The sequence below is a fragment of the Adiantum capillus-veneris genome, chromosome 20 (assembly GCF_014529385.1).
Source record: "Adiantum capillus-veneris isolate H3 chromosome 20, ASM1452938v2, whole genome shotgun sequence".
NCBI lineage: Eukaryota > Viridiplantae > Streptophyta > Polypodiopsida > Polypodiales > Pteridaceae > Adiantum > Adiantum capillus-veneris.
Window position 1 is genome coordinate 50,160,692 of NC_140950.1, and position 144,179 is coordinate 50,304,870.

The window sequence follows — 144,179 nt, forward strand, 5'->3', positions numbered from 1 at the left end:
TAATTTTTTTAGAATCCATTTTTACGTGCTTTGATTGATGTTCTAAAGCATTTCTCTTATACAAATCCTTTTGCAAAACCCTATATTGGAAGTTTGGTTATACAAATTAATATATAAATGACATATTTGAGTGTTAGAATCATGACATCCTATCTAAATTAAGGACAAATTGAGTGTTAGAATCATGACATCCTATCTAAATTAAGGACAAATTGAGCTTAAAAGTAGTAGAATAGCATGATCTTAACACACCAATTTAGCATTTGAGAAACATGATTTTTCCAATTGATCTAAAAATGGTGTTTAATTAATAATCTCTTTAATGCACATGATATAGGGAGCTTTTGATGAGTGATCGCCCTGGGTTAAAAGCACTACATGAAGCGAGCTTACATGGCTCTCTAAAGTGTGTATGATTGTGTACTTAAGAAGAAATGGTTGCTTTGTTGAAGAGACTCTTATCTCCAATGTTTACAGCTCGACTACAAGCAACAACATAACCAAGAGGGCTTTCCCCTAGCATTTCTAACTACCTTCAATTGCTTGGGGACCTCTCTCACTTTTACAAGATTTAGTGAAGTAGTAAACTACTTCACTCTCTAATCTCTCTTTGAACTCACATGTAGCTCTTCATGGCGACCCCATAATAAATCACATAACATACTTTGATAAACAAAAAATATGGCATATAATTGAATTATTCTCATTTCCAACAATTTCTTCATTAAATAGTACAACAATCTAAAAGTGGAGTAAAAGCGTACCTTTTTCTTATGCTCGCCTACACATAAAGACAGAAAGGAAGAGTATCACCTCTATGTATAAGAGTGGATCCTCACCTACAAGCATGAAGACCACTGGGTCTGATACCAAATTCTTGTCAGATGCACTTGTCTCATCAACGGCGAACCCACAAACTCTCACGCCGACGATGAAGTCCATTCACTTACAAAGGAAATCAAAGAAAGAGGATGGAAAACAAGATCCAAGTGTATGTCACTCTTCACCCAAGCTTTGCTTATATAGAAAATTCCCTTGCCCTTTTAGAACTTCTAGAGAAATCCATGAAACCTTGCCCTTGAGGCTCCACAGGAGCATTCTCCTCCATTACTCGACATCTCTATCCCTCATATCATTTCCTTCTTATAAGCACCCCCAAGTGTAGGCTAGATTCCAATTGCTTGCCGCAATCCATGGCTAATTTTGGCATCTTTGTCCTTGTGCTCTACAATGCACACTCGACATGCTTAGCTATCCAACCTACTTACACACTTACACGTGGCCTAGATTTATGACCTAAGCCTTGTTTAGTGACCCTAGCTATTCTTAGATCTCATAGATTCACTAACTTTTCATTGCTTGTGACTTTCTCAATATGCTAGGTTTAACCACACGTCTTGCATTTCCCAATCATCATTGGGGACCTTGCATGCACCCAATGTTATGTCAAGACAAAGTATGTAGATGAGCTTCATAAGTGCTCTACTTGAAGTGATATAGGATACCTTCAATCCATTGTTGATAAAGTAGCATGTGAACTTCCCTTGGAATTATGAAGAATTAATAGATGGTGTGATCAAGAATGGTGAATCTCCACGTAATAATTTTCTTTGGTTAATGAAATTTCATGCAACATGGAGAGAGCTACCAACACCCAAAAAATCCGTTGTACAACACTCCATGATAGGTGGATGAACCGTGACGAAATCACCATCAGTGAGAATTTGCACTTAAACTTCAAATGGACAACCACATTTCTTAGAGTTTCTTAATTTTTGTATCTTTTTTTCCCAACAAAAGATCCTTCCATTAGTTGAGAAAAACTGCCCAAAGGGCTACACTTTGCCCCTACTAGAGAGGGCTACAAAACAAGATATGTACAAGGGCTAGATCAGGAGATGGGGGAAGGCAACAACCACACTCGTGGATGGTACTATCATCTCCATGCACCATGAACCATGGTGAAGAAGGGCCCTAGGCACCAACGTCGCAAGAAGGCCTCGCGGCGCTCCCGCATGCGGTCAAAGCTGCCATGAAGTCTCTCAAATTGGCCCTTTAGTACATGGACTAGCTCCAACTAGACGTCATGAATAGTCTCCGTCGAAGGAATGGGGCGAGCCTCAAAGATGTGAAAACATCACGCTCACTGGATGAACCATAGTGTGAGGTTGCAGATGATCTCCCAACACCACTCTCTCTCACTGCTCCACTCCTGAGCGATAAGCTTTGTAGTAGACTAGAGTGTAGGATGGCTTTCTTGGATCACTATCATCCTACTGACTGAAGCCATATCAAAATGGAGTGCAAGGCCCGTAAGTGTGGACCACGTTGCAACCCCACAGGTGTACTGACTTGCTGTAGATAGCGTAGGCATCCACCAAAGAACTTGCAGCCAAACCTGTTGTGCTATGGGATAGTCTCATAGACAGTGATGTTGGGTCTCAAGTGGATGCAACACAAACTATCAAGAAGCCACTGTGCAGCAACCGAAATCTCAATATGTGGTAACAACCTACTATGCATTGCGCAAAGCATATCTAGTGCCATATACACATATACGTGTGTGTGTGTGTGTGTGTGTGTTCACTTATGAAGCCAAAATTAGGAAAAGCATCATAGAATAAGAAAAGAAAAAACACCAATCCACAACACATAGTTGATTTTGCACGAGTCACTCTCAAAAAACTTCATGTCCTTTTGAGTTACTTGCACAGAGAGAGAGAGAGAGAGAGAGAGAGAGAGAGAGAGAGAGAGAGAGAGAGAGAGAGAGAGAGAGAGAGAGAGAGAGAGAGAGAGAGAGAGAGTCTAAATTGATAAGTTTTCCTCAATGCTAACTGACCTCTAAACTTGAATAGGAGACCTTTCTAGAGTCACAATACCATCTTTGTCTATTTTTCTCCCTTTGTTTAACATCAAAAGCAATCTCATGGGCTACATCTATTCTTATGGCCAAATTCTTTTACTTGAATCCATCTTGAGCATCCTTACATGCTTTTACATCATTGAAGAGAAAAGAACCTTTTTTTAAATAAGCCTTGCTTGGATAAGGCTTCATATTTATTGGAAGTGTTACTTGCTTAGGCAATAAAAAAGATATGAACACCGGGAAACTTTAACATATATGCACAAAATATTTTCCTTTACAATAAATACCAAAAAATGCTATTCACCTAAATTCAAGAGTGCAACTGCTAATATGCAAATGCTAATGTTCAAGGACAACTTAATCATTGAGTTAGCACCAATCCAAGGACAACTTAATCATTGAGTTAGCACCAATCCAAGGACAACTTAATCAAAACTCACAATTAACTTTGCATGAGTCACTCTCAAAATAGTTCATGTGCTTTCCAGTTAGAACTTGCATCAAGGGCGAGAGTAAGAGAATGTAGATTGATAGAATATTCCTCAATGCTAACTGACCTCTCCAACTTGAATAGGAGACCTTTCTAGAGTAAAAAAACCATCTTTGTCTACTTTTTCCCCTTTGTTTAACATCAAAAGCAGTCTCATGGGCTACACCTACTCTTATGGAAAAATTCTTCTACTTGAATCCATCTTGAGAATTCTTTCATGCTTTTACATCATTGAAGAGAAGAGAATGCTTTTTAAATAAGCCTTGTTTGGATAAGGCTTCATATCTATGGGACGTACATCAATGCCCTACACAACATTCCAAACACCCTTTGACACAAGAACATGTTGCATAATGTAAGCCCACATTGGATAATTGTCCCCATCTAGCTTATCCTCAGTAGCAAACATCTTGAATACGTATGTGTTGTTGTCAACCATGGAGAGTGCCTACACCTGATGTGAAAACTGCACGAAAAGAGGAGAATCAAAGCGGGACTAACACGTCTATATAGAAAAACCCAAGCAGAATGTAAGGGACATGTAATGCAAAAAATGGCACTGACAAAAAATTATGTACAAAAGGATGAAATTGCATGCACAGTACTGCCTATAGTGAAAATGAAGGCCGAAAGGAGCTCACACCCAAATTGGAGAAACCGAGCAAGGGGGTGCTATGATACCAATTGTTGGAAATAGGATTGCAGGGAAACATACACAGCTTGGAGAAGATGAAGAAGCTCAAGACACACAACAGAGAGTATGTATTGCTTAGTGCACAATGGAAAGATAAGTTAGCCTTATAATGATGGACGTATATACAATGCACGAACAAAAAAAAAATCCTAGTGAGGGAAAAAACTGCCCCAACAGTCCTAAGTCGCATCACTACCACATATGTATGGTAACACCCCTCTAACGTATACATAAATGTTATTCACCCATTGAAGAACAATCACTAACCTCTCTAAATTTAGATGATGAGAATCTAAATTTTCCTTTTGTATAATAGCTACCTTGCACATTACAAGAATGGTTTGGCTTGCTTTATCTAGACAAGGAAAATAGGAGAGATCAATGAACCCTTGTATTTGGCTAGTACAATCACTTGAAAACATAGTTAATTTTGAAACAACATCAACATGTTTATATGTAAGAATGTTAATGTTAGCTCTGTATCTCTAGCCAAACTTTACATCATGAAATAGCATAGAGGCTGTAGTGAATGGGTCTAAGAAGAAACATAGCACTCAAGAGGGAGGAAATGCATGGCAAACATGCGACAAGAAAGCATAATACATCATTGTCAAATGGCTCCACAACTCCTACATGCACCATTTAGGTGAATGTTCGATTTCCCATGATGCTTAGCACATCTTAGACACATTTTTTGGTACACAAAGGAAAAATATTAAATATACTTGTTTATCAAGCTCTTTAAACTAGAATTAGCCAGTTGTGAATACTTATCCTCTCACATCAACCATGTGAAGAGAATCTTGACCCAGCTAGTAGGCATCAAGATGAAAAGAAACTCCAATTGCCATTCTTCTCAAAATTTTACCACAAGAGCACTCAACTTTGATCAATACACTTGTAAACATTCCAAACCCTAAGATAAAAGATGTTGCTTCTTGTTAAGTTAAAAATTGTCCAAGATTTGCTACTGACAATGTTTCTTGCGTGAAGACAAAGAAAAGAAAACTTTTGGCTCTACATCAAAAGCACCAACTATAAAGAAAGTCGATGGACAATTTTCTTTTTGTGGTAAGCTTTAATATTTCAACAAGGACTGCTACATCTAAAAGAAAATTGCTGCAAACTTGATGGAAGAAGGCATGGAAGAACACGTTGTTGAAGAAGGGGCCTCTGTCAAATAGGCTAACACCTTTTCAATCGAGGATGATTGGGCCGTTTAGACATCACTTATTTCAACCATTCTTTATTTTTTTGTATATCACCCCATGTATGTACTAGAATGAGCATTACATCGGGGATGAGGTGAATGGTGCATGAGGCAATCACTTCTAAGCACCCATAGTCTAATGCTAAGAACATCAATTTGGATGAGGTATGACAAACAAATGATGTCTTCGGGTTGAAGTAGAGTTTTGCGCAAAATCTCAAGAAAGGGTGTTGAAAGATTCACCGCCAATATAATCTAATCTAAAAATGTAAACTGTATGGTGAAAGTTTTTGTCTGTAGCATGCAACCATGTGTTAAGTGACGTTTGAAATTTAGGCCAAAAGGTAGACAACTGAGCACTTATGTGCCAAGGCAAATGAGGAGATCTTGACATGTGTACATATGTAATGTCAACCTAATATGCATTATGCAAGGCATATCTAGTGCTATGTATACATATACATGTGTGTGTGTGTGTGTGTGTGTGTGTGTGTGTTGTGTTCACTTATGAAGCCCAAATTAGGGAAAGCATCATAGAATAAGAAAAGGAAAAACACCAATCCAAGGACAATTCAATCACAACACACAGTTAGCTTTGCATGAGTCACTCTCTAAATACTTCGTGTCCTTTCGAGTTAGCACTTGCATCAAGAGAGAGAGAGAGAGAGAGAGAGAGAGAGAGAGAGAGAGAGAGAGAGAGAATGTGGTTTGATAGAATATTCCTCAACGCTAACTGATCTCCCAAACTTGAATAGGAGACCTTTCAAGAGTCACAAAACCATCTTTGTCTGCTTTGCTCCCTTTGTTTAACATCAAAAGCAATCTCATGGGCTACACCTACTCTAATGGCAACATTCTTCCACTTGAGCATCCTTACATGCTTTTATATCATTGAAGAGAAGGGAGCCTTTTTGAAATAAGCCTTGCTTGGATAAGGGTTCATATCTATGGGAAGTGTTGCTTGCTTGGGCAATAAAAAAGAAATGAACCACAGGAAACTTTGTAACAGAGACACAAAATATTTTCACTTTCAGTAAATGCCACAAACTGTTAAATTCATGAGTGCAACCTCTAATGTTCAAATGCTTGGTATCACTATCAGTGACTTCAATATATACCAAGGAACCAATGAGTTAGCACCGCTCTTGTGCATCCCACACTTGGGTATAGCCTTGGCCACGCGCCATGTGCGGGTCAGCAGGGATTGTATCACTGGGCATTTGGGTTGAGTAACCACTTCAGACCTTACCACAAAACTTGCACCAGTTGATAACCAAATAACTTAGGCTCCTTGAAGATGGGATCTAAAAATTCCTGCAAACCTACTCAATTTTCGCAGAGAAATATGGAACGCTACATTTTTGAAAGAACTTTTTGAACATGCAGGCACGCGCACGTGTGTGTGTGTGCGTGCGCGCGCGCCCATATACACACAACACACCGATACACTTGCCACAACCCTACAAAAAAATACACACATACATATACACAACACACCCACAACCCTACGAAAACCCCTGCATGCTAACAGACCGAAAAATGAGGATTACATCTCAAAAAGCGTTGGGGATTTTGGCATTGACCATGCAACCACCTTTTTTTTTTCACCGTACCATTGTAAAAGTCCCCCCTTTTTTGCATTCCCTAAGTTTAACAAAAAAGCATAGCAGCACTTCATGCCATAATCAATCAAGAATTCTACTGGAGTATGGCACGTCTTACAAGCAGTAGCCAGATCTTCAGGTTCGCTCTCTCATACATCCAAGAGAGAAATTTGATGAAGTGAACCCCAATTTTAATTTGCTTAAGATCAGAGTTGAAGTGTCGATCTGATGAGGAAGATACTTCAGTCAAGTCATGCTAAATAGCACTCAGACATGCAATATGCTCTGCAGCAGCTTCAGCCCACAAAACTAATTCCATGCTCCCTGATGCCATCTACCAGAGCTTTCAATTTTCCATGGTATCGTTGGTCCTTTGTGTAGCTAAAGTGGATGGCAGGTATCTCCTTCTCTTTCAGCCTGTTGGCTAGCACTTGACCAATTTTCGCTGCAGCTGCACAATCAGAATGTGATTCCATTTTCTCCATCAAGTCCTTTTCTTGTGAGCAAGCTGCTGCTGCCACCGTCCTAGTTGGGGTGTGAAAAACTTGAGCAGTAATGTACTTGTTTGAGAAAAAAACCTTCAAAACATACAACTTCAAATAATCTGAGGTTCTGTTTTGTAAAGTCGTCCATTGCACCTGTATAGAACATACCTTTGCCTTAACAAAGCAATCATGCATAGAGAGATGCTTTCAGCGTTGGTGATCTATACAAACACATTAAGACCCAATGTCGCAAGTTATACCTACATGTATCCAGGAAAAAGCCTAGATTTACCTTTTAAAAGAGTGTAAGTTACATCTCATGGTAGTCATCAAGCAAACAGCATAGATATCACCTCCATTGTGCATTGTAATGCCTATATAGTACGACATCCCCATTAGCATTATTCCCACACACGAGCAACTGTGTACAAGGGTTTTCCAGACACAGGTAGACATATTGAAGCCTACCGCTGTCACGTCCCTAAATAACACAGGAAGGTTGAGATGGGTTCTATGATTGAGGTTAAGTGTCATGGATCATGGAAAATAACCGCCATCAGATCAATGTGGTAAACTAGGGGTAAACTGAAGGTCTAGCAGTGGCCAGTGGCCTAGTTTACCAAAGTGATATGATGGGCAAAATTACCCCAAGATCAGTGCTGCCTCATAGGACCCACACATCCCCTTTCAACAAGGCTCATAGCTTGATTCAACAAATAGATGGCTTGTAGGGCATGTATAGCACACTAACATACCAAATATTAACAAAACTTGAGCCAGGTGAGTCGACATGTCCACCATTACAATTTGGAATGCACATGTCCACCGATATGTTGTTAACCATGTATCTAAATAAAACTAGGAAAATCCTAACTTGAATTTTGTAGACTCGCTGTAGTTATGCATAACATGAGATACCATATGCTACATCATGCATAGTATTGACTAAAGACGATAACATCCCCATTAATATCATCAGTGCCCAATAATGGGTGTAGTGGGTATAACAAGAACAATGCAAATTTTTCATGTTCGAGTTTAACAAGTATTCCTTCACTAATTTTCACAAACCTGTGGCACTTGACGAGGCATGACCCAGTTTGAGCAAGCACCTGTTACAAAAGCTGTTTTTAGCAATAAGTTAAGACATGGCCAACTGTAACCTACAAAAGAGATAAAGCATGCACACAGATATAGCTACATCTTCAATAGGTGCCACATTTCAGTACTATTACCTAACAATTCATTGATGATATACTTGCACGTCTACACCGCTCCGCTGCCTTGGAGGAGCCTGCTGAAGTATCGCATTGACTGCGAAGAGTTTGCAACACCTCAGTCCAAATGGTGGATTTAGGGGAAGATTGTGAGTCCATAATGTGAGCACAACGAGCCTTCCACATGGTCCAAAGAGTGATGCTACAAATCGTAGTGAAACTGTGTCCCACTGACTGTCTGGAAGACTCAAGGGCCAGTCTAGCATATCTGTGTCTAGTAGTATCCCATAAGCTGTGCACAAAGGAGACTGATCTGGTAAGCGCCTCAATCTCCATGGGTGGGCAGCTAGCTCTGCTCGAATGATAGCGTGAGGTACGGAGGCCTTGGCTCTAATACGTCGAGAGATCATAGATACCAAGGGCCTCTCCATACGTCTCCAACCATCTTGGCCTACAGAAGGTCCCCATACCTGAACCCCATACATCATAGCTGAGGCTACTAAAGTATCAAAGAGCCATAGCTTTGTCCGAGGTTCCTGGAACTGAGCCTGCGAACACATCCCCTCCAAGCTTCCCAAGGCCGCATAAGCTCTAGTCAATATAGTCTCTGCTGCTCTCACCAAAAGAAAACCTCGGCCCAGTGAAGACTACCCCAAGGTACGTGTATGCATCTGTATACTCCACAGTATCATGACCATATGTGAAAGTAGGTGCTGATCCACTGTGGTGTGGTGTTAAATACCATAACCTTGGTTTTACCAAGGTTTACAGACAATCCGCTATCCTCTGCAAAACTGTGTAATGCATCCAAACGTCGTTGCATACCCTTAGGTGAGTCAGAGATCAACACAATATCATCAGCATATAACAACAATGGGATCCACGTCCCTGCCAGATGAGCACCTCTATCGCTCTCTCTGTCAATGTATTCAGACACCTCATCAACATACATACCAAATAGAGTAGGAGACAATGGGCAACCCTGTTTCACCCCAATAGTGAAGTGAACTAAGTCAGATATTCCCTCCGGGGTGCGTACATGTCCCATCATTGATCTGTATAAAGCCATAATCCCCCAAATCAACACTATGGGCACCCCCATCTCCTGTAGTCTGCACATCAATCGAGCTCTCGGTACCATGTCAAATGCTTTGCGGAAATCCACAAAGCTACAATAAATCCGTCTTCCATGTTAACTGCCCTCCTCAATGATGGCTCTGAGTGTCAAAATATGATCATGAGTGGAGAAACCCCTCTTGAAACAAGCCTGCCCTTTGCCCGTACACCCTCACCCTCTGCTTAATTACTCAACTCCTGCTCAAGAATAGATGCATACAACCGTGCCAATGTGTGTCCAACCATAATAGTGCGGTAATTTCCTGGCTCTGTAGGATCACCTGCCTTGAAGATGGGCACAATAGTAGACAACCTCCAATACTCAGGTAGCTCCTCACACATGGCACGATTGAACAATACTGCAAGAACCTCAGTCCGCATATCCCTAGCATGTATAAAGTGCTCCGCTACTAGACCATCATGATCATATGCCCTCCCGGTCCTCAACCTGTCAATGGCTCTCTTTACCCTCAGTGGTAAAGAAGGTGCTCGTAGATAATGGTCCTTTAGGATTTGGAAGGGGGTCATGTCCAGGAACCATATATAACGATGTTGCATATTGGCCCCACACATCAGGAGAAGTAATCATTGGGGGAGAGGAGTGCTCATGAAAGAGTCGCCATGCCTCTCCCGAGTCTCTACTCAAGAACGTTTCTTCCGTCGCACAAGGCGTAGAGAGAGAGAGAGAGAGAGAGAGAGAGAGAAGACAACGGGCTGCCTCACGCTCATTTGTGAGTGGATTTTCAGGTTTGAACCTTTAATTCCAAGCGTGTCTTCTCCCTTGTCTAATGTAGTCCAATGATTTTGCTCTCATGCATCTCTCTCTCTCTCTCTCTCTCTCTCTCTCTCTCTCACGCCCGGTCAGACTCCTGACCATGGAGGAGATTGATGAGACCCGCCAGCGACCAATGCTGGATCTCTTGTGATCTAGCTATCCCAGCTAGCTGCTGTTCACACCTAGTAGTTTAGGATTCCATAGTATTTTATTGTGACATTTGTTATTTCATTTTTGTCTTTGTTGTCATCTTGTTACTCTGACTTTGACTTTGTATCAGATCCACCACATTGTAACTTTCTGGTCTCATAGGTCACTTTGGCCTTTTGAAGACGTTAATATAACATTTCATTTCATTCTCTCTCTCTCTCTCTCTCTCTCTCTCTCTCTCTCTCTCTCTCTCTCTCTCGACCACGTACAATTTTGTAGGTTCTAATGCGTGTTTGCCAAGGCAAGAGCATTCTAAACAAAAACCAGATTAGCTAATTGCTAATCCCCCACAAATACGCAAAGTTCCATCGCAACATATTGCGAAAGCAAAGAGTTTTCTTGCATGAAAATTGATCCAAACCAAAGGGGAAGTGTCCCATTGCGTGTGGGAGCTTCGGAGACACTCATAGACGTGTTTGCTCGCTCAAAACGATCCAAAACAGCGAATTACAGCGTGTTGTGTTTATTTGCAGGTTTAGGGTTTCGCACCTGCACTACAAGATAACACCAAGGAAGCCTCGGCGAAGCCTTGGGGTGGTTATACAAGAGTTTGTCTGTCAATGACCAAAACAGAAAATTGCAGCATGCTGAAATTCGGTTACAACTCACCACAAACTCCTAGACGTGTACTTTTGACCTACAGGGGTTTTGGCGCCGTCATGCTACCGAAATTGGGTCGAAAACCTGCAATTTCAGCCCTTCACACGTTTGGACAGGTTGGTGAGAGTTTGATGTAAGTGTTGAGAACGTCTATTCTCAATTGAATAAAGAAATACCGAAGGGACGCCAATCTTTGGGGCCTACAGGGTGCCGGTCTCCATTTGCGTAGTGACATTTTGGTCAATGGATGCGTTTGTGTTCTCTCTTCTTCTCAATCCTCTATGTAATCTTAACACGTAATTAAATTAGTGCCACCCTCTACTGTGTACTAGCCGGTTATATGGTTCCATTGACAGGATAATCACTTTCTCTTCAAAAAGTGCAACATGGATTGTTGTGGGTGAAAGCAACACATAGCATATCATTATGGCAAAGAAGAGAGACCAGGTCTGGAAGGGGGATCTTCCTCACATGGCACAAAGAAAGTTCCTCCAACTCTTCAAGAGGAGGACAGGTGGTTTAGAGCTCAATTGCTTAGCTACATGGAAATTTTTCAGCAATTGGTCAAGAACCAAGGATGTAGGAGTTCTTACAGGCTCCTACACAAGGTTTTCAAGCTCCGACACAGGGCATGACTAAGCCATTGCAAGAAAAGGAGATTTCCCATGCACAAGGGTCTCATGATACTTGAGGGAAAGCCCATGTGATTGAGCAACCAACGGTGTCCATTGACCCAAAGCAACCTACTTTACTTGGAGAAAAACCGTTTGTGAATGGTTAATGGACTAATGAATAGGCTATGCATTAGACCCTTCCATTACCTACTTCATATCTTAGCTATTTCGGAGGTGGTTCAGTGTTTCAAGCTATGGTTGGACCTTCCACAGGTTTGCAAGGTTATATGCTAGGAAAGCGTTTGCAACAATGCAACCAAGCATGGTTAACCCAATGTATGGGAACATAGGTGTCCAACCAGGTTTCCAGGGTGCCAATGGCCATTTTCAAATGCATGGAGCACACTTTGGTATGGTCGGTTTATCTCACAGCCATATGCCCAAAATGCAGATATGACATGTAGACCAGGTGATGCGAGTGTTGGAATGGTCTGCATCAAATTGAGGTCAAAGCCTTCAATTGATCATCAATTCCCCTGAAAGTTTCAAACTTTGCTACCTACCCACCTTCCTTGTAATCCTTAGGCTAACTCAAAGGAGTCAAATTGTCATAAACAAGTGCCCAAAAAAGTGGTGCTCCGCTAGAGGAAACTTCACACATGTAAGGCTGCCACTTTCTTGAAAGGAAATGCGCTTCAATGGTGGACCGTATTGTTGAACTAAGGTCAACACCTACAACATGGACCAAACAACTTTTGCACCTGGATGGCTTACAAACACTTTTGAAGTGGATGTGATGACAGCATGGCACGATTGGCCAGTAATCTTCTGTTGAACGTTAATTCCGATGGATTTAATGGCAACAAGAGAGGGTCCCAAGGCAAACAGTTTTCAGCCAAGGGCAATGTTGCAGCAAAGCGTTTTGTGCCTCCCACAAAGAAGCCCTCCACTGATGTAGCTGGCACGCCCAAGAAGCATACTAAATCTTCTTCTGGGCGAGGACAAGGACATAAAAAGGCATTTTTCTAGTAAATTTTTGGAAGAAAGGAAAGCTCTAAGAGAGGCCAAGAAATGCTTCATTTGTGAAGAAGAGGGACATTTTACGAATGAATGCCCACAAAGAAAGTCACAGAATAAGGATGACAAGTCAGACCATGAAGGACAGAAGCCTAAGTCCAATGCAAAATTTTGTGAGAGTGAGCAACGGAGATGTGAGCCACGCGCGCCGGAGAGAGAGAGAGAGAGAGAGAGAGAGAGAGAGAGAGAGAGAGAGAGAGAGAGAGAGAGGGGAACACAAGTGCTCTGCAAATAATTCTCTCAATACACAATGAATGACTACAAGACCCTAACCATTCTATTTATAGAATGTTAGATTGGTGCAAAAAACATAAAAGCCCAAAAATGGCTAAAAATGTGTGCAACCAACCAAGCTCAGAAAATGACCGACCAGACACGTGCTAAAGTGTCCGTCCATGCAATCTACGTGATGTGCGATGGGTGGCCAACCCAGGACAATCACTAGCCATACAAAATGACGAAGTAACGGTGGTGTAACTCTAACACCCCCTCTCAACACCGGATGCTGAGACAATAGAGATGGGTCGAAGGTGAGAAGCCAAAATCCGCTGAGGTACAGCCTTCGTGAAGATGTTTGTTGCATTGTCTAACGTAGGGACATACTCCAAATGAAGATCTCTTGCCAAAACCCGCTCCCAAACATAGTGGTGGTAATGCACCTCAATGTGCTTTGTCCGAGCGTGAAAGATAGGGTTCTTGGCAATAGCAATGCAACTCTCATTGTCACACAAAAGACGAGTCGTAGCAGTCTAGGGAAAACACAACTCTCGTAGTAATCTCCGTAGCCATATGGCCTCACAAGCAACATAGCAAGCTGCTCTGTACTCCGCCTCTGTGGAAGATAGCACAGCTATGGGTTGCCGCTTACTGCTCCATGAAATGGGTCTCGAGCCGAGTGTGACAACTACTCCTGTAGTAGAGCGCCGAGCATCTGGATTTCCTACCCAATCTGAATCGCACCAACCAAGTAAGGTGCGACCATAGAGCACACCACGGTCCAAAGTGCCGTTGATGTACCGCAAAGTACGTTGGGCACACTAGGTCGGGTATTGAAGGAACTGAGGATAGAAACTGTGTAACAGATGTCAAGTCGGGAATAAGTCAGCCATACGAGGCAACCAACAACATTCCTGTACTGCTCCAGGTCAATCCATGGGGAAGGATCCTAAAGCGATATGTTCTCTCCAAGCTCAAGAGGAGTGCCAATCGGTCTGCAGCCTGTCATCTCGAATCTCTCCAAGATAGCCTTCACATACTTCCGCTAAGAAAAGAAGATGCCTTCGGTGCCTGAAGGATCTCGAATCCAAGAAAATAGTGAAGAAGCCCAAGATCAGTCATCTCGAAACGTGTCTCCATAGCTTTTATAATCGACTTGATCTTGCTGACGAGATCGTCCACATAGACAATCACTATCGCAACCAAAGAGTCATCAGAGACAACATAACAGTTGGAATCTAATGAGGTACGCAATAACCCCCAGCTTCACGAGAAACTGGTCAAGTGTGAGGTACCACTGTCGTCCAGCCTGCTTCAGTCCATACAATGCTTTCCACAACTAATAGATCCAATCCTCCTTGCCTGGTATACGAAACCTAGGAGTTTGCTCCACATAAACTTCTTTATCCAAATCTCCGTTTAGAAAAAGCAATTTTGACATCCATCTGGAAGATAGGCCAACCAAAGTTGGTTGCAAAAACACTGTGCGTAGTCGTGCGAGCGGTGGGAGCAAAGGTCTCGTCAAAATCCATGCCTGGTTGTTGTGTGAAACCCCGAGCAACAAGTCTCGCCTTGTGTTTGTCGAGGTAACCATTGGCCTTGTGCTTTGTCTTGAAAATCCATTTCGTAGAAACCACCTTCCGCTTGTTGGGCCTAGGAACCAAAGTCCAGGTTTTATTCCGCTCGATAACGTCCAGCTCTATCTGCATGGCACGCTTCCACCAATCATGCTGGGGTGCATCCTCCACCAAGGAAGGCTCAACTGGTGAAGCCTGAATCAAGGACATGAGTGCAAAGTTCACGAACTCTGCGCCGTCATAAACTTGCCTCTCCTTGAGGCGTGCAGAACGTCGAGGCTCTCCAGGTTTTGGCCAGTCCGGTAACTTTGTGACTCCAGAGGAAGAAACCATAGAGTAGAGCCAACCAGGTCCTAACTTCTCCTTGCGAAGTGGGACCGCCTCCACCAAAGGAGAACCATCATCCATATCAAAATCAGAATCTGACATGGCATGATCAGGGGAAATAACTCACTACAGTGTAGAGGGTACAGGGAAAGGTGTAGGGTTGGGATCAGGTGAAGGAGGTGGGGGAGGAGGAGGTAGGGAAAGTATAGGCTTGGATGCTGCCTGTCTACAGGTGTGTTGAAAAGCTCCATGAAAGTCACATCACGGCTACCTGTGGTGGTCTTGGCGTCAGGATCATAAAGCCGGTATCCATCAGACTCTCGTGAATAGCCTAGGAAGATGAGCTTCTTCGACTTGAAGTCTAACTTTTATCGCTTCTCCTTTGGCACATGAACAAAGGCCGGACACCCAAAAACTCGAAAGTGTGAGACCGAGGGCTTGCGCCTTGATAGGAGTCATGTCCTGCAAAGCATGAGTAGGAGAACGGTTCTGGATGTAAACCGTCGTGTTACATGCCTCCGCCCAATAAATCTGAGGTAAAGAAGCATGTGCGAGCATCGCACGAGCCATCTCCATGATAGTCCGGTTCTTCCGCTCAACAACTCCGTTTTGGGAAGATGTGTAGGGAGTAGTCAGCTGGCGCTGGATGCCCTCTGACTTGCACCATTGTACAAAGTCCTTTAAGGTGAACTCACCCCCTCTGTCTGAGCGAATACATTTGACATGCAAGTCCTCCTTTTCGACCATCATCTTCCAATTTTGAATGAAACTGAAAGCCTCCGACTTGAGCTTTAAGAACGAACCCCATGTGTACCTGCTGATCATCCACAAGCACAAGTAAAAACAATGAGCGAATACATTTGACATGCAAGTCCTTCTCCTTTTCGACCATCGTCTTCCAATTCTGAATGAAGCTGAAAGCCTCCGACTTGAGCTTTAAGAACGAAGCCCACGTGTACCTGCTGAAATCGTCCACAAGCACAAGTAAAAACTATGAGCCAGAAAATTAAGGAGTGCTCATCGAGCCACATAGATCAATGTGAACAAGTGCGAGTGGTGCCGAAGCTCTATTGGATGCTTGCTTCAGAAAGGCAACCCTGTGTTGCTTGCCCATCCGGAAAGCCTTGCATATGCCTCATGAGGAGCATATCGCTGGTAAACTCTCCACCATAGAGGTCCTAGCAGCCTGCTGAAGCTGCTGATATCATAGATGTCCAAATCGTGCATGCCATAGACAAGAAGACTCCGTGGTCCAAGACAGAGGAGCAGTGAGGCTGTATAGGGAACCATCGCTCTCACCTCGTGTAAGAACAGTATGTATCGGATCAGAAATGATAATTGTGCCACTCCCAAAGTGTATGTCAACTCCCTGAGAGTTAAAACTCGACACAAAGAGGAGATTGAAGGCCATGTCCAGGACGTTAAGCGCCTCTACTGAATTGAACTTCGGGTCTGCGGTAGAACAGAAGAGGGTAATCTGGCCTGTGCCAGACACTGGAATCTCATGGTTGTCACCCATAGTGACGGTTTGCCCATGAGCCTCCCTGAGAGAGCTAAACCAAGACTGTTGGGGAGTCATGTGAGTGGTGGCTCCACTGTCAACAACCCAAGTACCTGACTGCGATGAAGCAAGAGCGTGGCCCGTCTCGTTGGAACAAGAGCGGTCCCCGCCGTCTCCTGAGAGGCTACAACTGCAGTCGAGGTTGTCTGTTTCTGTTGGCCTCTGCGCGCTTCCTTTTTCTGCATTCTGATTCTTTGTGCCCTTTCTTGTGGCAGTGGTAACATTCGATGACCTTCTTCTTCTTACCTTTACCTTTCTTGTTGCCTCCTTGAGCGATCAAAGCTCCTTCTGCATCAACAACACCTCCCGCTTTGAATGCGTAGTGCCCCTCGATCTGTCTGAGGGACGAGAGAATCTCATACCAGGTGGGAAGGAGGTACGTCCAGATGTGAGCAAACTCTGAAAGTAGGGATCAAAGCGTGGGGGAAGCTTGAATAGTAAGAGGTCAGCCATGCATGCCGAGGTGATGTCGCCTCCGGTAGTGACAAGGTCGTCCCAAATTTCCTGCATGCGGCGGGGTCAATGTCACGAAGACGTGGCAATTGCTAACTTGAGTTGTTGGTTTCTTTCCGATGATTTTTGTTTAATTTTTGGGACCCTCTTTTTGAAGTTGCAAATGGCCGGACATTGTATGGCCAAAGTGAAACAGCCGACGGCCGAGACTTTCACCCGCAGTCAGAAAGGGCAGGTCACCGGAGTTGGCCTGGCCAATCGGCATTGAAATCTGAGCAGTAAAAGGGTGTCTAGGCTTAGTTCAAAGGCATTTAGGCCCCTCGCGACACTTATAAGTTGGTGGGTACTAGGAAATTAACTCAAAACAGGCATAAGGGACACATGGCGGCTCCAAGCTGATTTGCCAGAAGCATCAGCAAGAGGGGGCGCCCATTTCAAGAGGGAGGGCTGATTTTCACTTAGGGAGTGCTACAATGTGTGTGAGTAGTGGGTGCAGATGCTCACAGCTTTAATGGAAAGCTTGCCTTCTCCCTTGCTCTATGTAGCGCAACAATTTGCTCTCGCGCATCTCTCTCTCCCCTTTGCACATATGGTAATGCCCCTCTAGTTGGGCTTCTCAGATGACCATGTACAGTTCTGGGGGTTTTATGCGCGTTTGCCAACGCAAGAGCCTTCTGTACAGGAACCGGATTAGCTAATTCACGTACGCACAGTTCCATCGCAAAGGAATGCAAGAACGGAGAGTTTTCTCACGTGAAAACTCGTCCGATTTACAATGGAACTGTCCCATTGCGTGCGGGAGCACCTGAGACACGCGTAGGCGTCCTTGCTCCGCTCGAAACAGTCCAAAACAGAGAATTACAGCTTGTTGTGTTTTTCTGCAGGTTTAGGATTTCGCACCTAAACAAAGAAGCTATTGTACAGGTAAGATATGAGCAGTATGAATGCTATCAAGAACAGAGTGCAAGTCTACCGGACTACGCAGATATTCGAGGACAAGTACGATCAAAGTTAGAAGCTGTGATTGATGAATTTATTGTGCACGATGCTACCTTCTTATAGGCTAATGATGAAGACATAGTTGAAGCTGTGTATGCAAAGTTGGGTTTTGCAGATGTTGTGCATGAAGTAGAAGTCTTTGAGGGTGAGGCTTTACAGCTTCAGGATACGCAGGGTGAATTTTTCAAAGAATCTACACATGCAGTTCGGGATACACAGAATGAATTTTGCAAAGAGCCTATGCATGCAGTACATGAAGAAAAGAAATCAAGGGAACAAAACAGTGAAGTGGCTAAAGCTCAAGAAGAAATTTTGCAAGTAAATGAGTGAAACCAAATTCAAGTAGACATGCAAGAATATTCGGTTATAGGTGATACTTTTGCTACTGAACCAGAATTAGAGCAAAATTTTTCTGGTGCAGATTCTACCATATAGGTGATTGAAGATACTGGTACAGGTTTTGCCAAAGAGTTGATTAATGATACAGATGTCATAGGTCAAAGCATGGCTATTGTTGAGAGCAGCAAGACCATGGATTTTGGTATACCAGATTTGCCGAATTTGGATGTACCAGATTTTGAGGACTTGGCTAAGCAAGAGTATGTGCTTGAAGATCTGCAAAATATTGATTCAAAGGGGGTGCAGACTCCTTCATTGACAAGTTTTTCTGAAGCACAGTTACAAAAGTGGAAAATTGGTCTTGAATGTGATGATAATGAATCAGAGGGGGTGCAGACTCCTTCTTTGAAAAGTTTTTGTGACCTAGAGCTACCGATCTGGCAGACTGATCCTGAATTTGATGATGGTGATTTAGAGAGGGAGCAAACTTCTTCTCTATTGACAATCTGCGACACACAGCTCACACTAAGGCAGAATGATCATGACCTTGATGATGCTGATTCAGAGGGGGTGCATAGTGAAATGCAATCTCTTGTTGATGAATATGATTGGTTTCATTGTGCTGATGATACAGACAGGGCAATAGATGAAATTTTCAATGTGCATGTTGAACTTTGTGCTACAGAAGTGCAAAGATATCTGGATGAGGGTGCAAGACTTGAAGAGCAATTTACTGCAGATGCGTTTAGTATGCATGTCATATATGAAAATCCTTGTTTATTGCAGCAACCTGAGATGTACAGGATTGAGAAACCTTCTGAAGCGGTGGACCTAGATCTTATGTGCTTACTGGACGAAGCTTTGGAAGGGTTCTCAAACACAGATATTAAGGATATCAATCAATCCAGTTTTATGCATTAGCCAATTTGTTCAGATTCAGTAGATGATGAACTTATGCAGTTGTTAGATGATGCACTACTTGATTTTGAGCCTCTACGAGATAGAGAATTGTTTTCAGATGCATCTTTTCAGCTTAATGAAGAGGATTTTATCAGAGACTTGATGTATTCAGATATGCATGATCGGAATTTCAATACTAATGAGAGTGAAGCTGCACTGCCAATGATTTTACCTGTGATTGATGATCGACAATTGGATGAGCCAATTGCACAGGGGATATGGCAGTATCTGATGCTACCTGATGCTATATGGAATTTGATGTTACCTTATGATGTAGGGGATTTTGAGCTAGCTTTTGACCCAGGAGGTGACAGAGATATGCATGGTCCTGGGCAATTGACGTATATGCCATATGATCCAGGCGGTTTGTGGATTAATGTATGTTTATGCTTTATTGATTGGAAATTCTTGTATTTTCCCTATGATCCTGGAGGATGGTGCAAAATTTTTAAAGGAATGCTCACAGTTGGGCAAATGATTAGTTTCCTGTTTGATCCCGGGGGCTACTAAAGTGCCAGACATAGATTTGAAGAGTACCAACTATCCTATGTAGCAGGTTGCATGGTACAAGGTTTTGTTTTCTAGATTATGCTAAGTTAGAAGAGTGTTTGGTTATGCATTTAATAAGATAACATGGCTGGCTTCCAGCTAACTTCTTTGGACAATTAATGAAGTATCTTCACATCTTTTGAGTTGGTTCTGCTAACAAAACTTGAAGTAAAGGACTTAACGGCCATTCCGTGTGCAGACAGAGTAAGGCATACTTGAGCTTGACAGGGTTCCTTAAAGAGAGCTTAATGGTCAAGCCGTGTGCATCATTAACTGGAGCACTTGAGTCTGGCGGGGTTCACTAAACAGGTTATCCATGATTGAATGCTTTGAAGATACGGCAGATACAGTTCAAAGATTTTTGATTGACAACTACCTAATGATCAAGCTAGTACATTGATGATAGGGTATAAGCCTTATTTCATTTTTTGTACAGTTATGTGAGTCTGATGATGGGTAAGGAGCTTAAGGTACCTGTAGCAAATGCATATTAAAGTGCTCTTGGCACAGACCGGAGGCTGTGCAGGTTCAGAGGGGGTGAATGTCGTGCAGCTCCGCTGCCATGAAGAGAAAAAGAGAAGAGAAATGCAAGTAAGCTTCTTTAAAGCCTACACCTTTAGTGAGCAGTGATCAGGGCTTGTTAAAACAAGCCAAGCTTAATGATTAATGTATGCCAGATGAGGCTTAAAAGGGCCAACAGATGCCTTAATGATGCCAAAAATGAGTATGCTTGAAGTGAGCACAGATGGAAGATTATGATATAGAACTATAGTGCTTGAAGTGCTCTACCGGCTTGTCTTTACGGCTCGTCGATAGGAGCTACGATGAAGAAGTTAAGGCAATTTAAAGTTCAAGTCGATTGCAGATCCATACCGGATTGGGCAACTGCAGCTGAGGTGACAAAAATGAAATGAATGCACAGGCTTGAAGTGCTCACTTCGTGGAGCGCGTCAGTCTTTTCAGATCAGTGGTGATCGGAGTCCCGATCGCCAAGATATTAGCCGTTAAAGATTCACCGGGGACAGGTTCCATGCCAGTCTGGTCCGCTCGGTCAGTGTGCCAATTGGGGGTTTTGGAGCCTTGCCAGGTGCTGTGTGTGTTCAATGCAGCGTATGAAGTCCATAGGAAGTGACGGCACGGCAATTTCAAATCGACGACAGTTATTAGCCGGAAGGAATCTCTGTGGTGCTCACGGAAGTGCATTAAGTTTGATGAGCCTTCAAAGTCCAAAATTTCCATTTATTGCAAATTATGCCGAAAAGGGATGCGGCTTAGAAGCCGCAAACTTTTTTAACCAAATGAGAGGGAAGGACTTTCACCGAATGCAATCACTTATACTTGCATCTTGAAGGCTGTCAGAATTCATGATGATATTGTCAGTCAAGGACTACTCGAAAGAGATGTCGTGCTTGGCAATGGTTTGGTCGACATTAAGCTATGCGTGCCCAAATGTGATGTCCTTATAAAGGTAGCCCGCCCACAATAAAGACTCAAAGGCCGCCCATAATTGGGTAAGGAAGTGTCCACCCAATTAATGGAGGGTTTTAGTGTGTAATTGAAAGAAAGAAAAGGATGCCTGAGGCAGGCAGCGTGGGGAGCGCAGAGAGGAGGAATGACGCTCGTGGCGGCTTGCAGGGTGCTCTAACGAGCTCGTGGTAGAGACGTAAAATGCTGAGGAGGCCATGGTGCTCCCTTCCGGCACCAGTGGGGTCGTCATCGGCGCTGTCGAATTTCGCGCTGCCACGTCAACAAGGGAGTGTTTTTACGCCTCCCTAGCAATGACAGCACCGTCGTTGCTAAGGGAGGGGACACTCTATATATAGGAGAATTTTAGGGCATGCAAGGGGGAAAAACGAGATCAAGAAAGGGCACGTGGTAATCGAAGCAAAGCGGAAGGAGGTAAGGAAGTAAGAGGAGATCGCGTAAGCAAGCAAGGGGAGGGCTATCAGCGAAGGGCGAGAAGGTGGTAAAGCTGGCGGCTCATCCTCGACAAGGAAAGCTCTTCCTTTCTCTCTCTCTCCTGCTCTCTCTTGCTCGTATTGGGAAAGACACGATAAGGAAGCTCGACTAACAAAAAGGGAACGAGGGAAAAGAGCTCGGGCATGAAGCAAGGGAAACAAAGAGAAAGCTCTCTCTCTTTCTCGCTCTCGTACTTCGCTAGCAAAGGCTCGACTATACCTCTCGTGTTGGACAAGCAAGAGGAATTCTCCTCCTCTCTCTTTGTCGGCACATGAGGTGAAGCGAGGAAGAAGAAAAAGAAGGTAACGGAGCCCGACAAGATAAGGTACTCGAGAAAAAGAGAGTCAGAGCTCGGCAAGAGTTGGATCGTGGCTTGGCAAAGGCGGATAAGGCAGTGCAAAAAACACAAACCAAGGAGTTATAGGATAATTGGTAGTAACTGAAGCTTGATAATTGAAGCAGTGAGCAGAATCCATAAGGTAAATGAGGCAGATAAAGCGACAGAAGGGAATCCCATCACCGTCATCATTCCGAAGGTTAATTAAATAGCTTATTATGCCCGGTGTCGTTAACGACCCGGTTAATCGTGTAAAATGGGAGCTTAAACTCCTATAGTTATTAGCAGATAATCCAAGTGATGGTGCTGTTAATAGTCCGCCTTGGCTCAAGATTAAGCTGTACTCAAAGTATTGAATTGATCAATTGATGATTACGGCGATTTCCAGATTCAATTACAAATGTTGTTCTTGTTCTCTCTCTGTCACACCTCCCACAGCCAGAGGCCCGGCACCTGCCCGGCTCACGTAGCGAACACATATCCCTCGACAACGATCAGAAATAATAACCATAGGAGCTCCAAACCTACAACACACTTGTTCATACAAAAAAGAGGCCACTCTTCCTGCTGTTACATCTTTTACTGCTCTTGCTTCCACCCACTTTGTAAAATAGTCCACACCTAGAAGAATATACATTTTCCCATTGTTGGTCCTTGGCATTGGACCTACAACATCCACGCCCCATTTTACAAATGCATCAAAAGACATTATAGCTTTTTGAGGCTCAACCAAAAGATTTCGATTTGCAAACACTTGACATTCACGGCATGACTTGCACCAAAAATAAGCATCTCTCACCATAGAGGTCCAACAATAACCTGCTCTCAAAATACAAAAGACAATGTGATCCTTGCCTTGATGGTCTGTTTCTTCATGGCAATGCTCCAAAATCAAGCCTATTTCTTACTAGGAACACACATCTAGCACATGTACAAAATCGACAGTCACATCACAGGACATCACCAGACATCACAGGACATCACATGACATTCAACATTCATTCGGATCTTAGACCATGATTTATCGGCAATGTAGGTAGCAATCACATCTAGGTCCAATCGGGACCTCAACGATGTCTGATTGACTTACCCCTATTGCAAGCATGTCTATACGAGATCAATCAGACCAAAATGCTGCAGTCATTTCGGCTATCAGTTCCTGCACTCACAAGAAGTCAAGAACAAATCAGTAACATAATCAGGAATTCCATTTCATAAAGTCATCCAGCAGAGTGGAGTGACTCCCCTCTTGTGCATCCCACTGCACCAGATCTTCGGCCAATTTGAGTTTCTGGGTTCCGTTTTGAGTAGACTATGCTAAACCAAAACACCGAGGTAAAGTTTCACAATCCGAGGAGTATCTGCTAGGTCCTCCTCCTCCATCCACTTCGCATCAAATGCAGGAAAGTTCTTGAACTAAACCAAGAACCGCCTTCGGACTTTACCTTTCTTCGTATCGTTATGTGCCAAAATCTGTTCAGGAACAAGGATCTCCTCGTTTTCTTCCACCTCGGGTTGCTCATCAGGCTCCCCATCATCAGACACATCACCCTTAACAGGGTTCAAGAGACTCACATGCAATGCATTATGAATCCTCCAAGTATCTGGCAGTTCCAATCGGAAGGAGACATCATTTATCTTGTCAGTAATCTGGAAAGGTCCGTAGTATCACATACTAAGCTTTGGAAAAAGCCTCTCCTTTCCCTGTTTCTTTCTTAGGCGTGCCTTCTCAAAAGTAAGAGCACCCAATCATCCTCCTTCAGTTTCCAGTCGCGACGATGGCGATCCGCTGCCTTTTTCTGTCGTTCTTGAGACTCATGCAAAGTCTCGCAAACCTTGGCAAAAGCCGTATCCAAATCTCGCGAATATTCATCCGCTTCAAATTTCTAATCTTTCGTGCTCTGTAAGGATGGAACCTTCGCAGCAGTTTCAACAATCTCTCATGGCGTCTTCCCCGTCGAAGAGTGTATCGTGTTATTGTAGGCAAATTCCACCAAAGGTAAGTTCTTTTCCCATTGAGTCTTCTGATGCGAGATAGAAGACTTCAATAAATCTAAAATCACTGAATTGGCAATCTCAGATTGCCCGTCAGTCTGCAAGTGGAACGATGACGAGAACTGCAACCGCGTGCCAATGTTCTTCCAAATTGCCTTCCAAAACAAACTCATAAATCTGGGGTCTCTGTCGGAGACAATCGTCTCAGACGTGCCATGTAATCGGAAAATCATCGTGATCATTCTGTATTCGCGGGAGATAAAAAAAAAATGAAATCCATTTCAATATTTTCCCAGGGGCGGGTGGGTATGGGTAAAGGCTGTAACAATCCCTGTGCCTTATGCCTGTCAAACTTGACCTTCTGGCATACCAAGCAACTGCGCACAAACTCTTCCACATCCTTCTTCAGTCTCCGCCAAAAGAAATCTCTCTCTACCCCTTTCATGGTGGTAGCAATGCCGCGGTGACCCGTAAAAGGTGGACAGTGGCAATCAGTCATAACCTTTTCCCTCAACGGTTGTGTAACGCACAACATAGTCTTTTTCATCAAGTAGCCTTCCCGAAGGGAGTATCCAGCTACTGTCTCCCCATCCCGTATCCGTGTGAAAATATCTGCAAAATCTGTATCTGTGGCACACTGATCGACCATATCCTCGAAGCTCCTATGATGTATCGCGGAAATAGCCAGAACCAACGGTTTTCGAGACAAAGCATCTGCCACCACATTCTTCTGTCCCTGCACATGGACAATCTTGAAGTGGAACTGTGACAAGATGTTCACCCACCGCATCTGCTTTTCCGAAAGCTGCTTCTGTGACAAGAAGTAGCGCAAACTTTGATGGTCTGTAAAGACAGTAAAATCCGCTCCGAGTAGGTAATGCCGCCACTGAGTAAGAGCGTGGATAAACGCCAAAAGCTCTTTCCCATAGATCTGTGCTGTCATCTCCGGCCTAGAGAACAAACGGCTCTCGTAAGCTATGACATGGCCTTCTTGCATCAAGACCGCACCCAGACTACGACCACAAGCATCACAATATACTTCAAATGACTTCTGCAAGTCCGGCAAAGTCAAAATAGGTCCCGTAGTCAATTTCTCTTTCAATGTCCGAAAGGCAGTCACTCTGTGGGTCCCCACGAAAAAGGTACTCCTTTCTGTGTCAAGGTAGGCAAAGGGGAAGCAACCTCTGCAAACTTTCGTATGAACCGCCTCTAGTACGAACACAGTCCCAAGAAGCTTCTAACTTCATGGACATTCCTCAAATCGGGCCAATCACGGATAGTCTCTATCTTGGCCGGGTTCATTTGCACTCCTGCTGTTGACACAATGTGTCCCAAAAAATGTATCTCTGGTAGGAAAAATTCACTTTTCGTAGCATTAATCACTAATGTGTGATCTCGTAATGCCTGAAAGACTTGAAGCAGATGATCTCTGTGTTCTGCCTCATTCTTGGAGAAAACAATGATGTCGTCAAAGAAAGTGCCAACAAATAGCCTGTACTCTCGAAAAATCCTATCCATCATCCGGTTAAATGTCGCAGGAGCATTGGTTAAGCCGAAAGGCATCACCAAAAACTCAAATAACCCAAAAGTCGTTCGAAAAGCTGTCTTGTAGACATCTCCTGGTGCTATCCTAATCTGATGATATCCACTCTTCAAGTCAATCCTGCTAAAGCACGAGGATCCCTGTAACCTGTCGAGTATATCATCGATCCTAGGAATCAGAAATCTGTTCTTGATGGTGATTTCGTTGAGAGTGCTATAATCGATGCACATTCTCCAAGATCCGTCTTTCTTCAAAACCAACAACACTCGAGAGCAATATGGTGAAGTACTAGGCTGGACAAGACCCTTTTCCAAGAGGTCTTTCACTGAGTTCATAATCTTTTCATTCTGTACTCGGCTCACACGATAAGGTGGCCGATTCGGTGGCGTGCTTCCAGATTTCAGATCAATGGTATGATCTTCAGGCCCTCTCAAAAGCAATCGGCATGAGCGTGGAGAAAAAAAATCTTGGCGTTCTTTTCTTCAGGTCAAAACATTTTCAACTTTTATCCATCGTTCAGTTCTCCCAAAAGAATGAGTAAGAAAACTGAAGTTCATCAAGTACAATCTCTAAGCCCTTCATTTATCAAAGTCGCTTTCTCGGCCCGATAGTCAACCACGGCGTAGTTCTTGTGGTACCAAGGGATCCCGAGTAGAACGTCACTCGCGTGCCCTGAACACCCCTGTCATTGCAAACGAAGTTTGCCAATGCTCGGTGTAATGGCAACATCCCATCCGGGTGCCAGTCAAACTACCTCCGCCTGTGGCGTCAGTCTGTCGGGCGTAGTTCCAAATCGAGCCGCCAATTCCAAGTGAAAAGAAGTTGGCCTTGGCTCCTTCAAAAGAGCTTCCTGATCCTTCACTTTGCCCCGAAAGCGGCAAAGTTTGTACTTTCATTCATTAGATTCGGTGCAGGTCCCACGCCATGTGGTACCAGTTCTGGTTTTCTATCTGCCTTTTCTGCCACATTCCTCAGCTGCTCTCGAACTCTCAGACCTGTCGTCGTTTTTATCACTCTGTTCTTTCTGTGCCTTATCAGGGCACTTCGTGGAAATATGTCCATGTTCCCCGCATCCAAAGCACTTCCCCTCTTTAATGAAGCGAGCTCTCTCCTCAGGAGTAAGCTTGGGTCGTGCATCCTTTTTTTTTCTCTGGGTTGCTCTTTTTCATTCTACTTTCATTTCCAGAAGTCTGTTCGGCTCGTTGTGTCATGGCCTCATCTGTGGGGTAGGTCAGACTGCCAGAGTGAATGGCAAAGCCCCGCTTCGCATGACTCATCAACTCCTGAATAGAAGCCGACTTCTGTTCCAAGCAGTGATCTCGGATCTCTGTAGGTAGACCCAAGGTAAACCGCTCAATCTGTTCTCTGAACGAGATCTTCTTGAATGAAGAGGCGGGTAGAAAAGAGCTCCAGAATCTTTCACAATAAGAATTCACTGTATCGCTCTTGGTCATCTGGAGATGGTTCCAAGCAGCTCGTATATCTCGCTCAAACTCTTGAGTCAACCAAGAAGAAATAAAAAGCCTCTTGAATTTCAGCCATGTAACTGGCACAGTCTTGCTTAATAGAAGCGTGGACCACCAAGTACGAGCATTCCCCTTAAAGTAAGAGGCAGCTCTCCGAATCTTGGAGTGCTCTGAATAGCGTCCTCCTGCGAAAGCGATGTCAAACTGTTGTATAATAGACAAAGCCTTCGAAGCATCTGAGTATCCTGAAAAGTATCAAACTTGATCGAGTGGCCACCTTCCTTAAACTCTCGGACTTTCTTGCTTTTATCTTCGAGAAAGTCATACTGGTTGGCTTTGTAAAAATTCTTCTTGTTCGCATAAAACTTTCCGTCATTGGAATCTGAGCTGTCTATAGACGAGTCCTCAGTAGAACTGTAAGTCTCTGGGCGAGACCTAGATTTCCTTGCCTTTTTCTTGCCCTTTCCGAAGCGTTGTTTCTTGCTTAGCTTTTTGCTTTTCCTATCTTCTTCGCTCGAGTCTGAAGAGCTAGAAGAACTGTCAGAAGAAGAAGAAGAACTGGGTAGGCCTTCAAACTTGACGCGCTTCTTCAGTTTCTTTGCCTTGTCAAATGTCGACCGACTACCCAAATATCCCTGGAAGTCAGTGCCTTTCTTCTGCTTTTTGCCGTGCTTTTTGGCTTTCTTTTGCACGTCGAAAAGCTGAGCAATCCGTGCATCAACCACGTTCTCCAGTTCCTTCTCCGTATACTTCTTGGAGGCAGAAGGTTTCTTGAGAGCGGGTTTCGGGAGTGGTGTTGTGGTTCTCTGCCACTCCATCTGTACCTCTTTCAAAGAGGTCTGGTTCATATATTTTGCCATCTTCGGGTCCTTGGCAAAATTGAGCATCATCTTTGTTGCATCGCCAATCAATTGACGACGCTCCATCTCTCTTTGCTCCGCCTGAGTAGGCCGAGGCGGGCCATACTCTCTGTCTGAATCTTCGTTGTGATCCCAGCCCGCATCTCCAGATGCAGAGGGAGTCGACTGATCATTGCCTGAAGCCATAGGTGCCGAGGAAAAAAAAAAAAACGGGGATCGGATTTCCCGTAGAAGAGAAATTGGCCGTGCTCTGATACCACTGTAACAGACTTGGACACTCCAAGTCAAGAATCAACCGCGACAGCACCAAATAACCACTTCAAAACAATTCACAAATCACAATAGATTTGCACTGGCCCGGCGGAGTTCCGTGCCTAGAGATATTGGCCCCAAAGACTGGCGCCCCTTTCGGTATTTCTTTTTATATTAATCAATCATCAAAGTACAAGAGAGCGGTTAGGGTTTCACTCTCAGACTCTGCGTCCAGATGCTCTGAGAAGTGAGGTCCTCACCACTAATTTAAAGGTTACAAGGGATGCCCAAAAGCAGAGCCCCAAAAGCTTCAAATCAAAAGCATCAGTTCTTTCTCTCTCTTAGAGAGTCTTTTCTCCTTTTTTTATAAAAAAAAAGCAAAAGCAAAATTCGCGTCGCTCACCATTTTCCTTTTTTTTTTTTTTTTAATAATCCGCCTCCGCGATTTCCGGAAATTAGGATTTCTGGCAAAAATTAGGGTTTGCAGGAATTTTAGGGTTTCTGGCAGAAATTAGGGTTTCTGCTGTCCGCCACATCATCACTTTGTGACATGAACTATCCCTTGCTCGTCAGGACACCATCTGGTGGTTGTCCGTGTAGTTATCTCGAACTGCTACAACCTTGGGAACGGTACCTTCATTGACGACTTGCAATCTTATCGATCTACCTTTGGGACTTCTCTCTGAGCACGCGACATGTCTACTCCGAAGTAGAAGGGACAACAACAACAGTCCCAGAAGGGGGCCGCTATGTCTTCTGCGACTATGGCCACTTCCACTTCTGCGACTACGGCGACATCTGCTAACGCTACATCCAACAATTATGCCCTCACCAGTTTGCTGAGGAGAAGAAGTTGGATTTACACAACTATTCTGTGTGGAGGATACGAGTACGCACAATTATTGTCTACCATCGACTCTGGGAATGGTTGAAAGATTTCACCCATTCGGCTACAAGCCCAGATCGACTAGTGGGTGGATCGGGACTTACGAGTTTTCACCTTTCTTATGATGAACCTCTCGGACCGCATGACGAAGGAAGTTCCAAAAGAGGAGCATGCACATCCATTGTGGAGACGGATTCTTGACAAGTTTGAGGAGACCTCGTTTGCCAGACAGATCACACTTGAACGGGAGTTGTACAACCTCGAGTTCAAGGATTTCAACTCACCTGATGGGTTGACCTGCTGCATGTGGGAACTTTGGGACGACCTTGTCTCTGCCGGAGGCGACATCACCTCGGCACACATGACTAGTCTCTTACTATTCAAGCTTCCCCCACACTTTGATCCCTATTTTTAGAGTTTGCTCACATCTAGACGTACCTCTTTTCCCACTTGGTACGAGATTCTTCTTTTTCTCTGACAGATTGAGGGGCACTCCGCATTCAGGGCCGGAGGTGCTTTTGATGCAGAAGGAGCTTTGATAGCTCAAGGAGGTAACAAGAAAGGTAAAGGTAAGAAGAAGAAGAACAAGGACATCGAATGTTACCATTGCCACAAGAAAGGGCATAGAGAATGAGAGTGCAGAAAGAAGAAGCGAGACGAGGCAAACAGGGAGAAACAGACAGCCTTGACTACAGTTGTAGCCTCTCACGAGACAGCGGGGACCGCTCTTGTCGCAACGACGGACCACGCTCTTGCTACATCGCAGTCGGTACTTGGGTTGTTGACAGTGGAGCCAACACTCGCATGACTCCCCAACAGTCATGGTTTAGCTCTCTCAGGGAAACTCACGTGCAGACTGTCACTATGGGTGACAACCATGAGATTCTAGTGTCTGGCAAAGGCAAGATTACCCTCTTTCGTTCTACCTCAGACCCGAAGTTCAGTTCAGTGGAGGCGCTTTACGTTCCGGACATGGCCTTCAATCTCCTCTCTGTGTTGAGTTTGGACTCTCAGGGAGCTGACATACACTTTGGGAGTGGCACAGTCACCATTTCTGATTCTACGACAGGTACTATCCTTAGAATCAGGTACTATCCTTGCAGGCAGTGAGCGCGATGGTTCCCTATACGGCCTCACTGCTCTTCTGTCTAGGACCGCGGAGTCTTCTTCTCTATGGCATGCACGATTTGGACATCTATGTTATCAGCAGCTTCAACAGGCTGCTAGGACCTCTATGGTGATGGGTTTACCAACAATACGCTCCCCATCAAGTGTATGCGAGGCTTGCCAGATGGGTACGCTTGGGCTTGGTTCTCAAAGCTCAAGTCGGAGGCTTTCAATTTTGTTCGAAATTGGAAGACGATGGTTGAAAAGGAGAAGGACTTGCACGTCAAATGTATTCGCTCAGACAGAGGGGGTGAGTTCACCTCGAAGGACTTTGCACAGTGGTGCAAGTTAGAGGGCATCCATCGCCAATTGACTACTCCTTACACTCCTTCCTAGAACGGAGTTGTTGAGCGGAAGAATCGGACTATCATGGAGATGGCTCGTGCGATGCTTGCGCATGCTTCTTTGCCTCGGTTTACTGGGCAGAGGCGTGCAACACGGCGGTTTACATCCAAAACTGTTCTCCCACCCATGCTTTGCAAGACATGACTCCTTATCAGGCTTAGTACGGGCGCAAGCCCTCGGTCTCACACTTTCGAGTTTTTGGGTGTCCGGCCTTTGTCCATGTGCCAAAGGAGAAGCGACAGAAGTTAGACTTCAAGGCAAATAAGCTCATCTTCCTGGGCTATTCATGAGAGTTTGACGAATACCGGCTTTATGATCTTGACGCCAAGACCACCACATTTAGCCGTGATGTGACTTTCATGGAGCTCTTCAGCACACTTGCAGAGGGGGCAGCATCCATGTAAGGTGCAGCGGAAGTGAATGCTGAACTTTGCTCAAGATGAGTGCTCCGAACTGTGCTCAAGGTTCCTTTTACATACAGAAGGGAGAGCCTTCCGTTCCTTTAATGAGAGAGTGCAAGTGATCACAAACAAATGGATAAACACTGTGAATGAAGGTGCATGAGATTGAGAGATAGAGAGAGAAGAATACGACACCAGAATGTTGTCAAACCCTCCTCCAAGAGCCCCACTCTCTATGGCGAGAGCGGTCTACTATTGATTGCACAAATCTCTACAATGCTTTGGACTTGCCGACGATGTCGACGACGATGAGGACGACGACGAGACGGGCTGAAATCTGAAAATGCTTATGGCTGAAATCTGCAAATCTTTATCTGCTGAATTCTGACGCTATGTCGGTGACGATGTCGATGACAACGATGCGATGACGACGTGCTGAAAACGCAGATGCTGAAATCTGCGTTTTCCGGGCTGAATCTGCAAACTATGTTGGACTTGACCGTGCGGTGAGGTTCTGCTGCGGGAAGGTGAGATCTCCGACGTTCCGGACTTGTTCTGCTGTGTCTAAATGCTGAAAACTGAAAACGCTGGTGCTTCTAAGTGTTCCATCGCGAAGGATCTGCAAAACGCTGAGGCTGATCTACAAATAAAAAAACGCTATGGCTGAATTCCGTTCTGCTGCAAAAACGCTAGGCATTCTGCTGTCTTGCTGTTGCCGGGCTGATCTTCAATGCAAAAATGCCAGGCTAGCTGTGGTCATGCAAAAACGCTAGGTTTGTTGCGGGGGCGGTCTTGCTGAGAAGGTTCTTGTTGAACACTGGGTTCCTGCTGCCTGTTCTGCCAGCAAGTGCTAGCGCTAGGTTTCTTTATATACTTCCTTGTCAAAATTGCCCTACCTAGTTCCCAACGAAAGTCACTTAAAAATAATAAGTCAAAAATGTCAAAAATAGGGAAAATAGGTCTATGCACTGTAAAAATGCTCCTGATGGGTTTTGATGGAAATCTGATGATCATGCTGTGTGCAACTAGAGGATATGCATCTATTCTAAGTGCCTGGACATGCACGGTTTGCGAACAGACTCACAAAAGTGTCAGATCACTTCCTAATCTAACTGAACTGAACCCATGTCATAAAGTAGCTTGTCCACGTACACACATGGTTAGATGTGTACGTGACATCCCCTCCTTTTCAAAGTGAGGTACTGGTACCGAACTGTATGGCGTCGAGGGAGATCGCCAACAACGTCTGGAATCCTGGAAAGGACTCTTCGCTGGCCCACTCTGATGTGTGGGTCGCGCGATACTTAAACTTCATAAAAATCTGCAACGCTTGCTTCTTTGGGCCGCGCGGAAAGCGACACAAAGTTATCTGTAGCTCCTTCAATGCTTCAACTTCGTCTATAGTCATGCGTCTACCTTCTTAAGAATCTGCGAGGATGAAAATTCGTGATACCACTTCCAACACAAAAAAAAGAACATACCCATTCCATGTAAAGTGACTGGAAAAATTCTAGTCTTCTTTAAAGACTGTGCATGCAATGTAGATGAACACATAAATAGAGTGCCAAACCGTTCATCAAACACATGCAAACAATGGGGTCGAAACTTGTCTTTCTAATTTAAATTAATCAACTGTGGCAAATCACAATGAAAATGCAAATACTTGATGCTCAATCCTTCTTGTGCTCTTTCTGATACTGTGTCATGCCAAGGAAGAAACATGGAATGTGGATTTCTTGAATGCAAACATTTCATCTTTTCATGAGGAATCCGCATACATCCATGCTCGTTCATGAGTGAATCGTGTTCATCATACAATATGTCATGCCTATGAAAAGGAATCACATAAGGACGGTGACTAAAATACAGGAAAGCATCACGAATGAAACACTCGAACAATGCGTGCTGACTAATCATTCGAACACAAAATACTTCCTGTGGGGGTTCTTTGGATCTCGACTCGAGAGCCAAGATCGGTTCTTCGTCACTGATCGATTCTTCGTGTGGGGGTTCTGTGGGCCTCGACTCGAAAGCCAAGATTGGTTCTTTGTGATTGATCGAATCTGCAACGAGGTTAGCTTCGCTAGGAAAAGTATCAACTAAGCCATCAACCTTGTGAACAATCACATCCTTATCCTGCAAATCATCATGCTGTGAAAAACCACATCTTGATATGCGAATCATCGTGCTTATTATTATCAAGAAAATCATCATGCTTATCCTGTGTGTCGTGCTTTGGAGAAGAAAAGACTGAGAGAGTCTCCTTCTCTTGATCCTTTGCAATCTGTGCTTGCACATTAGCAAAAAGTCGGAACAAATCTTGCATTTGTTGGGCTCTCTGTTCGGCCGCTAAGCGCGCTTGCTCGCGCTCGCGATCCAATTTGGCTCTTCTTTCTTGGTGTTCACGCTTTATTGCTGCCATTCTTTCGTTCTGTTTTGCCTTTCTTTCTACTTTTCTTGATTTGCGCTCTAACTTCCGGTCCATCATCATCTTGTCGAAAGCCTCCATAGGAGTTAGTGCAATCCTTGGCGTAGATGGGGAAGGGGGAGGGTCAGAAAAACCTCCTGGTGGGGAAAACTCTTCTTCGCCACTCCCATGCTCACCACCTCCATGTGAAGTATCCATTCCGCTTCCGGTCATGACCATCCACTGAGGTCGTGGGTTCTTAAGTTCACGCGGAACTTGGGTTCTTGTGGGTCTTGGGTTCTTGAGGGTCTTGAGTCTTGAGTCTTGAGGTTCTTGAGGGTCTTGAGGTTCTTGAGTTCTTGAGGTTCTTGAGGTTCTTCTTTCGCTTGCAATCTATGTTAGAGAAGGATCTTCTCTTCACCCGAGCTCTTCTCTTTCCCGCGGGTGCACCCCTTGGCGGCCTTGCACTCACACCAAGGTTGCTTTTTCCCACCTCACGTCGATTGGCCGGCCGCTAAGTGCACGGTCCGCTCTCAATGAGTGAAACGAGGCACAAGGGGAGGCTGCACAAGCCCTTCTTTCTTGGGTTTCTTGTCACTCTTCAAAAGCACGATTAGGAATCGACACTCCCAAGTCGACTTGGGTTACGTGCGACCGCAACAAGCAAAAAAAAATTCTTGTGGTTCTTTCCTTGAGTGATACAAAACACTGCCAAAGCTCTGATACCACTGTAAGGTGCAGCGAATGTGAATGATGACCTTTGCTCAAGATGAGTGCTTCGAACTGTGCTCAAGGTTCCTTTTACTTACGGAAGGGAGAGCCTTCCGTTCCTTTAATGATAGACTGCAAGTGATCACAAACAAAGTGGATAAACATTGTGAATGAAGGTGCTGAGACTGAGAGATAGAGAGAGAAGAATACGACACTCGTCAAACCCTCCTCCGAAGGCCCCACTCTCTATGGTGAGAGCGGTCTACTATTGATCGCACAAATCTCTACAATGCTTTGGACTTGCCGACGATGACGAGATGGGCTAAAATTCGAAAATGCCAATGGTTGAAATCTGCAAATCTTTATCTGCTGAATTCTGACTCTATGTCGGTGACAATGCCGATGAGGACGATGCGACGACGACGCGCTGAAAACGCAGATGCATCTGCGTTTACCGGGCTGAATCTGCAAACTACATTGGATTTGACCGTGCGGCGAGGTTCTGCTGCGGGAAGGTGAGATCTGCGAGGTTCGGTACTTGTTCTGCTGTGTCTAAATGCTGAAAACTGATGGCTGAAAACGCTAGGTTTGTTGCGGGGGGCGGTCTTGCTGAGAATGTGCCTGTTGAACGCTAGGTTCCTGCTGCCTCTTTTGCCAGCAAGTGCTAGCGTTAAGTTTCTTTATATACTTCCTTGTCAAAATTGCCCTACCTAGTTCCCAACAAAAATCACTTAAAAATCATAAGTGAAAAATGTCAAAAATAGGGAAAATAGGTCTATGCACTGTAAAAATGCTCCTGATGGGTTCTGATGGAAATCTGATGATCATGCTGTGTGCAACCAGAGGATATGCATCTATTCTAAGTGCCTGGACATACACGGTCTGCGAACAGACTCACAAAAGTGCCAGATCACTTCCTAATCTAATTGAACTGAACCCATGTCATGAAGTAGCTTGTCCACGTACACATAGGGTTAGATGTGCACGTGAGAATCCAAGCCTATACCTTCTCTACGTCCTCGTCCACCTCCTACACCTGATCCTATCCCTGTTCCTGTTCCTGTTCCTGTTCCTGTTCCCTCTTCACCTTAGCCAGTTACTTCACCGGATCATGCCATGTAAGATTCCGATTTTGATGTGGATGATGGTTCTCCTTCGGTGGAGGCGATCCCACCTCGCAAGGAGAAGTTAGTTCCTGGTTGGCTCTACTCTACGGTTTCTTCCTCTGGTATCACGAAGTTACCATACTCGCCAAACCCTTGATAGCCTCGACATTCTGCACGCCTCAAGGACAAGCAAGTTTATGATGGCGGAGAGTTTGTGAACTTTGCACTCATGTCTCAGATTCAGGCTTCACCAGTTGAGCCTTAATCGGTGGAGGAAGCACTCCAGCATGATTAATGGAAGCGTGCCATGCAGACAGAGATGGACGCTATCGAGCGGAATAAAACCTGGACTTTGGTTCCTAGGCCCAACAAGCGTAAGGTGGTTTCTACGAAATGGATTTTCAAGACAAAGTACAAAGCTAATGGTTCCCTCTACAAACACAAGGCGAGACTTGTTGCTCGGGGTTTCACACAGCGACCAGGCTTGGACTTTGATGAGACATTTGCTCCCACCGCTCGTGTGACTACCATACGCACAGTGCTTGCTCTCGCAGCCAACTTTGGCTGGTCTATCTTCCAGATGGATGTCAAAAGTGCGTTTCTGAATGGAGGTTTCGATAAAGAAGTTTATGTGGAGCAACCTCTTGGGTTTCGTATACCAGGCAAGGAGGATTGGGTCTATCAGTTGTGGAAAGCATTGTATAGACTGAAGCAGGCTGGATGATAGTGGTACTTCACACTGGACCAGTTTCTCGTGAAGCTGGGGTTATGACGTACCTCATCAGATTCCAATTGTTATGTTGTCTCTGATGGCTCTTTGGTTGCGATCGTGATTGTCTATGTGGAAGATTCATTTTCACAGGCTCTTGGACCCACAGGATCAACTTGATCATGAAGCAATGGAGATGCGTTTCGCGATGATTGATCTTCGGCTTCTTCACTATTTTCTTGGATTCCATATTTTTCAGACACCGGACGACATCTTCTTTTCTAAGCGGAAGTATGCGAATGCTATCCTCGAGAGATTCCAAATGACAGGTTGCAGACCGATTGGCACTCCTCTTGAGCCCGGAGAGAATGTATCGCTTCACGATCCTTCCCCACTGACTGACTTGGAGCAGTACAGGAATGTTGTTGGCTGCCTTGTATGGCTGACTTATTCTTGACAAGACATCTGTTACACGGTTTCTGTCCTCAGTTCCTTCAACACCTGACCTTGTCAATGACATTGGTAGTGTGCCCAACGTACTTTGCGGTACATCAGCAGCACCTTGGACCATGGTGTGTTCTATGGTTGCTCCAAGGGGTCGCACCTTACTTTTTTTTTCCGAGAAAAAGATCCTTCTATTAGTTAATGAAACTGCCCATAGGGCTACAACCTCCTCTACAAGAGAGGACTACAACAATCATGATGGGGAGACTCTTCCAATGAAAAAACAACATATGTACAATGAGGCTAGATCAAGGGATGGGAGGAGGGAAGAGCCACACAGGTGGACGGTAGTGCCATCTGAGCACACCCTGGTCCATGGTGAAAAATGGCCCAGGACGCCAAAGTCGAAGGAAAGCCTCTCTGCGCTCCCGCATGCGGTCGGAACTACCCTGGAGTCTCTCAAACTGTCCTCTGAGAGTATGAACCAGCTCAAGCCAAAGATCCCGAACAGTCTCTGCTGGTGGTACAGGCCGCGCCTCGAAGATGCGGAAGCAACGGGCCCGCCAGATGAACCAGAGTGTCAGGCCACTGATGAGCTCCCAACACACCTCCTCTCACTGCACCACTCCTGTGGAGTAAACTCTGTGGCAGGCTGGAGTGTAGGTTGTCCCCCCTGCATCACTATCATCCTGCTGGTGGATGATAGCTCAAACTGAAGTGTCGGGCCCGTGAGAGTGGACCAAGCAGCTGTCTCCCAAGTGTAATGCCGAATCGTGGAAAGAGCAGACATCAGTCGAAGAACACGAAGCCACACCTGCTGTGCCAAGGGACAGTCCCAAAGAGAGTGATGCTGACTCTCCACAAGGTGGTCACAAGCTGTGCATGCGGACGAGAGGCCACTATGCACAAGCCAGCTTTCAACTGCTGTAGCTTTGTGTGCGACCAGCCACTGAAACAAAGTGACTTGCCTCGGCAGTCTAGAGTCCCACAACCTCTCCCAAAAAGCTGCCAAGAACTCAGCTGTGAGAACCCTCCTCCTGCCAATGAGGTGCTACAGCATGGCGAGCCTCTCTCTGTGCTGCTAGTATGTGACGTCTTAGTCGAACAGTGTATTGAAAGAGAGGGACACCTGGGTGGTCTGCAGAAGAGAAGGGATCCCTCCAAAGCCACTCTCCAGGATCCCACTGTACTCGTGCCAGTGGATAGCACTCCCAAGCCCACATTCTCCAATGTCCAATCGCAAGAGCAGTTGGGTCACGATCGATGACACAAGTCCTCCCATAGATGCCCACCACTCGGATCCTCTGAAAACAGCACTCTGCCACCTGCGGGGCCTCTACTCCAACTCGCTGTAAGCGTCCCTAACCCTGTAGCTCGAAAAACAGGGAAGGAACAGTCTCTGAGCAAGCCCGAACAGAGATGAGAACCTCCAGTCGTGTGAAGGCTCCCATCCATCTGGGCGCTGCTGACTTGAGAGGCGTGAGCCACTCAGCTGGTACTGCCTCTGAGATGTCCTGGCACATGCTCTGCACCCCTCTCATGCCTTGTAGCTGAAAGCCCTATAGCTTCTCTGACAAGCCTGAAAACTGTAACCAGTCACCTAAAGAGCGTGTTGGACCCGCTGCCATGGAACCCTAGGAAACATGAGGCTGACTACAAACCAAGTGACCTCTCTGAGTGCTAACCATGGGGTTTCAAACAAGGGGCTGCCGTAGGCACTCCTCCGTGCAAGTAGGCTGACGCTGCTCCAGGCCTCGCCGCAAGAGCTCCCAAGATTGAAGCAAACTCACAACGAAGCGGTCCTCCAGTCTCCTGCTCAAACCAACTCTGCGCATCTTTGTGAAGATCCACCTGGTCGAAGGTCGCAAGGGGCCTCCTACCTGAGGCACCCTAGCATGAAGCCGCTGTAGCAAGAACTCCTTCCAGGGCTCCTCACCTGGAAGAAGTCCTCTGACGATGAAGGGCTTTACTCTGCTGTGCTAGGTCAATGATCCCAAGCCCTCCCTGTGAACAAGGAAGAGTGATGACCTGCCAAGCCACTTTGGCTCGGGCTATCTGAGTGTCACGTACTGACCAAAGGAAGTTCCTGATCAGCCTCTCTACCTGGCTGATACAAGAACTCGAGAAGATCCAGCAAGAAGTGATGTACTACATAGTTGCCAACAACACTTGGTTGGCCACTACTACTCTGCCAGCCAAAGAAAGTCGTGCTGAGCTCCAATGTAACAACTTCCTCTTGATAGACAGGAGGAGGGGAGCAATCTGCTGCTCGGGAGACGAGTCCAAACCAACCTGACACCCCAAGCACCGAACTGCAATCCCTGGGGGTATCCACCTAAAACCCTCTCCTGGCATCCAATCGCGCACAGGAGCACTACCAACCGAGAAAGACACTTACTTTCTCCAGTTGATCAGTGCGCCCGATGCACAACAGAAGGTCTCCAGAGTCTGCTCACACCTGTGAAGGTTGGTCTCCTGGCCATCTAAGTACAAGGCTGAGTCGTCGGCAAACTCAACGTCCAGTAGCTCATCTCCCCGAATAGGGAGTGCTAAGCCCCATAGACCAACCTGTTGCGACACCAAAAACCTGCTCATCGCCTTCGCATAGAACAGAAAGAGGAAGGGGGCAAGAGGACAGCCCTCTGTGACCGAACGTGTGAGCATGAAGCGATCACCTCTACCTTGGAACCTCCTGCCAAAAGTATCTGAATGTGAGCCTGTTTGTACAAAGCTGGCACCCCTCTGATCCAAGCATATGAGAAGCCCATCCTGCGTAGAGTGCCCTTTAGGAAGTCCCAGTCAACTCTGTCGTACGCCTTCTCAAAATCGAGAAGAAGAATCACTAGGTCCTCACCACAGAGCCGTGCTAGGGCAGAAGCCTCCCAAAAAGTAAAGAGGTTGTCAAGGATACTGCGTTCCTTGACAAAACCTGTCCGAGTCCCATGTATAAGGCTCTCTAGACGTGGCTGGATCCTCAAACTCAGAGCCTTGGCAAGAATTTTGTAGGTTGAGTTGAGGATGGTGATGGGGTGCCACTATCGAATCTCATCCAAGGAGCCACCCTCCTTGGGAATGAGGTAGATCAAGCCCTCAGTCATGCTGTCAGGCATCACTCCTGTGTGCAAAATGTACTGAAAAGCACTACAGAGATCTGGGCCAAGCAGGTCCCATACTCCAAGAAAAAACTGGGATTTAGCCCATCCTCACTTGGACCGCTACCACAGGGGAGGGCCCTAAGAGCCATGTGCAGCTCCTCAAGCTGAAGTGGCAGCTCAAGCCTCTGACGCATCTCCTCAGTCACAAGACAAGGCATCTGTGCCCAAACCTGCTCCATGCATGCATCCTGACGCTTTGACTAGGGCTCTGCAGACAGTAACTAACGGTAAAAGTCAATAGCAATTGCACGCATATCCTCGGGCTCAGAAGCAACTGACCTGTTGGGCCTCCTAGGTCCACTGAGTCCACCTGGTTACACTGAGATGCTTGGCGGTGGAAAGCAAACTCATGTCGCCCACTCTAGGTCCACTGAGATGCCTGTCGGTGGAAAGCAAACTCATGTCGCCTCTCCTCTGTGCTAACAATCTCCTGTCGAGCCTGCTGTAGCTGCTTCTCCAACCAAGGGCTGTGTGGATGTTTCTCCTACATCCTCTGTAACGAAGCAATGCCCCGTCTGAGACGCTGCTCCTCCTCTCTCGCTGCAGCCCGGTGAGCCAGAGACTCCTGGAGAAAGAAACTGCTAATCTGAGCTAATCCTGAGGCCACTCTGCCGCCCACCTGGCTCCACTGAGATGCCTGTCGGTGGAAAGCAAACTCATGTTGCCTCTCCTCTGTGCTAACAAGCTCCTGTCGAGCCTGCTGTAGCTGCTCCTTCAACCAAGGACTGTCTGGATGCTGCACCTGCATCCTCTGTAACGAAGCAATGCCCTGCTGAGACGCTGCTCCTCCTCTCTCGCTGCAGCCCAGCGAGCGAGAGACTCCTGGAGAAAGAAACGGCTAATCTGAGCTAATCCTGAGGCCACTCTGTCAGCAGGAGAATCCTGCCTGTCCAAGCTCTCCGTCCAGAGAGCCTCTACTCGCTCTCTCAGTGCAGAGTCCAACTGGTAGGTGCAGCGGAATGAATGTTGTATTTTCTCAAGATTAGTGATCTATACTGCTCAAGGTTCCTTTTAGTTCTTAGGGAAAGAGAAAGCTTTCCGTCTTGTAGAGTGTTGTGGTCACGAACAAAGTGAGTGGATATTGTGCGTGCAAATGAATGAGACTGAGAGAAGGAGAGAGAAGAGATACGACACCGAGAGGTTGTAAACCCTCCTCCGGAGGCCCCACTCTCGTCGGCGAGAGTGGTCTACTTTGATTGCACAAAGGTGTACAATGCGTATGCAATGGACTGATGCAATGGGACTATGCCGATGACGACGACGGTGATGACGACGACGACTCGATGGCTGGAACTTGTAGTCTTCTATCTGCTGTTTTTCGGGGACTGTTTCGGTGGCTGAAAATGACTGTTTTGGCTGCGTTTTCTTGGCTGAAAATGGGGGATCATCTGCAATCAACTTGGGGGGAATCTGCTACTTTGCTAACTACTGAAAACCTGTGGTTTGAAGCGGTTTAGGGCTGAAAACACAAAACGCTGGCTGAATCTGGCTTTCACCAAAAACGCTAGGCTGATTGTATCTGCAAACACAAAACGCTGATGGATCTGGTGCATGCGAGGCTGATCCGACTCTGCAAAGCAAAAACGCTGGAATCTGCAAAGTGGGCTGGCGTTTTTGTGAAGAAAATGCTGGCTGAATCTGTAGTGTTTTTGCAAGCAAAAGCGCTAGGTCTTGGGCTGATCTGCAGGGGGATTATCGCCAGAAGGGGGAAGCTTCAAGCGATGGCTGATCTGTGAAAACGCCAAGGTAGTGGGAGGTATGGCGATGGTTCTGGTGGGAATCCCCGCGAAGAAGGAGGTCCAAAAACGCTGGGGGGTTCTGGGGGGGTACTACTGAGAAGTTGCCTGTTGAGTGGGAAGCTCTTGCTGCCTCTTCTGCCAGAAAGTGCTATCTTGGGTTTGCTTATATAGAAACTTAGCAAAATTGCCCTACCTACTTTTGTAGGAAAGTCACTTAAAAATAATAAGTGAAAATCCCAATAAATAGGAAAATAGCTAAAATAGGAAAATAGGACACATAGGGTTAGTATGTGTCACGTGACATCCCCTCCTTTTGAAAGTGAGGTACTGGTTCCGAACTGTATGGCGTCGAGGGAGATCGCCAACAGCATCCGGAATCCTGGAAGGGACTCTTCGCCGGCCCACTCTGCTGTGTGGGTCGAGCGGTACTTGAACTTCATAAAGGTCTGCAACGCTTGCTTCTTTGGGCCGCGCCGAAAGCGACACAAAGTCTTCTGAATCTCCTTTGTTGCTTCAACTTCGTCGAGAGTCCTGCTTCTTTCGTCTTCAAGAATGGACCTCGACTCGAAAGCCAAGATCGATTCTTCTTGAATGATCGAATCGTCCTGTGGGGGTTCTTTAGAGCTCGACTCGAAAGCGAAGATCGGATCTTCGTGATTGATCGAATCTTCAACGAGGTTAGTTTCGCTAGGAAAAGCATCCACTAACACATCATCCTTGTGAACAATCACATCCTCTTCATGCAATTCATCATGTTTGTGAGAAATCCCATCTTGATCATGCAAATCATCATGCTTGTGAGAAATCAAATCTTGATCATGCAAATCATCATGCTCGTGAGAAATCACATCTTGATCATGCAAATCATCATGCTTGTCATTGTCATCCAAATCATCATGCTTGTCATTGTCATCCAAATCATTATGCAAATCATTGGCATCCAAATCATCATGCTTATCATTGTGCTTCAAATCATCATGCAAGTCATTGTCAATCAAATCATCATCATGCTTCACACAATCATGCAAATCTTGTGGGTCATGCTGGGGAGAAGTAGAGACTGAGAGAGTCTCCTTTTCCTGATCTTGTGCGAACTGCGCCTGCACAATAGAAAAGAGTCGCAAGAACTCTTTCATGTGTTGGTCGCTCTTTTCTTTTTGTGCTTTAATCTTGCGATCAAAATCTGCTTGTCTTGCTTTGCTCTCGCGCGCTATGGCTACCATTCTTTCTTGGTACTTAACGCTCGATGGCTGCCATGTCTTCTTCGTAGGCTTTTCTGTCTGGTTCTCTTTCTTGTTCCAACTCCTCCATAGGAGTTAGTGCAATCTTTGTCGTAGATGGAAAAGGGGGAGGGTCGGAAAAACCTCTTGGTGGGGAAAATTCTTCTTCGCCTCTCTCATGCTCATCACCTGTAAGCGAAGTATCCATTCCGCTTCGAGTGATGACCATTCTGCAATCGTGGGTTCTTGTGGGTTCTTGTGTTCTTAAGTTCACGAGGAACTTGGGTTCTTGAGGGTCTTGGGTTCTTAAGTCCACGAGGGACTTGGGTTCTTGAGGGTCTTGGGTTCTGAAGTGTCACGAGGAACTTGGGTTTTTGAGGATCTTGAGGTTTTCTTTCGCTTGCAAATCGCGTTGGAGAAGGATCACCCGAGTTCTACCCTTTTCTCCAGGCGCACCCCTTGGCGGCCTTACGCTCACACCAAGGTTGCTTTTTCCCACCTCACGTCAATTGGCCGGCCGCTAAGTGCACGGTCCGCTCTCAATGAGTGAAAAGAGACACAAGGGGAGGCTGGACAAGCCCTTCTTTCTTGGGATTCCTGTCACTCTTCAACAAAACACGATTAGGAATTGCCACGCCCAAGTAAACTTGGGTTCGTGCGATCGCAAGAAGCAAAAAATAAATTCTTGTGGTTCTTTCCTTGAGTAATGCAGAACACTTCCAAAGCTCTGATACCAATGTAAGGTGCAGCGGAATGAATGTTGTATTTTCTCAAGATTAGTGATCTATACTGCTCAAGGTTCCTTTTAATTCTTAGGGAAAGAGAGAGCTTTCCGTCTTGTAGAGTGTTGTGGTAACGAACAAAGTGAGTGGATATTGTGCCTGCAAATGAATGAGACTGAGAGAAGGAGAGAGAAGAGATACGACACTGAGAGGTTGTAAACCCTCCTCCGAAGGCCCCACTCTTGTCGGCGAGAGTGGTCTACTTTGATTGCACAAAGGTGTACAATGCGTATGCAATGGACTGATGCAATGGGACTATACCGATGACGACGACGGTGATGACGACGACGACTCGATGGCTGGAATCTGTAGTCTTCTATCTGTTGTTTTTCGGGGACTGTTTCGGTGGCTGAAAATGACTGTTTTGGCTGCGTTTTCTTGGCTGAAAATGGGGGATCATCTGCAACCAACTTGGGGGGAATCTGCTACTTTGCTAACTGCTGAAAACCTGTGGTTTGAAGCGGTTTAGGGCTGAAAACACAAAACGCTGGATGAATCTGGCTTTCACCAAAAACGCTAGGCTGATTGTATCTGCAAACACAAAACGCTGATGGATCTGGTGCATGCGAGGCTGATCCGACTCTGCAAAGCAAAAACGCTGGAATCTGCAAAGTGGGCTGGCGTTTTTGTGAAGAAAATGCTGGCTGAATCTGTAGTGTTTTTGCAAGCAAAAACGCTAGGTCTTGGGCTGATCTGCCGGGGGATTATCGCCAGCAGGGGGAAGCTTCAAGCGATGGCTGATCTGTGAAAACGCCAAGGTAGTGGGAGGTATGGCAATGGTTCTGGTGGGAATCCCCGCGAAGAAGGAGGTCCAAAAACGCGGGGGGGTTCTGGGGGGGTACTGCTGAGAAGTTGCCTGTTGAGCGGGAAGCTCTTGTTGCCTCTTCTGCCAGAAAGTGCTATCTTGGGTTTGCTTATATAGAAACTTAGCAAAATTGCCCTACCTACTTTTGTAGGAAAGTCACTTAAAAATAATAAGTGAAAATCCCAATAAATAGGAAAATAGCTAAATGCATTGGAAAATTCCCCTAACTGATGCTAATGGATTCTGATGGGAATTCCGATGATCATGCTATGTGCAACCGGAGGATATGCATCTATGCTAAGTGACTGGGCATGCACGGTCTACGAATAGACTCACAAAAGTGCCAGATCATGTCTAATCTAACTTGATCGGACTGACTGAACCCTGCTGTGGTGTAGCTTGTCCACGGACACATACGATTGGGATGTGTCACGTGACACCAACAAAATCCTCTTTGGGATGCAAAGCATCGTGCTCCCTCTCCTCTGCCTGTCTGCCACTGTGAGGATCATTGGTGCATGGTCCGAGAAGGAAGTCCCTGCCAGAATGCCAACTGTCCCTCCCAAGTCACTGAAATGGTCACTAGTGAAGAAGCAATCTATCCGCGATAGATTCACTCCTCCCACTCTGTGGTCCGAACGAGAGAAGGCAAGGCTGTCTGGGGGCCTCACAAAACTAGAGTGTTGCCAAGCATCCGAGACCCTCATAGTCATACAAAACCTTTCCCAAGCTGCCAGCTCAACTCCATGCACAGTAGCATGGCTACCACCAATCCTGTCAGAAGGGTCCTCCAACATGTTGAAGTCCCCTCCTATGCATCAGTGTTCTGCATGCGGCAGAGAGTCGGAGAGACTCAACTATCTGTGACCAAAACTCTGCTCGAGCACTCGCCACATTGGGCGCATAGATGTTCAAGAAGCCCACTTGGCAACCTTGAACCTGCATAGTAATCCATTGAGCCCTGCCTGGCACAATAATCCCTCTGCCCACAATGGCCTGTTGCAAAGAGTCCGCAATAGTCATACATACCCCACCCTGGATGCCTCGACGCCAAAAGCAGCTTACCAAAAACTATCATATCGTCCACACAAGAGCTCACCACAACGTCTAATGCGGCTCTCACACAGATGGTGCTCCTGAAGCATAAGGAGATCAATCTCTCCTCCCATAAGGCAACGCTGAAGCTCTTGACGAAGTCGGCCCCGCTGACACTGAAACTGGGACCCACCTAGTCCCTGCACGTTCCTTGACGATCCTCATGGGAAGCGAGAGAGAACAGATGCTGCCGCAGCAGCTAGACAGGCTATCTTCGAGGCTGGCTTGGATGGGGAGTAATCCGCATCCGAGCGTCCTCTAGATAGGCGTGACTGCAACGAGTGCCTGACCCAAGCCCAAGCAGAGCGAGCCGTACGTAAAGCAACCTTCTCTGTCCAGGAGTCCTCATGAATGTGTACATAGGATGGCAAGCACTGTGTATCGGCAAAGAAGTAAACCACAATGTGTCTACATCCTGCTGTATTTGGAGGTGTCACCGCAAACTTGGCCAATGGCCACAAAGTCTGAAGCATGTCTATAACTCCTAGTTCTCCCATGTGGTAAGAGAACTCTAGGACCTGTGTGTGCAACCATCCCAACACTGAGTCGAGAGTCCACTCAGTTTGGTCCCTGCCGCAAAGGGGAAAGGAGAAGTCAACTGCTGAGTCCAAGGCCTCTGTCCCCCTAGCTGCATGGAACAGAACATGGACCCTGAAGCAGGCTGCCTCATGGTCTACTGAGGGGTCGTCGAGAAAACGAGTAAAGTCGTAGTCGAAGAAGTTCCATCGGCGTCGTATGTCGATGCTCGTCAGACCACGAGGGATAGCTGCAAGGGGAGACGTCTGTACCTGTAGAGGGGGCCGCAAGAAAGGCTGTCCCTCTCTCGCCAAGCGACTCGTGGCAAAGGCGCTGCCAAGAGATCTCCTAGCAGTCGGAGAAGGCCCTGCCCCCTGGGTTGACTGTGGAACTGAAGCAGGAGGGGGGGGGGAGAAGGAGCAGGGGGGAGCGGTGGAGAAGAGCGGCGGGTGGGAGTGGACAGAGGTAAAGGGGCGGGGGGAAGAGGCGGCGGGAGCAGGAGGCGGGAGAGAGGATGATGAGGAGGGGGGGAACTCTGCGGGGAGAGGGGCTGTCGAGGGTGAAGCTGGGGTGGGGGCTGGAGCAGGGACCTCATCCTGCTCAAGAGGACCAAACCGGTTCCCCGTGGGAACCCACTGCTGCTGAGTAGGCCCCTGAGGTCCACTCTGGGTGCCAGGCTATCGCTGTGGCCCCTATCGTCGACCACGGACCTGCTGCCATCCCTCCTCCACTGGAGCCCCAAGCTCAAAGGGTGGCTCTGCATGTGTGCGCTGTGTCTCTGTCTGTGGCTCCTGGCCAGCCCCAGCCTGAGTCTGTGGTGTAGGTCGAGGCCTCCTCCGTGGACAGGCATTCGCAAGATGGCCCATCTGTCGACAAATGAAGCACTGGTTCGGGAGGCCCGAATACTCCTCACTCTGTCTAAACCAACCCCCACTCACTCGAGGCAGAAGAATGACCTTCGGGAGCGTGTGAGTGTCTCTGACCAGAACGCGAACTGAAGGAATGCCAGCCGCCTTGGCAGCTACTGAGGCTGCCGTGCGAGGTGTCTCCAGGACAGTCCCAATGGCTGAGCCTATTCTAGACAAAAGTGGTAAGTACTCCCTCCGCAAACTCGGAAAGCAGACGGAGACGGGGATGTTTGCCTCCTCTACTAGAACATCCGAAGTAGGGTCGAAACTATGCCTCCACTGTCGAAAGTGGGCTCGTGCTGCTCGGATGGTCAATGGACTCATGGCGAAGACCTTGGACGCCATCTCGGAGGTCTCAAACTCGATTCGATAGTAACCTCGTCCGAGTATCTGTACGTCCAAGATCTTGCCCACCTCTGCGAGAAGGTGGGCTTGGAGAAGGTCACGCAGCTCTCCTCTGCTAGGTCGGGTGCCGAGAATCTTGCAGATGAGAGAAGTCGCCTGCAAGCGCTCTACGTCTGCGGCTAGGCTCGCTTGCTCTGTCGCTGAAAGAGCAAGTCGAATGGTGGGCTCAGCGGGGTCGGTCGAGGGGGCTTCGGACGAGTCCCTCTATGGCGGAGGTGGAGCCTTCATCTGTGTCTACTGCTGTGGTGTGGCGAAGAAGCGGACGGAGAAGAGACTTTGCAACCGAGCGCGCCGAGCACTGTTGAAACGAACGAGGAGAAAGGATTCCGGGCCACACGGACCGCCTACACACACGTGTCAGACAAGCCACCCGACCATAGCCACCATCAGGTAGCTCCCTTGTGCTAGGGCAGTGTCCGAGGACGTAGGCGTGCACCTGTAAGACCGAGCGTCCCATACCACCCGGCCTCATCTCCTCGAGGTGACCTCGCACACTCCTAGCCTCACGGGCTGACCACTGGCACTCTCCCAGTGGGGGTCGATAACTGCAAATGAGGCCTTGGTCTCCCTTTTATAATAATGGCCGGCCACACTGGCCGAGTTCACACTACGTCCGCCCGGACACTGGACGCCCATCCCGACAGCATCTGGGCTAGATCCCCTCTCGTGTGAGCAGGACATAACATACTTCCCCCCTTAAGAACCATTATGTCCTCATCAATGAAGTGGGGATACTGAGCCTTCAAAGCTCTAACAGGTTCGCAAGTAGCAAACCTTTCAGATTGACCCTTCCATTTAATTAAGTACTCGTCATAAGCCTTTTGACGTGAATGACGGGTACGATGATCTAAAACTGCTTCTGGTTCTCGAGGAATATACTCAGTTTGCATATCTTGCCATACATTTTCCTCGATAGGCACAACAACGTCGGCTTCGCCCAATTTCACTCTAAGGCGACTGACATGAAACACTGGATGTACACTAACATCCGAAGGAAGAGCTAACTTATAGGAAACTTGGGCAATTTTCTTTGTGATCAAGAACGGACCACAATATCTAGCTGGAAGCTTATAGTGCTTTCCTGTTCGCATAGTCTTGGAATCCTTGGGTATCTTCAGATAGACCCATTGTCCCACATCTAGAGTCCTTGGAGACCTCTTTTGATTAGCATAAGTAGTGACTCGATCATGAGCCGTTCTTATACTATCCTTAGCCAATTCGAGCATTTCTTGCATGTCATACAGGAAATCACGAGCTTGGTGTTCCTTGACTTTCTCAAAGCCAATAGCAATCGGGGATTTAGACTCGAATCCATACATCAGCATGAACGGGCTAAATCCAGTAGCAGAATGCTTGCTACTATTATAGGCAAACTCTAACTGTGGAAGATACCTTTCCCAGTCAGACTGCCTATGAGAGACATAGGCTCTTAGCATGTCCTCTAACGTCTGATTCATCCTCTCAGTTTGTCCGTCGGACTGAGGATGGTCAAAAGACGACATACTCAACTTCGTCTGAAGGTGAGCAAAGACATCTCGCCAAAATCGGCCAGTGAACTTAGTATCTCGATCACTGACTATATCTTCTGGCAGACCATACAGCTTATAAAGCTGATCGACAAATAAAACCACCAACTCATGGCTTTTTACTGTCGACTTCATTGGTATAAACTTCGCCATTTTTGTGAGTCTATCGACCACAACCCAAATAGCGTCATTGCCCCGACTAGTATAAGGCAAACCAACGATGAAGTCCATGGAAATACTCTGCCACTTGGCATCTGGGATTTCGAATGGATGTAGCAGGCCAGCTTTCCTAAGGCGCTCTGCCTTATTGACCAGACACTGAGCGCATCTCTTCACATAGCTCTCTATGTAAGAGCGCATTCTTGGCCAATAGAAATATTGCTTGACCAAAGCCAAAGTTCTCTGGATGCCTGGGTGCCCAGCGCTAGGAACATCATGGCATTCGCAAAAAATCCTTTGTCGAATCTCATCGATTTACGACACGTAGACTTTACCATTTCGGAACAATAGTCCACCTCTAATGGAATATTGTCGCTGTCTCTTCTCTCCAGCACGACTCACTTGGGTCTCTGGACCACCCAAGCCTGTATGCGAGTCATGCCCCGCTTCGACCTCGTTCCATATCTTGCCAAAATGGCCATCGGAACGACATAGCCCTCGGAGAGAGAGATAGAAATCCGTCGAGATTTCAGCCATAGACAACGCGTTGATAGTGCCGCGTGGAGGTCACGAAGGAGAGAAGAGGCGTGTGGTTGCCCATGGCCAGCACGCACAAGGGGCTTCCAGCAGCATGCGAAGGGGCCTCTAGCTAGGAGACAATGCTAAAAAAAAAGTCCACGCTAAAGAGCAATAGTGGCAGCGCTGCAAGAATCGTCCATCCTAGCAACCTGCAAAGAAGCCCACGCTACAGGAGAGAGGTCTCTCTCTCTCTCTCTCTCTCTCTCTCTCTGCGTTTCACACAGAGAATGAGGTTACAAAGAGATTGAAAGAGTCACTAGATGCTGAATTTTAATACAAAACCAGCGAATTAAGGGTAACTACATTGATTTTCATCGAAAACCAGTAAATTCAATAAAAAATCTTCTGATTTTCAGCACTTCCCCCTTTTAAATCTCTGAAATTTATCAAAAATCAGCGAGTAGTCTGTTAAATTTCACCTACAAACATGCTAAGGAGAAGAAAAATGATTAATTAAATAACTATTTCATCAAAAATTGCATGAAACAAGGACTATCCGAGTCGAACCTATCCATAGGTGTGCACACAGTCCTTCATGCAGTCAAGCCGGCTCTGATACCATGAAACGAACGAGGAGAAAGGATCTCCCGGCCACACGGACCGCCTACAGACACGCGTCGGACAAGCCACCCGACCATAGCCACCATCCGGGAGCTCCCCCGTGCAGGGGCCAGCGTCCGAGGACGTAGGCGTGCACCTGTAAGACCGAGCGTCCCATACCACCCGGCCTCACCTCCTCGAAGTGACCTTGTGCACTCCTAGCCTCACGGGCTAACCACTGGTACACTGCCAGTGGGGGTCGATAACTGCAAATGAGGCCTTGGCCTCCCTTTTATAATAATGGCCGGCCACACTGGCCTGGTTCACACTACGTCCGCCCGAACACTGGACGCCCATCCCGACGGCATTTGGGCTAGATCCCCTCTCCTGTGAGCGGGACATAACAGCTGTCCAAAGAAACAATGCTGCCAGAGCCAATTGCAGGGTAACTTTGGGAAAGAGGAAGACGCGGGGGGGGGGGGGGGGGGGGGGGGGGGGGGGGGGTGGGGATGGGGAAGCGGATAAGACGGGCAAGGGGGCGGAAACTCAAGAGGCAGGGGGGGGGGGCGGGCGGGGGGGGGGGGAGGGGGGGGGAGGGGGGGGGGGGGGGGGGGGGGGGGGTTTGCGGCGCGAGAGGGGGCAGCAGGTGGGTACAACAGCGCGTAGTAGGGGGGGCGGGCGGACTGGGCTGCCGCGCGCGAGGACAGGCGGGGGGCAGCGAGGGGGGGGGGGGGGGGGGGGGGGGTTTGGGTTGTAAGCAGTAGCGAGCACACACTGGTGGGTTCTCTTATTCTTCTATATTACCACTCGACTTGGTGTGAAACACAAGGTTCTTATCTAATGCAATCGCACTCTGACTATCACAATGCAACACTAGAGTCTGAGTAATACCAAGATCTCTTGCTAGGCAAGCTGACCAGACAACCTCCTTGCTAGCATCTAAAACTGACACACATACTCTACATCTGTGGTGGAAGATGACGAACAATTTTGAAGACATGATCTCGATAACATGGCTACTCTAGCAATAGGAAAATGTAGCCAAATGTGGATCTTTGACTATCCACACAACCCGTAGAATCCGCGTGCATGTAAGCCACAATGGATGCATCACTACCAAAGCGCAAGCAATTGTCAGTCGTACCTTTCAAATATCTCAAGATGTTCTTATTGCTTCCCAGTGTTTTTTGCCAAGATTTTACATAAATCCCCTAACCTCTCCCATTACAAAAGCAATGTTGGTTCTCGTGACTACCATGGCGTACAAAAGACTGCCAAACAACTGCTGAATAATATGGAAAATTGGCCATTTTTGCTTTCTTAGCATCAGACTTGGGAGCATCATTCTTGCTAAGTTTTGTATATGCCTGCATTGGGGTACTCAATGTAGTCTTTCCCCTTACATATTAAAGCATTGCAAGACCTTGTGGATATATATATATATATGAGATAACTCAAGTACTACATGTTTTCTATCCCTCTTGACTTGTATCTCTCGAATCCTTCATAGCAAACTGCGTATTAGGTGACTTCTTCAAGATGGCAATCTTGTCCTTAGACTTCGCGGCAATGAGACTATCATCAACATAAAGGATCAAGATGATAAGTGAACCATAGTTTAACTTTCAAGTATACAAGCAATGATCTTCTTGGCTCCTTTCCTACCCTTGATATTGCATGTACCACCACTGCCTTGAGCCTTGTTTTAGGCCGTACAATGCCAAACTGCTGACGTGTCAAGCCACTGAAGACCTAAGCCAACTTGCAGATCCCGGTCGGGGGGGTCTAAACCCTAAGTGAAGAAGCAGAAGCAACAGAAGTACGGAATCTTGCAGTTCACATTGACTGATGACGTGGCATCCTGTACGGCATTCTGGGTTTTGCGTTGACATGGTGACGCGGCAAAATTGTACGGAATTTCGGGTTTTTCATTGACATGTTGACGTGGCAGAAGTGTACGGATTTTCGCGTTTCACTCTGACGGTGATGATGTGGCAGCCTGTACGGATTTTCGTGATTTACGGAGGTTGATTTCCAGCGCCAGCTTTTTGGACCAGACTCCTTTGCTTTTGCACCAGATGGTTTTGAGTTGGAAGGCTTTTCATGTAAATTGCTTTTGGGCCTAGGGCCTTTAAATTTGAGGTCATGGGCTCATTCTTTGGCATGCTTCCTGGAGAAGGTGCAGAGTTTGGAGTACCGGCTTGTAGTGTCTTGATGCAGTATAAAGAAATACCGAAAGGGGCGCCAAGGTTTAGGGCCAATACTCTCTGGGGTGGAATTCCGCCACTCTGTGTTGCGTGTCGTCTCTCTTTTTCAGTTCAGTTGTTATTTGAAGTGCTAAAAGTCTGTTCAGTCTGTTCTTTTCCGTTTGCACGTGATGCCCATCTTGTGATAGTGGTATATGAGCATCAGGCATGTGCTTTTCTGAAAGCATATCGGTCCTACAAAAGAGTAGACAAAGAGCCAACCAGAGACTACTGGAATTTTATTTGAAGTATCTTCGGGTCCCAACCGTGGACTTATTAGCCCTCCCACCCTTCATACATCAGGCATCGGGCGCGCTCCCGTCTTCACCGCTCATGTCTTACAGGACATAAGCCAAAAAGATGAGTTGCAAGAGAAGGATCCAAGATTTGTTTCGAGTCACTATTTTTCTCAAAAGCAGTACCCGATGTCAAGATTGCTTTTTAATTTTGAGTTCTGTTTGAACTTGTTTCGTGATCGTGTTTGGAATTTGTTTGAAATGGATGGTATCTGTTTTGAACTTGTTTTGGTGCCGATTTGAGATGTTTACTCTGGTTTTAATACTAGTTTCATTGATTGATGATTTTACTCCCAGAAATGTTGTTTTGGTATTGCAGACGAGAGGTCTGGGGAGCGTTTTGTTGTATGCTAGAAAACCTCCGAACAATGCAGACGGGATGTTTGGGGAGCGTTTGGTTGTATGCTTGAAAAATATTGTTGTTGCGACTCCCGGCCCGGACCTAGATGGTTATGCGGGAGGAGTATTAAGAAGTCTGAGCAGTGGTTTCTCTCAGTACCTCCAAACGACGCAGACTCCGGTCTGGGGGGCGTTTGGTTGTAAAAGGCCTCTATATCTCTCGGCCCGGACCTTTTTAGGTTATGCGGGAGGAGTGATGAGGGAGTCCTTGAATATCTCCCGGCCCGGACCTTGTTAGGTTACGCGTGAGGAGTGTTCATTGGCGACTTTATGTTTCTATGTCTTGTAACATGTATATGTGAGCATTTGTGTTGCACTGTGATGTGCCAACCATTGAATATTCCTAATTGGATGAGATTGCCTAGGTATGTAATTTTAGTGCATTAAGACACCCGTGGAAGATCATTGCGGTCTGGGTGTGATGGCTAATTTTACTACGCCGGAATATCAAGACTTTCGATTTGGATGAAAGGAGAAGCCAACTCCTTAACAGAAGAGCCGAAAGGAGAAGCATACTCCTTGATCAAAAGAGCCGAAAGGAGAAGCCAACTCCTTAACAAAAAAAGAGCAAACTGATTGTCCCTTGGAAAATTTTTTTCAGCTAATTTGAGTTGTTTTGCAGATATGCTGTAATCGCAGACAATTACTCTCTTTCAAGAAGGGAGGATTTCACAAACTGCTGACGTGTCAAGCCATCGAAGACCTAAGCCAACTCGCAGATCTCGATCGGGGGGGTCTAAACCTTGAGTGAAGAAGCAGAAGCAACAGATGTACGGAATCTTGCAATTCACGCTGATTGATGATGTGGCATCTTGTACGACATTCCGTGTTTTGCGCGGACATGGTGACGTGGTAGAACTGTACGGAATTCCAGGTTTTTTGTTGATATGCTGATGTGGCAGAACTGTACGGATTTTCGCGTTTCACGCTGACAGTGATGACGTGGCAGCCTCTACGGATTTTCGTGATTTACGAAGGCTGATTTCCAGCACCAGCTTTTTGGACCAGTTGCTTTTGCACCAAATGCTTTTGAGTTTGAAGGCTTTTCATGTAATTTGCTTTTGGGCCTAGGGCCTTTAAATATGAGGCCATGGGCTCATTCTTTGGCATGCTTCCTGAAGAAGGTGCAGAGTCAGGAGTACCAGCTTGTACTGTGTTGATTGGAATATAAAGAAATATCGAAAGGGGAACCAAGGTTTGGGGCCAATACTCTCTGAGGTGGAATTCCGCCACTCCGTGTCGGGTGTCGTCTCTCTCTTTCAGTTCAGTTGTTATTTGAAGTGCTAAAAGTCTGCTCAATCCGTTCTTTTCCGTCGGCATGTGGGGCCCGTCTTGTGACATCCTTACACAATCTACACACCATTTTTGACCTCGTAGGCGTTTCAAGTTTATCAAGCATAGAAGTCTTTTGGTGTACTCTCATGTGCAAACTTCTTTAGCCAAATTTTGTATGGAAAGAGTAGATACAATTGCTTAACTTCTCCTTTGAGCATCATGAACCATGCTCTCCCATTGCTCCATAGAGCTACATCAAGTCACCGTGGATTCCATTGAAAGGCTTCAAGATATAGTTGCAATGAGTGAGGTGAATCAACCAATTCAAACTCTTCCATCCAATTTGTATCCAATGATAGATAGTTCTTGATCTTAACCAAGTAGCATTGTGCAACCTTTCCTCTAACCTTTCTTTCCTTATGTGCCAATATCGGTTCAAGAACAAGAATGTCATTCCACTTTGGGCTATTGCTCATCAAGCAAATTCTGTGGCACATCATCAACAAAGGGCCGTAGAAGGCTGACACGAAAAACATTTTTAACCTGGCCTTTTCAAAGCGCAAAAGTACCCAATTACCAAGTGAAAATACAAGTTCACGACAGTGACGATCAACAACTTTCTTTTGCTTAGCATGAGTGTTCTCAAGAGCTATCTTTATCTTCATGTATGTTTCATCCATATCTTGAGCATATTTGTGTGCATCAAATATCTTGTCCTTGGTCTACAAAATGCGTGGGACTTTCTTCCCTCCTTCCAAATATCTCAAATGGCACCTTGCCTGTTGATGTATGCATAGTATTATTGTAAGCATATTCAACCAATGGCACATAACATTTGAGCAGATCTAGGACAATAGAATTTGCCTCTTTTGATTGTCCATCAGTTTGTGGACGAAAGGAAGATGAGAACTTTAGCGTAGTGCCTTTGCTCTCAAAGAATGCCTTCCACAAAAGACTTGTCATACGTGGATCCTTGTCACTAACAATTGATTGAGGCATCCCGTGATATTAAAGATATTGCTCATAAATATCTTAATCATGTGTTTTGCCTTTATCTTCTTCGTGATAGAATGAATTCAGCTTGCTTACTAACTGCAACACCCCCCCCATGCTATGCATCACTTCCCGAGTGCTTGTTGAAGCCCGTCGCCCTCGCCAGGAAACTACGCCGTAGCCCCCACCCCCCCCTCCTTCTGCTGAACGCCATCACACACACACACACCCCTCGCCAGGTGCTATCCCTACTGTTGCTGTGACGAGCAGGTACACAGCCCCTACCTGCTGGAGAGAGAGAGAGAGAGAGAGAGAGAGAGAGAGAGAGAGAGAGAGAGAGAGGTGAGTTTTGTTAGAGTGAGTTTGTGAGAGTGTTCCTTAAGGTAGAGAGAGTGTTAGAGAATCAGAAGCATCGTGACTTCGACAACCCCTTTCCTCTTCATCGACATCTTTCCGCCTTCATTCCAGCTTGAGACTCTGATGGAGGCTCCTCCCGCTCCGCCCTAGAGGGACTCACATGCAACCGCCTCGACCGCCCCCGAGGACATCCCCATCAGGCTTTCTCTTTCGCCAGAAGAGGAAGCGAGCTTAGTAGCAGAGGTAGAGAGGCTCCAGGCCACGTCTACAATCTGCCGCATTGTTGGCACCTGTCCCAGTCGTGGTGAGCTTCGAGATTTACTACAGGCCCGCTTGCTTGCAAATGCGGGTAAGATTCAGGATATCCCGCTAGTGGGAAGCGGACACTACCAAATCGAGTTCGAGAGAGCACAGAGTGTCTCACAGGTCATTGGGATGAGCCCCTTGGATATACGCGGAGCTCGAGCCTTCTTTAGCCAGTGGCATCACAATTTTGATCCAACAGAGGCGGCAGAGAGGGCTGAGCGTCTTTTCCCAGTGACTGTGCTTCCCGAGCCTCCGTCGGGAGTACTTGCCCCTACTTTCCCAGATTGGCTCTCTAGTGGGGTCGGTCCTGGAGACAGCATACACAGCAGCGTCAGTTGGCGCCAGAGCAGTTGGTATGCCTTCAGTTAGAGTTCTGGTACCAGATGTCTCTTGCTTGCCAAAGGTAGTTCAGCTACCTAAGGTTGGCGGGGGATGGTTTGATCAGCGAGTAGAGTATTCGGGGCTCCGAACCAGTGCTTTATCTGTCGACAGGTTGGCTACTTGGTCAAGGCCTGTCCTCGTCGGAGACCTCGGGCTCCACCACCGACACAGACACAGACACAGCCTCCGGCGACTGGAGCTTCGACGACACAGCCAGCCACTGGAGCCACATCTCAGTCGGCTGCAGAGAGACCTCCCCCACCTGCTGCTACATCAGAGCGGCAGTAGGTGCAGGGACGGCGTCGAGGGCGCTAGCCTGAGCAGCCGATCCAGCGGCAGGGTCAGCAGCAGCAGTGGGTGCCGGTGCAGAACCGGTTTGAGGTTTTACAGACAGAGCGCAGGAGAGCAGCCTATGGACCAGGAGATTGCAGCACCTCTCCCCACCCCTCCTCCACCGCCCTCTGCCCTGCCCATCATGCCCACAGTGCATGAGCAGCCGGTTTTATCTCCCCCTCGTGGAGATAGCGGCCCGCCTCTGCAGTCCTCGCCTTCGCCTCCTTCCGCCTCTCCACCTCCCATTGCAGCACCAGCTGCTCCCTCTTCGCACCTCGCCCCTACTGCCATTTCCTCGCCTTCGTCTTTGCTTTCTACAGAGGAGCCACCACTTACCTGGCACTCTCCAGTAGTGCGACGCTCACTGAGTAGCAATTTTGCTCGTGGGCCAGTGGAAAGAGCTAAGACACCGATTAGAGCTTCACGCATGTCAACGATACAGAGTCGGCTACTCAGCTTTGATTCGCGCCACAGGACTGCATCATTTTGACTACTCTTTCATGCGCTTGTTTGGTAGTGAGGAGACACATGAGCCGGCACCTGTGCGGGTTCACATGGTTATCCTCCAAGCGCGGGGAGAGGAGGCACTGGATTCCTCAGTAGCCTTCTCCTTCCCGTTGTGTGGAGCGAGTGACAGAGAGTGGTCCATGGACTTGGCATCAGAGTGCCTGCACACACAGGCTATAGAATTCTCTCATCACTTGGGAGACCTGGATGTGACAGATATGCTTGCGCGTTTTTGGGAGCTCGCCCATTACACAGTTACAGGCAGGACTGATGCTCGCGGGGTCAGACACTTGGTGATTCACATTGTAGCGAACCTCGCAAGGCCTCCACTCTATGTATGCATTCATGAGGATGAGATCGTGGAGGCATCAGCCTTAGCTATGGCATATACCCATTGGGGGATAGTGTGCAGCGCGTGCGGCGCTCAGGGGGGTCAGATCCGTAGTCACTTGGATGGAGATTATTCTCCCTCCAAGCCGATTACGAAGGCTCGTCGGACTGCTGACGCAACTACTTCATATATTGGCAGACCATGAGGATCATCTCGTGGAATGTGCAGGGTCTTGGAGGCCCCTAGTATCTCTGTTATAGAGGCAGGCTTTGTCAGGAGATTCAGCGATGCTTGGTAGGCGGTTCCATTGATATCTTGATGCTACAGGAGCACCATCTGAGTGAGAGCCGGATTCGCAGATATGGCTCAGTTTTGCCAGGCCGATGTGAGCCATTTTGGTCAGCACGTTTTGGACCCATGAGTGGGCAGGGAGGGGTATGTATGTTTATTGCGGATGCTTGGCGGCAGGCCATTGTGGACAGAGGGGTGATTGTGCTGGGCAGAGCCCATTTTATGACATTGAGGATACATGGGGAGCTCGTGGGGTTTCTCGATGTATATGCGCCTAATCAGGCGAGTGCTAGAGAAGATTTTTGGGCACAAATTATGGATGCATTACCTGAGGTGGACCACTGGTGTGTTGGAGGGGACTTCAACCTGCTAGAGGATCAGGCAGATAGGATTGGGGGTAGTCATGCGACAGTGCATGGGCATGAGCTAGCAGCACGGGAGAGATTGTGTTTGACTTTGCGGATCTCGGATGTATGGCAGCATGAGGCTTTTGTACGATCTCTAGACAGTCTGAGTTTCTCTCGGTCGGACCGTCGACGGGGAGGAACTAACCTGTCTAGGATTGATCGATTCTATGTAGGCGACTTTGTTGGGGAGATGGGTGGGACCATAGGGATCCTGGCTTGCATTGCATTTTTGGATCATGCCCCGGTGATTCTTACTTTTGAGGAGCAGCGACGAGCACCTAGCATGCAACTACGGATTCCAGAGAGAGTGCTCACGGACCCGAGCCTTGTTGATGAGATAGAGCGTATGATGCAGCAGAGCAGTGTGCCCAGGGGATTGCGTCCCTCATCACTTTTTTACATGAGACAGCTTTGACTAGATTTCCAGAGACTCGCGCGAGAGAGAGGAGACTCAGGCGCAGCCTAGCAGCCATTCAGAGATTACAGGAGCAGCAACCTGAGTGCACATGGCTAGAGGGTCAGTTGCGGCAGGCCAGATAGGAGGTTAGCGAGATCGAGGAGCAGAGACATGAACCCTATTACCACCGCCAGGCCTCATAGTGGACACAGCTTGGGGACCGAGTCTCTGGAGAGTTTTTTGAGATTATCGGACCTCGCCATGCACGGACAGGGGTTAGACAGCTGAGACGTCAGGATGGATCACTAGCGACTGAGCCTGAGGAACTGAGAGGGATTGCTACCGATGTCTACAGAGATTTACTCAGTGCTACACCTCCATTTGAGGAGAGAGATAGGTGTAGAGAGCTTGTTTGGGCTCATATCTAGAGGAGATTCATAGATCGTATGAGGCATGCATTAGCACAACCATTGTCTGAGGATGAGCTTATTGAGGCTTTGAGGATACTCCCACGTAGAAGCTGCCCAGGAGAGGATGGTTTGACACCTGCATTTTATAGGCGGCACTGGGGTATCTTGGGACCAGGCCTACGCAGAGGCTTTTAGCATATTTTAGACACTGGTGTGATGCCGCAGCGTTTCTTGGAGGGGCTGATTTTTCTTATCCCCAAAGGGGAGGGAGTTTCTGATGACATTCGGCAGTGGAGGCCTATCACGATCCTCAACACTAAATACAAAGTCTTAGCGAAGACTTTGAGTTTGAGAATCCAGCCCCTCCTAGGAGAGTTGATCCATGATACCCAGATTGGCTTTGTCAAGGAACATAGTATCCTTGACAACATTTTTATATTTTGGGAGGCTACTGCACTAGCTCGCTTGCTTGGTGACGATTTGGTTGTTCTTCTTCTCGACTTTGAGAAGGCCTATGAGAGAGTGGATTGGAGCTTTCTAGAGGGCACTATGTTGCGTATGGGTTTTGAGCCTGGCTGGATTCGAGGGATTGCAGCTCTATACTCCACTACTCAGAGTCGGGTGCTGATGGCAGGCAGCCGAGGGCCGAGTTTTGAGCTGACTGGCTCAGTTAGGCAAGGCTTCCCCCTTGCCCCCTTCCTATTCTTGTTTTTCGTTGAGGCCATGAGTATGTATTTGACTGCAGAGGAGGTTGGATTATGTGGGCTGCAGTTACCTATTCGGGATGAGGATTTGCTGGACTTAGAGTTTGCTGATGATACTGGACTTTATTTGCATGGCCAGGAGGCCAATCTGCAGAGAGCAGGGCAGGCCTTGGATGTCTTTTGTGTGGCTTCGGGTGCGCTCATTAATTGGCGCAAGACAGTTGCTTTTTGGGTCAGTGAGTCTCCCACTCCTGAGTGGAGCCCGCACCCCGGATTTCTTTGGATACCCCCTGGCACTGCAGTACGGGACCCCGGGTTGTCAGGTTGGATTGGACTTATCTCCCGAACAGCAGATTGCTCCACTTCTTCTGTGCATATGGAAGAAGATTCTATATTGCAGCTCAGTGAGATTATCTCTAGTGGTGACCAACCAAGTTTTGTTGGCTACCATGTGGCACATCACTTCATGTTGGATATTCTCTAGTTCTTGTATCAGACAGATTCAAACGCTGATCAGGAACTTCCTTTGGTCAGGGCGAGACGGTCAGTCTGCCCAGGCCAAAGTAGCTTGGTCGGTCATCACTTTACCCCTGGCAAAGGGGGGTCTTGGCATCATTGATCCCACAGATCGGAGCAGAGCATTGCTAGGGAAGCTCATTGTGCGAGGGCTTCTTCCCGGTGCCGAGCCGTGGAAGGAGTTCTGACTTAGGCGGATTCAGACCCGAGCTCCCCTAGCAGGAGGTATTTGGGCACCAGAGACCAGATGGATCTTCATTGAGATGAGGAGGACAAGCCTGAGCAGAGGCTGGGAGGATCGTTTTGCTGTGAGCATATTACGGGCTTGGGAGTTGCTTCGCCTTGGCCTACATCAACGACAACCATCTTGTATAGAGGAGAGAGCGCGACAGCCTTTGATATGGAGTCCCTCTGTGCGCATAGAGCAGGGACATATGTTGGGATCCAGGACGAGACTAGCATGGGGACCCATGGCTGATGGCCCTGCACGCAGCTTTGGGGATTGGCAGGCTTTTTGCAGACTTCCAGAGGAGATACAGATGGAGAGGCTTAGCCACTTTCGGGGCGGACAGACTATGAGAGAGGAGATTCAGACAGCCCTTACAACACAGTGGGAGGAGCCTTTTGAGCCGACGGCTCCTTGATGGATGGGGCCTTTTACGCAGCTAGAGATTTTGATTGCAGTCAGAGCATCACCGAGGAGGGGATTTGTCTCTTCTTTGAGGTAAGGGATGAGGGGAGGCTACAGAGAGTGGAGGAGTCGTCTCCATTGATTGAGGGATGTACTTTTCAGAGGATCAGAGTTGTGGGTGCTGCTTCACGGAAGTGGCACATAGACCTGGATCCAGTAGAGCTTGACACGACTTGGCGACTATGGGTCTATGGCTCTCGACCACCGGGACGGCTTCAGTGGGACCCAGACTAGTGGATGTGGGAGAACCCTTTCGCTTCCTGACATCTCGTTCTTTCAGTACACAGTGCGACTGGGGAGATACATTTTGACGTCACGGCGGGCAGCCATCCCAGCTGCAGCAGAGCATTGGAGACGACAGGGCCTCTCACAGGCCTTCCTAGAGGATTTCTGGGCGAGACTTTGGGCATCACGTCAGGCCCGTTGGATCTCCACGTTTCAGTGGTTGGTTGCCCATCGAGGGGTAGCAGTGGGCAATTGGCTGGTTTATAGTGGCTTAACCCCTACTTGCAGCAGATGTGGGCATCAGCTAGAGACACAGAGACACTGCCTATGGGATTGCCCTCATGCGCAACAGATTTGGCTTCGGATTCTTCGTCTACTGGCCTCGTTTCGCCGGAGGGTGTTTACACATGGGGAGCCGCAGCCTGGTCGACATCCTCTGGGCCGGCCCTTGGATATAAGGCGTCTCCCGACACTGTGGCTATTCATTTTGTTCCAGGGCAGCCTAGGCAGTTTATTGCACCAAACTTCACAGATTCACCTTGGACGGAGGCCAGAGAGCCTCGTTGGGAGCTTCTCAGCAGCCTCACTATCTGGCTCGTATGGCGAGCCAGGTGCAGTAGAGCTATAGATGGACGGACGGAGCCTCTGGCGGAGACAGTTCGAGCGATATGGATAGAGCTGATTCACACCCTCAGGGGATAGTACGATCGCATCCGGGGACCTCGGATAGCGCGGAGCAGCGGCGCCTAGCCTTCCATGCGACTTGGGGGGGTGGCCTGTTTTACTCCCGTAGAGTAGGCACTCCTCAGTGGCATTATCACCCACCTGTGTGGCTTTTTCCCCCACCCATTGTATGATATAGCCCAATGGGATACCCATTTTTTGATGTACATTTTGATAGGTAGGGGAGAGTCTCCTCTTCTATCTAGCCTCTTGTACTCTATCATGGAGTGTTTGTAGCCCAGTGGGCAGTTTTCTTTTTGTAACTAATGGAAGGATCTTTCTGTGAAAAAAAATAATAAAATCAGTTTGCTTACTGAACCTACAAAGGATAGTCCAAATCCCATCATTATTTGTTTGCGTTCTTGGAAGATCAAAAATAAAGTCCATGGCTATGCTTTCCCATGGCCTTGTCAAATTTGCCTTTTTGGCATGCTAAGCATGATCTTACAAATGTATCAACTTCTTCACGCAAAGCTGGCCAATAAAAGAAGGCCTCAATTGCTTTCACTATCGCATCAATCCCACGATGCCCAACATATGGTGGAGCATGACTTTGCATTAAAACCTTTGGCCACAACTGTTTAGTAGCGCATAACTTTCCATGCATCATGAGAAAGTCATTCTTAAGCGTAAAGTGTTCATGATGTTGCCCATCAACAAGTTGATCATAAATTCTTGCAAAATCTGAATCTTCAGCATATTGTGTCTTCATTTCATCTAGTTCACAATGGTACAAAATTGACACTTTTGAAATTTGGGGCTTTCGTGACAACGCATCAGCCACCACGTTCTTTTCCCCTTCCATATGCACAATCTGAAAATGGAACATCGACAAGATGTTTGCCCATGGCATGTTTTCTCAGACAACTTCGTTTGTGTGAGAGTATTGCAAGGTTTTGATGATCTGTTTGGACAACCCCTAGTATATAATGTTTCCAACTAGTGAGAGTGTGAATCACTGCCAACAATTCTTTCTCATAAACTTGTAAGTTCTTTTTGGCCTTCAACAAAATTTTACTCTCATATGCCACCACTTGACCATTCTGCATTAGAACTGCACCAAGGTTGTGGCCACATACATCACATTGAACCACAAAAGGTTTCGAAAGATCTGGCAAAATGATTACTAAATCTGAAGTCAGCTTTTCTTTCAAGTGTTTAAAGGCTAAAATCTCCTTTGCTATCCATTTGAAAGTAAGTCCCTTCCCTTGTGGTCATGGATTGGAGAAGCAATCTCCACAAAATTTTGGATGATCCTCTTGTAATAGGAACATAAGCCTAGAAAGCTTCGAATGTCATGTATGGACTTCAAATTTGGCCATGACTTAATTGCGTCCACTTTAGCAGGATCCATACGTACCCCATCTTTTGAAACAATGTGGCCAAGGAAGTGAATCTCTTCCAAAAAGTATTCACTCTTCGCATTAATGAGTAGCCTGTTCTTGCATATCTCATTGAAAACTACGGTTAAATGATCCCTATATGCCTCTTTAGACTTTGAATAGACAAACATGTCATCAAAGAATGTACCCACGAAGTTTCTATGTGTCTGAATATTTTGTCCATCATTCTATTGAACGTGGCATCATGCATGAGCATTTGTGAGACCGAATACAATGACAAGAAACTCATAAAGACCAAATGTTATCCTGAAAGTAGTCTTATAGACATCTTCTGGCCTAATGCATATCTGATGGTACCCACTCTTTCGATATATCCTGCTGAATTGTGACGCTCCCTCAAGCCAATCAAGAATGTCATCTATCCTTGGTATGGGGAACCCGTTCTTGATGGTATTCTTATTCAAAGTGCAGTAGTTAATGCATATGCGCCATGAATCATCCTTCTTTTGCACTAGGAGAAAGGGGACGAACTTGGCTAAATAAGCCCCTTCTCCAAAAGCTCATTGAATTGACTCATATTCTCTTTCTGCTGAGCTGCACTAACCCTGTACGGTGGTCTATTTGGCAGACTAGAACCTGGCACAAGATCTATGCTATGATCCTCATGTCTCTTAGGAGGTAACTCCCCTGGCAAAGAGTGTGAAAAACAATCACTGAAACCACTCAGAAAAGTTGTCCTATCTTTATCTAAAGTAGACAGATTTGATATAACTTCATCTACTTCTTTTGCAAAGATTAAGTAGGTAGAAAGATGATTCTTTATTACAGATCAAATAGCAGAAGGAGAAACAACTGAACAGACTCGCCTTTAAGCTTTACATCAAGGACATGAATCTTTTCTCTCTGTACAAGGTTAATCTTTTTGTTGTAAGTATCCACCATAGCATGCAACTTGTAACACCATGGGATACCCAATAACACATCACAGTCCTCAAGTGGCATAATATGAAACTCTTCCGCATCCACATAACTCTGAATGTGCATGCAAAGCTTCCCCAAAATGGGAGTAGCAGTCTCTTAATGTCGTGGGATGCCAAACCTACCTCACCTATCATACCCATCTTCTCTGCACGAATGCCCAACTTTGATGCCAATTTTGGCGATATGCAATTTGCACTTTTGGATAAAAGAAAACCAATACTGTCTGGTCCCTAATTTTGCCCCAAGCTCTGCACAATTCCGTAGCATTCATGTTTGGTTGATTACCAACCAAATCTGGGAAAATCTATTAGAGTTACACCACGTGACTTCGCCATTTTGTACGGCTAGTGATTGTCCCGAGCTGGCCACCCATTGCACATCACGCAGATAGCATGGGCGGACACTTAAGCACGTGTCCGGCCGGTCATTTTCTGAGCCTGGCTGGGTGCACACATTTTTAGCCATTTTTGGGCTTTTATGTTTTTTGCACTAGTCACACATTTTGCCCTACTTGAACCTAACATTCTATAAATAGAATATTTAGGGTCTTGTAGTCATTCATTGTGTATTGAGAGCATCATTTTGCAGAGCACTTGTGTTCCTAACTCTCTCTCTCTCTCTCTCTCTCTCTCTCTCTCTCTCTCTCTCTCTCTCTCTCTCTCTCTCTCTCTCGGTCCAGATGGAGCAAGATTTATATCAGCTCTTCCTTAGTAGAGATTCAGGAGAGGCTTGGCGTCTATTCCATGAGAAGTCTCCCCCACCAGTGATTACTTCTACAGAGATATGGGGGCAATATGCAACATCTTTATACACTGTACCTGGACAACCACCATTACCAGACCCACCACAACCATGTCCGGCTACGAGCACCTTCTTTACCACTTAGATGGTAAAGGAGGCCATTGACAGGATGAAGACCAGACGGGCACAGGATCATGAGGGTTTGGTAGCAGAGCACATTATACATGCTGGGGATTTGTTGGCAGAGATGCTTGCACGGATATTCAACCGTGTCATGTGTGAGGGTCTCCTTGAGTCTTGGAGATTATCTACTATTGTACCTATCTTCAAGACAGGTGACCCCACAGTGCCGGGGAATTACCGTACTATCATGGTAGGACACACATTGGCACGGTTATATGCATCCATCCTCGAGCATAGGCTGAGCAGTTGGGCAGAGATTATGGGCATACGAGCACCTGGGCAGGCTGGTTTCAGAAGGGGTTTCTCCACACTAGATCATGTCTTTACACTCAGAGCTATCATTGAGGAGGGTCGAGCACATGGTAGACGGATATACTGCAGCTTTGTGGATTTTCGCAAAGCCTTTGACACAGTGCCGAGGGCCAGATTGATGCACCGGCTTATGGAATTGGGGGTACCCACAGAGCTGATGTGGGGGATCATGGCATTGTACAGTTCAGTGATGGGTCATGTACGCACATCAGAGGGGATATCCGACATAGTTCACTCCACCATCGGAGTGAAACAGGGATGCCCACTGTCCTCTACTTTATTTGGTATGTATGTTGATGGGGTCTCTGATTATATTGACAGAGGAGGTGATAGAGGTGCTCAGCTTGCAGGGACATGGATCCCTCTTTTATTGTATGCTGACGATATCGTGTTGATATCAGAATCGCCAGAGGGTATGCAGAGACATTTGGACGCATTGCATAGTTTTGCAGAGGATAGTGGATTGTCTGTCAACCTTGGTAAAACCAAGGTCATGGTATTTAATACCACGCCACAGTGGGTTAGGAGATCAGCACCTACTTTCACATATGGACAGGACAGTATGGAGTACACTGATGCATACACATATCTTGGGGTGGTCTTTAGTGGACCGAGGTTCACACTGAAAGTAGCAGCAGACACTAGATTGACTCGTGCCTATGCAGCCCTAGGTGGTTTAGAGAGGATTTGCTCGCAAGTTCAGTTCCAGGAACCTCGAACAAAGCTCTGGCTTTTCGATACTTTGGTCGCTTCAGTTATGCACTACGCGGTTCAGGTTTGGGGACCGTCTATTGACAGTGCTGGATGGACTAATATGGAGAGACCCCTGATATCTATGATTTCTAGGCTGATTAGAGCCAAGGCCTCAGTCCCACATGACATCATTCGAGCGGAGCTGGCTGCCCCACCTATGGAGGTTGAGGCACTCACCAGATCAGTATCATTTGTACACAGCTTATGGGACACCACCAGGGACAGGTATGCCAGGCTTGCTCTCGAGTCATCCAGACAGCTGGCATTACAGGGAGATACATCATGTTGGTATGCACAGATGAACTCATGGTTTCAGAGGCATGGTTTCAGCATGGACAGGCTGCCCCATTTCCAGTATTCTCTTGATGCACCATCCTTGGCTCTTACACGGATGGAGACTACTAGACTCATTCGGCAGGATCTTATCCAGCTTGATAGCAAGAGGACATGGATAGAACCATCACGGGAGTTGGGTACGAAGAGGGTTTTCTATAGAGAACATCTTCTTCAACTCACGACAGACGGATTTGTCACACGGCCCAGTTACATGGACACACATCTATCTCATAGGTTACGATGTGCTATTGGCCAGATTCGCACATCTTCACACCAGCTTGGGATTGAGACAGGTAGATTCAGAGGCATACCAGCAGACAGTAGGATATGTCAGTTATGCCATGCAGAGCCAGAGACAGAGTTTCACTACATATGTCGCTGCACACTCTACTATGAGATACGGGGACGCTTTCATTGTCTATTCAGAGATGGTTTTGACTCGTTAGACAAAGTCATGAGATATCAGGATCAAAGATGTCTCGGATTATTCCTACTTGAGATTCAGAGACATAGAGACGCTCTATTGAATGGGAAAAGACAGAGACAGTCCCAGAGACGCATCTCAGATTTCTTCAGTCTGAGTACCACAGAGTCAGAGGGGACACCACCACCAGAGAGCTCGGTTCCCACCCATACACACATCAGCGGTACTCTCATTGATCGAGCTATAGAGTTAGGGAGATCGAGACGACCGCGACTGAGAAGGGGAGCCACGCAGCACCGGCGGAGATTGCGGCAGAGGATCCACAGGATTCTAGCACGCCACCCAGAATGTCGATCGGGATAGGCTTCATGCTATTGCTATATTGTATCATGGTGACACTTATCCCCACTTTGTACCTTTATGGCATGATACCATTGCTCAGCCTACCAGCCACCCATAGGAGTCGGTAGCACTCCTATCAGTTCTTTGTTTGTAGTTTTCTTGTTTGTACCCAGACTTGGTACTAGACTCATCATTGTAATCAGTTGGTCTCATAGGTCATTTTGGCCTCTTGTAGACGTTAATATATCATTTCATTTCTCTCTCTCTCTCTCTCTCTCTCTCTCTCTCTCTCTCTCTCTCTCTCTCTCTCTCTCTCTCTCTCTCTCTCTCCAGCGTTTCCGGAGCGCGTGGCTCACACCCTCTCCGCTTCTCACTCTCACATGGTATCAATCCCCAGCAAGTGAAGCAAGTATCGACCTCAGCAACCAAGGCTAGCGCTCGAACTTCTGTAAAGTTTCGTCGCGGGAAAGTTTCCCAGCGTTTTTGCAACAACAGTGTTTTCATTTTCAGCCTTGCGTTTTTGCATCTGCCGGCCCGGATCTGCATCCTCTCTCCTAGCGCTCCCTCTCTGCAGCAAAAACGCACCAGATGCACCAGATTTGCCTAGCGTTTTTTGAGGCCAGATCTACGTTTTTCTGGTTCCTGGCATTTTTGGTGACTTGCTGCGTTTGCTGCAAAACGCTGCCCTTGTGCACCCGAGGAAGCGGCTTTTACCTACCTAGAGTGTCTTCTACTGCCAGGAACTTGCAGATCTACACCATCGTGAGGTATCCCCCGAAACCGGCACCATTTTGGCATTGATTACTTGCTGTTTTTTTTCTCTGTTTTCAGCCCCTCGAAGGCTGAGAAGTGCGAGAACCCCCTCCTATGACGCTCTGCGATGCTCCTGTATCGTTCAGTAGCGTACACTCACACTCAAATCTCTGTTACAACAACATTTTTAGCACCCTTTGCAGCGTTTTTTTGGGCGGACAGCAAGCTGATTTTGTGCCCTTTGTGCCGTTAATCACTTCCTTGCTCGTCGGGACACCATCCGATGGTTGTCTGAGCGCTTATCTTGGATTGCTACATTGGAGACGGTACCGTCGTCGGCGACTTGGGATCTTGTCGATCTACCTTTGGACTATTCTTTGAGCACGTGACATGTGGATTTCGAAGCAGAAGGGACAACAACAACAATCCCAGAAGGGGGCCACCATGTCTTCTGCGACTACGACCACTTCCACGTCTGCGACTACGTCGTCGTCTACCAACGCAACATCCAACAATTATGCCCTCACCCAGTTTGCTGAGGAGAAGAAGTTGGATTTACACAACTATTTTGTGTGGAGGACACGAGTCCGCACGAAGCCTACCCTTCCCACCGCCACTCAGGCCCAGATCGACGAGGGGGTGGATCGGGACATATGAGTCTTTACCTTTCTTATGATGAACCTCTCAGGTCGCATCACGAAGGAAGTTTCCAAAGAGGAGCATACACATCCATTGTGGAGACGGATTCTTGACCAGTTTGAGCAGACCTCGTTTGCCAGACAAATCACACTTGAACGGGACCTGTACAACGTCCAGTTCAAAGATTCCAACTCGCTCGATCAGTTGATTGAAACCGGCCCATAGGGCGGTGGACTTTGGCTTTCACCCAAAACTTTTTTACTTTAGACTTTAGGACACAAAGGAACTTCACGAATAAGCCTCTGATTGGAATTCAACACTTCAAGACAAACCACGGCCTCGCAGCTAGAGCGCTACCAAGCAGACAGCGACACCCTGTTGGCCCCAAAGACAAGTGCCCCTTTCAGTATTTCTTTTTTCTTATTATACTTGAGAAAAACCTGTAAACTTCTACAAGCTGTCCCACTTTTATCGGGATGAAATTCCTCTACTCCAACCCGATCTCGGCAACATAACCACAATAGAAGTCTCCACGGGCAAAATCCCAACCAAGCATTGACGTTTCACGCAGTTTAGAGCTCGCACTTTAGAGCTCTTCGCAAAACCTGGCGAGAAGTTGCATCTCGCTGAATTCTCTGTTTGCGCTCCGATCCGCGTGTCCATCACTTTTTTCGGTAGCCCTCGAGCTCTCGCACCTGTAGAGTCACTTGCCCCTTGAATTGAGATTCCTCGCAAGAAATTTCTCTAAATTGTCCAATACAATCACCCAATCCTTTCCCGAGGCTCCCCTGACAAATAAACGATCCGAACGCTTCCACCTAACCCTCACCAAGCTATCCAAACTTGTCCATGGCTGTAATTGCAGGTTTTTGACCCAATTTCGCCAACATAACAGCGCAAATATCCTTGTAGGTCAAAAGTACACGTCAAGGACACTTTCCCTTGCGGTATGGAAACTTTCCAGTAAGCTACAAGTCAATTTCAGCATGCTGTAATTTTTGTTTTGCCAATGTTAGGTGCCTACTGCCCTGTACACACATCTCAAGGCCTTTCCGAGGCTCCCCTGGCGATTCCCTGCAGTTTAGGTATGTTTGGGTCACCATCAAGTGTGATTTCAAATCGACTCTACTCACCTTGTAGTGTCTGCGGGAGGCAAGGGCTTGTAGGTCGAGGTGTTTGGAGTTTGAATGGAGCTTGTGGGTATTTCTTTTATTGAGCTCTTGAGTGGTGGTGAGTGAGGTGAGAAATTTAAGTGAATACCTTGTATTGTGTTGAGGTGTCTGGGTGTGTGAGTATGCGCTCGGTGTCTTTTGCTCCATCATCCTTTGGGGATCCCGCTAGGGAGTGAAAATTTGTCGGTTGTGCACCCAAGTGAAGCGGTTTTGCTGTGAAGTTTGAGCTTCATTGAAGAAAAGTGGTGGTTTGGTTGAGGTGCAAGACTTCAACTTTTGTGGAGTTACTCACGCAAGGGAGAAGCGACTTCAAAAAGATGTCATATAGTGGGCCAATGTTCACAGGGAAGGAGGATGTGAAGGACTAGATTGCAGACTTTGAGTGGCATACGCTTGGTATGCATATTGTGAATGATGAAGCAAAGCTTCATGTATTTCCTCTTGCACTCAAAGGAGAAGCTCACGAGTGGTTTGAAGGTTTAGAGGAAGACGAAAAGCAAACATGGAAGCAGGTGAATTAGATAATTTTTGACACGTTTGGAAAGAAGCTAACCGCAACAGAAGCAATGACAAAATTGAGAGGTTCGTAGCAAGATGTTCATGCTAACTTTAAAGGTTTTTGCAACACTTCAAAGGACTTTGGGTGCAATTGGAGATGGCATCCCAAGTACCTCCAGGGGATTTATTTAAAGTGCATCAATTTATGGATTGTCTCTATCCAAGTGTAAGGGAGAAGGTCAATCAAGAGGAGCCTGCTACATTGAAAGAGCCGAGGCCAAGAGCAAGAAGATCAAGAGAAGGTGGGAGCAAGGCATGACACATGGTGAGCCAGTTGTGGTGCAACCAATGGTTCCTGTGGTAGTGGATGATAGAGTGGAGCGGGTGGTTCAAGGTCCGTATCCCGTTACGGCCTGGGTTTTGCATGATCTTGCTAGTCAGTGGCAAGAATTAAGGATTAACATAATGAATAGAAACCAAAGAGAAGAGCGGCCAGCTGGGAGAGGTAGGGCACAGAGGCTACAAGGCAGATGCTACAATTGTGACAAAGAGGGTCACTACGCCCCTGATTGTCCTAAACCACAGAGGGAGAGAGAGAGAGAGAGAGAGGAGGGATATACCCCTTATATGGGTGTGGTCAAGGGAGAATAAAAGAAAATCATCAAGAGCGGGCACTAGAGGCACCACCACCGCAACAATAACCACAACCGTTGCCTGGAAATGTAGAAGACAGAGCTATCAACATCATTACCCTTGATCATCAAGATGTGGATGTTTTGGCCAATAAGAGAGCCAGACATGATAGGGAGAAAGAGACAAAAGAAGAGAGGTAAACAAGAGCAAGGAAAGGGAAGGCTAAGGTAGAAGACAAACCAAAGAATAGCAAGAGGCGATGCAGAAGGAAAATGGTCGAAAGGACTACCCCCTTGGCCAAGGTGTTGAAGACTGTGATATTGTTGACGATAGATGAAATCAAAAGGCAAATATATCTTCTGGTCAATTGGTGGCTTTGAATGCTAAATTGAGGAGGCAGTGGATCAAGTGTGTGAGTACGCGGTTTCTTTCCAAAAAGGAAAAGCATCAAAGCATGGTGTCTTCCTTGAGGGTTGGTCACCCAGTAGATATGGTGCCAATAGTTGAAACTATGTTTAGAAAGAAGACAAAAGTGCAAGCATATGTGGATGGCGGTGCCCAAGTGTGTGTCATGACCGAGGCTATCATGAAGGAAGCAGGTGTCAAGATGTCAGTGAATGCTTCGATCCATATGAGGATGGCCAACCACAAAAAGGCAAGGTGTCTTGGGATAGCTGAAGATGTGAAGATAAAAGTCTTGGGGATTGAGTGCTTGGTTGATTGCTACATGATGCAAGAAGATGAGAATGCTTATCTGATCATTTTAGGGAGGCCATGGCTTACAACCCTTGGTGCTAAGTAGGATTGGGGCACGAGCTTGATCACCATCCCCGATTCAACAAAAACTACGTCATATGATAGTGATGCTTTGTCTACGTCATCATAAGAAAGTGTAGAGGAAGGCTTGATGCAGATATGTCCATATCTTTTGGGGAAATGTTTCAAAAAGGAAGCATCAATGTATGATGTGAAGATCAAGGAGGAAAAGGAAAATACAAAAGCAATTGTAGAGCCTGCCAAAGTGAGCATGCTAGGAGACGACTTGACAGAGAAAGAAAAGGAGTATGAAGACATGTTCATGAAGTTCTTAATAACTATTTGCCACTGAATATAAAGAGTTGCAAGAAGCTAAAGGGGTCGAGCATAGAATCAATCTAAAAGAAGGTGCCAAGTCAAAGGTTCAAAAGCTTAGGAGGTTGGGGGTCATTCATGAGAGGGCAATTCGTGAAGAGGTGATGAAGCTTTTGGAGGCAGATTGCATCTTTAGTGTAGAGGAGTCCGAATGGGTCTCTATAGTAGTTATTGTGCCCAAGAAGAACGGAAGATTTAGGATATGTGTTGATTTCAAACCTTTAAATGCTACCCCAAAAAGAATCACTATCCAATACCCTTCTTAGATGAAATGCTCAATCAGGTTGCAGGTCATGAGTGCTACTCAATCATGGATGCATTTTCTGGCTACTTTCAGATCGTAATAGCGATTGAAGACGACATTCATTACTCCTTGGGGTTGTTTGCCTACAAAAGAATGCCTTTTGGGCTGGTTAATGCATATGCTACCTTCCAAGGATGGATGAATAGAGTGTTTGGTCCCTACTTGGGTAAGTTCATTCGAGTTTTCATGGATGACATTGGATGTTATAGCTCCAGGCTCACACATTTGGAGAAGCTGAGGTTGAGTTTTGAAAGGCTTCAACAAGAGGGTGGGCAACTCAACCCAAAGAAATGTAAGTTTGCTCATGCTAGAGTCCATTTGCTAGGACATGTGATTTCTCAAAATGGAATAGAAGCCGACCTAGAGAAAGTTAAGGCTTTATTGCTTATGGATCCGCCCAGCAACACAAAGGATTTGGCATCATTTGCATAAGCTCAGGTACTTGTCACGGTTTTTCTGGATGCTATGTCAGTATGTGTATCCTCTCTAGATATTGAGTCAAAGAGTTCAAGGGTTTGAGTGGAATGAAGACATGCAACTGGCTTTTGATGGTATCAAGGAGGTATTGTGTGCTCTACCAACAGTGAGTCCTCCTGACTTGCAATCAATTTTCTATGTATCTATTAGTATGTGGTCAGTAGCTTTTGGGTCGGTGCTCTTACAAAAGCAGGGAAGGAACTTCAAGCCGGTCTAATTTGAGAGCAAGATGAAGAATATAAGCGAATTCTCCTACACAGAAATGGAGCACTGGGTATTCGCCTTGGTTCTTGCTTGTCACAGGTTCAAAACATATTTGTTGCCCCAAAAGTTCTATGTGCTTATAACATCAAACCTTTTGCCGGATGTAGTACAACATTAGCATGCCTTAAAAACAGTTAGTCGAGACCAGATGGGGATGGCTCAGTTTGCCACCAGGTTTTGGCATGCGAATAGGCTTTTCCTACCCTTGTCCGCTCGCTCCTTGACGATGCGTTCAATGGAAAAGGTTGACTCTACATCCATGCCAAGGTACTTTTACGTTTCACCTACTACAACCATCTCGCTCCCCAGAAGAAAGATCCTCATAGAGAGATCCTGCATATCTCTGTGGAACATTGTGACCATACATTTGTCAATTCCAAAGGTCATGCCCCAGCTCTTGGCCCATTCACTTACCTTGTCCAGGCTCGTTTGTAGGCTTTCAAGAGAGTCAGTGAGCAGAACTAGGTCATCGGCAAAAAGGAGTCCCTCAATTCTCTTGAGGAAGTTAGGTACTTCCAAGCCCCATGTTTCCCCATCTGCATCCAAAATATCATTTATATATATGTTAAAGAGACAGGGCGATCCTGGGCATCCTTGGCACACTCCCCGCTGCACCGGAATCGAATCCGACAGTTGCTCCATGTGTCTGACTTTAACAGAGGACCTGTAGAGCACTTGGAAGAATCTAAGCGCTCGACCTTGCAGGCCAGCCGTGGCGAGCTTCAGGAACAGCACCTCATGCGGTACTGTGTCATATGCCTTCTTGAAATCAATGTAGGCCGCATAGGTTGGTTTTCCTTCCTTATGACGGAGTTTCACGATCTCCTTCACGCATGCAACTTGCCCTATGCATTCCTCTTTAGCACGGAATCCTGCTTGGACGAGATTGAAGAAATTTCTCTTTTCAAGTATCTTAGTGATCTACCTAATCATGACCGTGGTGAGGATTTTTATGGCAATTGAGATCAGAGCGATCCCACGATAGTTGTCCATGTGCCCCCCTTGCCCTCCTCTCTCGCTAGTAGCATCCCATACCACCCTATACGAGAGGTGGGAGAGCCTGTCAAGTTGGGCCATCACGGCCCCATGAGCTCTGGTGCAAGGTTGCATCCATACGTACGTATGGAACCTTTCCGTACGGTACGGTTCCGTACTGTTCAATACTGTAGGAGCTGTCCAATTTGGGTGGATTGGGTGCCGATAAGGTGCGGAATGTGAACGAGAGCAGTCTGGAAGAGTAATAGCCAAGGGTTGCATGCAAGCTCCGCTCTCTTTCTTACTCCTTCCACTCTTCTTCCTACGTTGCGCGTACTCTTCATGACCACCCTCCCTCTATTCCTCATGTGTTTGCACTCTTCGCAGAAACTCATCATGCCGAGCAAGAACAACCCCAATTGGCAGCTCCACATTAATGTGTTGAGCGTAATCACGACCGCTTCCCAGCAAGGTTCCAGCACGCGCTTATGGAAATGCAAGTATTGCGGGGTCTAGCACACTAGTACGATAACGCGAGTCAAGAGGCACTTGACCGGCATTGGGTGCACTGATCAGATTGGTGCATGTGAAAAAATACCAAAGCCTTTGAGGAAGCAACTCATTGAGGAGTATTTTTCGGGTGGTGCACCTACAGTGCAAGGTACTCCCAGCATGCAGGATGCTTTACACGATGCTTTTGTTGGAGACTTGGAGAGTCTGGGTACGTAGACACAGGTCAGAGAAGGTTCGGCTTCCACGCAACCCCTTGCTGACAGGAAGAGGGCACGTGTTTGCGACGATGATGAGGACCTCTTGCCATGTGATACAAGTACATCTCACAACCCAAAGCAGACCACTTTGCCTAGTCGCATCTCTTCGCAGGCTTGGACTAAAGAGCATCAGGGTGGCAGAGATGGAGATATGTCGCAGTCTTATTGAGTGCGACATATCTTTCAATGTTTTGCGCACAAATTAATGGAAAAGAATGGTAAAAGCAATTGCACAGATTGGGCCTACTGACACATGGATCGGTCTTGATTACACTAAGATGCGGACCACCTTGTTATATGAGCAAAAGGCCTTAATTGAAAAGGCACTTACTCCAGTGAAAGTAAGATGGAAGAAGTTTGGATGCACCATTATCTCAGATGGGTGAGCGACATTCACAGACGCCACATAATAAATATTCTTGTCTCTCTTGTTTGTGCACCTATTTCTTGCATGTTGTGGATGCAAGAAAAGCAGGGGAAAAGATCACAGCTGAGTTTATATATGGTCACATGACAGCAGCGATAGAGGAAGTTGGCAAGGAGAATGTTGTGTAGGTGGTGACAGATAATATGGCTAATTGCAAGGCAATGGGAATGATGGTCAAGGAAGAGTTTCCCAGCATAGTGTGAACTCCATGTGCTGCACATTGTTTAGATTTGCTTATGGAGGATATTGGGAAACTTTCATGGGTGCAGCCCATAGTTGCAAATGCTACAAAGTCACCACGTTCTTCCGCAAAAAGCATCAGGCTCTTGCTATTTTTTGCAGCAATAGCACTTTGGATATGGTGCGACCTTCCAAAACCAAGTTTGCATACATTAACTTGGTTTTGCACAGGCTCTACAAGCTTAGAGATCCACTCCTTCAGACAGTTGTGGATCCAAAATGACGGCACATGTCAAAATCCCAGGAGGAGCCTACAAAGCACTTGCAGAGGCCGATCCTTGATGAGAGTTTTTGGCAAGAGGTGCTCAGGCAGGCAAATCGACCATGGTGGCCTCTACACCAAAACGATGCCTAGGACCTAATCAGCGAGGGAGATAAAACTTGGAGGGGGGGGGCACCACCTAGCGGATGGGCGGCTAAGACGCACTGCAAGGACTCAGAGAGTAACATACACACACACACACACACACACACACACACACACACACACACACACACACACACACACACACACATAAGATCAAGGATGCTCGCGTTCATCCAACAAGGCCAAGAAAATAGTACACACCATTCAATGAGGGACAACTTTCAAGCACAGTGACCTCTACGTAATGCCTATGTTGCAGCTTCACCGAGCTATCTTCCTTATGCACAATGAGGGTGCACAATCCTTCTAGAGCAGATGAAAGTAAGGGTAAGGAAAACACTCTTATGCTATGAGAATTTTGAAATGGTGCCTACTCAAAACCTCTCTTGACTAATGTTGCCAAAGGCTACAATGATGCATGTAGAAGCGAGTGTGTATGAGAGATTTGGGGGGAAAGAAGAGGGAAGTAGAGAGATAAGGGAAATGAGAAAGAGAGAGTGGAAGAAAAGAGAGGAGAAAAGGGGAAAATGTGGTCGGGAGTGGGAGAGAGGAAGGAAAGAGATGAATAACAGAGATGCACCAATAACTCAATCTAGATTATACCTCCACATCATTCAACATTCGCAATCACTCTTCTCAAACACACACAAAACAACATCCAAGAGCTTAAGAGATTGACACTCCTTAAGATGGACTGGAGTGGAAAACCATTACAATCATACATAAAACCAACAAAATTACCCACACAAGCACATTAACAATCCTACTGCACACTACACAAGCAGCAATGTAGCATATGAACAATCCTACCGAAACACTACACAAGCGGTAATATAGCGTTGCATAGGGAATAACTAATACATACTACCAAGGAGAGGGGCTGAGTTTTGTGAGCAAGGTGGGGGCTCTTTATATAGCCTCTCCCATTTGATTACATTTAGAGTTGATAACAATTAAGGGCCAAAATGGGGGGTAGATTGAGATGCCTCTGGGACCGCCGCCTTGACCTCCTTGATGCTTCACCTTGGCACTTGAAATGGTGATCTTTCACCACTTACTTGCAGAGATTGATCTTCAACCTTGAGGATTTTAGAAGATATTGGACATTTATTTCACATTCTGTGCTAGAGAGAAGAGATGAAGAGAGAAGAACAAGTCACAATGGAGAGGATGGTGCATGTGTGTGAGTGAATGAGACTTGGATGGAAGAAGGTCAAGGGATGCTGATTTTTTCTGAGTTTTGGTGGCTGCTTTTGATGGGATAAGAGGGGCTTTGAAATAAATGATGGGGATTTACAATGAGCACTTGATCTTGTGTGGGTTAGGCATACATAGTGTATAGTTCACTTGTGTAGTCACTCACAAGCAAGGGGAAGGGGATGAAGTGCAGCCATGGAAGCTTGAGAGGGCTGATTAGGAGTGGGAAAATGAGAGAGATTGGGAAAGAACAAGTGTGTGTGAGCAAAAAGGTGACTAGGGTAAAGTTAGGGACTACGTGATGAAAAACACCAAAAAGATGAGTTTTTCTACCCCAAATGGCTCCAATATGGGATCCCACTTGGTTTCCACGAAATTCGAGGGTAGGTGGCAAGGGGAAGTCGGGGAGGGGGGTGTAGGGGAATCTAGATATGATAGGGGAATCATTTCTCTCAAAAAAACATAGAAAAAATGATGAAAAGGGCTTGATTCTTCTCCATTTTCTATATAAACCAAGAGCAGAATGGCCCGCATCACATGGTCCCTTGCACGAACTCCTTCATTATGCCTCATATGGGCTTGACATCTGAAGATGCCTCAAGGGCCCATGATGTCACCAAGCATCTTATTTGTACACAAGGTAATTTCAAAATAGGAAATCCTGAGATGGTGGATGCCACCTTGACCTCGTTAGTGTCACTCTTCCCGTAAGTGAAACTAACTCCCATTACCTTTACCATGGAGTTCGTCAATGCATGGAACTATTTCCCATGTGAAGCTCACACATTTTAGCAAAACCGAGTCATGACTAGGTAGCATCTCCCAATCGCATCTTCTTGATTAGTTATAATTTTCCGCCCACGCTAGCATCACGCATAGAGCTAGAAGCCTTCCAGATGCAAGATAAAAAAAATTAATTTTAATTTTTTTATTTTTTTGTTTTCCTTCTTACCTATGTACAAGTGACGAATTCTCGAGGGGTCGTGAAAAGCATGTATCATAATGCATGCTTTTCATGACCCCCCCATAATGCATGCTTTTCACGACAACCCCCCCCCCCCCCCCCCCAAGAAGTCGTCACTTATACATAACCAAAAGGAAAAACAAAAAAAAAGAAAAAAATTAAAATTAAAATTTTCATCTTGCATCTGGAAGGCTTATGCTCCATGCATGATACTAGTTGGGCGAAAAATTATAACTAATCGAGAGGATGCGATTGAGAGATGCAACCTAGTCATCTGAATGCGTGAGCTTCACGTAGGAAAGAGTTCCATGCATTGGTGGACTCCATGGTAAATGTAATGGGAGTTAGTTTCACTTACGAAAAGAGTGAAACTAACGAGGTCAAGGTGACAAGATCCACCTATTTTGAAATTACCTTGTGTACAGATAAGATGCTTCGTGACATCATGGACTCTTGAGGCATCTTGAGATGTCAAGCCCATGTGAGACATAATGAAGGAGTTCAAGCAAGGGACCATCTAATATGGGCCATTTTGCTCTTGGCTCATATAGAAAATGGAGAAAAATCAAGCTTTTTTCATCATTTTTTCCATCTTCTTTTGAGAGAAATGATTCCCCTATCATATCTAGAGCCCCCCCTCCCCGACTTCCCCTTGTCACCTACCCTCATTTCGTAGAAACCAAGTGGAACGCCATATTGGAGCCATTTGGGGTGGAAAACCTGATCTTTTTGGATTTTTTCATGACCTAGTCTTACCTCACCTTACCCTAATCACCTTCTTTGCTCACACACACTCGTTCTTTCCCAAATCTCTCTCATTTTTCCACTGCTAATCAACCCTCTCAATGTAAGGTGCAGCGGAATGAATGTTGTATTTTCTCAAGATTAGTGATCTTTATTGCTCAAGGTTCCTTTTTGTTAGGTTCAGCGGAATGAATGTTGTACTTTCTCAAGATTAGTGATCTTTATTGCTCAAGGTTCCTTTTAGTTCTTAGGGAAAAAGAGAGCTTTCCGTCTGGAGAGTGCTGTGGTCACGAACAAAGTGAGTGGATATTGTGCGTGCAAGTGAATGAGACTGAGACTGAGAGAAGGAGAGAGAAGAGATACGACACCCGAGAGGTTGTAAAACCCTCCTCCGAAGGCCCCACTCTCGTCGGCGATAGTGGTCTACTTTGATTGCACAAAGGTGTACAATGCGAATGCAATGGATTGATGCAATGGGACTATGCCGATGACGACGACGATAATGACGACGACCACTTGATGGCTGAAAACTGAGATCTTCTAATCGCTGAATTCAGGGACTGTTTCGGTGGCTGAAAATGACTGTTTCGGCTGCGTTTTCTTGGGCTAAAGTTGGAGGGACTTCTGCAACCAATCTGGGGCTGATCTGCTGAAAAACTGCGTCTTTCAAAGGCTGAAATCCTGCTGCAAAAACGCTACCAAAAGCTGAGATCTGCTGGCGTTTTTGACTGATGTCGCTAGGGGTCTGCTGAGGATGGAAACGCTGATGATTTGCTGGAGTGGGCTGGTGTTTTTTGGCTGAAAACGCTGAGGGTGGCAGAGGATGCTAGCATTAGTAAAACGCTGCATTGGCTGAGGGTATGCTGTGGAGACACAAAACGCTACTAGGCTGAAATATCTTGAGTCAAAACGCTGGGCTTTACTCCTCTGCTAGCGACCAAGGTGCTGATGGCTTGGCTGTTGCAAATTGGTAAAAACGCCAGGGAAGGGATCTTGTAGGCGAGGTTTCGGTGAAGAAAAACGCCAAGGAAATGGGAGGCTGGTCTACTGCTGAAGGGGGGTACTGCTAAGAAGTTGCCTATTGAGCGGGAAGCTCCTGCTGCCTCTTCTGCCAGAAAGTGCTAACTTGGGTTTGCTTATATATTAATTTAGCAAAATTACCCTACCTACTTTTGTTGGAAAGTCACTTAAAAATAATAAGTGAAAACAACCAATAAATAGAAAAATAGGCTAAATGCACTGGAAAATTTCCCTAACTGATGCTAATGGATTCTGATGGAAATTCCGATGATCATGTTGTGTGCAACCGGAGGATATGCATCTATGCTAAGTGACTGGGCAACACAGTCTACGAATAGACTCACAAAAGTGCCAAATCACTGCTAATCTAAACTGACTGGACTGACTGAACCTTGCTGTGGTGTAGCTTGTCCACGGACACATAGGGTTGGGATGTGTCACGTGACACTTTTAGTTCTTAGGGAAGGAGAGAGCCTTCCGTCTTGTAGAATGCTGTGATCACGAACAAAGTGAGTGGATATTGTGCGTGCAAGTGAATGAGACTGAGAGAAGGAAAGAGAAGAGATACAACACCCGAGGAGTTTGTACAACCCTCCTCCGAAGGCCCCACTCTCGTCGGCGAGAGTGGTCTACTTTGATTTCACAATGGTGTACAATGTGAATGCAATGGACTGATGCAAGTTGGACTATGCCGATGACGACGACAAAGATGACGACGACGACTTGATGGCTGAAATCTGAGATCTTCTAATGTTAAATTCTGGGACTGTTTCGGTGGTTGAAAATGACTGTTTTGGCTGCATTTTTATGGCTGAAAATAGGGGAGCATCTGCAACCGTCTTGGGGTGGTTTTGCTACTGTGCATAGGCTGAAATCGCTAGGATCTGATGTGGTAAAAGCTGAGAACTAAAAATGCTGGATGAACTGTCCTTTTCAAAAACGCTAATGCTGATGACTCCAAAAAACGTTGTTCTGCAGCAAATCCCTAGCGTTAGTGAAAACCCTGAGCAAGGCAGGTTGTTGGAGAACAAAACACTGCAGGGCTGAAGTGCTAAGGGAAAAACGCCAGTAAATGGGGGTTGAAGGCGAGGTTCTGCTGTGAAGGAAAACGCCAGAGCTGCTGGAGGCTGGGCGATGGTGCTGACGGGGGTACTGCTGAGAAGTTGCATGTTGAGCGGGAAGCTCCTGCTGCCTCTTCTGCCAGAAAGTGCTAACTTGGGTTTGCTTATATATTAACTTAGCAAAATTGCCCTACCTACTTTTGTTGGAAAGTCACTTAAAAATAATAAGTGAAAATAACCAAAAATAGGAAAATAGGCTAAATGCACTGAAAAATTCCCCTAACTGATGCTAATGGATTCTGATGGGAATTCCGATGATCATGCTGTGTGCAACCGGGGGATATGCATCTATGCTAAGTGACTGGGCATGCACGGTCTACGAATAGACTCACAAAAGTGCCAGATCACTGCTAATCTAAACTGACTGAACCCTACTGTGGTGTAGCTTGTCCACGGACACATAGGGTTGGGATGTGTCACGTGACATCCCCTCCTTTTCAAAGTGAGGTACTGGTACCGAATTGTATGGCGTCGAGGGAGATCGCCAACAACATCCGGAATCCTGGAATGCACTGTTCGCCGGCCCACTCTCATGTGTGGGTCGTGCGGTACTTGAACTTCATAAAGGTCTGCAACGCTTGCTTCTTTGGGCTACGCCGAAAGCGACTCAAAGACTTCTGTGGCTCCTTCGATGCTTCAACTTCGTCTAGAGTCCTGCTTCTTTCTCGTCTTCAAGAATCTCCATGGCTGAAAATTCCTGAAACCATCTCCAACACAAAACCATGAACATACCCATTCCATGTAAAGTGAAGGAAAAAAATCTTGTCTTCTCTAAAGACTGTGTATGCAATGTAGATGAACATAGAGACGGAGTGACAACCCGTTCATCAAATACATGCAAACAATGAGATCGAATCTTTCCTGTTTGATCAAAATCAATCAACTGTGGCAAATCACAACGGAAATGCCCATGCTTGGTGTTCATACTTTCATGTGCTCGTTCGGAAACTGTGTCATGCCAAGGAAGAGACATGGAATGTGACTTCCTGACATACAAACTTTTCAACTTTTCTTGAACAATCCGGATACATTCGTGCTCATCCATGAGAGAAACGTGCTCAACATACAATATGTCATGCCTAGTAAAAGGGATCACATAACGATGTTGACTAAAATACAAGAAACCTTCACGAATGAAACACTCGAACAATGCGTGCGTATCAATCATGCGAACACACAATACTTCCTGTGATGGTCCTTTGGACCAAGGCTCGAGAGCCAAGATCGCTTTTGCGGGATCTATCGAATCGTCTTGTGGGGGTTATTTGGACCTCGACTTGAAAGCCAAGATCGGATCTTCGTGATTGATCGAATCTACAACGAGGTTAGCGTCACTAGAAAAAGCATCAACTAACACATCATCCTTGTGAGCAATCACATCATCTTCATGCAATACATCATGCTGGTCTTTTCCATCCAAATCATCATGCAAATCATTATCCATCAAATAATCATGGTTCTCATAATCATGCAATTCTTGTGTGTCATGCTGTGGAGAAAAAGAGATTGGGAGAGTCTCCTTATCTCGAATCCTTTCAACCTTGTCCTGCATATTAGCAATGAGAGATGGAGGAGGAGCAGTGTCCACTCCATGAAAGACAGTAGGAGAATCACTTTTGGCATTGAGAGTTAAAGTGTAAGCCTCCCAATCAACGAGAGGGTTTATTTCACGAAACCATTTCATGCCTAAAATCATATCACATCCTGAGAGAGGAGAAACAACAAATCTTCTAGTGAAGGCAGTCTGTTGAATTGCAAACAACACATCAAGGCACTCCTCCGTGATAAGAGCGTCCATACCACGACGAAAGCCAGAGACCTCGATAGGAGATCTCGGACTAACTTCGAGGCGAGCTCTCTCAACAAGAGAGGAACTGATCACATCATGCATACTACCTGGGTCAAACAATATGACAAAACGGTGCCCCGAGGTACAACCATAACATTTAATGAGAGAATCATCAATGAGAGGGTCCTGAGAAACTTTGGGCACACCCGTGTTATCATTCATTGCATTGACAGATGTAGTGGGTGTTGTGGGTTCTTTAGATTCATTCGATTCAAGCTTAGGACATGTTCTGTTTATGTGACCCTTAATGTGACAATGAAAACAACGACCTTCCTTAGAATACGTGCTTTGTTCTTACGACGTGATGTAACCTCCTACAATTCCTTGTGCTACCTTTTCATCTGGAGTAAGCTTAGGTTTAGCAATCGTGTTAGCCTTACCCTTAATTTCATTGGAAGAATTCTTTGATGAGAGATTGTTGGAAGATTGATTAGAAGAGTTATCATTCTTACCATTCTTACCGTTCTGCGGATTCTAATAAGTCCTTGTGGAAGTCTTGTTCTCCTTAGGCTTTCCCTTGTTGTGCTTCATCTCTTGTGCGAGAGCAATCACTACCGCCTTGTTAAAATCGATTGGATCGAATACCTGGACATTGTACTTTATATACTCGTCCAATCTAAAGAGAAAAGCCTCTTTGCGTTCATCATCCGACATGCGTAGTTGGGTACCTAGCTGCAAAACACGATTAGAAAAAGACATGACCGGCATACCATTTTGCTTGAGAGCGCGTCAATCGTCCTTCAATCGTGCGAGGTACTGAGGTGGCATAAACCGCGCCTTGAGCTTGTCTTGGAAATCAACCCAACTAAAAGAGAGGGGCGTGAAATCGTCGGCTGCCTCTAGGTGCGCGGCTAGCTGTGCCTCTTGCCATGCGTGGTACCAATTGATAGCATCACCGGCAAGGTACATAGCTGCCGTCAAAACTTTGCTATTTCCTGTCTTCTTAGTTGTCGCAAAATAAGCATTAAATTGATGCAACCAAGAATGAATAACTGTAGCATCCATCTTACCGTCATACTTACTGAAAGTCAACTTTTCTGTAACTGGATGGTTGGAATCCGCCTCGTGACTTGCGCCACTTGACGAACTTCCACGATCTTTGGGTGGTTCGGTCTTCGAAGCTAGGATGTGGGAAATAAATTCTTCATGACGTATCTTCCTTTGAGCTTCTCGTTCATCGCGCTCTCGCTCGAAAGCAAGTCGATTTTCTTCTTGTTTTGCGGCAAGAGCAAGGCGATTTGCTTCTTGTCTATCTATCATGGCCATCATCTGCTTGACCACTACCTCCATAGGGTTTGGCGTAGATGGCAAGGGGGAGGGTTGAAGAGATCATCTCCGGGTGGGAATGAGTCTTCGTTGCCTCTCTCATGCTCATCACCTATATGCGAAGTATCCACTCCGCTTCGGGTGACGACCATGCACTATGATCTTGGGGTCTTAAGCTCGCGAGGAACTTGGGTTCTTGAGGGTCTTGAGGTTCTTGGGGTCCTTGACTCGTGAGAATCTTGGGTTCTTGAGGTTCTTGAGTCTTGAGGGGCTTGGGTTCTTGGGGTTCTTGAGGTTTTCTTTCGCTTGCAAATTGCGTTGGAGAAGGACCGTCTCTTCACCCGAGTTCTACCCTTTTCTGCGGGCGCACCCCTTGGCGGCCTTACGCTCACACCAAGGTTGCTTTTTCCCACCTCACGTCGATTGGTCGGCCGCTAAGTGCACGGTCCGCTCTCAATGAGTGAAAAGAGACACAAGGGGAGGTTGGACAAGCCCTTCTTTTTGGGATTCCTGTCACTCTTCAACAAAACACGATTAGCAATCGCCACGCCCAAGTAAACTTGGGTTCGTGCGATCACAACAAGCAAAAAAATTCTTGTGGTTCTTGTGGTTCTTTCCTTGAGTAATGCAGAACACTTCCAAAGCTCTGATACCAATGTAAGGTGCAGCGGAATGAATGTTGTATTTTCTCAAGATTAGTGATCTTTATTGCTCAAGGTTCCTTTTAGTTCTTAGGGAAGGAGAGAGCCTTCCGTCTTGTAGAATGTTGTGATGACGAACAAAGTGAGTGGATATTGTGCGTGCAAGTGAATGAGACTGAGAGAAGGAGAGAGAAGAGATACTGAAACCGGCCTGTTCAATCCAAAAAGGGCGGTAGACTTTACTTTAAACCTTGATTTAGCTTTCACCCATTATTAGTCGTCTATTTTACCTGTACTTTCAAGACACAACAAAGGGGAGAGGGATACAGGCTGCTAGATTGCACCTGTATGAGTAGACGGACACCAGATTGGCCCCTACCTTAGGCGCCCCTTTCGGTATTTCTTTATTGTTCAAAAGAGGGAATAAACGTTGTGGTTCCCTACAAGCTGCCCCGCACAAACTCGGCTGAATTTCCACTGTTCCAGCCCGATTTTGGCAGCATAACTGTACTAGAACCCTTCACAGTCAGTATTCCCACGCATTGGATGACTTTCCCAACGCATACGGGCACTTTGCAAAACCTGGCGAGAATCTGCAGCACGCTGAATTCTCTGTTTTCAGCCCTGAAAATGCGCCAGATCACTTGTACAACGGTCCCCTTGCGTCCCCGAACCTCCTGGGGGTATTAGGGTCCGTTTAGGGCCAAAACCCTAAACCTGCAAAAATACACAGCAGGCTGTAATTTACTGTTTCGGGCTCCGCTTCGCGTGCCGGTCGCATCCTTAGCAAGTCCTCGAGCTCCCGCACCTGTAGGGCTACTTGCCCTTTGAATCGGACGAGATTTCTGGCGTGAAACCTCTCCGAATTCACCTGTACCTACGGGGGGATTAGCCGCTAGCTAATCCAGTACCTGTGCAAGAGGCTCTTGCCTCGGCAATCGCGCATGAACCCACACAACTGTACATTGGTCAAATGAAGAGCCCACTAGAGGGGCATAACATACTGCCAAAGGGGAGAGAGAGGGCAGTGCGTAGCGTGCAGGGCATCAATCCTGGCACCGCACTGTGCATAAGAGGGAAAGCAAGCACTCCATAGCTCTTAACCTGTGACAAAATCTGAAAATGAGGCTCTCCCTCCTTCAAATTCAGCGCCACTTCTTGTTGCATGAGGCAAGTGCACCAGAAGGTGCCACTTGGCACATTTATAAGCATTTTCCCGTTTCGGGGTTGCCGCCTAAAAATCTCCCAACCGGTTGTCCAGTTGACTTCACGGCAGAGTAAGAAAATGTTCTCCTTGTCATTCCGGAGGTAATGACGCAAACACATTTTCAGGTCCCAAAATAGCAATTCTCTAAATTTTAGGAGATGCTGCCATTGTATCTTTCTAGGTCATCCGACCCTCTTTGTACACTCTGGCCACATCCAGAACTGAAATGTAGCCTCTGTAGCAAAGGATTCCACTTTGGCTAGTCAATGACCCCACTTGGCTAACCATAGTCCTTGTCCAACCTTAGTGCTCTCTTGCCCTCAGGCCTGGACTCCCTCTGGACAGTTCCACACTAGCTATGCAATGCAGGGCAGTTAGATTTCCCGAGGGGTGTTTCCAAAAAGTGAAAGTAAATAGATAATAAGAAAGAAATCAACAAAAAGGATAGATAGTAGTCACACGCTGGTGACATACCCCCCTCTTGAAATCTCAAACGTCCTCGTTTGCATCTATGTCGTACATGCTTACTGTCAACACTGATGTATTCAACACCTGTCGACACATATACGACACATACATGCTCATTGTCAACCCTGGTGTATTCAACACCTCGTCGACTCATGTATTGCCTGCGTGTGAACCCTGTCCCAATGACATAGTGGTAGCTGCGCACTGTGCCATTGCTTTGAGTCACTAACTTTCCAATGACAAAATGGTAGCTGCACATTTTGCCACTGTCTTATAGTACACGTTGGATCCCGTAACACTTTCGAGCATACCCAAACCGACAGTTTAAGAATGCAGTTACACATGTACTCTTCAATAGAAGCAATCACTGTATCCTTGACAAACTGACAAGAAATACTCACTTCTATAGCACTAACCAAACTTTTAGACATTCCATAAGAGCAATTGCCAAACTGACAATCTGTACAGCTCTAACATTCATGTAACAGGTATTTCATTTGAGCTTACTTTAAATACCATGTACATCATTTGTTTCAGAAGCCATTGTCACACTGACAATCCATGTAGCTTTGAAACTCAAGGGGTCAAGGTAGGTTGCAAATCGAAGGCTTCCAGGTAAAGTGATAACACAGTTGGTGACTCTGCAAGTTCACCTTCTTCCATCCACTTCGCATCCATTGGTGGATAGTTTCTTAACTTTACCAAGTAACGCCTAGCAACCTTGCCTTTCACTTTCCTTTCTTTGTGTGCCAAAATCTGTTCAGGGACCAAGATCTCGTCAAGTTCCTCGACTTCCGGCTGATCTTCAGCTGGCATATCTTCTGGCACATCACCCACATAGGGTCTGAGAAGACTCACATGAAACGCATTGTGAATCTTCCAACTGTCAGGCAATTTCAGCCTATATGCAACATCACTGATTATGTCGCATACTTGAAAAGGCCCATAGTAACGCATGCTGAGCTTTGGAAACAGTCTTTCCTTGCCCTTCATCTTCTTTAACCGTGCCTTTTCAAAGCGTAAAAGCACCCAATCACCAAGTGAATATACCACTTCACGACGGTGACGATCAGCTGCTTTCTTTTGCTTTGCCTGAGTCCTTTCTAAGGCCACTTTGACCTTCTTGTACATTTCATCCATGTCCTGAACATACTTATCTGCTTCAAATATCTTGTCCTTTGTATGCAGTATGGGAGGAACTTTCTTGCCACCTTCAACTATCTCAAAGGGTGCCTTGCCAGTTGATGAATGCACTGTATTATTGTATGCATACTCCACCAATGGCAAATACTGCTCCCACTTTCCTTTATGCTCTGACACATAACACTTCAGCAGATCTAGGACAGTAGAATTTGCCTCTTCTGACTGCCCATCTGTTTGAGGATGAAATGACGAAGAGAATTTGAGCGTGGTGCCCATATTCTCAAACAAGCCTCTCCAGAACAAACTTGTCATGCGTGGATCACGGTCGCTAACAATCGACTGTGGCATGCCATGATACTTGAAAATATTGCTCATAAACAAGCGTGACATCTGATCTGGCTTTATCTTCTTCCTGACAGGAATAAAATGAGCCTGTTTGTTGAATCTGCAAATAATGGTCCAAATACCATCGTTTCCTGTCGGCGTTCTCGGAAGATCAAAGATAAAATCCATAGCAATACTTTCCCATGGTTTATCTGGAATAGGTAGTGGTTGCAATAACCCTGGTGCCTTTTGCCTGTCAAACTTGACCTTTTGGCATATTAGGCATTTTCGCACAAAGGCATCCACATCCCTTCTCAATGTAGGCCAATAGAAGAATGTCTCAACCGCTTTAACTGTAGCATCGATACCACGATGCCCTGCATACGGTGGGACATGACTCTCTTCCATAACTTTGCGTCGCAATGGCTTTGTGACACACAATCTGCCATGCATCATCATGAACCCGTCTTTAAGAAGATAGTATTCATGACGTTGTCCTTGCATTAGCTGCTCGAAGACCCTTGCAAAATCTTCATCATTTTCATACTGTTCTCTCATATCATCAAGTTCATGATGATAAGGAATTGACACAGCTGAAATTTGTGGCTTCCTAGACAAGGCATCAGCCACAACGTTCTTCTTGCCTTCCACATGCACAATCTGAAAGTGGAACATGGACAAGATATTTGCCCATCGCATATGCTTCTCAGATAACTTTGTCTGTGTCAAGAAGTATCGCAAGGTCTGATGGTCCGTTTGGACAACGAAATCTGCACCTAGCAGGTAGTGTTTCCAACTTAAGAGCGCATGAATCACAGCCAGTAACTCTTTCTCATAGACCTGCATGGTCATCTCTGGCCCTTGCAAAATTCTGCTCTCATAGGCTACTACCCTGCCATCTTGCATTAGCACTGCACCAATGCTACTACCGAGGCATCACACTGGACCACAAATAACTTCCTAAGATCTGGCAACACAATGACTGGATCTGAAGTCATCTTTTCCTTTAAGAGATTAAAAGCTGAAATCTCTTTCTGTGTCCATCTGAAGGTGACTGCCTTCTTTTGAAGAGCATGTAAAGGTGAAGCAATCTCAGCGAAATTTCGGATAAACCTTCTGTAATAGGAGCATAGTCCCAAAAAGCTTCGGACATCATGCACCGTCTTCAAATTTGGCCATGACTTGATCGCTTCAACTTTTGCAGGATCCATTCTGACACCATCCTTTGAGACAATGTGTCCCAGAAAGTGAATCTCTTCCAGAAAAAACTCACTTTTCTTTGCATTGATGAGCAACCTATGACTGCGTAGCTCTTTGAACACAATGGCCAAGTGATGCCTATGCTCCTCTTCATTCTTTGAGTAGACTATCATGTCATCAAAGAATGTACCAACAAACTGCTGGTGTGGACGGAAAATTCTGTCCATCATCCTATTGAACGTAGCAGGAGCATTTGTGAGACCAAAGGGCATCACTAAAAATTCGTAAAGGCCAAACGTTGTTCTAAAAGCAGTCTTGTGCACATCCTCTGATCTAATGCGGATCTGATGGTACCCACTCTTTAGATCTATCCTGCTAAACATAGCTGCTCCTTCTAATTTGTCCATAATATCATCAATTCTAGGTATAGGGAACCTATTCTTGATGGTATTCTTGTTCAGTGCACGGTAGTCGATGCACATACGCCATGAGCCATCCTTTTTCTGCACCAACAACACTGGAGAACAGAATGGAGATGAACTGGGCTGAATCAGCCCCTTTTCTAACAGCTCCTGTACTTGGCCCATTATCTCTTTCTGCTGAGCCGCACTAACCCTGTACGGAGGCTTATTTGGTGGGCTACTGCCTGGCACCAAATCTATCGCATGGTCCTCGGGTCTCTCTGGCGGTAATTGAGACGGTAATGAATCGGAAAAACACTCACTATACTGTTGTAAAAACATTGACCTTTCTTTATCTAGCACAGATAAATTTGATTCATCACAATCTGACACTTCACGTGCAAAAACCAAGTACGCAGAAAGATGCTTTTTCATTACAGAAGTAATAGCAGAAGCTGATACAGTAGGAATAGACTCCCCTTTAAGCTTTACATCCAGAATGTGAGTCTTTCCCCTGCTCTGTACAGTGATCTTTCTGTTGTAGGCATCCAGGATTCCCTGTACACGAAACAACCAAGGAATACCTAACAACACATCATCCGTCCAGTGGCATGATGTAAAATTCTTCAGCATCTACATAGGACTGGATATGTAGACGCAACTTTCCAATGATGGGTGTCACAGCCTCTGTATGGCCAGGACATGCCAAACCTGCCTCTGCTGTATACCCCATCTCTTCAGGTCTGATTCCCAACTTTGAAGCCAATTCTGGGGAAATAAAGTTGGCTTTGGCACCTGGATCAAAGAAGATAAGCACTATTTGATCCCTGACCTTTCCCCATGCTCTGCAAAGCTCACTTGCATCTGAATTTGGCTTGTCGCCCACCATATCTGGCACTAGACCAGCCATGGGCTTCTTTCCTTTCTTGTCTTCCTTGTCATCAGAATCAGTTGGCCTTTTCTTTGTAGGACAGTTGTAAGCAATGTGGCCAGGCTGCTCACATATAAAGCATTTGTTCTCTGTCCTCAGGACTTTCTTTTGCTCTTCTGACTTGCGAGGAAAACGTCTTTTCCATTTCTTTGCTGGTCCTTTTTCTGATTCAGCCGTAGCTTTATCTTTCCCTGCGTTGGCTGACTCCTGAGTCCCTTTAGGAGCCTCATTGGGAACGTGCTTCTTGGCTGAATTTTTCTTGCCTGATCCTGCCTTGACGCCAGTGTTAAATTCACAATCTTCTCCCTTGAGCAAACCATTGCCAATGTTTGCTACCTCGATGAGCTGCGTCAAAGTAGTGACTTTTGTCTTCGTACAATACTTTCTCAATCCTTTAGGTAGGCCACAACAGTATTTTTCAATCTGTTCTGTCAATGGCACAAACCTATAGGAAGTTACTGGAAGTAGAGCTTTCCAAAACTTCCGATTGTAATCATCCAGATTTCTGCAAGTGGCAGCATTTAGCTGGTGCCATTCTGTCATGACATTTGCTTCAAAGTCATCAGATAACCATGCTGCTGCAAAAATCTGCTTAAAGTAAATCCATATGGACGGAGCTTGCCCTTGAAGCAATAAAGTTGTCCACCATTGTCCCGCATTCCCTGTCAAGAAAGTGGCTGCCTTGCAGACCTTTGAAGCCTCTGTAAAGTTTCCCCCTGCATAGGCCTTGTCAAACTGCTGGAGGAATGAGAGAGCCTTCTTCCTGTCATCAAACCCTGTAAAGGTCGTGAATGTCACACCTTTGCCACCTTCTTTGTACGGAGTTGGCCTCTCCAGCGGCGTTAAATTGTCATATGGAAGTGACTGAAACATGGGAACACTATTAGGGTTCATCTGTGTTCCTTGGCCGCTATTAACTTGACCTGGAAATGCCATATTTGGCTGCTGATTTGTAATTCCAGCCATACCAAAATTTGCCTGTGGCATCCCAAATTGACACTGTACATGGGGTTAGGCATCATCGTTTGAGCACCCCCAAACACTGTTCCTGGCGTGTAAAACTGATTTCCAGGTGCATGACCAGCCATGCTCTGGAATACCGATCCACCTCCAAAATAGCCAGGATGTACTCAAGGTGGTTGGAAGACTTGTTGCATAGCCTGTAAGTTGCTTCCCTGCACATTAGAACCAGCTATAGGCTGCTGAAAGGTGGCGGGCTGAACTGGTACAGCTTGGAATACTGGCATCTCAGCCACCTGTTCTTGCAACTTAGGCATAGGTTGTGGAGATTGCATGTTCTCCGTCAAGTGTACAGGTGTTTCCATTGACTGTGCAGTATGAATCACCTGTGCTCGAGCCTTAACAGGCTTTTGAATATAATCCAGTGACCCAACTTGCTGAGACGGAACAGGAGGTTGCAGAAAGGCTAAAAACCTCGGGTTCTGCATTACTTGTGTAAACATAGCCACAGCAGTAGCCAACTGGGTCCTGAATATATCGTCATCTGTCTGTGGTGGTCTTGAGGACTCACCCACTTCATGTGTCTGTTGACCCTGTGAAGAGGAAACCTCTTCAGTCACATCATCTGGTCTGTCAGCCATAATTACAATTCCCTGTGTCTGGTCTATGATCCCCTGTGTCTTCAAGCCCAAAACTGCCCAAGGCTCACTTCTATGGGAAAAAGTGATTTAATCCCGTCGATGGAACCATGAAACCGGCCTGTTCAATCCAAAAGGGCGGTAGACTTTACTTTAAACCTTGATTTAGCTTTCACCCATTATTAGTCGTCTATTTTACCTGTACTTTCAAGACACAACAAAGGGGAGAGGGATACAGGCTGCTAGATTGCACCTGTATGAGTAGACGGACACCAGATTGGCCCCTACCTTAGGCGCCCCTTTCGGTATTTCTTTATTGTTCAAAAGAGGGAATAAACGCTGTGGTTCCCTACAAGCTGCCCCGCACAAACTCAGCTGAATTTCCACTGTTCCAGCCCGATTTTGGCAGCATAACTGTACTAGAACCCTTCACAGTCAGTATTCCCACGCATTGGATGACTTTCCCGACGCATACGGGCACTTTGCAAAACCTGGCGAGAATCTGCAGCACGCTGAATTCTCTGTTTTCAGCCCTGAAAATGCGCCAGATCACTTGTACAACGGTCCCCTTGCGTCCCCGAACCTCCTGGGGGTATTAGGGTCCGTTTAGGGCCAAAACCCTAAACCTGCAAAATACACAGCAGGCTGTAATTTACTGTTTCGGGCTCCGTTTCGCGTGCCGGTCGCATCCTTAGCAAGTCCTCGAGCTCCCGCACCTGTAGGGCTACTTTCCCTTTGAATCGGACGAGATTTCTGGCGTGAAACCTCTCCGAATTCACCTGTACCTGCGGGTGGATTAGCTGCTAGCTAATCCAGTACCTGTGCAAGAGGCTCTTGCCTCGGCAATCGCGCATGAACCCACACAACTGTACATTGGTCAAATGAAGAGCCCACTAGAGGGGCATAACATACTGCCAAAGGGGAGAGAGAGGGCAGTGCGTAGCGTGCAGGGCATCAATCCTGGCACCGCACTGTGCATAAGAGGGAAAGCAAGCACTCCATAGCTCTTAACCTGTGACAAAATCTGAAAATGAGGCTCTCCCTCCTTCAAATTCAGCGCCACTTTTTGTTGCATGAGGCAAGTGCACCAGAAGGTGCCACTTGGCACATTTATAAGCATTTTCCCGTTTCGGGGTTGCCGCCTAAAAATCTCCCAACCGGTTGTCCAGTTGACTTCACGGCAGAGTAAGAAAATGTTCTCCTTGTCATTCCGGAGGTAATGACGCAAACACATTTTCAGGTCCCAAAATAGCAGTTCCCTAAATTTTAGGAGATGCTGCCATTGTATCTTTCTAGGTCATCCGACCCTCTTTGTACACTGTGGCCACATCCAGAACTGAAATGTAGCCTCTGTAGCAAAGGATTCCACTTTGGCTAGTCAATGACCCCACTTGGCTAACCATAGTCCTTGTCCAACCTTAGTGCTCTCTTGCCCTCAGGCCTGGACTCCCTCTGGACAGTTCCACCATAGTTACCGGGGAACGCCCCCTAGCCCCCGTTCCGGCGTTCCGGGAGGCAGTTCCCTTCCCGAACGTTCCGGAACGTCCCGGAATGTCTGACGTTCCGAGTGGCCAATGCAAACCGGAACGGCCGTTCCGGAACGTTCCGAAACGCCCCCGGACCGTTCCGGAATGCCCCTGGAACGGCCATCGGCTACAAACAAATTTGGCAAAAATTGAAAAAATTGAAGTAAATGTTTGGGCTTCTTTTGAAAGTGTGCAAGGACTCAAGGACTCATAAAATGCACCCCCCTCCCCCTTTCTCTTCACAAGCTAATCCTCAAGGCTCAAGCTCTCTCCCTCTCACTCTCAAGATCTCTCCCTCTCAAGACTCACTCTCTCAAGGCTCAAGGCTTCAAGCTTGCAAGCTCTCTTCCTCTCCCTCCCACTCTCTCAAATCTCTCCCTCTCCATCTCACTCTCTCTCTCTCTCTCTCTCACATCATCTAGTCATAGCAAGGTTGAATGGTCTTCAAAACGAGTTTTTTGTGAGTATTAGAGTCAAAGCACTCTAATACTCCTTGTATTTAAACACAAGGAGCTAAAAATTGCACTATTTGGGTGTTTTTTATACCTCCCGTTTTGCGACGTTCTCGTTCCGGACCCCTAGCCGTTCCCCCGTTCCGCGGGGATCCCATTGCCATTCCCGTTCCCTATGCAATGCAGGGCAGTTAGATTTCCCGAGGGGTGTTTCCAAAAAGTGAAAGTAAATAGATAATAAGAAAGAAATCAACAAAAAGGATAGATAGTAGTCACCCGCTGGTGACAGATACGACACCCAAGAGTTTGTAAAACCCTTCTCCAAAGGCCCCACTCTCGTCGGCGAGAGTGGTCTACTTTGATTTCACAATGGTGTACAATGTGAATGCAATGGACTGATGCAAGTTGGACTATGCCGATGACGACGACAAAGATGACGACGACGACTTGATGGCTGAAATCTGAGATCTTCTAATGTTAAATTCTGGGACTGTTTCGGTGGTTGAAAATGACTGTTTTGGCTGCATTTTTATGGCTGAAAATAGGGGAGCATCTGCAACCGTCTTGGGGTGGTTTTGCTACTGTGCATAGGCTGAAATCGCTAGGATCTGATGTGGTAAAAGCTGAGAACTAAAAATGCTGGATGAACTGTCCTTTTCAAAAACGCTAATGCTGATGACTCCAAAAAACGTTGTTCTGCAGCAAATCCCTAGCGTTAGTGAAAACCCTGAGCAAGGCAGGTTGTTGGAGAACAAAACACTGCAGGGCTGAAGTGCTAAGGGAAAAACGCCAGTAAATGGGGGTTGAAGGCGAGGTTCTGCTGTGAAGGAAAACGCCAGAGCTGCTGGAGGCTGGGCGATGGTGCTGACGGGGGTACTGCTGAGAAGTTGCATGTTGAGCGGGAAGCTCCTGCTGCCTCTTCTGCCAGAAAGTGCTAACTTGGGTTTGCTTATATATTAACTTAGCAAAATTGCCCTACCTACTTTTGTTGGAAAGTCACTTAAAAATAATAAGTGAAAATAACCAAAAATAGGAAAATAGGCTAAATGCACTGAAAAATTCCCCTAACTGATGCTAATGGATTCTGATGGGAATTCCGATGATCATGCTGTGTGCAACCGGGGGATATGCATCTATGCTAAGTGACTGGGCATGCACGGTCTACGAATAGACTCACAAAAGTGCCAGATCACTGCTAATCTAAACTGACTGGACTAACTGAACCCTGCTGTGGTGTAGCTTGTCCACGGACACATAGGGTTGGGATGTGTCACGTGACACTCAAGCTTCCATGGCTGCACTTCATCCCCTTCTCCTTGCTTGTGAGTGACTACACAAATTAACTATACACTATGTATGCTTAACCCACACAAGATTAAGTGCTCATTATGAATCCCCATCATCCATTTCAAAGCCCCTCTTATCCTATCAAAATAAGTCACAAAAACTCAAAAAAATCAGCATCTCTTCACCTCCTTCCATCCAAGTCTCATTCACTCTCACACATATGCATCATCCTCTCCATTATGACCCGTTCTTCTCTCTTCATCTCTCCTCTCTACCACAAAACGTGAGATAAATGTCCAATATCTTCTAAAATCCTCAAGGTTGAAGATCAATCTCTGCAAGTAAGTGGTGAAAGATCACCATTTCAAGTGCCAAGGTGAAGCATCAAGGAGTTCAACGCGGAGGTCCCTAGGCATCGTTCTGGTGTAGAGGCCACCATGGTCAATCTGCGTGCCTCATTAAATGGTGCCCCCACGGAGGAGGCCTTGCTAAGGCTTCAGTTTTCTTGCAAATGAGTCAAGAAGCATACTCGAGGCAGAGGTTTTCTACGTTGACATCCATAGTGACGTGTGCATCCACAGAGGAAAGAATAGTCAAACCTCTTTTTCCTGAAGAATCCTCAAAGAAGAATAGGGTCATAACCACCCCTAAGTGGCTCAAGGGTGTTGCACGAGCAAAAGAAAAGGAAGGGCTTAGACGAGCTTGAGAGTACATGGTACGTGGAGAGAAGGAGGCACTTGGCAGTGCTGGTGCTTCAAGTTCAGATCCCGCTTCAAGCGCAGTAGCCAAGATTCCATCTAAGCTACCATGGAAGTCATCTTTTGAGGCAAAGCGAAGTGAGCTCGCATACCGTTTTGCGGCTAGTATGCGAGTGCAACCAGTACACTTTGTCAACTCCAAAGCAAGGGCACTTCCATACCCAAAGGAAGTGTGGTTTGGCTACCGTCATCGGTGTTTTGGAGAGCGGGTTGAGAGCCTCCCTGCTCTTCCCTTGCAACTCATCTTGAAGAAGATGTCCACCACAGATGCAACAGAGTAGATTGGGAGAAATTTACACCTAAATGATGTGCACTTCATGCAACGGTTTGATTACGGCAACTACTTGCAGCTGCTATTAGAAAAAAAATCTGGGTCGTCAAGAACGTCGTCATCACTCCATACGTGATGGTAGCTAAAGAGTTTAGTAAGGTGAAAATCATGAAGGGTAGTGATCTATTGTGGATATACAGCCTTGTCAATGCCAAGAAGGTGCGGCTGCAGAAGTAAGTAAGGTTTTACCTTTTGTAATTATAGATAATGGGCCGCAATTTTTTTCTTTTAGCTTGCTACGCCATGTGCATATGAACATATATGTTGATAGGAAAATTTTCTACCAACAAAAAATAGTCTTTTTGTTCGGACCCCATGTATTAGATGAAATCCTTAGATCCCCACATTCTATCATCCTACCTCTACTGGATTATCATCACTCATTTGATGTATTTATTTTCGTTTTGTTATAACTCCTTGTTTGTTAAATTCAATTCCAACCCTTCGTACAAACCGTTGTGATTTTCAAATCATTACATATATATATATGAAGATTTTTTCAAAAAAAAGGGTATTGCAATTGTGAGATCTTGAGCAAATGGCTTTCCCAAACTTCTACGGGAAGCCGAGCGAAGTTGCCTCTAATTTTCTAGACAATCTAGAAAAGCCTTCTTGATATCCGGAGGAGATGAGGAAGCTACTAAGATCAAAGCCTTCCTACTAGTTTTGCGAGAAGGGGCCAAAGGCTTGGTACCAAACGCTCTCTCTAAACATGAAAGAGGAATCAGAGAGACTAAAGATGGCTTTTCTCAACAACTACCAACATCAAGAGTCTCCAGATGAAACCTGGAGACAACTTCAAGAGCTCCGTCAATCTTCGTCGAATAGTTATAAGGCATACCAAGCCTTAGCCCCTTCTCGCAAAAAGTGGGAAGGCTCTGACCTTAGTAGCTTCCTCATCTCCTCCGGATACCAAGAAAGCCATTTATTAGAGGCAACTTCACCAAGCTTCCCGTATAAGTTTTGGAAAGCCATCTGCACAAGATCTTACAAATGCAATACTCTTCTTTTTTTTTGTATCTTTATATATGTATATAATAATTTGAAAATCACAACGGTTTGTACAAAGAATTGAAACTAAGTTTAACAAACAGACAGCTAAAACAAAATGAAAATAAATACATCAAATGAGTAATGATAATCCAATAGAAGTAGGATGATAGGATATGGGGATCTAAGGATTTCATCTAATACATGGAGTCCAAACAAGAAAACTATTTTTTGCTAATAGAAAATTTTCCTACTGACATATATGTTCACATACATATGACGTAGGAAGAAAAAGGAAAAAATTGCGGCCCATTATCCATAGCCGCATCTTCTTGGCATTGACAAGGCTGTATATCCACAATAGATTACTACCCTTCATGACTTTTACCTTACCAAACTCTTCAGCTACCATCACGTAGGGAGTAATGACGATATTCTTGAAGACCCCGAGTTTTTTTGCTAATAACAGTTGCAAGTAGTTACCGTAATCAAACCTTTGCATTAAATACACACCATTTATGTGTAAATTTTTTTCGATCCACTCTGTCGCATCTATGGTGGACAGCTTCTTTAAGATGAGTTGCAAGGAAAGAGCAGAGAGACTCTCAACCCGCTCTCCAAAACACCGATGACAGTAGCCAAACCACACTTCCTTGTCCAAAGGAAGTATCCTTGTTGCCTTTGCTTCGGGGTTAACAAAGTGTACTGGTTACACTCGTATACACGCCACAAAACGATATGCGAGCTTACGTCGCTTTGCCTCAAAAGACGACCTCCATGGTAGCTTAGATAGAATCTTGGCTACTGCGTTTAAAGCGGGATCTGAACTTGAACCACCGGCACTACCAAGGGCCTCCTTCCCTCCACGTACCATGTACTCTCAAGCTTGTCTAAGCCCTTCCTTTCCTTTTGCTCATGCAACACCCTTGGGCCACTTGGAGGTGGTTATAGCCCTCTTCTTCTTTGAGAATTCTTAAGGAAAAAAAGGCTTGACTACTCTTTCCTCTATAGACACACTCGTCACTATGGATGGCCCTCCTCCATGGGGCACCATTTAATGAGGCACGCAAATTGACCATGGTGGCCTCTGCACCAGAACGATGCCTAGGAACCTCATCAACGAGGGAGATAAACTTTGGGGGGGGGGGGGGGGGGGGGGGGGCGGGCTAGCGGATGTGCGGCTAGGACGCACTACAGAGACTCAGAGTAACATACACACATGTCACACGCACACCCACACACATTCATAAGATCTAGGATGCTCGCGCTCATCCAACGAGGCCAAAAAAATAGTACACACCATCCAATGAGAGAGGACTCTCAAGCACATTCGCATGTACGTAATGCTTGTGTTGTAGCCTCACCGAGCTATCTTCCTTATGCACAATGAGGGTGCACAATCCTTCTAGAGTAGATAACACTCTTATGCTATGAGAATTTTGAAATGGTGCCTACTCAAAACCTCTCTTGACTAATATTGCCAATGGCTGCAATGGTGCAGTATACAAGAGTGTGAGAGATTTGAGGGAAAAAGAGTGGGGAGGAGAGAGAGAAGGGAAATGGAAAAGAGAGAGTGGAAGATAAGAGAGGAGAAAAGCGGAAAATATGGCTGGGAGTGGAAGAGAGAAAGGAAAGAGATGGATAATAGAGACGCACCGATAACCATTACAATCATACACAAAGCCAACAAAATTACCCACACAAGCACATGAACAATCCTATTGCACACTACACAAGCAGCAATCTAACATATGAACAATCCTACCAAAACACTACACAAGCGGTAATATAGTGTTGCATAGGGAATAATTAATACATACTAACAAGGAGAGGGGCTTAGTTTTGTGAGCAAGGTAGGGGCTCTTTATATAGCCTCTCCCACTTAATTACATTTAGAGTTGATAACCATTAAGGACCAAAATGGGGGGCAGATTGAGATGCCTCTGGATCCGCCGCCTTGACCTCCTTGATGCTTCACCTTGGTACTTGAAATGGTGATCTTTCACCACTTACTTGCCAAGATTGATCTTCAACCTTGAGGATTTTAGAAGATATTCGACATTTATCTCACCTTTTGTGGTAGAGAGGAGAGATGAAGAGAGAAGAAGGAGTCATAATGGAGAGCGTGGTGCATGTATGTGAGAGTGAATGAGACTTGGATGAAAGGAGGTGAAGAGATGTTGATTTTTTCTGAGTTTTTGTGGCTGGTTTTGATAGGATAAGAGGGGCTTTGAAATGGATGATGGGGATTTACAATGAGCACTTGATCTTGTGTGGGTTAGGCATACATAGTGTTTGATTCATTTGTGTAGTCATCACAAGCAAGGGGAAGGGGATGAAGTGCAGCCATGGAAGATTGAGAGGGTTGATTAGCAGTGGGAAAATGAGAGAGATTTGGGAAAGAACAAGTGTGTGTGAGCAAAGAAGGTGACTAGGGTAAGGTGAGGTAAGACTAGGTCATGAAAAACACCAAAAACATGAGTTTTTCCACCCCAAATGGCTCCAATATGGCGTCCCACTTGGTATCCACGGAATTTGAGGGTAGGTGGCAAGGGAAAGTCGTGGTTGGGGGTCTAGCAGGATCTAGATATGATAGGGGAATCATTTCTCTCAAGAAAAACATGGAAAAAATGATGAAAAAGGCTTGATTCTTTCCCATCTTCTATATGAGCCAAGAGCAATAAAGCCCACATCACATGGTCCCTTGCGTGAGCTCCTTCATTATGCCTCACATGGGCTTGACACCTCAAGCTGCCTCAAGGGCCCATGATGTCACCAAGCATCTTATGTGTACACAAGGCAACTTCAAAATAGGAAATCTTGGGATGGTGGATCCTGCCACTTTGACCTAGTTAGTTTCACTCTTTCCGTAAGTGAAACCAACTCCTATTACCTTTATCATGAAGTTCACCAATGCATGGACCTCTTTCCTACGTGAAGCTCACGCAGTCAGCAAAACCGAGTCATGACTAGGTAGTATCCCCCAATCGCATCCTCTCGATTAGTGTCACGTTTGTGACTTAGTTACATTACATACTTACTCATTGATGCAGATATGCCAAGTGCCATGCCAAGCAGAACCCCTACGCTTGGATGGTCACACCCCTTCGCCCAAAAGACGTGCCTCTTCACCAAAAGCCACACTCCTTCGACGACTGGTCACACCCCTTCGCTCTACGGGTGCGACTCTTCGCCCAATGGTTGCAGCTCTTCGCCGAAAGGATGTGTCTTTACATCTAAAGTCATGTCTCTTCACCAGGAGACATGTCTTTTCATTTATGTCTCTTCGTCTCCTATATAAGAAGCCCTTGTATCACACTTTCAATCAATCAAACACAGAGTCTTCTGAGTCTTGTTTCTGAGTTCAGTTCAAGTTTCTTAAGTCTTAATCATGAGTTTAAGTACTTAATAAGGATTAGTACCTAGAATCATCACAGTGGTATCAAAGCAAATAAATTTCCTAGGACCCTACGGTTGTGAACCTCTCACCCTTGACGCTACACTCTACCCCTCTCCCGACGTTGTATGGAATCCGAAGAACGATGCACACATCTCGACATGAGGTAACTTAATTTACTTTTGTTCTCTATAATACATACTACAACACACCAGAGACAGCAGCATGGCTGTGTGTACCCGTACCGGTCTTGCTCATGGTGATGCATTGTTAATGCGAACGAGTGTGCACTTTCAAGCGCCAGTGTGTACCTCTTCAGTTGAGTACCCCTTCGTGTGAGAAGCGGAAATTTTGAAACGTTGGTTGAGTGCACCCCTTCGCTGGAGCCTTCTCGCATCACATCCTCTCCCAAGTGGCACATGCTCCAAGCGATGATTCACCAAGCGGCAGCTGAACTTTTTACGCAAGGCAAATTTTTACGCTGGGCAAATTAATACGCTGGCAGCCCTTCACTTTTACGTTTAAAAAAAAGGGCCTCAAATTACCTGTTTTCAGTGGCCGCCCAAAGCCCCAATTTTTTTTAACCCGAGTGTGAAGCTCTTTTTTTTATTACACCTCTTGGTCTTCTAATCATACCCAGCGTTCAAAATGACAACCAGCCAGCGATACGTACAACCATCGCCACCCTCTACTCTCTGTTTTTGTGCTGGCTCTGGGGGTATTTTGCGTGCGCGGGATTCTACGCCGTCATGGCCAACAATGCCTTCGACATTCCAATCCTCTTTCTCTCGTACATAGACGAGATTCCCGACGAAATCCTGCCGGGACGCGAAGTCATTGTAATTCCCGATACTCCAGAACCCGAATTTATTATCATTCCCAATTCGTCGGAACCCGACCTTGTTCCTGTGAACGCTCCAGTTTCCGAAAGAACTCCCGTTCCAGCACAGATGCCAGTTCCAGTACCCCAGGTTGTACCGACTCCGCAACAGTACCTATTATACGTCACCCACCGCCACTCGACACAGTTCCAGACTTGGGTGGTGCGGCATATTGTTCTGACGTGCGAGCCGCAACATATTCAACACTACGAGTACTTCCTTGGGCGGAACCCTCATCTCGCCTACTCACTGACAGAGTGCAAAGTGGATGTGATCGACAATATTATTTCACTCCAGCCGCTCGTGCGTGTTCACAACGAGATTCTCATTCCAGATTATACACCTTTGACGCCCGCTCCAAAGGAAACACCTCCATTGGACGAGATCGAGGATCTCGAGGATTCGGACCTGGATCCAAATTTCATAGCAAAGTTCGACGAATCTTCAGTAGCGGCTTCTCCTGTCTACATGCCCCATACTTCTCCAGCTTCTCCTCGATACTCTCTCTGAGGCAGAACTATGTCGACGTCCCAAGCAGAAGAAGATGGCCAGCAGGCACCGATGCTTGCTCTCCTCAAGGAACAAATGGAAGCTTTACAATAGACTTTTACAACAAGTCTTGCTTCCCTCAACACTCGTTTGGAGCAGATGCAGCAGACACACACTTCTTCTCGAGCAAACCCTTCTGCTGCTTCACCCTCTTCTTTAAAAGCTTCAATGGACGCACACGAAGACGAACCAGATCCTACAGCAGAGATACACAATAATGAATTACTGCTTCTTTATAAAAAAATTAATTCCGCACAGAAAAAGAAGCTCGATGTTAAGCTGTCAGAACCATACAATGGTCACTGCGACAAGCGCGTGCTAGATTAATGGATATTTGAGATGGAGGTCTACAAGTCCAATACGGACTTGGTGGAAAGTAAGAAAGTTGCATTGGCCAGTTCATTATTAAAAGATACAGCATTCCTGTGGTGGCAACGTAGAGTTGCAGACGGTAAACGCAACCCATGATGGGACAAATTCTAGCGCTCCATTCGCAAAGCATTTGAACCTGCGAATGCGGACTTTCATGCCCGGTCTGCTTTCCGCCGCCTGGTTCCCGTCTGAACCAGACAGGTTCCTTGGCCGCGTATATCACAAAGTTCCAAAGGCTAACTCTGGAGATAGAGACCCTCAGTTCATCCGATAAACTACACAGTTTTATCGACGAACTGGAACCCAACCTGAAGGATGATGTGCAAAAGTTTAACCCAACTACACTGGATGTTGCCATTGCTTATGTCGAACAGCTTGGAGACAATTGTCGTCCAGCACGGGCCTGATTTATGGGCAATCAGTCTTCAACCAGTGGACGCTTTTCTCAACATGGTCGCCCAAGCAACTTTAATCCTAATCGGCGCTCACCACAGCAATCTCAATCTTCTGGACAACAATTTTCTAGCCAGCAGTCTTTTCGGCCTCGGTTCTCTGGACAAGCAGCAGCTTCATATATAACGGTTCCTCTTCCACCAACAACAATCGGAAATGAGGACAGTTTCGGTCCGACCGCCAACGTAACGGCCGTCGTAATGAATCAGCAGAGCAACAAGCCTCTCATCGGCTCCCTCCACCACTCAGCCCAACCGCACAGCATTGTGCACAATTTGTGGTGGTCCACACAGGTGGTATGAATACCTGAAGCGTCCAAACCCTTCAAATATACGGCAAAATTCAAATATGGAGTCATTTGCAGATTCAGAACACTGTCCACCTCCTATAAAGGACAAAGGCAAACAAGTAGTTCGTGCGATTCGAGTATCCAAAGTGGTTAGCACCTTAATGCTCAGTTCCTATTGATCTTTCCAACCATGTGCTCAGTCTTCTTGGGTTCATTGGTCAACATCCAATCAATGTGCTCGTGGCTGGATGTTCCACAAATTTTGTCAGCACTTCTTTAGTCAGCAAGCTTCACCTACCAACCCAATAGTTTGGAAGCTTTTCAAGTGGAACTTGCAGATGGTTCATTTTTGAACTGCAACAGGAAACTTCAACAGTTACAATTTCAAATTCAGGATTACCAAGATCAGTTAAGCTTTGCAGTAATGCCCTTATCGCACTACGACATGATTCTTGGTCAATCTTGGCTGTATCAGTATGATCCTGTCATCAGCTTCAGAGATTATTCCATTCGGCTTTATCATGATCATTAAGAAGTGGAACTCCGTGGTCTTCTTAATGCAAAGCCTATCACCTTGGTCTCAGCTTTACAAGTTAAGCGTTTGGTTGGCAAGAGTGATTGTGCAACAGCCTTGGTTATGTTGCGAGAAAAAGAAGCAGAAACGGAAGAACCATCAAAATCCTCAACATCACCCACTGCTTACTTGCAACAACCCTTCTTTGAACCATTCATGGACTTATTTCCTGATGAGCTTCCAACTACATTACCTCCTCGTCGTCCTGTGGATCATACCATCGATTTGATTCCTAGACAACCTCCTCCAGTTCGAGCTCCTTATCGCGTTTCATATTCAAAATCTCAAGAAATTCAGCGACAATTGGAAGATTTATTGGATAAAGGTCATATCCGTCCAAGCAAAAGTCCTTTTGGCGCTCCAGTCTTATTGGTAAAAAAGAAGGATGGCTCCATGCGTCTTTGCATTGATTATCGTGCTCTCAATAAGCTGACGATAAAAAACAAATTTCCTTTACCTCGCATCGATGAACTCTTTGATCAACTATTGGGTTCAAGGGTCTATTCCAAGATCAATCTGAAGTCAGGTTATCACCAGATTCGCATTAGAATTGGCGATGAATACAAAACAGCTTTTCGGACAAAGTATGGTCATTATGAATTTCTGGTCATTCCTTTTGGGTTAACCAATGCCGCGGCAACCTTTATGACCTTGATGAATGAAATTTTTTGCCCTTATTTGGATAAATTTGTGATCGTGTACCTTAACGACATCCTTGTCTTCAATAAAACCACGGCAGATCACAAAGAACACTTGTAGATTGTCTTTGAGACATTACGTACAAATGTGTTGTACATCAACAAGAAGAAAAGCGAGTTTTTCAAGGATCGCGTGGAATACCTTGGACATGATTTCTGCTACAGGGATTGCAGTGGATACAAAGAAGATTAAGGTCATTGTTGACTGGCCTTTACCTCTCACTATTACAGATGTGCGATCTTTCTTGGGTCTTGCTAATTTTTATCACACCAAAATTCATAAGTTCTCAGATATTGCTTCTCCTCTAACGGAATTGACAAAGAAGAATAAAGCTACTTTGGACTCCTGAAGCAGATAAGTCTTTCAATGATCTTAAGCATGCTTTGATGACAACTCCTGTCTTAGCAATCGCAGATCCTACTCAACCATTTGATGTGATGACCGATGCTTCTGATCAAGCATCACGTGGCGTTCTCATTCAAAATGATCGTGTTATTGCTTTTGACAGTCGAAAATTTTCAACAATTCCGATGCGATACCCAGTATATGATAAGGAATTTTTTGCTATCGTGCATGCTTACCGCACTTGGAAACATTACCTTCTTGGCGCAGATTCAGTGGTTAAAACAGATCATCAATCTTTGACATATATTTTTACTCAACCCCACTGATGAATCCTCGTCAAGGAAGATTGGTTGAATTTTTGGCAAATTTTCACATGGTAATTCAATATATGCCTGGTCTACAAAATGTGGTCGCAGATGCTTTGAGCCACATGCCTCAAGCAACAAATTTTGCCATAACAAATGTGCACATGGAAATTTCTGCGTGTTTCAAGAATGAATATTTGACAGATAAAGACTTTGGAGATGTTTTCCGAGCCCTCAAATCTCTTAGTCTCACTCCTTCAGAGATGAATATGTTTGCAGCATATACAATTGTGGATGAGCTACTCTACTATAAGGATCGTATTTGTGTTCCACACAAAGGATCTTTGAGGAAGATCTTGATACAGGAACATCATGAAGTACCTTTTGCTGCACATCCTGGAGTTAACAAAACATATCGGCTTTTGTCAGCAATATATTTTTGGGCGCAAATGCAAGCAGATGTTATCAAGTTTGTGAAAGCTTGTCACTCATGTCAAATCATGAAAGCTTCTTGACAGTTACCTCAAGGTTTACTTCAACCTTTACCCGTGCCTAACGAAAGATGGGAAAGTATCAGCATGGATTTTATTACTACTTTGCCTCGCTCACCTAAAGGCAATGCTCAAATTCTTGTGATAGTTGATTGATTTTCCAAAATGGTGCATTTTATCCCTTGCAAGAAAACAGTTTTTGCTCCGGATGTTGCAACACTATTCGTACAACATATTTTCAAATTGCATGGATTACCAAAATCCATCATATCCGATAGAGATTCGAAGTTTACAAGACATTTCTGGACCTCTCTATTCAAGTCTCTTGGCACCAATCTATTGTTCAGTTCAGCTTACCATCCTCAAATAGATGGACAAACAGAAAGAGTTAACCAAATTCAGGAAGAGATGCTTCGACATTACATTCAAACTCGATTAGCATCTTGGGAGGATTATTTGCCACTCGTGGAGTTTGCTTATAATAACTCTCCTCATTCGGTAACTTGAATGACACCATTTCAAGCAGCGTATGGACATACTCCTCTTGTGCCTACGAATTTTGTTCTTCAACACAAAGTAGCGTTAGCAGATCAATTGGTTCAAGAAATGCAAGATGTCCTTCTACAGATTTGAGATAAATTGGTTCATGTTCAACAAAGTTATCAGAAGCAAGCAAATAAGCATCGTCGTCGATATGCAGAATTTAAAGAAGGTGGCTTGGTTTTATTGTATGTAGCGCCTCATCGCTACAAAACAGTGAAGTCACTCTTCCCAAAATTGGGACCTCGCTTCTATGGACCTTTCAAGATCATCAAGAAAAATTCAGTTGTCAGCTACAAGTTGATACTTTCACCTTCATGGGGAAAAATTCATCCGACTTTTCACATTTCTTGGCTCAAACAATATATTCAAGGAGATTCGCATGTTGCAGACTTATCTTCCTATGTGCCAGAAATTGAAGATGAACATGTTCTTCTTGTCCCAGAAAAGATTCTCAACGTTCGTCAAAAAGAAACAAGACAAAAGATCATCACTGAGTTTCTTGTTAAGTGGATGGACTTGGATGGGTAAGATTCTACTTGGCAAACTGATGAAGAAATGCAACAATACACTTACCTCCTTCAAGATTTCTTCGACAAGCGGCAGACTTTCATTTGATACACGGGTTTTATTTAAAGAGGGAGGGAATGTCACGTTTGTGACTTAGTTACATTACATACTTACTCATTGATGCAGATATGCGAAGTGCCATGCCAAGTAGAACCCTACGCTTGGATTGTCACACCCCTTCGCCCAAAAGACGCACGTGCCTCTTCACCAAAAGCCACACTTCTTCGACGACTGGTCACACCCCTTCGCTCTACGGGTGCGACTCTTCGCCCAATGGTTGCAGCTTTTTGCCGAAAGGATGTATCTTTACGTCTAAAGTCATGTCTCTTCACCAAGAGACATGTCTTTTCATTTGTGTCTCTTCATCTCCTATATAAGGAGCTCTTGTATCACACTTTCAATCAATCAAACACAGAGTCTTCTGAGTCTTGTTTCTGAGTTCAGTTCAAGTTTCTTAAGTCTTAATCATGAGTTTAAGTACTTAATAAAGGATTAGTACCTAGAATCCTCACAATTAGTTATAATTTTTCGCCCACACTAGTATCACACATGGAGCTTGAAGCCTTCAAGATGCAAGATGAAAATTTTAATTTTAATCGGTTTTTTTTTTCCCCTCTTGGCTATGTACAAGTCACGACTTCTGGGAGGGGGCGGGGGGGTCGTGAAAAGCATGCATCAGGTGCATGCTCTTTCAGTGCCACTTCAGCTTGTGTACGTCCTTCTTCAACTTACGGATATGGAGGGATCGACCTGTTTGCAGATGAGAGACCATATCTCCAAATGCTCCTTGTTGACTGTTAATCGGTAAGAGGTTCCTCCTTTATGTACTACCGATACTATCTATCAATGATTGAGTGTACACTATGGACTCTGATTGCTATGGTCAACTCAATTTTTAGCTGATCCGATATATTGGAGTGTGTGGAGAGACGATGGACTTTCATGAGCCATCCCATCTATGCAATGGCCGCCATGCTTCATCCTCTCTACACATCGTCAGCGCTATGGAGTGATACCTTCCTCAACACAAAACAATCTAAGCATGTTGGCTCATGTTTTCAAAGGATGATCAGCTTCATATAGACAGGGAGTTCACCAACTACATGAACGGCATCGGCGCTTCTTTTACGAGGGTAGTAGCCTCTAGAAAGCAAGCCACAAAGTTTCCTTTGACGTGGTGGCACTCTTATGGGAGGGTTAGTCTTCCTAACCTCTCACACCAGGTTCTTCGTGTTCTTTCTCAGGTAAGAATTCATTTAACATTATACTTTTTATCTTTATATTATAGCGCGACCACAAATTCTACTTACTTAATTCCACGCACAGGTCTATAAATACGTAAATACATACATTTATGTGTGTAAACCCCACCCCCGAAAGCAGAAGAGATTGTATATTATAAATTGCAAGATGAAAGCCAAGTAGCCACTTTGTTTCCATTTATGGATGTGAGCTTTAACACATCCATATGTTTAATCAAGCAGTTTTTATTTGCTTCTTTTCGGGCCGACATTTAACAGAACACTCTACACTTAGTATCTACTACGTTTTGAAGTTGAGACTCAGTTTCAATGTTTTGAATTTCATCTTGTGGTGTCTACAATATAGTTCACCTAATGACATATTTCCAGCTCTACAGCGAGTCATTGCAGGTCTTATGATGTTCGGCCTTGAAACTCCAGCCTCTTAATCTGTTGTTTAGACGTTTTGGCCTCGTGGTTATTGATTTGTCTCCAAGAGTGAGAACTTCATCTGGGCCCATCCCTTCATTGAGGTATTTCTAAAATCGATTCACAAGTACTCGACACGGTCACAGGGCCATGCTTGACTTGTATATGCTTCCGCGTGCTCCCTTAAATAAAGTCCCTTCATGAAAAATTACCATGTCACTATAAAACTCAAGTGCACCAGAGGTGGCTTCATCATGGGGAGGTGGAAAAACCAGTAGGTAAACGCTGAGCCTCAATTCTGTCGAAAAGCACGTCTTCTCTTAGTGTTTTGGCTATTGAGCTAATTAGGTCTCCTGTGGTGCACCCACAAAATTCTTTACCACTGAAATAGGCAATAGGGTGATGCATGTCTACTGCCTTGATTTTCGAGTGTGTGTGTGTGTGTGTGTGTGTGTGTGTGTGTGTGTGTGTGTGCAGTAAATGTACTGGCCCATTAACCAGAAGGGCAGAAGTGAGCTAACTACTGACCACCGGAGTGTGGTTGATGATGGTATGGTCATCAGATGCGGAGCTTGAGGCCTGAGTAGAGACGCAGCGAGAGCTTCTGTTGAGGTCGTGGATCAAGTCTGCACTGCGCCGACGTGTAGACTGGGAGCGATGCCAAGAAGGCAGTTAGAAATACAAGAACAAGAATATTGGACGATGCTGACACACGCAGTTCATGTGCCTTCAAGTACACCAATTACACGGGCCTCCGTGCAATCCTCCCCCTAGATGCTAGTCACGACAATTTGAGAGAGAGAGAGAGAGAGAGAGAGAGAAAACCTGCTCTGCTGGCCGCGAAGTACCGGTCCCCCAGACACTCCCCTCCGCCTCAATTGACAAACGAAAGAGAAAAGGGCGAGACAGCTAGTGACCGAGTCCCTTTTGGCCTCTTTTGCTTAATTTGCATGTTTTGTTTTCGGAGTCGGGCGGGGCAAGCCCGGCCGCTCCCCTTAACCACCATAAAAGTGGACAAGAAGAACGACCAGGACTATGCCTTGAGAAACCGAAGGCAGACGCTTTTGGCCTCTTTTGCTTAATTTGCATGCAAATGGACACATTCCTATATATTTGCGTCTCTCCCCCAACTGGTGAACAATCAACGCAAAAGGGGACGACGTCACGTTCCCTCACCGGGCCGCACGAGAGCTAACCTTGAATTCTTATCTAGACAGCCTCGCATACCTGAGTCTCGACCTCGTAGGCTACTTCCATGTTCATAGATTGCACATAGCAAAGCACATATAGCCTCACTGGGACATACTGGGACATTTTTTTTTAAAATCATTAATCGAAAGATTCCACGGAATCTTCCACATGCCTCACTTCCCCTTCTATTCGCAATCGCCATGGCTTTCCCTCCTCACCTTGTGTCTTCTATATCCCCTCACTACCTATTGCCCCTCCACTCCTCGCCCACAACAGCAGCGCGTGTTGCTTATGCTGTCCACCCTCCCTACCCACAATAGCAGCATAGTGCGACGAGAGAGAGAGAGAGAGAGAGAGCTTTCTCTTTTAGATGCCTGCTCCATTAGAGAGAGAGAGCCCGGCCACTTGCTCTATTAGAGGCACTGCAACAGCTGAGAGAGAGAGAGAGAGAGAGAGAGAGAGAGAGAGAGCAGCAGGTCTAGGCTGCAGTCGTGGGCGACACAGACGAAGGGGGGAAAGAGAGGGAGCAGCGGGTCACGCGCGAGCACACACACACACACACAGTACCCCCGAGCAGTGCATGGGAGAAAGCGAGTGGCAAGTGCCTCTGCTTTGACGAGAGAGAGAGAGAGAGAGAGAGAGAGAGAGAGAGGGATGGATGCAAAGGGAAAGAGAGGGGCATGCCCTGCACGTGACATGTCCCCTCTTCCCTCCCTCACCCTTCACTTTCCTATCTTCCTCTCTCCTTTCCCTTTTCTAGCTCCAACTAATGAGCGATTTTCTGATTTTCTAGGATTGGGTACCCCGTACTCATAAGAGTCATAGGAAAAGGCTTTCCTAAGAGTGGGGGCAATAATAGTACAGTTTTGATATTGAGGGTAGGGATCCTATGATCCCTAGTAACAAGCATATCATCATGATAGGCCACATACTGGCCAAGCTTTATGATTCTATATTCGAGCATGAGCTTAGTCATTATATATATAGTGATAATGAGCTTTGCCGCAGAGAGATAGAAGAACTACTGCAGAAAGGTATAATCCAACCATCTAATTCAAATTGGGCCTGCAGAGAGAGAAAATAATATGATTCCACCCGGCCTGTGGGATGAAACAGCTTAGGATGTGAGCGAGGACGTTGCGGGCGTCTTTGATGTGTTCGTACTTGTAGTCCCACTGGGCAAACCAGGAGGTTTGTCAGAAGAGACGTTTGTCATTGTTGGCCAAAATGTGCATCCGTTAGCTAGATAGGCTTGTGGTAGGGTTGCAAATTTAGTTGGAGTGGCTGCTTGAGTTAGGTTAAACTCGTTAAGATATACATTTGGCCATGCATGTGAAGAAATGGTATACTGAAGTTGTTGCAGGATAGTTGCATGATGACCTTTTGCCTTCCATCGGAATTTGAAATATTTGTGGTTGAAGGTGATAGGCTGCAATCTATCCAAAATATCATTGCCAATGATCATATCATAACTTGGCTAAGAACAGAGATAGGCAAAGATAGGTATTCTGGCTTTTCCAAGCAGTAGCCATAATTTGACCCGGTTTTTTATCGGCTCTTCAGATTTGTTAGCACATTTGATCAGAAATGGTTCATCTAGTTTCTCCCAGTAATTTTCAGGAACAAATCTTTCATTCAGGAGAGTCAAACTGGCTCCTGTATCTAATATAGCATTGAGAGAATTCTAAAATTTTATATTCATAATTATTGTAATAGAGACTCCTTTTGGTGGTAAGAGATTGTTATCTCCATTTATAGGTTCTGAATTTCTTTTTGTTGTGAAGAGATGAACTCTTTTACCTGTTTGGTGATCTTTGTAAGGCTTTGATGATTATCCAAAATTAGCCTTGTGCTGTGACACATAGTGGTTCGGATGTCATCAATGTCTTCTAGAAGTTCATCAGGTTTAGAGAGAACTAAACTTGAGTGGCCAGAGGTTTCTGATTGGGCAATTGTTGGGTAGAACCATTCTTCTAATGGTTGCTTATCTTTTCTATTGTTGTGTATAGATTATCCTTCTGAGATTTTCTCATGGGTATGCTTATTGTCATTAAATATCTAATACCTAACCAACCCAAATGATTTTTTCATATTAAACTGATCATTTAATATGGGATAATAAACGAGAACAAGGGTTAGAATATAGACATGTGCTTACGGATCTATCTCAATACGGGGCCAATGGTAAAGGGACCCAAATGAGAGATGGTCTGTCAAAGAGCAAGGTTAACCAATGAAGCTCTAAAGACCTTAGGGTTAGCTTCATTAAAGACCTCCAATGGTTAGTGTTAAAAGTCCTTTGACCTTAAGCAAACTAGGGTTGAGCTTGAGGTGGGACCCCGACCTAAACTTAAGCAAGCTAGGGATGTGCTTGAGGTGGGAACCTTAAGCAAGCTAGGGTTGTGCTTGAGGTGGAAATCCGACCTAAACTTAAGCAAGCTAGGGTTGTGCTTGAGGTGGGAACCCGACCTAAACTTAAGCAAGCTAGGGATGTGCTTGAGGTGGGAGCTCCATCTCAGGTGCTTGTCATGCTTGATGACTAAGGTACTTGAGGTACTTGCCACATTTAATGAGGAAGTTTCTTGAGAAGCTTCCTATGCATGGGGGGTAAGATGCTTGAGTCAAAAAGAGAACCTACACACTTAATGAGAAAGTTATTTGAGAAACTTCCTATGCATCAAAATCTCAAAGTTAGTGGAATTCTAAAAGAGCACATGGGACACATGTCAGACTCTCACTAAGCTTAACCACATGGTGTGCTTGAATGCTATTGGTTGGGCTAAAAAGGGGTCCAATGAGCTTCTCTAAACTCTCTCTCTTGCGAAAGTATTGTTCATGCCAAGTTAACTAAGTACCATGTTTATGTTGCTACCATCAAATAAGTTCACCCGCTATGCTCACAAAGAATCTCTCAAAACTGCTTCACTTAATTTCTTGATCCCGCTACTCTCAAAGTTCATAGGCAATTTCCATTACATTGGTATCAGAGCATTTGGTTTTTGTTTTCTTGCTTAAGAAGAGAGGTCCTTAAGTAGCCTATTAATGGTTGTTTTTGTTAATTATATTAGGGTAAGTGGGTCTGGATCTATTATCGGTTTTGTTGAGCCCACTATGTGGGATATGGTGCACACCTCGGGAGCTTTGGTCTTAATAATGGAATCTTTTTAGACTTGCCTACGGCTTTACCATTAGAAGTCCGAAAGGAGCTATCCCTCGACAACTTCGCTATGTTAGACTCACTCCACTACTCTCTATAATTAACCAATTCGAGCCGTGGGTGTAGATACTTAAGTGTCTATTTTCAAAGGCTAAGAGGAGTAGCAACTAAGGTTTTGAATTGCCAAATCATACGCTAAGTAAACACATAAGTTTAATTAGCATGGCTGACAATAACCAAGAGAGTAGAATGAACATTGATAACTTTGATTTTGCACATGAAGGTGCCAATGATGATGCCTCCATGTTTGTTAATTATCTTGTCACTAGGTTGCAACAAGCTATGGGCAACCCCACTTTGCAAGCCGAAGTTACTCAACAACTTCGTGCTTATGGGATTTCCTTTTCGCTCCAAGAGGAGAGAGAGCTTGCGAGGCCTCTTGAAGAGACCCCCAAAAGAAGACTCTCTCCCATACGAGAGGAGGAATCCAAAGATCAAGAAAGCAATGAATCCCTAAATTCCTCCGAAGATGTGGCTCCACGAAGAAGGCGGACTAAAAGATCGCCAACTCCTCCCAAGAGGAAACGGTTAACCCATAGTCCTTCTCCTCGTCACTCCAAAAGGGAAGAGAGGAAACCAAGGAAGAAAAGGGCAAGAAAGAGGTCACCCTCTTCTCCTTCTTCTTCACCTTCCTCCTCTACCGATGAAAGCTATGGCTATTCTCCTAGAGAATATAAGAGGGGAGGACATCGCAAATCTTACCCTGCATGACAAAGGTCACCAAAGCTCAAAAAGTTCAAAGAGGGAGGAAAGAGTATCTCTTTTCTCACCTATGATGGCACCTTTGGTGCTACCAACAAAGTATTGGCCTTCATCCAACAATTTGAGGCGGCCTTTGGAGACGAGGGCTTCACGGAGTCCTCCAAGCTACGGCATGTAGCTATGCACTTCCAAAAATCGGCTCATCAATGGTGGGTTAGCCTTCGTGGCAATGGCGAAGCCCCAAAGACATGGAGAACTCTACGAGTTTCCATCATGAACTTGCAAGCGATGCAAAGGACAAAGTGCTCACCGAATTGTGGAGTTTAAGGCTTCTCTCTCATGAGTCTATCCACAAATATGTGGACAATTCCTAGTTTTGGGATTGACATCTCAAGGCTACTAGTAGTCTTTCAAAAGATAGACTTTGTTAATCCACCATACAATGGTTGCTTCACGCATCAATTTCCAACAAGGGGTTAGACGGAGCGTCAAACCCATGGAAAATAAAGACAAAAGTAATGCAAAGGGAAAAATTAATGCCCAAAATTTTTCCCACGGCCATTCCAACAACAACAACAACAATCGATCCAAGGAGAAAGGAGTTTACAAAGGTAAAAATAAACTCTCTCCTGAAGAGCTTGAAACTTTTCGCAAGGATCACAAATGTTTTAAGTGTGGAGAGCAAGGACATGGCTATCGTTCTTGCCCCAACAGAAATGCTTGCAATGAGATTCCTAGAGCTTCCACTATCGAAGCTCCAAAAGAGGATACTCATTGCAAAGGATCACCTCTCTCCTATGCTTGGGGAAAGGTAAGGGAGCATGATGCCTTCATCTTGTTTGACCCTGGTTCTACTCTCAACTTCATATCAATGGAGTTGGCCACCAAGTTGGGCGTTCAAGCTTTTGAGATGGGAGATGTTGTAACTGCCGATGCCGCTTTCAAGGGATAGCAAGCCTCCGTTACTCCCTTGATTGGGAAGTTGAGGCTTCATGTCCAAAGTTATGTGGACAAAGAAGACTTCTTTATCTCTCCTCTCCAACATGAGGATGCTATCCTAGGGATACCATGGTTCAACCGCATGGCAGCCAACATGAAGTTCCCTGAAAGGAGAATCTACTTCACCTACAGGGAAAAGAATATGTATATAGATGCTAATGAGTCTGGTCGTACTATAGCACTTGTAAATCCTCTCACCCTTGATAAATCAATAAAAAGCTCAGTTTCTGCGTACATGATTTTTATCAAAGAATCCCTAAAAGGTCCTAATGTTTCATCAAAGGTGAATGGTAGGAATCAAGAAGAGTTAGACTTGTCTAACTTTCTAAAAGGATTCCAAAATGTGTTCATTGATGATATCTCTATGGACTTACCTCCAAAATGAGGCGATGATGACCATCGAATTGAGCTCCTGTCAAGAAGCTCACCGCCTAGCAAGCCTCCCTATCGAGTTTCACGAGCTCAACAAGAGGAAATCATGAGGCAAGTACAAGAATTGGTAGACAAAGGAATGGTGAGGCCTAGCTCCTCTCCCTTTTGCTCTCCAATCCTTTTAGTGCAAAAGAAAGATGGTACATACCGCATGTGTGTGGATTATCGCGCACTAAACCATATCACTATCAAAAACAGATTTCCCATACCTCAGGTAGAAGATCTGTTTGATAAGCTACAAGGCTCTACCTACTTCATTAGGATTGACCTTAAAAGTGGCTACCATCAAATAAGGATAGTGAATGAAGATATCCTAAAGACCGCGTTTTGTACAACGTTTGACCTTTATGAATATTTAGTCATGCCTTTTGGCTTGACTAATGCACCAGCTACATTCAATCGATTAATGGAGAAAATTTTTAGACCCTACCGCAAATTCACTGGAGTGTTCTTTGATGATATCATCATCTACTCCAATTCCTTGGAGGAACACAAGCAACATCTCCAAGTGTTTTTTCAAGCATTAAGGGAGAATAAGCTTTTTCTCAATTAAAAGAAAAGCGAATTTTTCCTTCAAGAGATTCAATACTTAGGTCATATTATCTCTCAAGATGGTATCCGTATGGATCCATCAAAGTTGGAGGTAATAAAAGCATGGCCTAATCCAAGGAATCTACATGAGCTAAGAAGCTTTATTGGTATGTATGCATACTATAGACACTTCATAGCAAAATTCTCTCAAATACCAGGACCATTACATGACTTAACAAAGAAAAACATTAAGTATTCATGGACTGCTAAGGAGCAAAGTGCTTTTGACAAGCTCAAAGAGAAGCTTATCTCCCAACCAGTCCTTATACTTCCATATCTCTCAAATCCATTTGAGGTCCAATGTGATGCTTGTGGTGATTGCCTTGGAGCAGTCTTGCTTCAAGAAGGCATGCCATAGCATATGAGAGCCGAAGGCTCAACACGGATGAACGGGTCTTAGGAATTTATGAGAAAGAGCTGTTAGCTGTTCTACATGCCCTAGACACATGGAAGCACTATCTATTGGGGACTCCATTCATCTTACGAATAGACCATCAAAGTCTCAAGTACTTCATGACGCAAACAAAGCTTTCCAACAAACAAATGAGATGAGCAAATTTTCTTTCACAATTTAATTTCCACATTGCTCACATTGCTGGTAAGCACAATCAAGTGGCTGATGCACTTTCATAACGACCAAAAGTTAATGCTGTGTCAAGAGCAACTCGCAATGATCTATCTTCTATGATAGATGAGTATGCTATTGACCCTGACTTTAAAGACATAATGTCAGCCCTTGCGTTGGGGAAGAAAGAAAAACCATTCACCTTGCAGGATGGTTATCTTCTCCATGGCAATATGCCATGTGTTACCCACTCCCTGCGTTAGAAAGTCATGTATGAATCCCATGCTCCTCCCTATGCGGGGCATAGAGGCATTCAACCTACTCTTTTAGGAGTAGAGACGTTGGTGCAGCCAAAGTTGGTCTTTGCAGGAACACGATCTATGCTAAGCTATGAGTACTAGCAAGTACAGGACAAAAGGCCAAGGCCAATGTGGAGGACCTGGGCAGGCAAATGATAGTGGAAGTGTATGTTTTTTTGGTCAAAAAGACCTCAAAATGGTCCAGTGGGGGTGACAGGTGAAGATGCTCGAGATGCTGATTTGATGCTCTAGAATATGGCCTTCGAAATGCTCTGCAAGTTGGTCCAGACGGTTCCTCAAACGAAGTCGCGGTGTGAAAGTTATGATTGTCCGAAGATGGAATGCTTTGCAGATCCCCGACGGGCAGGGCAGGTACAGACAGGTGGCGAAAACTGGGATCAGTGGATACGCATGTCAAGCTCAAGTTGTGGAGCATGTCGGTCTTTTCGGATTGCCATTCGGAGCTCAAACGAGCAAGTTATGGTCTGTGGAATATTTGTCGGGGGTCGGGTACGTACTCACCGGACCGCGTTGATAGGCATGCTGACAAGGATATTTTTGAGCCCGCCAGGGTTCTCGAAGGTTGCATGCAATGCGGGGAGTTAGCCGAAATCTGTGGCTCGCTGATCGGAGTCATGGGCACTAGGATATGCGCATTTCAAGTTGACAAAAGATTGCGATGGTGGCGAATTGAAGGCTTTTTCCCATTTTTCGAACACGTTGTGTAGGGCCCAAGGACGATCGGGATGTAGTGGAGTTCTTCGGGTTTGGAGACGATAAAGCGAAGATCCATTGTGGAATGGCACAACCAGTATTTGTGAGCCTGAGCACATGGAGCACCGACGGCACGCGAATCAAATGCTTGAGCTCTCTTTATTGTAAGTTCCCAAAAAAAAAGGAAGGCTGGACTTGGAAAAAAAAAAGAGAAAGTAAGCTCATAAAGCCATACAGAGGGAGGGCAAAAAAATAAAGGGAAGGCATGGGTTGAGAGGGCAGTGGCGCCCGGCGCCATTGCCAAAAAAAGAAGGTTTTTTCTTTGCCTTGGGATAAAAAGAGGAAAAAGAAAAAGAAAGAGGGGCAACATTTTTTCGAAAGAGGAGGAGAATGTTTTTTTTCTTTTGGCTTGGGAGAGGAGGAGGAAGGAGTTCTTCATGCGCTTGCGTTCGGCAGTCGAAGCCGGTATGCTTGGTCCGTGATGCGGCTTGAAAGAGCGAAGGCCTTGTAGGAGAGGCAGCCAGCGAAGGCTACCAAGAGGAAGCGACCCGTGCAAGCCCTGGTCAAAGCGGCATGAGGGAAATCGTGGAAGCTGCATCAGGTGGTTGAGCGCCGCGTAGCAGTTTGGAAGTGAGATAGCCAAAAAAGTTCGCCAAGGTGATTCCTTGTAGGGGCGAATGGAGAAGGATGATTTCAGTTGAAGAGTCGATTGGTGGTTTTGGATCAAGGGAAGTCTCTGTCCAATAGCGGTGAGTTTTTTTGGGAGCCCCCTACACAGAGGGTTTTACCTGGGTAGTGAAGGAGTTTTTTTCAGGGAATAGCCGTGGCCCTGGTGTGCTGAAGGTTGTAATCAGTTTTTTGAAGCAAGATCAAACGCACTTTCCCCCTATCAAGTGTTGATTTTCCCTTCCCCCTTTCTCTTTCTCTGGCTCTCGTTCATGTCATGTGGTGTCGGCAGTGTGGAAGTGTGTGCCTCCCGAACCGACGACACAGGTGTGTGATAGAGAGAGTGAGTAAGAGGAGTCACATGGGTTGAGAGGGTGGAGATCAGTTGCAGTGGTGTGTGCATGTGGGTGGGTGATCTTGTTAGCATTAGGAGCATTGAGTGGAGTGCAGGCGAGGCCCTGCTAGTGTGAGTTGCTTGTTTTAAAGGTGTTTTTGAGAGGACAGGGGTGTTGTGAATACCCTGAGCTATATAGGGGCAACTGTTTGCATGTCAGGTGTGTTCCCCATTCCCCCTCTCCATCTTTTAGTGCCCCCACGGAGGAGCACACTGATTGCTCCCAGCTAAGTGAAGAGAATCAATTTTTGGTGTTGGTTGACATGGCGTCTCGAAGCTATGGGCCGATTTTTACAGGTGAAGAAAATCCTAATGAGTTGGTTGCAGACTTTGACCTGTATATGTTGTCGTTGCGTATGCCAAATGAGGACAACAAGATGCAAACATTTCCTTTAGTGATGCGCGGGAAAGCAAAGATATGGTACGAAGCTTTGGAAGGTGAGCCGAGGCATGCTTGGCCGGCTCTACGAGTGCGTTTCCTACATGATTTTCGTAAAGAGACGTCGCTAGTCGAGATGGATGCCAAACTGAAGGCACTCAAACAGGATGTAAATGAAGAGTTCAATTTGTTTTTGGATCGTTTTGAAGTGTGCTGGGCAGAGTTAGCGGGTGCCATGCAATTGGCCAATGGAGACTACTTCATGGCATGCCTGCATCCTAAAGTGAGGGAGAAAGTGAATTTTGAGAGCCCAAAAAACTATAATGGTGCAGTGGCCATTGCAAAGGCAAAAAGCAGGAAAATAAAAAAGAAGATTGAACAAGGCGTGTCGGGTTATGAAGCGGTGGTCCAACCTCAGGGTCTGAGGGATGTTGTTCATGATGAGAACCATGCAAACCGAGGTGTAGCCGTTGTGCCACAAAATTGGGTGCGAATCATGCAGGATTTTTCTGAGCAAATGCAAGAATTGCGGCTAAGCGTGATGGATAGTTTCAAACCAATGGACTGCCAGGTCCCGGTCCATCCGCCCAACCTCCCTTTAATAGGATCCTAGCCACTTTCGGACCCCTTCCCACTGGCAGCCGGCCCTTGGCCGAGTCCGTGACCCCTTGGTTGGCCCTTGGCCTGACATTACTCCCCCCTTGGAGAAGCGTTTTCGTCCTCGAAAAAAAAAGTGGGGAATTTCTTCTTAAGAACACTAATGTTTTCCCAAGTGGCACCCTCTTCAGGGCGATCTTTCCACTTGACTAAAGCTTGACTACGTACATGATGACGAGTACGGAGTTCATGAAAATCTAAAATGCGTTCAGGTTCATGCGGTTGAGTGGGAGGTTCAGTGAAATCAACCAATATCTGCTGGCCGATAACATTGTCATCCCCATGCAAGCGTTTACGTAAACGACTTACATGAAATACCGGATGGACACAAGAGTGCACAGGTAACTCAAGTTTGTAGGCCCTATCACCAACTCGCTTGAGTATCTTGAATGGCCCACAATAACGTGGAGATAATTTGGGTGTAGGTCCAGTCTTAAGACTTTCTGAATGCTCTGGCACACGCAAAAATACCTCTTCCCCTTCCGTGAAGGTAACTTGCCGACGTTTCTCATTAGCATACTTCTTATACCGATCCTGTGCTTGTCGAACATTTTGACGAGCAAGTCTCAGCATTTCCATATGATCTTGGAGAAACTCCTTGACCTGTTGGAGCTTCTCAGTTGCCAACCCCACCGTCACTGGTGATCTAGGTTGAAAACCATACATAAGCATGAATAGACTAAAACCAGTTGTAACATGCTTAACACTATTATATGCAAACTCAAGAATAGGAAGATAATCTTCCCAATCTGATTGCTTCTTGTTAACGTATGCTCGTAGCATATCCTCTAGCACTTGGTTGACTCATTCCGTCTGACCATCTGTTTCAGGGTGATCAGCCGTACTTAAATTAAGTTGTGTACCCAATCGTTTAAAAACAACCCTCCAAAAATGACTATTAAACTTGGGATCACGATCACTCACAATGTTACTTGGCAATCCATACAACCTGTAAAGATTGTCCACAAATAACTTAGCTAATTCTGGAGTCTTAATGGTTGACTTGGTTGGGATAAACCGACAAAGTTTAGTCAACCGGTCTATGACCACCCATACCGAGTCATGTCCTCGAATAGTGGTTAGTAAACCCACAATAAAATCCATGGAGATACTTTCCCATTTACCATTGGGAATCTCTAAAGGATGTAAGAGTCCTCCTGCTTTCAGGTGCTCTGCTTTATTAACTTGACATTTTTGGCAATGCAAGACATAGTCTTGAACATACCCATGCAAACCTGGCCAGTAAAACTGTCGTCTTACGAGTGCATAAGTTTTCTTAATTCCCGGGTGCCCTGCACTTGGACTATCGTGACATTCATAAAGAATTTGGCGCCGAATGTCAGCGTCCGTCGGTACACACACTCTCCCCTTGTGGAGTAGGTACCCATCATCTATGGAAAAATTCTTCCATCTCTGCAGTTCATCACTCAAAAGAGGAGAATGGGTGTGGAGGAAACAAAACCACTACCAACATTGGAGTGAGAAGGATCCCTCTTTCTAACATAGCTCCACACCTTGGAGTATGCAGTATCATGCTCGCACTTACCTTTGAGAGATTCCAAAAACTCACTCCGCAATTCCGTGAAAAGGAGAGAGTCACTACATTGTACCGCCCTTTGCGATATCGTAGCTTGGCATCATACTCTTGAAGAATCTCAGCCCACCTGGCCTTGCGACCCTTCAAATCACTTTGTTGTGTGAACCACTTGATGCTTTCATGGTCAAACACAATCTTGAACTGTGCACCATACAAATAATGTCGCCATGTCTTTAAAGCAGACACTATTGCATAGAGCTCTCGTTTGTAAGCAGAGTAATTCTGCTATGCTGAATCCAACTTCTTGCTTTCAAATGCAATTGGCCTTCCTTCCTGCAGAAGGACTACTCCAATCGCACGATTACTAGCATCCGTTTCCAAAACGAATGGCTTTAAGGGATCCACAATAGCCAAAACAAGAGTTGTGGCTAATGTGTCCTTAAGTTTGTCAAAACTTTGATGTTGTTCTAATCCCCACTGAAAGGTCTTGCCCTTGGCTTTCAACTGATCTGTCATGGGAACAACAATATGGGCATAGTTTTTAACGAATCGACGATAAAAACGTGCAAAGCCTAAAAAAATTTGGAGCTCTTCCAAATTTTTGGGAGAGGGCCACCTCCGAATGGCATCCACCTTCGATTGATCCATATGTAACCCTGCAGCCGAAATAACATGCCCCAAGTAGTGAATTTCTGCCTTGAGGAAATCACATTTGGATTCCTTGGCATATAACTAATTTTGGCGTAGCAAATGAAACACTTGTTTCAAATGTGCTAAGTGCTCTTCCTCAGAGGCACTGTATACAAGAATGTCATCGAGGAAACGATAACAAACTTTTCCAAGTATGGTCTCAAGACACTATCCATGAGTGTCATGAATGTAGCTGGAGCATTGGTTAACCCAAAGGGCATCACCAAAAACTCATAATGGCCAAACCTTGTTCGGAACGCTGTTTTGGGTATATCCGCAAGCCTGATGAGTACTTGGTGATACCCAGATCTTAAATCAATTTTTGAAAATATACGAGCGTGGGTGAGCTTATCAAACAACTCATCCACTCGTGGCGATGGGTACTTGTTCTTAACAGTAACCACATTTAATCCACGATAATCTACGCACATGCGCATACTACCGTCCTTTTTCTTCACCAAGAGAATGGGAGAGGCCCATGGTGAAGACTTGGTTGAATAAACCCTCTACTGAGATAGTCAGCAAGCTGACGTTCCACCTTAGCAGCCTAAGATGACTCATTCTGTAAGGCGGTTTACTCACTGGCTTACTGCCTGCAACCACGTCTATGCCATGTTGCATAGAACGTGTCGGCGGTAGTCCTGGTGGTAAATCATCTGGGAAAACATCCTTGAATTCCCTTAAAAGTTCCTTTAATTCATTAGCAACATTTGCTTGTTTTGATTTAGTAGGCATAGCTGGAAGAGGAGGGAGAGAAGAATGCGGCGTTGAGGAAGTTTTATTCAAAACATTATCATCATTAAAAACATCATCCACATTGGAAATAAAATGGCACAGTGAGTAACACAAAAAGAGTTCTTCTATTGCATCATCAGAAGCGAGCTTCATAAGCTCAGTTGTACAATTAAGTGGTGAGGAAGGTACATCCTTCTCCCCCAACAACAGCACGTGCACACCATTGGATTCGAACATTAGACTATTATGGTCATAGCTACGTCTAAGTGATGATCCTAAACTATGCAACCATTCACGACTAAGAACCACATCGGCCCTCTCCATATTCATGACTTGGAAATCCAAAGAGGTACGGTATCCTTGAATTTCCAGAGGTACATCTTTAACCTAAGTTTCCCATAACTCAGCATCATGGCCGTTAATCATTGCTACCTTGTAGCGATGAGAACTCGAGGTTTGGGGCAATTTGAGTTGTTTCACCAATTTATAATTGATGAAATTGTGCGACGCACCATCGTCTACCAAGATCCGCACCCTGTGCCCTTGGATAGAGCCATGCATACGCACCAACTCATGTGGTCCGAAAGTCTGCTGCCACATGGAGGCCGTGATACAACACTCATGCACCACCTCGGTGTGTGTTACTTCCACAGTAGCAAACTGGGAAGAGGATTCAAGAGGTAAAAGCTGCACCATGTGCACTGCTTTTTCCTTCCCCTTGTCTTGAGCAGCAGATTTTCCCTTGGGACAATCCTTTTTGCTATGTCCAGTTCCCAAACACTTAAAGCACAACTTTTCTTTTTTGGCTTTCTCAAAATCTTCCGTTGAGAGAGGACCTCTAGACCCCTTGGGCTTTTTGGGGGTCTCTGATGTAGCAGAGGCAAATTTTCTTTTAGGATGCACATGTTGTGGACGTGTTGAAACAGGTGTAGTGCCATGCACATGCGAACTATGCAATGCCCGATCATCGGGATCATCATGAATGTGAGCTTGCACTATTGCGTCCTCAAGTGTTTATGGATCCTGGGTATTAACGTGCTTCTTAAGCTCGGGATTTAACCCACGGATGAACCCACGTACCTGCTGAAAGGTGTCCATCCCTTCCAGCTTGAGGATCACATCCCGATAATGGGAAATATATTCCAATAATGTTTTATGCTGGCGCATAGAACATTTGTCCCAGGCGGTCCAATTTCTATCCTTCTCATTAGTAGGTAGAAATTCCTTCCTAAAGACAGTCTCAAAAGCTACCCAAGTCTGTGGTAGCATGCCCTTCTCCTTGGAGACATCCACCATTTGTAGGCCTTGCCATCCAAAGTCAGACTTGTCTGCAGCGCCTTGGCTGCATCCAGGGTACGTCTAAGGTCATGAATACCATCCCACTTGCTGAGAAAAATATTCACGGTGTCCTTGTTTCGCTCACGCTCTTCTCCCCGAAAAATTGGTGGCTTTGTATTTTTCAACAAATCGTCCACGTCTTTTTGGGTCAGAGAGTGAAGCAGTCCCGGAGGAGGGCCTTGCCCGGCAACCGGCCCCTGGCCTGGTGTGGAGCTGTGCTCTTGATTTTGCTGACCAGCAGGGCCCGTGGCCTGCTGCCGCATATGCAACTTAATCAAATCGGATAATGCTGTGACATTCTGATTTAATTGTGCAAAATTCGTTTCAAGCACAGTCATGCGTGTTTGCAATGCACGGAAATCTTGCATGTCCAGCAACTCATACGCATCGTCTGTCGCTGTCGTGGCACGATTACCCTCTGTGAGAGGAACCGTCCGCGTGGCATCGGCAGACAAATCGGGTGCGGACTACTCGAAATCAAATGCATGATGCATATCTATGTCCGAATCCATGCTGTGGACGTACTGTGCAAGAAAAGAAAGGAGAATACCTGAATTCCAACGAGCTCATAGCAGGTTGCGATAATTAACCGTATAATTACGCCTTTGATGGAAAAGAACGCCGAATTCGAAAGCGAAATTCAATCCAAGACCACTACCAACTTGACAACAAGGAGCAAAACTGCAGTGGTTGATTCACTCGGAAGCATGGAGCAAATTCGAGTTGCCAATAGTCTGGTTTGCGTCGTATGCAATACACCAGATAAATGTGAAAGTTTTCGACAATTTGGGCAACCGATGAGGAAGTTGAAAACACAAAGCAATGTATAGTCACTACCGATTTGGCTTGCATCGTATGCAACCACCAAATCGGTTGAAGCTTGGTGACCAATTTGCAGTTTGTCAAAGCTTTAAAAGCCGAGCTGCAACAATTTTCAGACTACTGAAGTTGCACGAATCAAGAACAATGGTGCTTGATTGTACCAAGCAAAACGGAGAGCCGAATAAAGTAGCAAAGAGAGTGGAGTTGAGGTTTTCCGATGCTTTTCACCCCAGCTACGTGGGAGCCTCCCTTTGGCAAGACCACTAAGTGTGGCTAGGGCTTTTTTTTTAAAAAAAAATTTGTCGAAAATTCTCTGCAAACAGAGCCGTCGACAGCGCATGGCAAAGAAGATGATGGAGCTCGTTATGCAGCAGTTCTTTGAGGGCGGGCCAAGCACGAAAAATCCCTGCTTCTGCCTTGCGCTCCAACTGAGCCTAACCCCAGCCGATTTGGTGCAGGTCGAAACACGCCTCGTCCTCGACTTAGAGCTTCTACACACGCCGTTTTCGGCTTCTCCTTCCTCCTCACTTTGAGGTTGCATGCAACATGCATCCCCCAAAAGCAGAACATGCCCTCAGTTCTAAGATTAGATCTGATACCAATTTCAAACCAATGGACTGCCAGGTCCCGGTCCATCCGCCCAATCTCCCTTTAATAGGCTCCTAGCCACTTTCGGACCCCTTCCCACTGGCAGTCGGCCCTTGGCCGAGTCCGTGACCCCTTGGTTGGCCCTTGGCCTGACAGATAGAGGTCCACCAAGAGGAGCAAGGGACAGGGCAAGGCCGCTGCCTGCTGGCCGATGTTACAATTGCGGTGAAGAAGGACACTATGCACCGGATTGCCCTCATCCGCTAAGAGAGAGAGGCGGTATTTATCCATTGTTTGGCAGAGGTAGAGGCCAAGCACAACTCAATGGCCCGAGGGAGCAGGTAGTCGAGAATCAAGTGCAACCAGCTCCTCCTGATGGTGGCGAAGTCCCTAGGGTAAACATCATCGGAGTGGATAAGCAGGATGTTGAAGTTTTTGCCAAGAAAAGAGCAAGGGTGGAAAGGGAGACAGAAACAACCGAACGGGAGACAAGGGCCCGTAAAGGTAAAGAGAAAATGTACGAAGGCAAAGAGCAGCCGGAAACTAGCAAGAAGAGGAGGCATCGCAAAATCAAGCAAGCAGACTTTCAGCTAGGGCGCGGCTACCTTGAATATGACTTGGTAAGTGATGCTCAAAATCAAAAGGCTAACATAACCTTTGGTCAGCTATTGGCCTTAAATCCCAAGCTACGAAGACAGTGGTCTACAAGTGTCAGCACGAGGCTGCCAAAGGCTAAGGGAAATGTGCATGCAATACAAAACATGGCATTGAGAGTGGGTAGCCCGACGGATGTCCTTCCTCTAGTGGATGCGGTCATTGAAAAAATTATGTAAGTTCAGGCCTATATAGATGGCAGAGCACAGGTTTGTGTCATGACGGAGGCTGCTATGAAGGAAATAGGGGTGAAAGCAATCGCTAAATCAAATGTACACATGAGTATGGCTAACCATACCAAAGCCAGGTGTTTGGGCGTGGCTCAAGACGTAAGAGTGAAAGTGATGGGCATTGAGTGCCTAATCGATTTCTTTGTGATGAAAGCGGGTGACAATGCTTATCCAATCATCTTGGGTAGGCCATGGCTACTTGCAATAGGGGCTAAGCAGGATTGGGGGTGCAGGGTGTTCACCTTGCCTGACAAAGAGAGAGGGAGACATGTGGTGCTTGATTTGAAGACCAAAGAGAGCCGTTTTCACCCTATGGGTGGCAGAAAAAGGCAAAGATGACACGACAAGCTATGAGTATGAAACCGAGACGGCCTATGATGAGGGCTACACAGATACTGAGGAAGAGGAAAGAGAGGATGATATGCTAAAGATAGATGCCAACTTGTTTGGGGTCACTGTTGAAGGCTCCCATGCAGAAGGGGAGGTGCAACCACAAGTTCATGGCATAGGTGCAGAGGAGGTAACTGCTATGCTAAGCGAAGATTTGACCAAGAAAGAGAGAGAAGGCTATGTTGAGCTATGTGCCTCTTTTTCGAATTTATTTGCGATGAAGTACGAGGATCTACGAGGAGCAAAGGGTGCAGAGCACAAGATAATTCTTAAAGAAGGGTGCAAACCAAAGGTGCAGAAGCTAAGGAGGTTAGGGGAGATTCAGAAGGAGGCTCTTTGGTAGGAGATTAACCAGTTGTTAGATGCAGGTATCATATACCCCGTGAAGGAGTCGGAGTGGGTTTCTCCAGTGATTATCACCCCTAAGAAGAATGGAAAATGGAGGGTGTGCGTCGATTACAAGCCATTGAATGCAGCGACCAAGAGAAACCACTACTCGTTGCCGTTCCAAGATGAAATCTTAAATCAAGTGGCAGGTCATGAGAGGTACTCTATTATGGATGGATTTTCAGGGTAGTTTCAGATAGGGATTGCTCTTGAAGACCAGCTAAAGACGACATTTATCTCTCCATGGGGGTGCTTTGCTTATTGCAGGATGCCCTTTGGTTTAGTGAATGCCTACGCCACCTTCTAAGACTGGATGAATAGGGTGTTTGGTCCCTACTTGGGCAGGTTCATTAGAGTTTTCATGGATGACATTGGATGTTATAGCTCAAGGGCGGATCATTTGTCAAAGCTCCGGCTATGTTTTCAAAGGCTGGACAAAGAAGGAGGTCAATTAAACCCTAAGAAGTGCAAGCTAGCACAACCTCGAGCGCAGTTGCTAGGTCATGTGGTATCACAAAATGGAATTGAGGCAGATCCAAAAAAGGTCAAGGTGCTAGTCTTAATGGAGCCTCTCTCTAGTGTGCAAGGCTTGGCGTCCTTTTTACATAAGCTAAAGTACTTGTCACGTTTTTTTTGGGATGCTGTCACAATATGTGTATCCTCTCCAAAAGAGGGCTCAGCAGGTGCATGGCTTTGAATGGGATGAAGATGCTCAAGAAGCTTTTGACAGGGTGAAAGAAATTTTTTGTCAGCTGCCAGCTGTGTGCCCTCCAAGCCAAGAGGATGATTTCTATGTGTCAATGACGTTAGGTACCGTGGCTATTGGGGCGGTGTTACTGCAGAAGGTAGGAAGGAGCTATAAGCCTATCTACTTTGAAAGCAGGGTGATAAGTCCTGGAGAGGTGGCTTACACTGAAGCGGAGCAATGGGTCATGGCATTGGTTTTTGCTTGTAGAAAGTTCAAAGTGCACCTCATTGTGCGTAAGTTTTATGTGTTGATGGCTAACAATCTATTGCCTGAAGTGGTGTTACACTTATAGCTAGGGAAGCGGATCATGAAGTGGGTGATAGAGTTTCAAGAATTTGAGTTCGAGTTTAAAATTGACCATACAAGTTGATCCCATTTGGCGGACATTTTGGTCAGCAAAGCCGTGGATTTGCCAATTTATCCAAGAGTAGTACGAGATGAAGCCAAAGAGGAGCCTGACCTGATGGGAGCTTTTACCATGTGGTTTGATGGTGCATATAGAAGGGTAATAAAGAAAGCTGGTGGAGGTGTGGTGATACACAATCCACACGGCAAGGTAATCTTCTCAAAAGCCTATGATTTGGACGATACAATACCAACAATGAAGCAGAATATCTCGCCCTCCATCTAGGTTTGAAACAATGCGTCGAGTTTGGCATTTCTAGGTTGGTGGTCAAAGGTGATGCGTTATTGGTCATCAAGCAACTGCTAGGCCAATGGAATGTAACATGCGATTCCTTAAAACATCGATTCTTTGCCATCAAAAAGTTGTTGAAGTTCTTTAGAGAAATCGAGTTCAAGCATGTGAAGAGAGAGCACAACCAAGAGGCAGACCAGCTAGCAAGCAGTAAGGTGCAGGTACATGTTGCAGGTATATATGTGGCCTCGGCCACATACAAAGGTAGGGAGTCATTGAAGGAGGTGGAAGATTTTTTGAGTACCGGGCAGTGTCCTCAAGGTTTGTCTAAACTGTAGAGAAAGAGGGTAGCTCAGAAAGCTCGCAAATTTACACTAATAGGTGAAGACCTAATGACCTACGACAGAGACGGGGTGTTGAGGAGAGTGCTCTATAAAGAAGAGATTAACTTAGTACTGGAGAAATGTCATGAGGAGAGCAGACACCAGGGGAAAGGTCAAGTACTATTTTGAGTGTTGAGAGCGGGCTTTTGGTGGCCTTCAGTAGTGAAGGATGTGCACTATTAGTGCAAGACCTGCCATGAATGCTAGACTATAGGAGAGAGGTGTTTGGTAGCTGAGTCACAGGGAGCCATTATTGCTCAGAATGCTTTCGAGAAGTGGGGTTTGGATGCCATCGGTCCACTCCCTAAGTCTACAAGTGGTAAGAAGTATGTTGTGGTAGCCATCGACTGCCTCACCAGGTGGATCGAGGCCAAAGCTGAGAAGGAGGTAAATGCACAAGTTGTGGCCCACTTTGTTTTTGATAACATTTTTTGCCATTTTGGAGTGCCGTGGGTACTCGTTTCTGATAGAGGACAAGGGTTCAGAAGCAAGCTTATGCAGGCATTTGTGGAAAAGCTAAAGATTCAACATCGATTTTCCTTGCCTTATCATTCTCAATGCAATGGTCTGGTGGAGAGTGCCAATGGATAAATCATCAAAATGCTCATGAAGTATGTGTATAAGGAGGAGACAGAATGGGAGATCAATCTAGAGAAGTGCCTATGGGCCTACATGACGTCCTACAAAGTGGCAACCAACGTTACTCCATTTGAGTTGGTTTATGGTAAGGAGGCAGTGCTGCCAGTGCATGCACAATGGGTGATTTGAAAGGTATGTGGCACATCAATGCCACTCCACAAGGTGTCTTACAAGATAGGATTGTCGGCCTTGAGGCATTGCAGATGGATAGAGAGGCAGCAGCCGAGTACTACTTGAAGCAACGGGGAAGGAGAATGGCCAAAGTCAATGAGAGTCTGCCAGAGAAAAAGATAGAAGAAGGGGACCTAGTAATGAAATATGAGAGCTACTTAGACTTCACCTTCCAAAAGAAGTTCAAAAAGAAATGGATGGGTCCGTACAAAGTACAAAAGGCCTTTTCGAATGGGACCTATCAGTTGGTGAGAGTTAATGGTAAGCTTCTTAGGCACAAGGTAAATGGTGTACGACTCAAGCTGTATTTTGATAGGGGAGTAATGCCCGATGTAAGTCAGATTGTGATGAGGGAGACAGGGCAACCCACAAGGGACTCAAGAGTAACAGACATACAATTTTGTACATATTATACATATTGTACATATGGTGGTGTGTTTTTCAGTGTGCTTGGGTGTTTGCAAAGTGTTACGAGTTTCAAGTTCAATAAGGCTAATTTTGGTTGAACATGAATGTTCAACAAGGGGGTGGGCAATGACGGTGCAACCAAAGTTGGTTTGTGCATGAACACGATCTATGCCAAGCTATGAGTACTACCAGGTACATAACAAAAAGGGCCAAGGCCAATGTGGAGGACCTAGGTAGGCAAATGATAGTGGAAGTGTATGTCTAACGCGGTTTTTTTTTTTGTCAAAAAGACTCAAAATGGTCCAGTGGGGGTGACAGGTGAAGGTGCCCGAGATGCTAATTTGATGCTCTAGAATATGGCCTTTGAAATGCTCTGCAAGTTGGTCCAGACGGTTCCTCAAACGGAGTCGCGGTGTGAAAGTTATGATTGTCCGAAGATGGAATGCTTTGCAGATCCCTGACGAGCAGGGTAGGTACATACAGGTGGCGAAAATTGGGATAAGTGGATAAGCATGTCAAGCTCAAGCTGTGGAGCATGCCGGTCTTTTCGGATTGCCATTCGGAGCTCAGACGAGCAAGTTATGGCCTGTGGAATATTTGCCGGGGGGTCGGGTATGTGCTCACCGGACCGCGTTGATAGGCATGCTGACAAGGATATTTTTGAGCTTGCCAGGGTTCTTGAAGGTTGCATGCAATGCGGGGAGTTAGCCAAAATCTATGGCTCGTTGATCGGAGTCATGGGCACCAGGATATGCACATGTCAAGTTGACAAAAGATTGCGATGGTGGCGAATTGAAGGCTTTTTCCCATTTTTTGGACACGTTTTCCAGAGCCCAAGGACGGTTGGGCTGTAGTGGAGTTCTTCGGGTTTGGAGACGATAAAGCAAAGCTCCATTGTGGAATGGCACAACCAGTATTTGTGAGCCCGAGCACGTGGAGCACCGACTGCACGTGAATCAAATGCTTGAGCCTCTTTATTGTAAGTTCAAAAAAAAAAAGGAAGGCCGGACTTGGAAAAAAAGAGAGAAAGTAAGCTCATAAAGCCATAAGGAGGGAGGGCAAAAAAAATAAAGGGAAGGCATGGGTTGAGAGGGCAGTAGTGGCACCGGGCGCCATTGCCAAAAAAAGAAGGTTTTTTCTTTGCCTTGGGATAAAAAGAGGAAAAAGAAAGAGGAGGAGCGTTTTTTCGAATGGGGAGGAGAAGGTTTTTTTTCTTTTGGCTTGGGAGAGGAGGAGGAAGGAGTTCTTCGTGCGCTCGTGTTCGGTAGTCGAAGCCGGTATGCTTGGTCCATGACGTGGCTTGAAAGAGTGAAGGCCTTGCAGGAGAGGCAGCTAGTGAAGGCTACCAAGAGGAAGCGGCCCGTGCAAGCCGTGGTCAAAGCGGCACGAGGGAAATCGTCGAAGCTGCATTAGGTGGTGGAGCGCCGCGTAGCGGTTTGGAAGTGAGATAGCCAAAAAAGTTCGCCAAGGTGATTCCTTGCAGGGGCGAATGCAGAAGGATGATTTCAGTTGAAGAGTTGATTGGTGGTTTTGGATCGAGGGAAGCGTTTGCCCAATAGCGGCGAGTTTTTTTGGGAGCCCCCTACACAGAGGGTTCTACCTGGGTAGTGAAGGAGTCTTTTGTAGGGAATAGCCATGGCCATGGTGTGCTGAAGGTTGTAATTAGTTTTTTGAAGCAAGATCAAACACACTTTCCCCTATCAAGTGTTGATTTCCCCCTTCCCCTTTCTCTTTATCTGGCTCTCGTTTGTGTCGTGTGGTGTCGGCAGTGTGGAAGTGTGTGTCCCCCAAACCGACGACGTAGGTGTGTGCATAGAGAGAGTGAGTAAGAGGAGTCACATGGGTTGAGAGGGTGGAGATCAGTCGCAGTGGTGTGTGCATGTGGGTGGGTGATCTTGTTAGCGTTAGGAGCATTGAGTGGAGCGCAAGCGAGGCCCTGCTAGTGTGAGTTGCTTGTTTTGAAGGTGTTTTTGAGAGCATAGGGCTGCTGTGAATACCCTGAGCTATATAGGGGTAGCTGTTTTCGTGTCGGGTGTGTTCCCCATTCCCCCTCTCCAACGTACTTTTATTGGCCTACCATGAAAGTGGACATACAAGAGTATGTTTCAAAATGTGTAGTATGCCAAAAGACCAAGTATGATAGAGGGAAGCAACCTGGATTACTCCAGCCATTGCCAATTCCTAATTCACAATGGAAGAGTATATCCATGGATTTTATCTTTGGATTACCAAAATCTATCCATGGGAATACGGGAATATGGACAATAGTCCAACAGGTTTAGCAAGCAAGCACACTTTGTCCCTGTCAAGAAGACTATTAAGGCACACCATATCACAGATTTTCAAACACCATGGATTGCCAACATCCGTCGTGTCAGATAGAGATCCTAGAATGACCAGTAATTTTTGGAATAGGTACAAGATTGAATTTCTCTTCGGCCTATCAACCACAAACAGATGGCCAAAGTGAGATAGCCAATCTTACGATTCTTGATCTACTAAAGACCTATGTTACAGAAGTAGATCAACACTCACAATGGAAAAAGTACTTACATCTTGTAGAGTATGCGCGTAATAATACTATCCATACTTCTACACGAAAAGCACCTTTTGAAATCATAGAAGGAAGACCTAAAAATACCTTGCCACTTAAAGTACATGGGAAGATCTTCGCTGCCGATGAGTATAGCCGTGACCTGCAAACATAATTAAGGAGGCTATATCCATCTCCCAACTAAGGCCAAAAGCTGTTGCTGACAAGCACAGAAGGGCCTTAACGTTCAAAGAAAATGATTGGGTCTTACTTAAGTTTCCTAAGGCTCAATTGAGGCAAACGATGGGCAAAAATTTTAAGGGTCATCAAAAGTATTATGCTGAACTAGCAAAAAGATACTATGGTCCTTTTAAAATTTTGAAGCCAATGAATGAGGTGGCTTATCAACTCAAGTTACCTAACCATTGGTTCATACACAATGCTTTTCATGTGAGCCTACTCAAGCCCTACAAAGGAGAGCCTCCAAATGAACCAATTATTGAAGACCCTCCCGAAATCGTAGGTCAAGAAGAGGTACTACAACCCGAAGCTATCCTTCGGCATGAAGCCAAGGTACTATGATATGGTAAGATTATCCGACAGTATCTTATTAAGTTCAAGAATTATCCTTTTGAAGATGCTAGATGGATGCAAGGAATCCAGCTTAAGGATAGTATGAACCTTGTCAACGCTTACAATGCTACATTAGAGTAACCAAATGTACATGTTTCTTTTAAATGATCAATGTTTTTGTCTTATAAGACTAATTCTCTCTTTACTGTGCACAAAATAAGTAGTATGCATACTAAGAATCACGTTTGGGATGACGACGTCTTTCAAACACCATGTAGAATTTGTCACTCTACTTGGGAGGATGAAATGGACTAAAGAGCAGACATGCTTGCGACAATTATGTCTCCCAAGCACCAAACGCATTAGTCATCCATCTTGGAATGATGTCATATGGTAAAAAGGGATCCTCTACCCGCTAAGACAAATTGACTAATGACTATGACTTTATCTCTTTTACCTCATAGTCGAGGGCGACTATGATTTCAAGAGAGAGGTAATGTCATTAAATATCTAATATCTAATATCTAACCAACCAACCCAAATGATCATTTAATATGGGATAATAAACGGGAACAAGGGTTAGAATATAGACGTGTGCTTACGGATCTATCTCAACACGGGGCCAATGGTAAAGGGGCCCAAATGAGAGATGGTCTGTCAAAGAGCAAGGTTAACTAATGAAGCTTAAAATACCTTAGGGTTAGCTTCATTAAAGACCTCCAATGGTTAGTGTTAAAAGTCCTTTGACCTTAAGCAAACTAGGGCTGAGCTTGAGGTGGGAACCCGACCTAAACTTAAGCAAGCTAGGGCTGTGCTTGAGGTGGGAACCTGACCTAAACTTAAGCAAGCTAGGGTTGTGCTTGAGGTGGAAACCTGACCTAAACTTAAGCAAGCTAGGGTTGTGCTTTAGGTGGGAACTCCACCTAAGGTGCTTGTCATGCTTGATGACTAAGGTACTTGAGGTACTAGTCACATTTAATGAGGAAGTTGCTTGAGAAGCTTCCTATGCATAGGGGTAAGATGCTTGAGTCAAAAAGAGAACCTACATACTTGATGAGAAAGTTGCTTGAGAAACTTCCTATGCATCAAAATCTCAAAGTTAGGGGAATTCTAAAAGAGCACATGGGACACATGTCAGACTCTCACTAAGCTTAACCACATGGTGTGCTTGAATGCTATTGGTTGGGCTAAAGAGGGGTCCAATGAGCTTCTACTTCCATGTAACAAATATATCTAGATATTTTCAAAGCTCTCTCTGTCTCCAAGGGGTAAGGAGGACACTTGTCAAAAGACTACCCATGTACTTGAATGCATGCTGCATGTGATTGGCTAAGGGGAGAGGGGTCCAATGAACTTGAGGCATGTCGAAAAGCTACCACTCGCCCAAAGCAAGGAGGGGGGGGTGCTAAGGGGATATACACCATCACACACACTCATTTGGTACACCATTCTCACTTGGTGAAAGTTGGGGAACACCACCTCCTTCTCCAAGCTTGTGAGAGTGAAAGCCTACACCAACACTCTTGGCTATGGAATGCAAATCCAACCAAGAGTCATGCTTCAATGCTTAAGCTTGCCATCTTCTCCATCTTCATTACTATGCTATTATGTATGCTAGCAAGAAGAGTAAAGTGAGGAACTATTTCTTTCTCCTATGGAATGTTTCTTCTTCCTCTTCCCTATCCTCATTCCCCGCTAGCTCTCTCCACCTTTGTCGGTGTTTGAGGCCTTGGGACTGAGGCTTGGGATAGTTAATGCTTTCTTTAAGTTTATATTATGCTTGTGATGCATGAAGCTTTCCATCTTCATTGCATCACATAGGTCACAAGGAACACAAAGATTGTATTGTACCAAGTCTCTCTTGATGGGAGAAACTATAATACAAATGCCTATTGGAGGGGGGACCGGCTCCATATGAATCCGGTCTTCAAATATTGTCATGTTCTCTTATCTTCTATTATTTGAGCAAGGACTTGAACCTCTGTAGGATCATCAATCCATTGATGAACCTGTCTGTCGATTGGATTGATCCATGCTTTCTTTATGGCTTCAAGTTTAATTGGCTTGATTTGTTCAGCATCCAACTGCTTTGGAGGATCAGCTTCTTCAAAGATTTCGGCTTCGAAATCAGAGTCTACATAGTTAACATAAAACTTTCTCCAGTCTCTATACCAGGATGATCTGAGCATGACAACCTTGGTATTGATCCATTTGGCCTTAACTTTATCATTCTAAGGGCCGAGAGGGTATTCTGGATCTAGATTAGTTTCTTCTTTCTTATGGGAATAATAGATAGAGGAGTCTACCTTTTTTGCATGAGTTAGAAATGGTAGATCTTCAGTCGAAATACCATCAATATTGATTGCTAGAGATTCTAAAATATCTTGTCTCTGTTCTTTACTAATTTCATGAATTGTAATAGAGACATTATCTTTAGTTTTAGATTATTTACCTTTAATTGATGAAGAGCTTGATCCTGTCTCTCTAGACGAGGAAGCTGGAGGTAATTTTCTTTTTAAAGGGGCTTTGCCAATTACTATGATATCCGCGTAGCTCCAAATTTTGTAGGGGCTTTATGCACAATAGCAGAGGAAATGGGCTTTTGTGAACTAATTAAATAATTAGATGAATCTATACTATCTACACTTAGCACTCTATTTATAAGTTCTGTTTGTAGTGTAGGCTGTATATCTATTGCCCAATTTTCTGGTAGTTTCACTTCGGACCATGCAATTTGATCACAACGAAGCATCTGAGAATGATTGTCTGAGCGCATTATGATGTTTTGCCCTTTAAGATCTTTTTTCTCACTCGTTGTTAAATTAGCTTCATGTATTTCTGGTAACTCGGAGTTAATTGCTCTCCCTAAAATAATCATTGAGCAGAAGGTTTGGCATCTTCTACTGCCATAAAGAGGTGTGCAAAAGACTTGGTCACTTTTGACAAAGATCTATTCAAGAATGCCATTGATGTTTACCTCAAATTGAGTCGAGTGGTAGGAATTTCTGCGAAAATTTATTGTGGGACTTTGTCGAGGATTTCTTGCTTGTGGCTATACCCAAGTGCCTGCGGCAACCATCGGACCATGCGACAACGCGACCTTGCCTCACGACACGATTTCAAAAATAGTAATTGGTTCTTTAGAAGACGTTAAAAGGGAAAAAGACTTTGCCGACCCTCTTGGTAGTTATCAAAGATAACCTTTAATGAACTTAATAATGGTTTAGACAAGAGTTTAACTAGGCTTTGATACCAAAATACGCACACACAATAGATTGCAAGCGGAAGGAGTTTATTAAGATGTATTCAACATACAAAGTATGGATAAGGTTTGCAAAGGATCACTATAGAAATTACAACATAAGGCTAAGCTTCACTTCAGATAATTTAATACAATGAAGGGGAGTCTCCCTTTTATAGGAAATTAAGTGGCTTCCTCTACAAGTTTCAGTTTCTAAAGTGAACATGTGTATTCCACTAAAGAGAAAGTGAACATGTGTATTCTACTACCAAAATATGCACACTCAATAGATTGCAAGCGGAAGGAGTATATTAAGATGTATTCAACATACAAAGTATGGATAAGGTGTGCAAAGGATCGCTATAGATATTACAACATAAGGCTAGGCTTCACTTGAGATAATTTACAATGAAGGGGAGTCTCCCTTTTATAGGAGATTGGGTGGCTTCCTCTACCAACTTCATATAGTGCGCATTCCTTAAAGTGAACATGTGTATTCCACTAGAGTGGACATGTGTATTCCACTAAAGTAGAATCTTTTTATGCACTCCATTATGCTCACGCTTTTTTCCAGTCACTATGTGCTGGCACAGCCATGGCATTCTGGATGACATCAGTGCTTATGTCACTAAGAGTTAGTGGAGAGGAAATAATATCATTCCACCCAGCCTGTGGGATGAGACAGCTTAGGATGTCAGCGAGGACGTTGCGGGCACCATTGATGTGTTCATACTTGTAGTCCCACTGGGCAAACCAAGAGGTTTGTCGAAATAGTTGTTTGTTGGCAAGAATGTGTATTTTGTAGTCTGTTAGGGAGCTGCTTGTGTTAGGGTTGCAACTTCAGTTTGGGTGGTTGCTTGAGTTAGGTTAAACTCATTAAGATATACATTGGGCCATTCATGAGAAGGAATGGTGTACTGAAGTTGTTGTAGGAAAGTTGCATGATGACCTTTTTCTTTCCATCGGAATTTAAAATACTTGTGGTTAAGGGTGTTAGACTGTAATCTGTCCAAAATATCATAACTTGGCCAAGAACAGAGATAGGCAAAGATAGGTATTCTGGCCTTTCCAAGCAGTAATCATAATTTGAACTGATTTTTTATCGGTTCTTCGAATCTGTTAGAACATTGAATCAGAAATGGTTCATCTAGTTTCTCCCAGTAGTTTTCAGGAACAACCTTTCGTTCAGGAGAGTCAAGCTGGCTCGTGTATCTAATATAGCATTGAAATAATTTTGAAATTGTGTATTCAATATTATAGTAATGGAGACTCCTTTTAATGGTGAGAGATTGTTATCTCCATTTAGTGGTTCATGAATTTCTTCTTGTTGTGAAGAGATGAACTCCTTTACCTGTTTGGCAATATTTGTAAGGCTGTGGTGATTATTAAGAATCAACCTTGTGTTGTGACCCATGGTGGTTTGGATGTCATCAATGTCTTCTAGAAATTTGTCAAATTTAGAGAGAACTAAACTTGAGTGGCCAGAGGTTTCTGATTGGGTGTTTGTTGGGTAGAACCATTCGCCTAATGGTTGATTATCTTTTTCATTGCTCTATATAGATGATTCTTCTGAGGTTTTCTCATGGGTATGCTTAACATCTATTATTTGAGCAAAGACTTGAAGCTCTGTAGGATCATCAATCCATTGTTGAACCTGTCTGTCGATTGGTTGATCCATGCTTTCGTTATGGCTTCAAGGCTAATTGGCTTGATTTGTTCAACATCCAATTGTTTTGGAGGGTCAGCTTCTTCAGAGATTTTTTCTTTTGAATCAGAGTCTGCATAGTTGACATAAAACCTTCTCCAGTCTCTATACCATGATGATCTAAGTATTGCCACCTTGATATTGATCCATTTGGCCTTATCTTTATCAATCTCAGGGCCGAGAGGGTATTCTAGATCTAGAATAGTTTCTTCTTTCTTATGGGAATAATAGATAGAGGAGTCTACCTTTTTTGCATGGGTTAGAAATGGAAGATCTTCTGCCGGAATACCATCAATACTAATTGCTGGAGATTCCAAAATATCTTGTCTTTCTGTTCTTCACTAATTGCTTGAAGTGTAATAGAGACATTATCTTTAGTTTTAGATTCTTTACCTTTAATTGATGAAGAGCTTGATCCTATCTCTCTAGATGAGGAAGCAGGAGGTAATTTTCTTTTGAAAGGGGCTTTGCCAATTACCATGATATCCGCTTTTAGGGGTAGGATATCTTTATTGCCAATTTTTGTTTTATCAGCCATATTCATTTTTGTAGCTTCTTCTATATGTGGCTGATTCTTTTGCTGCTTGAATGAGGTGATCATGTCCTTAAGATTTTGTATGTCATCTTTGGAGAGTAGATTGCCTGTTGGTGTTGGTTTTTCAGCTAGTTGTTCTTTTTGTAGCAAGATATCCCATGGAACTCGAGCTGGAGAGGTTGTTGCTAGAATTGGTGAGGTCTGTGGATATTCTGGATATTTCTCACCCCACCCTCTAGAGAGAAGAGCTTTCTCCCTTGCTTTTAGATCGGTTTCCCATTGAAGCAGAGCTTGTTGCTTGTCAAGCAACTCTTCCCTTTGGTGTAATGTTGTTTCTTTTTGAAGAAACTCTTTGTAGGATAGGCCTGGGAGATTATGTGATGTCAAGGGAAAATCCCGGGGATATGCTATGGTTTCATCATCACAGCTGGAAGAAGATGAGGGTTCTCTTCCCAGTGGTAGCTGATAGGTTGGTTTGGCTTTAATTTTGCCAGAAACTAGATTGCTGATAAAGTGATGATCAAAGAGAGGCTTATTCTCCTGAATTTGTTTCATTTTCATTTTCTTTGCTAGAGCTGGAATACACATTCTTTCTATAGTTGGTGGCTTAGGTTTATCAGCTTCGCGTAGAGCATTTCTGAGCTGCTTCGATAAGTAGATGCTTCTTTAGAGTTTTGTTGAAAAAAGGTCTTTTTACTTGGTTTTTCAGATTCGAAAGAAGAATCTGAATTGCTTGAAGCAGAGTTGTCAGGTTGGAATTGTTGTTTTCCTTTGGAAAAGGTTTTCCATTGTTGCGGGTTAGAGGGAGTAGGCATGAAGTCTTCTAAGCTCATCACATTCATTGCAATAGGGCAATCTTGAAAGCTTGAGGCGGGAGTCGTAATTGCTTTCTTCTGTTGAAGGCATCTTGCTATCAAGTTGAGCAATACTGAACTTGAAACTAGAGATATCTGAGGAAGATATCTCAGAGTAGCTATATTCATCTTCCTGATATTTAATGAATTTTTTGTATATGCTCTCTATCAAGAGTAAGAGAGGCAAGGCATTACCAGCAGGTCGTAAGATAGAGTTTTTGATCTCTGGAGGTAACATTTTCCACCACCGTTTGAGGATACCTGTAAAACCATTAACTGCAGCTTCTACTGCAGTTTGTTGGCGCATTCACCCAAATAAGATTTGCTGATAGATCCAATTATGCATGTACTCCAGAACAAGAATAATGTCCTCTTGTTCTAAATTATCAATGTTGTAAAAGGTAATGTCACCTACCTTTTTGATACCTTGCACAAATTGGGGATTTTTAGGAGCTTGGACAGCACTTGTTAAGGTTTCTTCCATAGGTTCATCTTTTTCCATCTGTAATGGCACCAGAGGGATTTTGGCTTGTGAATCATCAATTCCTGATTCTTCCTGAGAAAAAGGACTATCAAATTCTATTGGAGGAGATGGAAGGTTGCCAAGAATAATTTTTGCTTGAAGGCCATTATAAATTCTTTCATCATAAAAAGAATCAAACTGATCCCAGTCACCATAGACAAATGCAGAACCATAATCTTTAATTCCAACTTTGTGTTCTGTCATTGACATATCCCATATTGGCTTGAGTTGGTCTTCAATCCATTTGTAGTCGATGGATTCTATGGTTACACCTTTAGGGGTTTTACATGGTGGTTTACCTGTATTATCAATTAGTTTGTTGCGATTTTTGTGGCAACAAGCAAGAGTGTAAAGATCTCTATCATCTTCATCAGATAAGCCACTTCGTGGTTGGTAATAAAGCTGCTTTGCAGCTTTCCAATCTTCCCACCCCGGTTCAATGTCTGAAGAACTATCCTGTTCTTGGTCAACATTCAAGACATTACAGGACAGATTTTTGCCAGAGTGACCAGAGCGACGATGCAATGAGGGTTTATAGAAAGAGAAGTAGGGTAGCTCTAGGGAAGAGGGGACAATAAAATTATTTCCGGTGATCATGCAAAACTGGATAGTAAATTCAGATGAGGGAGAGTCTAGGTTTCCAATTAGTCTTAAGCAATGCCTGCAAAAGGTTTTGTCATTATTTACACAGGTTTCAGAATGTTGACAATCTTTAATTCGCATAGCTCTAGACTTTGTAGGGGCTTTATGCACAATAGCAGAAGAAATGGGCTTTTATGAACTAATTAAATAATTAGATAAATCTATACTATCTACACTTAGCACTCCATTTATAAGCTCTCTTTGTAGTGTAGACTGTATATCTACTACCCAATTTTCTGGTAGTTTCACTTCGGACCATGCAATTTGATCACAGTGAAGCATCTGAGAATGATCGTCTCAGCGCATTCTGATGTTTTGCCCTTTATGATCTTTTTTTCATTCGCTGCTAATTTACCTTCATATATTACTGATAACTCGGAGTTAATTGCTCTCCCTAAAACAGAGAAGGCAATTTCTACATTGGGAGTTAGATGCTTTAGATCATAGCCAACAATTTGTTTTACAAGAGTTAAGGCTTCGCCAAAATAAAGGTCGTCTAGCGACACATTATAGTTTGGGGGAACTTGCAAATAGACAAGTCCGTCTACAAGTTTTCTTTAATTCCTCCAAGGAATTGATCCAGCAAATTGTTGTGTCTGGTATCTAAAATCATAACTAAACATGATACGGCTAGGCCTGCTCTAAAAAGGGGATTTACACCTATTTGTACACAGCCAAGGTGAACAAAGTGATAACCCTTTTTTAGGGCTTCTGCTTCGTCATGTTGGAGGGTCTTAGTAAGCTTAATAAAATGCATTTGATTGTCTAAGGGAATAGATGCAACTGACCTACTATCTAAATAGACAGTGGAGGATCTAAGCTTAAATAAGTATTTATGTTTATATACTTGATCGGGTCTAAGTTCTGAGATTTGCCATTGAGCAGAAGGTTCAGCTTCTTCTACTGCCATAGAGAGATGTGCAATAAGACTTGGTCACTTTTGACAAAGATCTATTCAAGAATGCCATTGATCTTTACCAGAAATTGAGTCGAGCGATAGGAATTTCTGTGGGAGTTTACTGCGGGAGTTTGTCAAGGATTTCTTGCCTGTGGCTATACCCAAGTGCTTGCGGTAACCGTCGGACCAGGCGACCATGTGACCTTGCCTCATGACACGGTTTTGGAAACAACAATTGATTCTTTAGCAGTCGTTGTTTAAAGAGGAAAAAGCTTTTCTAACCTTCTTGGTAGTTACCAAAGATAACCTTCAATGAACTTAATAATGGTTTAGACAAGAGTTTAACTAGGCTCTGATACCAAAATACGCACACTCAATAGATTGTAAGCGGAAGGAGTATATTAAGACGTATTCAACATACAAAGTATGGATAAGGTGTGCAAATGATCGCTATAGATATTACAACATAAGGCTAGGCTTCACTTGAGATAATTTACAATGAAGGGGAGTCTCCCTTTTATAGGAGATTGGGTGGCTTCCTCTACCAACTTCATATAGTGCGCATTCTTTAAAGTGAACATGTGTATTCCACTAGAGTGGACATGTGTATTCCACTAAAGTAGAATCTTTTTATGCACTCCATTATGCTCACGCTTTTTTCCAGTCACTATGTGCTGGCACAGCCGTGGCATTCTGGATGACATCAGTGCTTATGTCACTAAGAGTTAGTGGAGAGAAAATAATAATCATACTATATATATATACACACACACACACACACACACACATATATATATATACATAAGAGAGAGAGAGAGAGAGAGAGAGAGAGAGAGAGAGAGAGAGAGAGAGAGAGAGAGAGAGAGAGAGAATGCCATAGCACAAGGACGTGCTAAAGTCAACAAAGGATTCTCTACGCTCAATAGTATGTATACACTTTAAGCTATCATTGAGGAGGATCAAATGCATGCATGTAAATTTGTTACTACTTTGTGGACTTTTGCAAAGCTTTTCATAACATAATCGATGCAAGGATTGTATAATTTGGGTGTTTTGAGAATGAAGTGTGGTTACATGGGGTGTCTTGGCACTTTATGAGATTGTGATAGGTAGATTGTGTACATCATCATAAGGCCTATGAGAGGTAGGTTCCTCAACAATTGGAGCGAAGTAGGAATATCAGCTCTCTCCTACTCTTTTTAGTATGTGTATTGATATAGTGTCCTACTATATTGATTAACAAGAAGATAGAAAGGCAAAGCTATCGAGGAAGACACATTATACCTTTGTTTCTCCATGTCGATGATGTTGTTCTCATTCTCAACTCGCCAAAGGGGCCACAAAAATAGTTTGATGCATTACAAACCTCTACACAAGGTAGGCATCAATAAAAGTAGCTCAAAGAAGAAATGTTTTGAGATGGAATGTAAAGAAGCATGACATAACTTGATGAGTTTAGATGCAAACAAAGATAAAGAAGTCTATCAAAAGCATCTACATGCATATAAGAGCACTTATTCAAAAAGACAGAAGAAGGTGAAAGTCAATCTACAAAGTTTCCAAGCTTGAGAGAAGACAGAAGCATGTGGGAAACGTAACAGGCAAGCATGTTGAGAGTTTTGGTGACTTGACTCTTATGGACATATACATGGATTTTTCATGGGTTGCAAGAGTCTATATGAAAAACGAAACGCGATCATTGTTCATTAATATATGTCTTCCTTCTTTACAATTGGAGATGTATGTGGAGAGCTTAAGAAGTTGGTCACTCGCACAACAACAAAAATTGGAGGTATCAAAATCAACCCCAAAATGTTAAAATGGATGGGCTACAAAAGACATTGTTGGATATGTGACATGTTTAACCTTGCCCTTCTCAACATGATATGCTTCATGATGGCAATACAAGTTGGATAAAGCCTGAACATAAAGAAAGAGACGCGAACAATGTAAATGACTACCGGACTATAATGGTTGGCTCTCTTTTGGCAAAATTGTTTGGACGTGTCATAAAAATAAAGATAAGTGAATGGCCTAAAAGGAATGGTAAACATGCATGTGGATAAGTGGGTTTCCAAAAACATCATAGCCCAATCGATCACCTTGTTGGGTTTTCAAGCCCTAGTCAAGGGTCATCTACCCGTGGGAAACCCCCTTGGAGCATGCGGATGAACTACACTTCTTTTAGAAGTGTGCATGGAAACCTTTTGCTTTATATTGTAAAGTTTTTATAAAGGAATCATATAATACATAGTGTGTCTTTTTTTGGCTCTCATTCTGCTTTTCTACCTTCTCTCTCACGATGGCTTGTAGCCTCCATCACCCTCCATAGCTTGCACCCAACACTGGTATCAGAGCCTTAGGGCATTAGAAGGCGGGTCCTCTACTGCATCTCAAGACGCTGACGAGGTTGGCAGACCCCAGACGGGCACATGCAAAGCGTTATCATTGTCCTCACGTTATCGTCGTCCTCATACTAGCAGCAAGTGTTTTAAATCGTTGTGCAGACATGGCATATTAACCCAATGTGGACGTGGTCACCAGGTTGGTGCATATCAAAACACCGTCCATAGCAAGTGACGGGGAGCACAGTCCACTGCGCATGTCGAAACACTGTGTTGTTGTGTTTGAGTGGCGCCCAAGGGGCAGTATTTACTGAGAGACCAAACGGTGCAGCTTCTTGAAACACTACCCTTATTGATGACACTTGCAGGACTTTTCGATGGCAACAAACTCCTCGTATACATAGCATCTCAGAACGCCCTGCTAGGGGGTTGTATCAAAGATAGCATTTGTTAAAGCGGGTGAAGCTTAACGAAACTCTATCATTAGGTAGATTTTGTTAGCATATCAAGAGGAAGTTATTAGAAGCTTTTGTCAACAACAATCAAAACACCCCTCTTTAATATGCAAAATCATATCGAGTATGGCATCAAGGGTGGATAAATTCAACGAATTCAGATTCCACACCTGGCAAATCAAAGTGAAGGGCTATTTGATACGGAAGGACCTGTGGAGTGTCGTGAAACCCTTATCAACCGATGAAGCCGGCACATCTGCTGCAATTACAAGAACACTCTCTACCGAGCAACAACTCAAGGATGAGCAAGCATTAAATATTATTCTGACATCTCTCAAAGATGACTTTAT

At 45.2% G+C, this 144,179-nt stretch overlaps 2 protein-coding genes across 3 annotated transcripts; one reads left to right on the forward strand and one right to left on the reverse strand.

Annotated features, from left to right (window-relative positions):
* Positions 1 to 6,785: 6,785 nt before the first annotated feature.
* Positions 6,786 to 109,300, reverse strand: LOC147432492 (uncharacterized). Of its 2 annotated transcripts, XM_086492416.1 has the most exons (4): positions 109,188 to 109,262; positions 108,891 to 109,010; positions 8,421 to 8,461; positions 6,786 to 7,502 (listed from the first exon to the last, which is right to left on the reverse strand). In XM_086492416.1, exons 3-4 carry the CDS (start codon positions 8,439 to 8,441, stop codon positions 7,161 to 7,163), a joined length of 363 nt encoding a protein of 120 aa, XP_086348542.1. In that variant the 5' UTR covers positions 8,442 to 8,461; positions 108,891 to 109,010; positions 109,188 to 109,262; the 3' UTR covers positions 6,786 to 7,160. The 2 variants fall into 2 exon arrangements, with proteins under 2 accessions (XP_086348542.1, XP_086348541.1); XM_086492415.1 differs by lacking the exon at positions 108,891 to 109,010 and having other exon boundaries at positions 109,188 to 109,300.
* LOC147432493 (uncharacterized) lies at positions 102,837 to 104,501 on the forward strand. Its single transcript, XM_086491946.1, has 3 exons — positions 102,837 to 103,064; positions 103,532 to 103,589; positions 103,705 to 104,501. The coding sequence occupies exons 1-3, from the start codon at positions 102,837 to 102,839 to the stop codon at positions 104,499 to 104,501; spliced, it is 1,083 nt and encodes a 360-aa protein (XP_086348072.1).
* Positions 109,301 to 144,179: the final 34,879 nt, after the last annotated feature.

Excerpts from the sequence above, each read along its gene's own strand:
- LOC147432492 (XM_086492415.1), bottom strand. The coding sequence starts at position 8,441 with ATGCCTCGTCAAGTGCCACAG. Across the intron at positions 7,503-8,420 it reads TGCCTCGTCAAGTGCCACAG|GTGCAATGGACGACTTTACA; the intron begins GTTTGTGAAAAT and ends TGTTCTATACAG.
- LOC147432493 (XM_086491946.1), top strand. The coding sequence starts at position 102,837 with ATGGGCAATCAGTCTTCAACCAGTGGACGCTTTTCTCAACATGGTCGC. Across the intron at positions 103,065-103,531 it reads GTTTCGGTCCGACCGCCAAC|GAAACTTCAACAGTTACAAT; the intron begins GTAACGGCCGTC and ends GAACTGCAACAG. Across the intron at positions 103,590-103,704 it reads AAGATCAGTTAAGCTTTGCA|TGGAACTCCGTGGTCTTCTT; the intron begins GTAATGCCCTTA and ends ATCATTAAGAAG.